General features: G+C 43.4%; 2 protein-coding genes across 4 annotated transcripts; both read left to right on the forward strand.

Moving 5' to 3' along the window:
• Positions 1–44,941: 44,941 nt before the first annotated feature.
• Positions 44,942–98,525, forward strand: LOC147636234 (uncharacterized). Of its 3 annotated transcripts, XM_086801666.1 has the most exons (22): positions 44,942–45,118; positions 45,673–45,914; positions 47,142–47,345; positions 53,021–53,218; positions 53,657–53,768; positions 53,919–54,028; positions 77,044–77,262; positions 77,663–77,807; positions 77,888–77,991; positions 78,122–78,244; positions 78,338–78,439; positions 78,537–78,731; positions 81,312–81,892; positions 83,017–83,290; positions 83,452–83,529; positions 83,641–83,844; positions 84,392–84,602; positions 85,610–85,866; positions 85,966–86,148; positions 97,405–97,619; positions 97,837–98,057; positions 98,219–98,525. In XM_086801666.1, exons 2-22 carry the CDS (start codon positions 45,777–45,779, stop codon positions 98,338–98,340), a joined length of 3,996 nt encoding a protein of 1,331 aa, XP_086657792.1. In that variant the 5' UTR covers positions 44,942–45,118; positions 45,673–45,776; the 3' UTR covers positions 98,341–98,525. The 3 variants fall into 3 exon arrangements, with proteins under 3 accessions (XP_086657792.1, XP_086657791.1, XP_086657793.1); XM_086801665.1 differs by having other exon boundaries at positions 78,122–78,439; XM_086801667.1 differs by lacking the exons at positions 44,942–45,118; positions 45,673–45,914; positions 47,142–47,345 and adding an exon at positions 52,230–52,779 and having other exon boundaries at positions 78,122–78,439.
• On the forward strand, positions 58,437–61,084 carry LOC147636235 (uncharacterized). Its single transcript, XM_086802024.1, has 3 exons — positions 58,437–59,851; positions 59,947–60,262; positions 60,393–61,084. Exons 1-3 carry the CDS (start codon positions 58,437–58,439, stop codon positions 60,816–60,818), a joined length of 2,157 nt encoding a protein of 718 aa, XP_086658150.1. The 3' UTR covers positions 60,819–61,084.
• Positions 98,526–144,179: the final 45,654 nt, after the last annotated feature.

A 144,179-nucleotide genomic window follows, 5' to 3' on the forward strand; every position in this document is an offset into this window, starting at 1 on the left:
TTGAAGATATTGTTGTAAGATTCCTCCCCAGCCTCTCAAGATGTCCAGCATCTTCCCCTGTAATCAAATCCCTCTTCAGAAATATAAAAGATCTTGTTTCTGGCCTAGAGAGAGAAAATCTTCTAGAGAGTGGTAATTCAGTTTTTAAATATTTTTGGATAGAAAAATATCTCATCTTATTAAAATAAGTTCCCTTGAAACAGAATTTCAAAAAGATTTTCAAAAGGTGCATTAGAAATTAAGTACAATCTGTTCAAGAGGCATTATCCTGGGGGTCAAGATTTTTTCGTCGAAATTTTAAATTAAGGTTCCTATGGACCAATAAGATTGCTGCATCATAAATAGCTGCTCACACTCTGATTTCTTTACCAATCCCACTGGCTCTCCCTACCTCTAGAATGGTCTCTTTCATTTGTTTATACATTTGAATCTTGTTAATTTGAATCTTGTTTATACATTTGAATCTTGTTAATTATTATTGCCAATAATTTTTATTTTCAAAACGACCTCCACCTCAACCTCTAGATGATGATCTCCCTTTGCCTCTACCTATATATGATTAGAAGTCCTACTCATTTGCATTTTTGGAGGATGCACCTCCCCCCATATTCATCTCCTCATCACGGATGAGAAGAGAAATCAATTCCCAAAACTCAAGATAGTTGTCTTGAACTGTAATGGAGGTCTTAAAATGGCCGTATTCTTTTCCAAGACCATTCAAGGTCATTCACGGGCAATCCCATATCATCATCAGCTCTACTAGTGATCTAATAGAAGCAAGGATGTAAGATTCCTCCCTCCAGCTTTTGAGGTGTAAAGGTGTAAGAATCTCCCCTTCTGATCTTGTAATTATTCCCCTCTTTGAAATAGAAGAAAGATCCTGTTTTACCCTATTTTAGCCTAGAGAGAGAAAATATCTAGAGAGAGATAATCCAAAATTGATATATTTTTGGATATAAAAATCCTCCTAGTGTCTAAAATGGTTTTCCCTAAAACAGAAATTCAAAAAGAACTTTTCAATGTGCAATTGGAATTAATTGAAAATATGTATAAAGGACCTTAGCCTAAGGGTCTAGATTTTTATAAATTTTTGGATTATGGTGTCCAATTAAGGTTCTTATTGGGCCAATAAGATTAATCCAAGTGTGGGGAGGAGATAAATCTAATGAATAAAAGAAAATACCCAAAAATGAGTAAATGCCCACATAAGATGAAGAGTTGATTGAGTACAAGGTTTATTAGTTAAAAACTATGAGATATTACTAAAAAAAAATGATATATTTTGGTATAATGATACATTTTTGACACCTTGGTAAGGAGAGGAGGGGACTTCAAGGAGGTGCCTATTTCACACATGTGGTGGAGTTTTTAACTCAAAAAAATTGTGATATAGTAATCTCTCCTCTCTCCTGGATCAAACCAAATCAAAAGGGAGCCAAACTAGGTCTAAATCTTGTCCAAATTCAGCCAAACTAAACCTGCAAAATTCTAGAACCTAGTTGGACTTGGTTAGAGGCCTCCCTCACCTATAAATAGATCCTTAGTCTTTTGTAAAAAAATCTGTGAACTATACCATGCCAGTATTATACTAAAATAATGATATTTTTTTATTATCCCTTAAAAATCCTCTACTTTTGGAGAGAGTGGAGCCTCTCTCTCTCTTCAACCATCCTTGGAGATTTCCTTTCAACATACAAACCAATTGATTGGTTGGGGGCTTCTTCTATGATAGAGAAGCAAGTAAAATCAAGAGGTAAAGTGTGATTTTATGGTTTTTCTATACTATTCTCAATGTTTTCACTTCTCAACCCCTCTCAAGCTCGAGAAGTTTCTTAATTAAGTGTTTATAATGCAAATTAAGCTTTTCTTAAGTGTTGTAATGAATAATTAAGAAAAGTTTACATTTATGCTTAAATTATAATGCTTTTATTGTTGCCATATATATATAGGCAGTGATGTGTGTGAACACACTTAGGACCGCCGGGGCACTTTTTCCCTCTTTAGGAGGTTTTTTTCCCCGGCTTGTATATACGCCCATCCTTTTAGGGCTAACAAATCTTTTGTACATTGACACAATCTAATACACTTTGTGTTGTGTGCATTCTTGCTTCTTCTTCTCCAAGCTTTGTGTGCTTTCCTGCAACCCTAATTCCAACAATTGGTATCAGAGCAGGCATCGGCTCCCAGGGTTACACCGCCAGCACCCTCCGACCCACGTTCTCCGATTGAGGTGAGTTTTCACGAGTGCCTCTATCACGAATAAGTATCCTATCTCCAGAATTGATGAGCTTCTGGACAGGCTAAATGGAGCCCAGATCTTCACAAAGATAGATCTCAAATCAGGGTATTACAAGATCAAGATATCCCAAAGACAGCCATCAATACTCGCTATGGGCATTATGAATTTACTATCATGCCGTTTGGATTGACAAATGCCCCAGCTACATTCAATCGCCTAATGCAAGACATTCTCAGAGAATACTTAGATGATTTTGTTCTTGTTTTCTTTGATGATATTCTGATTTACTCAAAGAATGCAGCTGACCATGAAGCTCATGTCCGTAAAGTTCTTGAGATTCTAAGGAAGCACCAACTCTTTGCAAAAAAGAGCAAATGCACTTTCTCTGTTGAGACCATGTTGAATACTTGGGCTTTCTGGTATCCAAAGATAGAATTTCTCTAGATTTTGCAAAAGTCCAAGCAGTTCATAGATTGGCGTGAACCAAAGACAGTGAAAGAAGTCAAGGGATTCTTGGGATTACCTGGTTGGTATAGAATTTTTATACCTAAGTATGCTCTCATAGCTTCCCCCCTGACTAATCTTCTCAAGAAGAATACCCCGTTTCAATGGTCTGCCAGGTGTTAGAGCGCTTTTGATAAGTTGAAGACCGCCTTGGTAACCAATCCTGTTCTGAAGTTGCCAAATTTCTCTCTACCCTTTGAGGTAGTATAGCTGATGCCAGTGGTTTTGCCCTGGGAGAGGTGCGCTCATGTAGGAAGGTCATGTAGTGGCCTATGAATCCTGAAAACTCAGAACGCATGAGAGAAATTATGCTGTCCATGACATGGAGCTACTTTCAATAGTCTATGCCTTGAAGTTGTGGAGACATTACCTACTGGGTCAAAGATTCACTTTGATGTGACAGATCATCAGAGCTTAAAGTGGATCTTCACTCAGAAGGATCTCAACATGCACCAAAGGTGGATGCAGACCTGTAGGAATTTGATTTTGAAATCAAGTACTGCCCAGGCAAAGAAAATGTGGTAGCAGATGCCCTCAGCAGAAAAGCCTCCTTGCTTGCAATCACAGTGGTGTCAAATCCATTGATTAGTGAAGCAAGAGAGAAGATCATGCAGGATAGATTCTTTGGCCCTATTGCTACCCTACTTATGCAAGAAAGGAAAACTCCTCAGGAGTTGAACCGAGTTCAAGGGTACAGCTTGGATGAAGGAATTATGTATTATAATAGCAGGCTACATATTCCCAATGATGAGGGAACTAAGGGTCAAATTTTGAATGAAGCCCATGAATCAATAGAGTAGGCAAAACAAGGGCATCTGGCATGTCGATCAAGTCACTAAAAACCTCCTCTTCTCTTCTCCAAAACCACCTCCCTTGTAATCCATCTTAAATATAAAAAGTGTTGAGATATCGAGCTCATCTAGTGAGGCGGTGGACACTGATGACCCGCCTGGGGGATAGGCCCCACACTTACACCACTGGCATGGTTGGTGAGATCATGGGTGATATGCGGCCAGTGGGATGGCAGGCTGTGTGATAGCCATTCCAGAGACTGGCATAGTTATACCGCTAGCTCATTTAGTTGGGTTCACACTATAGAGAACCTTAGTATGTATTTGGTTGAGTACCTTTTCATATGTGTGTACTCTTATCTTTGTATATGGTGTGTTGAGTGTTGTGTGAAGAAGAAGAAGATTTTCAGCCTCTTACCTCGTGTGTTCTCTTTTAGGGTTTTGTGAGTGTGTGTGTGCTTGCAAGAGCTCAAGCTCTCTTCTCCCCTGTATCTTTTCATGGTATCAGAGCAGCCTGGTTCATGCTAAGGGCTGAGCTCTGCAAGCAAGAGAAGCACAGGAAGCGGTACGAGGGTAAGAGCTTCATCTACTCTTCCCTATTTGTGTTGGCGACTACACCCTTGTCGCGGGAGCTCTACGAGAGGCACCGGCAAATGATCTCTGATTGAGGAGCTTTCTTCGTAGGAGTATTTTTCGAGCCAAAAACATGTTTCGGGCGCATTACGACCTCTTTTTTTCAGAAAGCAGGCCATTTCGAGCACTACGGGTAAGTCATTGATTCTCTACACAAAAATCTGTTTTAAAAACTGCAGGAAGACAGATTGGTTGTGCAGACATTGTGTGTGCTGCAAGGAGGTCAACAATTGCCATTGGGTGTATGTATGCACATTGAGGTCACTAGTTGTGACAATTGAGTGTAGTACAGTACTGCTGTGCAGAAAATACAACAGTTTATGTAGGACAAACCAGAGTGCTGTTTTTGGTAAATTTGTGTGTCTAGCAAGATGTCAAATGATGGCATAAACCAGATTGTTGCTGAGAATCTTGATAAGAACAACTTCCATGCTTGGAGGTTCAGGTTGACAAATTTCCTGATGGGAAAGGGTTACTGGGACTACATAGAAGGTGAGCATGAAGAGGTACCGGAGATACCGGAGATCAATCCGACTGCTACAGATGTGAAAGAGTTCAAGGATTGGAACCAAGGAGCCAGAAAAGTTATGTATTGGCTCTCTATCAGTATACAGGACACTATGATCGGGCACATACAGGATGCCATGATTGGGCACATATAGGATGCCAAGTCCCCCAAGGAGGCGTGGGACACCTTGGTAAAACTCTATGAACGAATACCAAGGCACGAAATATACAGTTGAAGAATGAACTTCATACTGTGGAGAAAAAGAGTATGTCTATGAGAATATGTCTGTGAGAATGACTATGCATTGAAGATCAAGGGTATTATGGAATCCTTTGCATCTATTGGCATTTCAGTAGATGATGATGATAAGGTGGAAGTCTATCTACGTGGTCTCGGGCCACAATACAAGGCGTTCAAGACATCTATTCAGACTCAAGAAAACATTCCCAATTTCACAAATTTGGTGTCTATGTTGATTATAGAAGAGAAGATCTTGGGTGAAGATCAACAGTCTTCACAAAACAAAAACAGTTCAGAGCAGCAGGCCTTCTACACAAGTTCTGGAAGAGGACGAGGTAGAGGAGGCTATGGACGCGGCCAAGGAGGTGACCGAACACGTAATCAGAATTATGGCTAGCAGCAGCAACAATAACAGTCCCAAAATTCACAACAACAACAACACGCAGGTGGAAGAGCCAATTCAGAGGCAGGGGGAGTCAAAGAGGTCGTGAAAATTGGCAAAGGCAGTATAATGATACACGTGGATGATTTTATTGTGGTAAGCCTGGACATGTGCAAGCAGATTGTTATAAGAAGCAGGCTGACATGAAAAATGGGAAATTGCAGCAAAACAACTATGCATCATCGAGCAAAAACAATGAGGATAATGAAAGGTTGTTTGTTATGCAGCATGTCGTTAATGCCATGTCTGAAAATGTTGAAGCAGAACATAAAGATGATGTATGGTACGTTGATTTAGGTACTTCGAACCACATGACAAGTCATGGAGAGTGGTTCAAGGAGATGAAAGACCAGGTTTTATGGAAACAGAGGATGACACTGCTCATCCAATTGCCCATGTTAGAGATGTGCCATTGTCTATGCAGGATGGCAAAGTGAAGTACCTTGCAAATGTACTTCATGTTTCGAACATAACAAAGAATCTAGTTTCAGTTGGCCAGATGATTGAGCAGGGTTTGCAGGTTCGTTTTAACCCTAATGGTTGTTATGTTGAAGACTTTAAAGACAAGTGCAGGTTGGTTGCAAAAGGCAACAGAGTGGGCAGAATGTTTACATTGAATGTAAACATGCCTGAAGTGAGTGCTACGATGTTTGCAAATGGTTCAAGAATTGTTGCAAACACAGACATTTGGCATAAAAGAATTGGACATGTGAATGTACAGAGAATGAAGTCTATGCAGACTAAAGGAATTGTGACAGGGCTGCCAAAGTTTAAAGTTGAAGGTATGCAGAAAATATGTAAAGCATGCCAATTTGGAAAGCAAACAAAGCATATATTTCCACGTGACAGAAATGTGAGCAGAAATGCACTAGATGTTGTGCATTCAGATGTATGGGGTCCTGCAAAGACCATGTCTATGGGAGGCTACAGATATTATGTGACATTTATTGATGACCACATAAGAAAAGTGTGGATATACTTCATGAAGGAGAAGGGTGAGGTGTTCACTCATTTTCAGAATTTTAGAGTTATGGTTGAAAAGAAAACAGGGAAATATGTAAAGTGCCTAAGGTTAGATGGAGGGGGAGAGTACTTCTCCAATAAGTTCTCTGAATTTTTGAAGAAGAATGGTATTCGGAGACAGTTTACATGTAGATACACTCCGTAGCAAAATGGAGTTGCTGAGCGAAAAAATAGGCACATTGCTGAGATTGCGCGAGAATTGATGGGAGAGAAGAATATGCCGCATAGCTATTGGGCTGAGGCTATTTTTACAGCAGTTTACATCATGAACAGGACTCCAACAGCCATACATGATGTAACTCCAGAGGAGAGGTTTACTGGCAGAAAACCTAATTTGTCTCATCTAAAAGTCTTTGGATGCATTGCATATGTGCATATGCCAGATGAGCTGAGGATTAAGCTGGATCCAAAAGCTAAAAAATGTGTGTTTATTGGGTATTCCCTTGAGCAAAAGGGATACAAGTGCTATAACCCTGCTACACGTGAGTTGAGGGTAAGTAGGGATGTTGTTTTTTATGAGATGAGCAGCTCTGGTATGCTGCTGAAAAAGAAGCTGTTGTTGGGGTTGATGTGAGTGGAAATGTGGTTGCACAGAATGCAAGTCAGCAATCACAGTCTTTGAGTGGACCAGGAGAGTCCTCATCTAGTGGTTTAGTTGATAGACCATGGAGTGGCAGGCTGTGTCATAATACCAGTCCTGCAAATGTGATTAGTACATCACATAAAGGCAAAGAGAAAGTGGTTGAACCCCTTAGTATGCCTGACATTTCTGCAGGGCATTCTCATGTTGATGGAGAGTCTAGTGGCTCAAAGATGAGCCTTGATGAGGATCTTAGGAACGGAAAGTCTACATAGCTAGAAAGAAAGTAAGAAGTAGATTGTAACTCACATTGTACACCAAAGATCCCAAGTACATTCTTGTTAGAGGAAACCAAGGTTATTCACCTTTTGTTGACCTCTTACGAATCTGAGAAATAAGCTAACATCCTCCTTTGGCAGCTCTTGCAAGTAGGCTTGTTGAGATCAGCCTTACATATGTTTGATGTGTTGATCAATTCATCTCTCAATGAGGTCACAACAAGAGCATGGTATTCAAGCTACACACATAGTGGTATATTTAGAGCAATTATTGAAAGAACCAAATAAAAACAAGTGATAAATGAGACATATGAGATAAATCACTTGCACATTCATTCTTTGGAGATATGGCAAAATTGCAATCACACTAGCCATAGTGGGATCGATCATTGTAGAGAGTGCACGAACATGCTTCTCCATGATGGTCAAGAATTTCTCCCTTATTTATTTAGTCCAAGCTACAGTAGTACGATGGTTTCTCTCCCAGACAAAAAACATATGGCCATCTAGACTAGTGAGCTCAGGACAAGCAGCTATCTTGTCCTTGAAGGCTTGGTTCACCTCCCTCCAAATGGGATCCCACCCTTGCTGAATATCATCATCAGCTAGTTGTTCCTCTCTATCCAAATTCCACATTAACACTATAAACACCCCCTTCTTTGGAACATATCCCTCATGCCTAAAAGCAACTTTCAACCCAAAAATGTCATCACGAAGACCTCTCACTTTTGCATATGGAATCAATCTACATAAAGGAATGGGTGGACACACAGAACATGAGAACAATCTAGTCTTTTGCAATATATCTTCCCCCTACTACATCAACAAACTATTCTCATCCTTGGGATCCTCTTCCTTTGAATTCTCAGGCCTCACAACAAATGGAACTATTTGCATCTCACGCTCCCTCCTAACTAAGTCATCTTCCTTCTCCCTATCATAACCCTCGTCACTAAGAACATCAACAATCCTATCATCTATTTCCAACCCCATATCTTCCTGTGTATCTACTCCACTATCCTTTTCAACCCTCTTTGATCTCCCTCCCCTTCCTCTCTTACTCGACTTAGGTGGACTACCAATTGGACCTCTCCTTTTGGAGGCTTGACCAAACACATTTGTCTTGCACAAACATCAAATGCTTTTCTTACACTCAAATGATAAATGATTAACCATACAAGCTCACACTTTTTCATGTTAAAACAAAAGTTTGTGTCTACCCAAACATATGTAAGACCCCTCAAGAACCATGTGCAACCCATCAACATGCTAACCAACTCATGAACATCAGAGCAATCCAAAAGTAAATAACTATGGCCACATGGCAATTGTTTCAGCATACAAAATATAAAGGATTGGGGCAACGATAACCCAACCATAACATTATCAAATTGCTGACATTGGAAGTGTGAAAACATAACATTTTATTGATACCATGACCAATATGACAGTGGGCCCAGTGCGGGTAACATATTTGGACTATATTTCGTACCCAATATTATGGCACATATGGGCTTCAGTCAAAATATAAACAATCAATATTGCAATTATGCCTTATAATTAACATTGCCTCCTCAGATAATGTGCTCATTAGCATGGCCATGATTGACATTGTATCTACACAAAAAAAGGGTCTAGAAGCGACCTGTTGAGAGATGTAATCATGGTGTTGTGTGTATGTGGGAAAGCACCCTAGAGGTGCAAGATATTGTGGCAAGATAAGAATGCCACATGTAATATTGTATGGTGTGTGAGTGTTGACCAAAAGAGTGGAAAAGGAGTTGCCACATGGATGATAATGTGTAAAGTGGGATAAGGCTAGAAAGCCTATATCATTGTATGGTTCACTTGAGATATGCAATAGAATTGAGTGTTGAGTGTGCAATCTCTCTCTCACTTATGGAGTTCTTAGTGTGGTTTAATCCACCACCTTAATTATGTTGCTTTAATCCATGTCTATCACCATGATCAATCCTATTTTAGGATTGTTTAACACGGCATGTGCTGAGGTGGGCCGCTTCCAACCCCTTTTTTATATAGATAACATGGCCATCATGGCCATGGAAATGAGCTCATTGTGTAACAATACAAGCATATATAGCATAATCAACATTATGCCATCGACATAATCAAACCCTCCTTAGATAGAAGCCTTCATTACCATGGCCATGATTTTTATAAAAAAAGAGGCGCTAAAAGCACGAGCAGCCCCTTTTTTTTAATGGAAATCATGGCCATGGTAATGAAAGGCAACATTTAGACGGCTCCAAAACCACCCAGAAATGGCCATTGGTAATGAAAGTCAACATGTAGACTACTCATTGAAGCCTTCAGAACCATGGCCATCATGGCCATGGTTTCTATAAAAAAAGGGGTCAATCACATTATCAACATAATTAAACCATGGTAATGATCACATTATCAACATAATCAATCCCTTGCTTCCCTGGCCAAAATGGCCAAGGTATTCATTAAAAAAAAGGGGGCGGAGGCAGTCCGCCGCACCAGTGACGGCTGTCTCCACTCCCTTTGTTTTAAGATGACCATGGCCATTTTGGCCATGGCACAAGCAAGGGCTTGCACATGTGATAGTCTTCATGGACATGCTACTGAGTATAATAAACAATAATCAACGTGATCAAACCTTGGCTTGCCATGGCCATGGTCATAAAAAAAGGGGCGGAGGTGGCCCGCGCCGGGCACGGGACACCTTCGTCCCCTTTTTTTTATGATGACCATAAAAAAAAGGTGCGGGCTATGTTGCATGATCAATGCAAGGATGCAACAAAAAAGACACTTAGGGCTCTTGTAAAGAATTCCAAGTTGTAGATGAATGTGGGAGAGGGCTTGACAATAATCCCACATGGGAACTTTTGGGAGTTCTAGAGTTTTTGTATAAAAGGTGGCCCATTTGAGAGCTAGAGGACACTCTTTGTGGTCATTTGGTTGAGAGGCTCATAGAAAGAGCTTGCTCCATAGCTCCTTCTCATGTGCTCTCCCAAGGCTCTCCATCTCCATTCATGCTTCAATCTTGTACTCTCTATTCTCTACATTTTCAATGATATGAGGTTATGGTCTACACACTTGCTAATCTAGATTTCTTAATGATGTTTTGATGCTAAAATCTGATTTGTAGAGTGCATGTGATGAAGCTTGTGCATGAAATGATGTGTAGTTAAGGCTTGTGTGATAGCTCTTTGCATGTTAGATTCTTTGCATAAGTTGCATTTTTGTGCTTAAGTGTAGCCTAATCTTGATGCTTTGATTATGTTAGATTGATTGCTTGAGTGTTGAAGAAGGATTGAGTAGGACTAGAAGTCATTAGTGTGTGGTTAACTAATCTTCTCCCATTCGGGATAGCCTCTATGCGCTAACCGGGTTGCATTCACGGATTGACAAAGTGTGTGGGTTGGAGTGTAGCCTCCGCTATGCTATGATGTCCCAAACAATGGCGCCGCTGCCGGGGAACGCACACCTAAGTTAGTGAAGGGTGTTAACCATTACTTCTTACTAAGTGCTCCGTTGATTGCAAAATCGTGGATTAGGGTAGATTAGAGTAGAGTTTGCAAGGGCATTGAGTGTGTGATCTCAAGGGCGCCTTGTGTGTTTTCTATTTTTTTATTAGAAGCAAAAAAATTAAAACCCCATTGCAGTAGAGAAATCCCGCCATTAATCAGATTTAAGTACTTTCTGTTTTTGTATTTTTGATGGGGTTGGCGAGAGGTTGGTAGGAGGTGTTGGAGGCGGTTTTTTTAAAAAAAAACATATACACAGAAAGAGGCTGCAGTGAAGTTGTGTGGGGAGGCGTCTTCATAGGGCGCAGTGAAGAAAAAGAAATATATATATATATATATATATATATATTTATATATTTATTTGTTGAAAGGAGGGCGAAGGACTGTTGGAAGGGCGGCTGAAAGGAGGACGAAGGCGGCTTTTAAAATATATATATATATATATTATACATTGATGATTGGCTGCAGTGGGGGCGTCTGCAACAACTGATGCGACCGGCGTGGAGAAGCCAGCGTGGAAGAAGGTCCGTGTAGAGGAGTAGCAGCAAGCGGTGGCCGCAAAAAAGAAAAAAAAAAAGAAAGGAAGCTAACTGTAGAAGGTCTGCGTGGAGAGTGATTGCAGCTGTGAGGCGGTGGTGAAGCTGGCAGCCCAGTCGCGTTGAGACGGGGTTGGCCGTCTCTGCCTCACCCGCAGCAAAGAAGGTTGGGAAGGCGACTGACGGTTGGTTGCAGCAGACGTTGGGAAGGCGACTGACAGTTGGTTGCAGCAGACGAGAAGAAGGCGAGCGGCATCGTGAAGGTGGCCGGTGTGGAGAGCCTGGCTGCGGATGAGCTGGCGAAGGAGCAAGGCACAAGAGCTGCTGGTGGCCGACGAGGGCGTGAAGAGCTGCTAAGCCGGCGGGAGGTTGTAGTTGTGGAGGCGACCGGCAGCAGCAGCTGAGGCCGGCGAAGAAGAAAAAGGAGGCGAGAGCCTGGGGAAGAGAAGCAGCAGTGAGTGAAGGCCGGTGACGTGGGAGAAGGCGTTGAAGGTAACCGGTCGGCCGACTGTAGCTAAGCAAAGCAGAGGCGGTGCATTGAAGACGAGGCGAGAGCGGTGAGGCGCAGAATCCGGGAGGCGGCGAAGCGTTGAAAGATAAGGTTGGTGCTTTTCAATTTTTTTTAATTTTTTTAATTAATTTTTCATGTTTTTTATATTTTTAAATAAAAAATAATAATAATAAATATTTAAAAAAACAACAAAAACAATATTTTTTTTCCTTTTTTAAAAAAAAAAAGAAAAGAAAGGAAAAAAAGAAAAAAGAAAAAAAAGCATAAAACAATAAATTTATTTTTAAAAAAAGGAGAAAAAAAAGAAAAATAATTTTTATTTTTGTATTTAGAATCCATTGTTCATTTTTTAAATTTCTGTAAAATTTTGCATAATTAAAGTATCTTGCATTTTTTATTTTTATTTTTTTAAGAATTTTTGTAATTGCGTGCATAATTAGTAGATTCATATTTTTTGTAATTGGTACGAAATTTATTGGTTTAAAAAAAACAAACAAACAAACAAACAAAAAAAAACAACAAAACGAGAAGAAAACAAAAGAAAATAAAAGAAATTTTTGCATATTTTGTAATTTTTTATTTTTTTTATTTTTTGCATAATTAGTGTAACTTGTATTTTTTTTTAATTTTTGTAACTTTGTGCATAATTAGTATTTTTTTAGCGTGATTTATAATTTTTGTAATTAAAAAAAGTAAAAAAATAAAATCATTTTAAAAAATCATTTAAAAAAAATAATAATAATAAAAAATAGGATAGATAGTTACACCACACATACTCATTTTAGTTGCATTTAGTGGTTAGGTAGGGTAAAATATATATATATATATATATATATATATATAAACAAAAAAAAACAAAAACAAAGACAAAACAAAAAAAAACAAAAACACATAAAAAACCAAAAAAAATTTGACCTTATGCACTTGCGGTCGGGACGTCTTATAGATTCTGCCATAGGGCCTAGGGCACCTTCTAGAGTACCTACACAGGAAAGTGGGACCCAATCGGTAGAAAATTTGGCAGATATTGCTGAAACCCTTTCCGAATCCCAATCCGATACCCTTTCCTCCAGAACAATTCCAAAAGATCTGGGTGGGACCCACACGTGTGAAAAAACGATTACATTTCACACGTGTGGTGTTTAATAGCTACTTTATTTGTATTTTGCAATAATCTATTCTCCTAACTCAGCTCTCTTGCATCTCTACCTGTGCGCTTTTGCCGCACAGGTCGTAGCTGGGGACTTGCCAGACACCGTATTGCGAGCCACGAATGGCTACAAGCATACAACCAAGGAAGGAAGCTCAAAACAGAATGCAAAAAGGTGTGTCACTCACCGCTTAACTGCCGCCTTGAAGGATTCCCGCGTCGCAGTGAAGGAGGAGCCGCCGTCGCCGCTCTACTGCCTCTCCGCCGCTCCGCCGCCGTGCCGCTACACAGTGCTCGATCGCTCTCTCTCACTCTCTCTCTCTCTCACTCACATACGCAGGAGAAGGAAACCAAGGAGATAAGGCAAGAGCACTCTTGTATTCACAACACATGAGAATGAGGATTTTAGGGTTACATTTGACTCTTATAGGTGACTTGGCCGTTCACACTTGGGCGCCCATACATGGCCGGCCGATCCTAACCCTAACCCTACTGATATCCAAGGTGCGCCTCTCATCGGCGATCACCCAATCCCTTTATCCTTAACATATGGTGCCGACAAGCCCGGCCCATGACTCAAAATATTTAAATTAATGACGTAAAATATAGTACGTCTCAATGTCCGCCATGGGTTAACATGCCCCCCTTCCTGATGTAGATTCCGTCCTCGGAAGCTATGGGATGGTAAGCTCGATAGGGTTGCTGTGGTTGACCGTCTGCAAAACAGGGAAAAGAGTGAAAGTATGCTGGAATTCAAAAGATATAAAGTGTATAAATTCAAGCATGTTAGACCACAATGGATGTTGCTATGAGAACTTAGTTTAAGGGTCACATTAAAGTGCTAGTGTAGCAAATTAACAGGAGTTTAAAATTATTGAAAGTAAATCAAGAGTTAGCAAGGTGTCAAAGGTTAATCAAGGTTTTTAACTGGCCTAAGTCAAGGAAAATAACCAAGCTTAATAAATAAACAGATGACCACACTGTGTCTACTCTAAGAACAAGTTAATACCACGAGCCTAGGGACACAAGAAACATCAGAGTTACAGGAGCCTTTTGCCTTTTTTTTTTTTTTTTTTTTTTTGCACATGACAATTTTTATACACAATGGCGACCTTCCTAAGGCAAAACTAATATCGATCCTGGTACCATGTTTAACACAAGGCATTATCCAGGAATCTATTAGCTCACTTTAGGCAAGGCTACCCCCTACCAACCAAGGCATCGGTCTGGAGTAGAATACTCCTCGCCTACCAAGTATTAATAAGGCGATAGGCCAACATTAAAGCACATCATAGACTTGTATTGCCATTTATTGTAGGCTTTTTTTTAAAAAAAAAAGTTTGTTTTGATCCTCGCTCCTGAACTATATTTTGTCTTGCATCTTTTCGACAAAGGGGTAATAGCTATGTCCTAGAGGTCAACACACACATGGCCAGGTGTCAAACATTAAGATGGTTTTACCCTAGACCTAAGACAATCGTATTCCAAGGTTAACTAAAGACGTCATGCTGCCTAGGAATATTTCCAATAAAGTTAAGCTCATTAATGATTTACACTAGCATGCAAGTAACTTCAAAAACTAAGTAGTACATTGACAATTTCCATGTGGTCATGCATTATAGTTCATGCAATTAATTGAACAGAAAAAATGAAAGAGAGTGGGTATGGAAGAATTACACCTGTATATTGGAGATCTCCTTGATTCGATGAGAAATGCTCGCAATTTGATGTAGATATATTTTGATGAACGTTGCGGCAGTCTCTCAAGACTTGGAAGCGAACCCACCTCAAAGTTTTTAACCTGTACAATCAACTAACAAGCACTATACCTCGAGAGGCACATCAGTGTGAAAATTTCAAGACTTGTTTAAGGAATCTGAACTAGAAAAAACTTGGAAACGCTAACCTACCTACCAGTCACCACACTACTACTGAGGATACGGTAAGAGGATGTTGTAGAGTCCTGGCTCTAGCCCTAAGGCTAAGCCTCTATCCGCATCATCCAAATAAATAAAATCAACCTCAGTAGTGCCATGAGTTTCATCCGTCCATTCATCATTGTCAGATATTTCCTTTTCATTTTCCCATCCACATAAACTCATCAAAAATGTAACCATGCGAGGATAGTCATCTTGTGGAAAAGGAAAGTATTGGGCTATCGGGGATATGTCCTCTACGGAGTAGGGGTCAGTCATGGTCAATAGGCGAATTAGCCATTCTAATTCCTCAACATTTTCCTCTCTGGCTAGTATATCTATATGATCCCATTCAGTTTCAATTACAGGATAGCACATGTGGAATATCTGAGAAAGGTATAGATGATACCTCTCACCAAAGGTAGGAGTGGATGAAGTGTATGATGATCGGGCATCCGCCATATCTGCAAACACAGATATAGCATCAGTAGGTTTAGACAGGTCAATCTAGTTCTTGATTGTATACGGATATTTCTCTTGTTTTGTGCTCTTGCTCTTTTTACTATTTTTTGTTTTTCTTTTCTCTGTTTTTTATGTATGAAGCTATATATATACATCCCCTTGAATTTGGCAATTACATGGTCAGGGGAGAAGGTTAAGGAGGAAGCATTAAAATGTCAAGCGTGAGTACATGCTCCCCCTTTCCTTGGGCAAATCATATTATTTGCAATGATGTTGCAGCCTCTTGGAACCAATTTGCCCAGCGGGTCATAGGTTGTGATGTGGGCAGATAGCTCTTTATGACCCTTGTGGCCACATCCAATTGCAGAGATGGTAGTGTACGCTCCCATTGACGAATGGAGGAAATGGTTTCCGACGATACTATTACAAGGGGAGACGTAGAGTCATCGGTTGTTTGTTGGGTGTTGACAAGAGTAGGTGTAGAGCATGTAGAAACTTCTATATGAGTGTGTGCCTGGCATGAGGAGCTAGAAGCTTCATGTGGCTCCCCCCTTCCTGAGCTAGGTGGTAATGATCGATATCGTTTGGGAATCCAAACTAACTCTGGAAGAAGTGGTGCGGAGCACTCTATTACCTTTCCCTTACCACGGTCTTGAATTGTCATTGAGGTGGCAACAATTGGTTTGCAAGGATTTACAGGTGATGTAGAGGGTTTCAACTTATGTTTAGGGACCCAAATCTGGTCATTTCCCTCGTAGTACCCTTGGGCAACTAATAATTTTTTAGGGATCCATCGTGATGTTACATTGCCCTTTCTCGGGTGGGTAGCTGCTTTCCTTTTATGAGGCTTCTTGGTGGCTGAACGAGATTGAGCAGGGAAAGTAGCTGTTAACGAAGCTTTGGGGACCCATTTGTATGTACTCTTTGGCATAGTAAGCGAAGCTTTAGGGACCACCTTGCCTGTTTCCACTCTTGGCGTTGAAGCGTTAGAGGGGTGGCCAACAATCGAAGATGGTTTTGCCACTAGACTTTGTGATTTTTCGTTATCTAATATTTGAGTGGGTGACTTAGGTGCGGGATTTTGAGCGGTCAGACCTAGTGTTGGTTCTTGCGTTGTGACTTGTCTGGTTGCCCAATCGACATTGCACTTGGTGGCCATCATCCATTTGCGCCCTAAGATTACAGTCCCTTGCATGGTACCAGCAGGCATAACCAAGAAGCTTTGAATTATGGTTCCCTTGTCATAGGCAACCGGAGTGTGCAGAATTCCTGAGACAGGGGTTTTCTTCTTGTTGATTCCTTGAACTTGGATAGAACTCTTGGATAAAGGTGGTTTTCCCAGTTGACACCACACGCCATATGATAGCAAATTGTGTTGAGCTCCTGTATCCAATAATGCATTATACAGCACCTCCCCGTAAGGGCTCTGTAACTCAATTGGGTATCTTAGAGGTGGGTCAGATTCCAGTGCATCCTCCTCTGCTTCCTCGAAAAATACTTGCGTAATTCCCAAGTTGGCTTCTCGTTGTCTCCTAGCACGCTGTTGACGTTCTTTGGCTTCGACTCTCGCTTGTATCTTTTTAAGCTCAGCTTGTTCTTTAGCTGCCTTCTTTTGATGGATTGCGTGTAACTCCTCCTGGCTCAGGGGGTCATAGTATCTTTTGAATTTACTCCCATTAAGGAATCCAATGGTTTCAACTCCGTCGAGAGTCTCCACTCTGATGGTACCTTGCGGTGTAATTTCACATACTCTATACGGTCCCTTACCAGCATATTTGAGCTTCTTCTTTTCGTTTCGCACTCCATACATCAAGACTTTATCCCCAACCTTGATGTCCTTGTCCTTTAGATGGCGATCAAACCATTTTTTCCTTCTATCCTTCTCCACAAGGGCATTGTATACAGCCAATTGTCTTTCTTCGTTTAGCCTCTCAAGGATATATAGACGCTCTACTAAGGGATTACCATCCCATCCCTCTTGAGTAGCAACACGAAGACTAGGAATGACAAATTCCCACGGCATGACTGCTTCTTGGCCATATACCATTTTGAATGGTGTGCAATTAATAGCCACTTTGTACGCAGTACGATAGGCCCATAAAGCCGTCGTGAGCTTTAGATCCCAATCCGTGCGGTGAGCTTCAACTGTCTTTGTCAAAATAGAGATTAAAGTCTTGTTGGTACTCTCGGCTTGGCCATTCGCTTGCGGATAGTAAGGAGTAGATTTATGATGGGATATCATGAAATTTGTTGTGAGCTCCTTAATCACTTCATTTATAAAATGTGTACCATTGTCGCTCACAAGTTCAAAAGGACAACCGAAGCGTGTGATTATATTTTCAAAGAGGAACTTGGCTGTTGTCCTCGCATCTGCCTTACGTGTCGCTTTCGCTTCAGCCCATTTGGTCATATAGTCAGTGGCCACAATAATATAGCGAGATTGTGTGTTTCGGGCCGCTGGGCTAATTGGACCTACAAAGTCTAAACCCCACTTTTCAAATGGTTGGTTTACTTTGATTGGATGTAGGGGCATCTGATCTTTCCTCTGGGGTTTCTTATATCGTTGGCATTCATCGCAACCCTTCACAAAGAGTGATGCATCTTGGAACATAGTGGGCCACCAATACCCTGATTGTAAGATCTTTCGCGCAGTTAAGTCTCCTGAGAAGTGACCACCGGCTACGCCCATATGTGCCTCTTGCAAAATGTATAGATACTCATCCTCTCGGGCACAACGCCTAAGAACGTCATCCTTTCCTCTTTTATAAAGAGTCCCAGCTATCAGGCAATAGGGTTCGCATTCTTTGATTAGCTTTCGAGCTAGATCTTTGCGAAGCTCCTTGGGTGGAAAGCCATTAACCAAAAAGTTAACAATCTTCTCACTCCATTCAGGCATTGTCTCCACCATGAACAGGGAAGTGTCTGGTAAGTCATCATCAACCCCCGTAGGAGCCTCACCATTAGGTATGCGAGACAAATGATCAGCCATAACATGTTTTTTGCCAGGTCTCACAACAACAGTGAAATCAAACTCAAGAAGAATCAATAGCCATCGTGTGATTCTTCCTGTGGAGCATGGTTTGTTTACCAGATACAACAATGCTTGATGATCTACATAGAAAACAAACTTGGTGGCAAGGAGGTAATAACGAAATTTCCTTACTGCATATATCATTGCCAACCCTTCTCGCTCCGTAGTGGTGTAGTTCATCTCAGCATCGTTCAACTGGCGACTGGCAAAGCTAATGGGGTAGTCTAGCTTGTGTTCTCCAGGTTGAGTTAAAACACACCCAATAGCAAAGTTTGATGCATCAATATGCACATGGAAGAGTAAATCCCAGTTAGGCATTCTCAAGATTGGAGCACTCGCCAAGGCCTTCTTTAATAGCTCATAGGCACGGTCACATTCTTCGGTCCAAATAAACTCGATGAGAAGCTTATACAATGGTCGAGCTATCTCGGCGAAGAATAGAATAAACCTTCGATAATAACCAACGTGGCCCATAAAGCGTTGGACTCCCTTGTAGTTGGTGGGTGGTGGCAATTCCAGAATGACCTTGATTTTACTCTCGTCAGTGGAAATCCCATTTTTGGACACTATATGCCCTAAGATAACTCCGTGTTTAACCCAGAATTGGCATTTGAAAGGATTCAAGGAGATGCGATATAATCTACACCTTTCAAATATTTTTCGTAAACACATCAAGTGCTCGTCCCACGAGGAATGAACACAAAGATCATCTAAGAAAGCTTCACAGAAGTCCCTTAGATATTCCTTAAAGGCCGTGTTTATCAATCGTTGGAATGTTGCAGGTGCATTGGTCAAGCCAAAAGCCATGACGCGAAAGGCAAACACTCCAAACTCCGTGATAAATGCTGTTTTAGCTTGGTCCTCGACTGCAATTGTGATCTGATTGTAACCCGAGTACCCATCTAAAAAGCTATATGCCTCCTTGCCTGCCACTCTTTCAAGAACATGTTCAGAATATGGCAAGGGGTAATGATCCCTTCTGGTGGCTGCATTAACCTTTTTGAGATCAACGCACACTCTGAGTTTCCCATTCTTCTTTGGTACGATGACTATCGGAGAAACCCATTCTGAGTGCTCAATTGGGTATATGAATCCACATTTTACCAGCTTTTCAATTTCCTCTTGTACAATCTTTGCGTACTTAGGATTCATTGGGTAGGGACGTTGCTGGACTGGTTTAGTAGTGCTAATTATTGGAATCGTGTGTTGCACCACCGAGGGTGGAACACCCTTCATATCATGATATGTCCAAGCAAATATGTCCTTGAATTCTTTAAGAAGCTTCGTAAGTGCAGCTTCTTCCGCCTTGGTGAGGTCTTGAGCAATAAAAACTGGTTTAGACTCCTCACCCGGATCTGCTAAGTCTATCTCCTTAACTACCGCAGGGCCATCGTAGACACCGCTACTCCCATTGGTAGGCGTTCGTTGGGCTTTTGTGTAGACTACTTTACGTTCCCCTGTGGTGAATGATTTGAAATGCTCGGGCGCGGGGTGTAAGTCTACTGGTTCTTGTTGTGCCAGACTTTTTTCTTTCAATTCCGCTTCCTTTTGTTGTTGAGCCAACTCTTGGTTTTGCCGCCTTCTTGCAGTACGACTTAGTTTCGGCTTCTCTTCGATTTCTAATTGGGCGACGTCATGAGGTTGCGGAATACACCACATGACACTTTGGAGATATTGTCCCCAATTATTAGCTATCTTTCGATGAGCATCAATGGCTCCTACATAACTGAGCCATTCTGCAGTGGATCTTTCCTTGTTTATTGCAGTGCGTACATTAGCTTGATAGCGTTGGCGCTTATGTCTCGTTTTCTTCTTACCAAGTTTTTGATTTTTGTTTCTATCAGATTCGGACTCACTTGGTCGATCTTCACTTTCGGATGAACTGCAGGAGGCCACTGTCCTAGGCCTTGAGCACCTTGCTTCCACATTTGGGTGAATATTTGATTCATCCCTCCCATCAGGCTCAGGGTCAGTTTCTTCTTGAGATTCATACTCAGAGTCGCGTTGGTCAGAGTCTTCGCTACTTTCAGTGTTAGTGGAGTTGGCCACTTTCTCGCCATCAGGGGTCAAGTGCATAACACCTATCATGTTTATTGGCACTAACGGTGGCATATCTTGCCCCTCAGGTGTTACCCAACTTGTACCTCTATTTCCCCATGTGTCTATGGTTGCCGCTAAGTGTACCCAATCCACGTTATCCGACTCAGTCATACCCGGTAGGACATCCATATAAGGAGAATCTTTCCCATCATCAGTCTCTTTTTTGCATGTGTAGCAATATCTTAATGGGGCAGAGTGAATAGTGGTATCCGATCGATTATCAATGATAACTTTGCTTCCTAAAGGATGCGCACGACCATTCTCAAGATCAACTCGAATGACAGAGTCCTGGAATTGTAGATAGACATGGTTTTTCGACCAGTCATGCACCATTTGTGCTTCCCTCATGAAAGGACGTCCTAAGATCATTTGATATGACATAGGATGCTTGGAGAAGTCCATTACAATGAAGGTATGTCGTACCTTGTATCCCAGGACCTTGATCTTAAGGTCCCTTAACATTCCAATAGGTTTAGCTATGGTTCCGTTTGCCATCTTAACCACTATGTTTGTGACTTCAAGGTGAGGCCTTCCCATAGATTCCCAACAGTTTTTAGTCACAATGCTCACTCCAGCACCACCATCAAGGATTCCCTTTAGAGTTAATCCCTTGGTAGTAATGGGGAGGGTGGCATTAGATTCGTCCCCTTCAAAGTACTGTCCCAACTTGTTAACAGGTATTTCCACGACCGAGTTTTCATCTAGGTTGGGTTGTAGATCCCAATGTTCTCCTTCATCTTGAAGCGTGTCGGGTCTATCCATATTTGCAAATTGTGGTAGCCCCGCCTTTAGTTCTCCATTGAGAAATGCCCGAAGAGCTAAGAATAGCTCAGGATCTCCGTATAATTTGGATATGATCGTGGTTCTGATCTCAGAGGACATGAAATCCATTAGCTTAGACACATTCAATGGTACTTTTCGAGACATCGCCCCTTGACTAGGGACTGGTGAAGATGGAATCACTTCCTCTTCAATGGGGTCAGGCATTCCCTCACTAAACATTCTTTCCAGTAAGAAGGGTGTTTGCCCACTTCCGGATGTCCTATCCTCACTTTCTTCCCGAATGATACTCGGTATAGCTAACGGTTTATGGTTCCGGTGAGGCTGAACTTGCGTAGGAAACACTGTGTCTGGAATGTTGATTTTTCTAGGGTTTGGCTCCAGTTCTCTTTGTGTTTCTTCCACCAAACCCCTTAAGTGTTGCACTTGTTCAATCTCCTCAACTGGGTTTGGGTAAGTTCCAATCTTTTTCTTGAGGGTTTTTGGTCCACGTGGCTTGTCTTGGGGAGTCTCAGTCAGTTTGGGTGGTCGAGAGGGCATTAACTGACTTGGTTGTGGGACCGAGGAAGTTTCCTTCTGTTTTCCCTTATTTATGTACTCGCTTGATTCTCCTTCCTTGAGCTCCCGAGTGGGTTCCTCCCTTAAGGTAGTGGCTTTAGTCCCCATGGTTTCTATTGAATCAGAATCATCTTCAGGATCATTCATATACACGGGGTCGTCTCCCGTTCCTATGTTAGTCTTTGAACTGGGCTTGGAGCTCGTGGCATTAAGCGATCTCTTTCGTCGTGTTTTCTTTTTCTTTGCCTGAGCGATTGATGCAGTATCCCTCTCTTCAAGAATGTAGTTTTGATTTTGAAGCATTGATCGTGTAACTACATTCGCGGGTACAACAGGTGTGGTTCCTCGTGCTTGGTTGGTGACCTCAACCAAATTCAATGGCGTAATCTTGGGTGCATTAGGATTATGTGGACATTGAGCAATCAAATGGTCTATGCCACAACGATTACATGTAAGTACCGGCATTCCCGATGTGCTCCCTTGATTTGGTTGCGTTTGAGTAGCGATCTTCTGTAGCCTATTAGGGCACTCCGCTACACGATGCGGTCCACCACACTCGTAGCATTGAAGAGGTGGTCTCCTTGCCATGGTATTAAGGTTTTGCCCTCTAGTGGCGAGAGCAGCCGCTTGATATACAGGCTTGACTTGTCCGAAATGATCCTCCATGTAGTACTGGGGAATCATTTCAAACGTATCAATCCCGTATGGAGCAGTAGGGTCTATCTCCTCTTCATAATCCCCACATGCACTATGTGACTCACAACCCATCTGGTTTATTGGGGTAATCCTTGGATGTGGAGGTTGTGGTCCTAGCACTGGCGGTGGTAATGGCACAGACTGGACTGCATTCGGATTCCTTGGGACTATGTGCTGTGATGGTTGCTCGATAGGTTGTGCAGGCATTAGCGCGGGTACTTGAGGTGTGTTTGACCAAGCTAGTGGTGCCTGGTTTGCCAACATTCGCTTAAGTGTTAGGCAATCTTTAGATTGATGGCCATACTTACCACATGCATTGCAATTCCCATTGAATTTGACTCTGAATGTGGGACATTCACTCGTGCTATGTGGTCCTAAGCACACCGAACACCATTGTTGCTCTCTCCTTGGGTACATATGGCTATTCTGAGGAGCTCGATTACCCCTAAAGTATTCTTGGAGAGCCTTAGTAAGGTCGGTCACAGACATTTCAGATATCTTGGGCTCCTTTGCAATAGGTTTTACCGTCATTGGCTCGTGCCCAGATACTTGCGAACTAACGGATTTTGTCTCCGAAGACACCTTTTTACCTGCAATCATCAAGTTGTCTTCTAACTGGATTGCATTGGCAGTGACTGCTTCCCACGTTGTAAGACCTCTAATGACTAGGCCATTGTAAATGTCCTCGTGGCGCAATCCTCGGATGAATCTATCGAGGAGTTGGTTATTATTGAAGCGTTCATCGGGAGTGCAGCGAGAATTTAGATGCTTCAATCGACTTATAAAGTCTCTCACTGACTCCCCTTCCTCACGTTCAGCTTTTTGGAGTTGAGATGCTACTCCCCAAAGCACACCCTCACGTATGTATTCCTTCAAGAACAATCTCTTGAGAGTGGGGTAGTGAGTGCGCTCTTCAACCCTTAAGGTTCGATACCAATCTCCAGCCTTCCCACTCAAGGTTAAGCCTAAGGCTTTACACTTATGCAGCTCATTGTGCTCTTCCAAGGAATCACACACGTGTTCAAAGACTTCAATGTGCTTCCTAACATCCTCGTTACCACTGAAGTTTTGAGTGAGCTTAGCCACTTGTACTGCCTTGCTTCTAGGTTCTCTCTCAGGCATACCCCGCATGTTTTCCGCAATAGATCGTCCGATCGTCTGAGCAAACGCTGCGAGATCACCTAGGTGAGCAGGCATAGCTGGTGGAAGCACTTCTGGGATAGCCTGGCTGATAGGAGTTGGCGTTGGTCTAAGTAGGTTGGCAAATGACGTAGGATATGATATGTGGCTAGGTCTAGCTCCTCTTGGATAATGGTTATGATAAAGCGGTCGTGGAGCATACGCCATTGGCATACTAGGAGGCGTAGGAGCTACCTGAGCATGAGCAGCGATAGGTACATAGGGTCGATAGGCACTGGCACGCACTGTTGTAGGTACTGTTCCACTAGGTAGCGGTGTCGTACTAACTACAGCGGTAACAGGTGCACTTTCAGCTATGCTCATCATTGGGGTAGGCATTGCGGATTCCCTAATGGAAAGTTGAGCCAAGGTTGGAAAGCTAAAGTTACTACTCGTGGGCTCAACCTGCATTGAGACTCCAGGCGAAACAACATATGAAGGGTCTATGGGACTCACCGAGGGAGTCTCCAATTGTGATAGGGTTGGTTGTTTGGCCTTGCCCGTATCCAAAAACCTCATAGGGCCAGTGGAAACTAAGTTCACTCCCCTATTTTGCCTCTCAATTTGGATAATTCTATGAATCACCTCACATATCATGTGTTGTTGCTCCTCTAGATTAGTGGCGCTAGATGTAGATCGTAGGACTTCTAACCAACCTACATGGTATGTGTAACCTGTGTATAGGTCAGTTAGAGTCTCTGTGTGTAGATCATATTCCCAATTTTCATTGAGAAATATCCCATCTAGACTTGGTGTGCCAAACGGCTCTCTTGAAGTGGACGCAATGTCACTTCTTATGGGTTGGCTTCTAGGGACCTCTACTTTAGGAAGAGCATCGGAAGTTGGTAGCTCAGTAGGGCCCTCATTAAACGAAGTAGGTAGAATATCCACATGGACACTCTTTGGGAGGGTAGGGTCCACATAAGATGTGAATGGCGAATCTACTACCCCTCCTTCCTCATTTACTTCGCTTGTCGCATGTTCAGAGCGTGTAGCTCTACTAAAGGTCTCTATTAGACGACTAAACATGCTAGATCCAGGTTGTGGGGCCCACACTGGCATGTTTTGGCTTGTCTCCTCAGGGTTCTTGGTAGGGTGCCCTTCCATGGCTTCTGAGTCAGAGGATGAGTCACTATCCACTATTCGTGGATCTTGGGTTGCACTCCCTTGGGTTCCAGCCGAAGGCCAAGATGCCAACGTGGAGGGATGGTGTGAGCCTGCGTAGACCGAAACGCTTTCTAGTGGTTCAGGCTCTAGCACCCGACCAGAACGTAGATGCATGTGACGTGGGTACCCTACGTGCGTTGGTAACTACCCTTGAAGCCCACACAAGTGGTTTCTTGGGTATTTTGCACCTCGTTTTTACTTGTTTTTAGATTGTTTTTAACTCGTTTTTGACCCCCTTACTTACGATCGAACTTGGACTAGGGCGTGTGATAGCTCGAAACGAGCGTATCGTTTAAAGGATCCTAGTGTGCTTTACAGCACCGTGTTCGCCTATCTAGAGCTCCTGTAGTCCTCAAAACAGTCCGTTTCCCTTGGGGGAAAGGGTCAAAAGCCTATTTGCTTGTGGAGGAAAGGGTGAGGGCTTTATCCCACATACTCACTTTACTCCTTGGGGAGTGGGCTACATATAGGGCACAAATTCCCATAAGCTCTCACTTGAGAGAAAGCTATGGAGGCTCACTCTCCTATATATATATATCAAAAGACCGAGACCGAGGCCGGGGTCGTGGGTCGTGGGTCAATTGGGGTTCTTTCTTTTCAAAATTTTTTTCTCCAATTAGAAAATCTTTCCTCTCCACATGTTTGGTTCTTTCTTTGAAAATAAAATTTAATTTTTTCTTTTTTGTTTTTTATAATTTTTTTATTTTTTATTTTCTGTTTTTTTGTGAGATAAGTTTTCTAGGGTTTCCTTAGGGTTCAGCCTTGTCCTTGGCCGCGGCGCAGTTCGCCCACAGCACAGATCTGGGGATTCAGAAATCCCTCTCACACGCAGAAACCAGATAACAGAATGCACGCCCACACGCGGCGCGAAAATATAACAAAAGAAACAGAAATGCAGCAGACAAATTGCAGAAACAGAGATTGCAAAACACAGAAACACCTCAACAACAAACACACAGTCGCTTTCCTACAGTGCAGATTAAACTTCACGCAGCAGCAGCAGAGCTGCAAACTGGAGCTTGGTGCAGGGCAACTCCCTGGCAGCGGCGCCAAAAATGTGCGCTTTTGCCGCACAGGTCGTAGCTGGGGACTTGCCAGACACCGTATTGCGAGCCACGAATGGCTACAAGCATACAACCAAGGAAGGAAGCTCAAAACAGAATGCAAAAAGGTGTGTCACTCACCGCTTAACTGCCGCCTTGAAGGATTCCCGCGTCGCAGTGAAGGAGGAGCCGCCGTCGCCGCTCTACTGCCTCTCCGCCGCTCCGCCGCCGTGCCGCTACACAGTGCTCGATCGCTCTCTCTCACTCACTCTCTCTCTCACTCACATACGCAGGAGAAGGAAACCAAGGAGATAAGGCAAGAGCACTCTTGTATTCACAACACATGAGAATAAGGATTTTAGGGTTACATTTGACTCTTATAGGTGACTTGGCCGTTCACACTTGGGCGCCCATACATGGCCGGCCGATCCTAACCCTAACCCTACTGATATCCAAGGTGCGCCTCTCATCGGCGATCACCCAATCCCTTTATCCTTAACATATGGTGCCGACAAGCCCGGCCCATGACTCAAAATATTTAAATTAATGACGTAAAATATAGTACGTCTCAATGTCCGCCATGGGTTAACACTACCTCTCTACTCTACACCATCAGCATCCTGACCAGCAGCACAGGTTCATCCCCAGCACAGGATACTCATCACCAGCACAGCACACCTACAGATAGCTTCCAGGTCAGTAAGACACTCTATTTCCTTCTCTTCTTGTTTAATAGTATATTAGGGTAAGGTACTGATTGATGTGATGTAGGTTAGATATTATGATAAATATTATATGCATTTCTTAGCTTTTTCCACTGCAAGGAGAAGCAGGAAGACTTTTTAATTGGGCTTGTTGAGTGAGAGCTTGATCACTTCTTGCCTTCTATAGACTCAATCCATCTTGCACCAAGTTGTAAACACACTGAAATGACTGAAGGCATGCTCCAGTAAAACGCGAGGAGGGGGCTTTAGGAATCTCAAACAGCCCAAATCACATTTTGTTGCAAATTTGAAACTGCTGCTTCATCCACCCCTATCATTGTGATTTTGTGTCTTTCTAGGCTATTCAAGGCTGTATACTCCTTGCATAAACTCAATCCATATTGTTTGTAGTTGTAAAGACAGAGAATTCACTGTAGGAATGCAATAGCATGTTGTTTCAAGCATTTGCAGAAGCTGTTAGAAATTTCAAATTACCATAATCACGTTTTGTTACAAATTATTAAATTTTGCTTTATCCAATTTGTCATTGCCTTCTTTTATCATTCCATGTTCTCCATGGTTGTAATCTTTTTCCATTGCTTTGTATGCAGCTTTTCAGAGTGATGGCAAGAACCAAGGCAACTGCAAGGAGGACTGGCAAGGGGCCAGGGCTTGCAGCAGCAGCAGCAGCAGCTGGGGCAGATATCAAGGAATCTAGTGTGCCTCCAAAGGGAAGAGTTGCACATGGAAGGAAGGGGAAGCCAATGAGCATGCTCCAGCAAAAGTCTAAGAGATTAAAACATTCTGTAGGTGTGCTAAAGGAGATCAAGAAACAACAAAAAGCTATAGGCTTTGCAATCCCCAAGGCACCTTTTCAGAGACTAGTGAGGGAAATATGTGATAGTTGGCACCTTGGTTTCAGGTGGAACAGGACTGCCATTCTTTCCTTACAGGAAATGGCAGAGGATTACTTGGAGAAATACTTTGAAGATGCAATGCTTGTAGCAGCCCATGCTCACAGGGTAACTCTGATGGCCAAGGACTTCAACACTTTGTCCAGAGTGAGATGGAGGTATGACAAGCTAGTCCATCCTGTGGAATGGCAGGACATAAAAATGAGAGACATATTATTAATTCCACCTACAAGGAAATTGAAGGTAGATAAGGTGAAGGTTGTTGAAGTGACCCACTCAAAGAGCACCAGAGGGAAAGCTGCTTATGAGGAGTCACTGAAGCAGCAAATAGAAGAATCAAAATCTGCTATAGATGTGGAGACTGTACAGATGGAGCTGCAGATACAGAGAAGGTTGCAGGAGCTGGGCCCTAACATAGTTGTCCATATTGAAGATGAAACTTCAGAGAATAATTTTGACTTGACAAAACCATGCTTGGCAGCATTGGCTCATAAGAATGAGTATTGCTCAGATACTATCATTCTTGCAATGCTCTAGTAAGTGTCTTTTATTTTACATTTGTTTGCAAAACAATCCTTATTGTACCTCCTCCTTTACACCTTACCCTAATTATTGTTTTGTCCAATGTAGCATGATGAGAAGCTGGCTGAACCATGCTGTACAGCATACAGTTCATATTATTGATCCTGCAATTTCCTTCAAGTTAAGAGATCCAAAGGAAACTCCCATGGATATTTCCAATTGGTTCAGACACTGTGATTTTGATCATGTTGATATTTTGCTACTTCCATACCATAACAAGTATGTGGGTGACTGCTTCTTTTGGGATTTTTCTTCAAGATTGAGAACTCTTGTAGCCTTTGATTTCTTAATGCTTTTTTCCTTATGCAGTGACCACTTTAGCTTTGCTTCTATTGACATCCAGCAGAAGCAATGCTTTTTATTCAACTCTCTTAGAAACACACACAGAGAGGTGAAATTGTAAGTGGTTTGTGTGCTATTTTTAACTTTAAACTTCATTATTTGGATTTAATGCACACTAACTGAATTATATGTATTGCAGTTGTATTAGAAGGCTTCTAGATGCATTGGATCACTGTCCTCCTAATGTCAATCTTTTGGATTCAATAGAGCCAATAGATTTAGAGGTAGAAAGTTGTTCCCTCTACTGATGTCTATTTCATGCTATGCCTTTGAACTTATTGAATAATTTTATTTTGTTCAGATATTAACAGTTTCTAACATATCTTTCCAACTATCCAGACACCACAACAAGATGATTCAAGTAGCTGCGGCGGCGGCTGGAGAGTGCTGATTAGTGCCAAATATATACTTTCAAGCTATTTTGAGATAGGACAGCCAGAGCTTGTAAGAAAAAATAATTTTCATTTAGCTTCAAAAAATTTAATATTGGTACAAAGTGTTCTAAATCATCTTATCTCATTGCTGATGAGAGAAGAAAGCTTCAGCTCAAACTATGTATATAGTTTCAGAGCTGATATAATTTGGAAAATTTTGAAGTATGCCTCCCCCAAACCTATTGTACCAGCTACTGTCGAGTTGGGTGAGAGCTCTAAAGTCCGAGAAGGTGTCATACACCTTGATGACACAGATGATGCAGATGTGGTGCCACAGGAACAAGGACCTAGTGCTGATGAGGAGAAGCCACAAGAACAAGGACCTGCTTGCTGCTGATGTTATTGAGAGGAGATGATGGAGCAGCAGCAAACAGATGCTCCAGGGGCAGTAGAGGAGACAATGGAGCAGCACCAAGAGACTGTACACGACAGGATGGAGCAGCAGAAAATAGATTCTCCAAATAAAGATGATATGGTGAGCTTGGACCATGTAGAGCAGCCTCTAGATCAGCCTGTAGATAAATAGAAAATTGTTGTCAAGAATATGTTCTACATATATAATTAAACACTTCTGTACAAAATTTTACTTTATTGAATATAATACCTTTGTTTATGGAGTCTGTGTTATCTCAATTTTTAAATTTTCAATGTCTTTGCATTTTATTCAACTCTCTCTTCTTTTGAGCACCTGCAAAAAAGCAATATGAAACAATAGGGTAAAGTAAACTAATAGCAGTGCTTAATGAGACTAGGATAAGTCACATGGTATACCTTCTTATTGTTGTAGATAAATAAAAAGTCCTTTGAAATAGAACCTTCTGTCTCAAATAGAATGTCATTGCGCAATTGAGCTAGGGAGCAACATTGTCTTAATGAGATATTGACTAGCACATCACCATTCTCAACAACATCAATATCAAGAAGTTTATTTTCTGCACAAAAGAATCTTCATCTTGATCCATTGGGGCTAGTTTTGTACCTAGCATTTGACTGCACTTATAATAAAAAGAAAAAATGAAATTTTGTGATACAACCATGTACTTCAGTTGCATAGAAGGTTGGACAACCTCACAAAACACTGAACTACATGTCTTCTTATCCCAACCTTTATCCAAAAATTATGGCATGCATGCCAGACTTGTTGCTTTAACTGTGAACATTGTTTTTGAAACCTTCACTGGAAAGGTATTAAACAAGTCTACAAAAACTGTGAGAGGCATGCATAAAGAAATTTTTATTATCCTTGTGGCAATATTGGGCCTCAGAGCTTTTTGTACTTCTTTGAAAAGCTTGGCCCTATATGCCTCTGTAACACTAAAATGTGGGAGAGGCCAATCCACTGAATTCCATGCCGGAAGGTCTTGTTTTCTTAACACACCATGTGCGTTTGCATTGTCCAGCAACTGATAAAAATGATCAGTAAAAAATATACCGGATTGAGCTAGCTCTGTTGCACATCGACCTTGGTATTGTTGTTCTCCTATTGATCCATGCAAAACATCTATAAATCCCAGAATACAATCGATGTTTTGCCATGTCTCATACGATGAAGGGTATAAATCTGAAATAAAATAACACAAGAATGTCAATAAGCAAAGAAAGAAAGCTTTATCTTAAAAATCCATACACCTCATAAAGAACAAAACCACAATAGAAAAATATACAATTAGGCCTGTGTTGCGGAAGATCATTTGGATAGTCTCGCAAGACAAGTTCTTTATGCATGTACACATGCTGAATCAAAACTTCTTTCACCGATATCTTCCCTCTGGTGATTTTAAAATCTCGTACTCTTCCCTTCCATGATGCCAAGAAAATGTTTTTTGTCTGGGGTCTCTTTCTTTTGCTAGGTTGCATGAGCACCCATGCTCCTTTCGAAACACTAAACCTTTCCCAAGTTCCTTCCGTTTTGACTGTACTTGAATTCTCTACCAAAGAAATAGAAGAAGCAAGTCGACGAGGTAAGGATGTGTGGTATAATTCTGCCTTCATAGCATTATCATCTACAGAGCGTCTTCCACAAGAACGGCCATAGTTTTTATTCACCATGGAGACCTTGTGAATCTGTAACCACAGCAAAGTAATGTAAACAAGATAACAAAGTGAAGTTTCAAGAAAGAGAAAGTGGGCAGACAGACAGTTGACAAGAAACATCTTACTCTAAGCCAAACAGGATCAAGGGAGCAGTTTTGGAAAAGAAGAGGCTACTGCACAATGAGGCAGTGGTGTAGAATGGTAGACCTTTCGAAGGAAAGGCAGCACAACATTTCAAAGTTCAAAGGAAGGTGGAAGCGAGAAGGCCCTTGTCAGAGAAAATGTGAGACTAGATTCTATCTTCATGTCCAAAGATCTTGTGAGAATAAAAAACCAATCTCCACATTAATGTAGCACGCTTGTACCTACATAAAATATTGTTTCTTTTATCTATTTTCTCTTATTTTTGTGAATTTCCAACGTTACGTTGGCCCTCTGTTCATTGGTTGAGAGCTTATTTTTCCAAACCGTAAAAGGCCCCAAAATGAGCTCCCTTTTTCCCTAATGGAAATTGCGCAATTTCAACAAAAGAAAATCTGCAAGGTTGTTGCAAATTGCTGTGGCAAGAGGCCACCCAAGGAATTGGCATCACTACTCAGAGAGAGATTTTTCAATAGCTCCTTCTCCATCCTACTTTTAAGAATCTACAACCTTCAAGTTCAGGTCTTGAAAGAGTTATTTTTTCAAACATACACAACACTTTGATGCAAGTGAAGGTCCCCCGATCAAGAGATGATCTTTTGCTCAAGAGATCAGCATGTATGATGATGGTGAATAGTGAGGACAATAACTCAAAACATGTCAATTTTTCACAAGCAGCAAAGCTATTAGGCATCCATTGTAGAAATCTTGTTGTTGTAAATTCTCGTTTATAGCTCGTAGATGATGGCACCTTGCCCCTACAAACATGCCAAAGATAGCCACCTCAAAGTAGTATCCCCATATATGAGGTCCTTGTTTTTGCCTTTTGGATGTCTGATACCCAAGTCTCACCTAACAAAAAGGATGTTTACCAAAAGCGACTAGGGAGAAAATCTATCATGCAACATCCTATACATTTTCTTGAGACGAACCCCAGGTACATATCTCGCAAAATCTTCAAAGTTCTTGATCAAATGTTGAAAGTGGTTTGAATGCTAAAAAGTGCCTACGTGATATCTTCACATGTTCAAGGTGGTCAAAAGTATAGTTGGACTACTGCAGAATAGTCTATAGTATCTTAAAAGTAGTCAACAATACTTTAGCATGAGTCCAAAGTACTTCAAAAAATGCGCAAATGACTTTTAAGTAGTTTGGAAGCTTTAGAATTATCCCAAAAGTATTGTAAAATACTCTGAATGATGCTTACAATACCCTAAAATTATCCACATGACTTAGTTGAAGTATAAAGTTCTTTTAGAAACTACGTTATAAGTAGTCCAAAGTTTTAAATGTGTGTCTTATACCATTTGAAGTAGTCGATAGTGTTTTGAAAATTGTCCAAACTTCTATACAAGTATTAGAGAAAAAACTTTCAGCAAGCTTAAGTCCGAAGTACTTCACAAGCAATCATTGTGTCAACAACAAAAGTCCCACGTACTTCACCCTAGGTGAAAAAAAATTCTAAGTTGTTTATGGAATTTTAAAGTAGTCCAAACTATTTACAAGCCGGACAAAATACTTTGCCAGTAGCTACAGCACCGTGAAATTATCAACATGATTTCTGTTGAAGTATATTGAAGTATAGAGTACTTGCAAAAACTACTTTATAAGTTGGACAAAGTACAAAAGAGGTCTTAGCAAACTTTAAAACACTCTCTAAAGTAGTTTACATGATTTTAAAATAGTCCAAAGTTTCATACAAGTAGTCTACAAAGAACTTTTGGACTATTTTACTTTATACTTTACAAAACCATTGCCTGTAATTTCTGAAGCAGTTCAAAGTAATTTACAAACAGACCATAAGCAATCCAAACTACTTTGCAAAGTAGTTTATAGTACTTTCAAAAGTAGTTTGTAGTTAATTTAAAAGTAGTTTACACATAATTCAAAAAAAATTAAAATTAATTCAAAAATAGTTTACAATACTTTCAAAAGTATTTTACAGTACTTTCAAAAGGAGTTTACAATACTTTCAAAAGTAGTTTGCACCAGTATGAAGCACTTATACCTAATTGTAAATATTTTTGTGTTGAAGTGGAGTTTTTAAAAGATTTCAAGACTAGCAACCACATTTACAGATCTCTCTGAGAAGTTTTGGGAGACTGAAGCCTTTCTTTGTGTGAAAACTAAAAGATCGTTATACTTACTATTGTATTGATCATGTGCAAATGATGTTTTTAAGAGATGCATTCAATCACATGTGCCATCAATCATTTGGGCTTCATGGCCCTTCTTGTACATGTAGGTATCTCGTATGTAGCCCTAGAGGCAGCTCCCACTTTATGTAGAGCTGCTTAGCATACACATCATAGCATCACAGATGTTTGGGAGTCAGTACTTTGTCCAAAGCCAACATCTTTAGAGTTCCATGCGAAGTATTGTTTGCTAGGAGAGTGCAATGATTATGGCACAAGTAGGCTTATGCTATGTCCGAATGAAGTGTGCAATGATGATTTGCTACTTTCAGTCAAGGTCTTTGAAGACATTGAGTCAAGACACTGTGGTGAAAAAGGAAACAAGAAGAAATGAAAAGATCTAGTAGTCAGATATTTGAAAGGCAAGGATTTCATATCCTTGTTTCATAAGCGTATCGCCTCTTTCACCAAGCACAACTTCATAGTCAGGTGGCAGGCTCAACAATTTAAAAATTTTGTGTAAATTTCCAAACGCCGTGGTGATATTTGTAATTGAATGTACAAAGAACTATTCATTCAAAGAACAAAATGAAATATAATCAATGCATTGGTATTCTTCTCAGGTCACTATTTTGGTTCACATCACATATGTTCGCAAGGTGTCAAATGAAGTGTAGAAAGCTATACACTTCTATATTTCTAATGAAAAGACCCATGATACTTTGTTTTTCCAGCAATGCTTGCTCTTACATGTAGGGTGGCTCAAGCAACAAAACTTTATGCCAAAGAGACATTCGGTATAGTCAGATGGAGCTGCTTCCCAATTCAAAGCAAAGCGGCCTTTTTACTTCATTAAGGTACTTCCAAGTGACAAGAGTAAAGATGATGTGGAAATTTTTTGCCTCAGGCCATGGAAAGGGCGAGCATGATGGAGCTAGAGCATTCATCAAGAGAACGCTAACACATGAACAACTGAAGCCGAATGGGTGGCATCTGAAGTGCGCTGCAGATGTGGTTGCCTTCCTAAGACACAAGTTTTGTGGTGCAGACAACGTAGGAGTTCGTAGGATCTTTTGGGAAATCAAGGAGAGTGGTGTGCAAAGAAAAAAGAAGTGGGATTGGAAGCGTGTGATCAATTCATAGTCAATGCATTGTGTGAATGGATACTCAATCACTGATAAGTGTGCCTTGAGATGCAAACAATTCACTTTCTTCTTCAATTCATGTATGCTACAACGTGGAGAAGATGTAGCAATCTAGCATATGTAGATGCCTGGGAGTATCATCAAATTGTTCCCCTGGTCGTGCTTTATGTGAGGAGATAACTTTGCCACCAACCCTACAGAGAGAAAAATGTTGACAATAACCCTATGTATGTAGGTCACCACAATGCTTTAAGTGATGCTTTATGTGAGGAGATAACTTTGCCACCAACCCTACAGAGAGAAAAATGTTGATTTCTACATCCTCAAATGATCTAAGGCAAAGTACAAAACAACGAGAGCACGTGAAGATGGGTGGAGTAACTATGTATCGGCACACTCATACGTGATTGAGGGATACTATTATGAGCAGGTTGATGACCAAAATGACATGTACTACATCGCAATAAATCAGCCTCCTATACTCTTACCCTCACACCTAGTAAGAGCTGTTAAGTTTGAAATGGAATGTATACAGGGTAGGCATAACCTATTTAGGTTGTCTCACTGAAGGTCCAAGAAAACATTTACAATAGCATGCCCCTTGAGCTCTAGAAAGATTTGTATTCATTTTCGAATAAAATTTGAAGTCATTTTGTCAATTCATTTGATACAAAGTGTACCTTGGCATGCACGTAAACTACTTTTCCCGTATTGTAGCAACTATTTTAGTACCATGAACTAATTTTTAAGTACTTCAAACAATCTTATTAGGACCATAATCTTCTAATCATATATGTACCATTTGTAAAGAGAACCACCTTTATTCAGATTATAGCAAACTACCCATCAAGTTGTAAGCTCATAATTTCCATTACTGTAAACTACTTCAGAACCACCTCTACAGTTTTTTACTTTCAACTCTCAAGTATTGTGTAGACTACTCTTCAAGTAATTGAAATTATAAAGGTTCTTGAAGAAAACCGGTTTGCCTGAATCAAAATTGAAATCTATAACATCACATAACTCTTGACCAATCAAGGTGCATAGCCACTTCGAAGCATGAGGGAAGCAAAGCTCCATCCTTTTTTGAACGTTTTGGAGGAGGCCAGAACTCCAAATATGAACATTCAGAAATCTACATGCCATCAACAAGAAGGGCTCCGCATCCTTGCGCACAAAGTGGATCACATCCTCTCCTAATTCCTTTACCTGTATGCAATCATTAGTATCTAGATTAGGAGGTTCCTCTTCCTTCAAATGGAATGTCTGCAAAAGAACCCCTTGCAAGTCAAGAACCAATGCCACTCAATCTAGATCCTCTGTATTTTATGAACTTTGACGAAGTCTGATACCATGGTAGCACTCTGTCAATCTCGATCTCCTCAATCCTCTATATTGCCACATGAGTCTTTCGGACCTCTAGTAAAGAAAATGATTATTAACACATTAACCTAAATTCATAAAAAATTTACGCAAGGAGACTTAACGCATTAAAAACAAGCATAGATGACAAGGAGTTTCAAAAAAGGATGCATTTCATTAAAATAGGGACATCAATGCTTATAGATGCACATTAAATACAAGAGGCCAAAAATTGGCAGGTGCCAGTGATATGAACATGTGTATACAGCAAGTACTTTACAACTTCTTGCATGCACAGGGGCTTATGTAAGTGCAAAGGGAGGTCAATGGGATTGGGTTCAGTACTTTTATTTCTTGGTTGTGGTTGCTCTGACACTGCAGGGGATTATTCAATCTATTCATCACCATCGACTGGTACTAGCTTTGTCTTCTTTGGAGGGTCGACTCCTAAAAACACGATAGCCTTTCAATAACAATAATAATGATATTACAATATGGTTAAATATTAAAAACAATGTACCTTTATTTGTATTATGCTTTCTTCCATTCATTACTAGACACTTATTTTTATGTTTGTCTTTGAATTGGCTCAACATCATATCCAGAGAAGCTTCAGTATCATCATCCTCTTGTGCCCCTTCTTTGCCCTCATTGTCAGAATTTTTCACAACCTTCGTTGCTGCATACACACCCTCCTGGGTTGCTTGCTCCATGACTTCAGCTAGTGACTTTTTATGTAGGTCATCAACCATAGGCTTAGTTGACACATCTGCCATGCCATCCAAGCTAGCCCATCCTGCGGAACTGTAGAACTTGGAACTTTCCCTAAGCCCTCATTTACATCTGACCTCTCCAAAATCTCCCCTTTCTCCAACCCTGCACATGTTGACCCCCTTCTAAAAATCCATGCATCCACAATCCAAGTACATGTATAAGACTCATACCAAAGGGTAGCATAACATATAAAACATCATCAAAGATTACATACTCTTTTGCTCCAAGGCCCCCCAAGAAGCAACGATCCTGCATTGTCTAGTATGGTCTCATTGCAACCAAGACCCACACAAAACATACTCAGAGGCAATCACACTTGCAAAGCATAAAGGGTGGTATTTGTGTTTGCAAGCTAGCATATATATATAGAACTATCTTAAAAGTATTTTTTGGGTACTAAACTACTTCTAGGTTCTATTCAGAATTTGAAATCTACTTTAAAAGAAGTTTAAATTACTTTGGGGTTCTGAACATTCTGAAAAATATTTTGTGGGTACTAAACTACTTCTCAATGTAAAAAGTAATTTTAAAGAAATAAAAACTACCTTAAAGAGCAGAACATTATAGAAGGTTTAGTTTTATGGATACTAAACTATATCTAGGTCTAGTCAATATCTAAAAACTAATTCAGAAGAAATAAAAACTACTTGGAGGAGCTAAACATTATGTATAGTAAGTACTTCTTATTCAACTAGGGACTTGTTCAACTAGGGAAAAGAACACATACCTCTAACAATGCGATGTCCCCCTTCAAGTTCATCATTGCCTCATTCACTCCTAGCAACTGGAGCATCCTAGAGCAAGCTTCAATTTGAAGCTCAAGTTTATGCATTTGCTCCATGTTGGTGTGTGGGTCTACCTTCAACTCTTCCAGCTACTGCTTTTGTGACCTTCCATGTCTGCTATCAAGATAGTTGCAACAGATGATGTGCCTTCATTGTTGCGAAGTAACATCTCCCACTTCTTATTGAAATCTGTTGCCCTCTACAAGTGAGCTCGTGTGTCTTTTTGGACAGAGTCTCATTGTCCTTGGCATCCATGGACTCTACCTTCAAAATGTGCACACAACAAGGATTGTGATCAAGTATCCACGAACCAGGTTGAGCCATCTTGCTGCCGCCATGCTCCCACGTTGAATGCTTGGCCTTCTGGTTACCGCCACCTGCATCACATTCCATGTCAGCCACACTGCTTATAGCTTCTAAATTTGTTGGCCCATAAGCTTTCCTCCATTATTGATCTTTTTATGCAAGCCTCCTGGTGGGGCTGAGCTTTACAAGTTTCCCATACACTCTCCCCAAATGTCGCCCATACAATTTGGTGACCTTTAGGATCACTTTTCGCTAATTTACACTTTTTGTTTTGCAAAACACCTGGCAAACTGGGGACTAATCTCGTTGTTCAATGGAACAGCTTGGTACACCTTTTGATGAAGCAAGCGGAACTCATCCACAAACTCTAACTGCACTATATGTAAGAAGATCTTGCAGTTCTTCTCACACCATGTTCTGAAAACACTTAGCCAATCTACCTCTAGCAAGTCTTCTTTTGATAGATGCTTCTCGGAAGCTTCCCCTCCATGCTCAAACCATATTCCTCATGGAGCTGCTCTTTTGTTAGGCAAAATCGCTGAAGATTTTGCTATATATGTTTAGCTTTACCAGTACCTATATCAAGAATCCAACTCTAGTCTCATGAATTTGAAACTACATAGATTTAGTAAAATCTCTCTCTCTCTCTCTCTCTCTCTCTCTCTCTCTCTCTCAATCCCACACACACACACACACACACACACAAGCACACATTATTTCTTGCTAAAAAGAAAGAGAGCTTTACCAATACCTATAGCAAGAATCTAACTCTAGTCATCAATTTCAAGCTACATAGATTTTGCAAGGATCTCTCTCTCTCTCTCTCTCTCTCACACACACACACACACACACACACACACACACACCAAAAAAAGCACACATTATTTGTTGTTAAAAGAAAAAGATGAACAATCAAGCCATGAAAGCACAACCATACATTTAGAAGAGGGTTCTATCTTTAATATGAACTCCTCTTGTGTGCTACTGGGTGTCTACAATGGCGGAGTTTCTTAACCCGGCTTCTTGTGTGGGTGGGAGTCCTTCCCATGTTGCCCTCAAAGAAGACTACTCCTAAGCTAAAGATGTTGAGGATAGGGCTCTGTTTAGAGAAAGGTTGTAGAGAGACGGTTGGGGATGACAAGCATGCAGGTTGTAGAGAAAAATTGGGCAATAGCATAGAATGATTTTTTTTTTGAAACTGAAGAAAGGTTTCTAGATAGAGAAGGGGATTTTTTGCACGTTGAAAATGATGAGGGGGAAAATTCTACCTTTCACATGTGTAAGATTATAAACATCAAGAAGTGGCTCCATGCAATGATACTCATGACATAATTTACTTTTTATTCTCATGCAAAATTATCTTTCATTCCAATTCCCACCCCAAAATTCTTGAACCACCAAAAAAGTGGAATTTTTGTACCACTTATCCATGATTTCACCCGTTCTGTGAAGAATATAAATTTACCCATTTTGGCAAAGAGTTTGTGTTTTCTCAAAATCTCTAAGACCTTTTGCACTTGTACACCTAATGGTCACGAATCTTCGTAGAATATACCAAAATATCATCAAAGAAAACTAGGACATAATCATTCTCTGAAAACGTGTTACCCTACTGTGTCCAAGTTCTAAGAGCTCATTCATTTCATTCTCATGGAATCTCGGGGAACAAAACCTTTGGCGAAGGAATTGTTTTACATCTCTCCATCCTTGCTGATTTTGGTCCACTCCATTAGATTAACAATGATTTCACTATCTATCTAGGCTACACAGACAATCTTGAGGCATGCCAAATCCATCTTACTTCTTTCATTATAATGTGCCACATCAAAATACTCATCGACCAGTGACTAAATCCATGCTTCTCTTAGTTCACCTAGGTTCTTTCCTTTACCCTTGAATGGACTTGGTTAAGCCTTGTGAAGAGCCTCCTAGACATCATTTATTAAGGAGTTCCTCCATAGGCCCAAGGTGACATCTCACTTGATTCGTTGTTTCTAAAATTTATCCAAATTTCTTTATTATTTATCTTACATAGAAAAAATTTAGCTATTACTTAAAAATGGATATTTCTAGGATTTATAATAGAGAGCTAAAAAGAAGTTATCTACAGCTATAGAGTAATTTACAAGGACATCCTCCTAGGCTTGGGATCCAAATAGTTTGAGACGCGGGGGGGGGGGGGGGGGGGCGTGGGGGGAGGAATGAGGATATATAACTTAGCATGGGGAAGATATGTACTAAGCTAATTTAGTCTAGAGAGGAATTACCCCATGAGAATTTGTACACATTATCCATTTAAGCCCTCGGTAAAAGCTGTCTCTTTAAATATTTAAATTCTCTTTTTAACAATCTATCACAAAGTCAATTCATCTTTCAATAGAACCTATCGCTAGGAGGGTGGGGTCATCCTTAATATGAGATAGGTAATTTCAATGCCAGATCTAAGCTTCAAACTTGAGATACAAACGAAAATTGGTGGTCCATACAAGAGAGGGTTTGAGAGAAATGCAAGTTGAACAAATGCCATGATTGTCAATCTAGAATTTGGGCCACATAGAGGATCTCTCATTCTTAAAATAGCATTGTACATATTCGGTGATTTCTTCGCATTAGCGCTCTGCTTCCATGACCTCATTATCTACCTCGAAGAATATTAATTATGTCTTTGATAGGGTCATGTTCATGAGGGGATGGGTAAACATTACAAGAATCTTTGTTAGCTTTAGACATGCTTTATCTTCCTTACCACAAAAGAAGTTTATAACAAAAAATCAATTATTACATCTACAGGTAAGTACATTGCCCAAAAAGAATACCTTGAGCCCCATACAAAACTCTACCACACTTATGTCTTTATAAGAATAAGTTAGCAAGGCCTTGAAGAATCCTAACTACTTCAAGGATGACTATTTTGCGAGCAAGGACTAGCATGCTTAGTTCCGAGATCTCACAACAGAATTCCATGATAGAATTCCTTATTCTCCAACATAATAGTGATTTACCAATCCCACATAATGGTGATTTACCATTCCTAGGGTTTCCATTGTAGATATTTTGGTTCATAATTTCAATATCCCCAATTGGGAGTATGATCACATATGTAGTGAAAAATGGATCCCAATTTTGAACCCATTGCGACCATTCCTAACCCACAAAAGTTCATTCACATGCTCATACATCGAGCTATGCATCACTCTATTTCTTCTCAAGTTTTATGGTGGGGAGCAGTTGTTGTGGTCGCACCTAACAGTTCCCAGTTTAGCCAAGTGTGGCCAGGTGGTTATTAAAAGATGGCTTATGTAGACTTGGCACTCTACCAATTAGGATGCATGCTTGTGCAGGCTATGTGAGTGTGTTAGTGAGTGTGGTTGGACACCAAACCGAGGACACATTGTTCTCTGATGCATGACCTATTGAGGGTCTAGACGGTCTTAGATGGCCATGGAAGCCGTGTAAAGTCTCTACGGGATCATGTTATAGTCAAATATTATCCGAGTCAGATGATATGGTCAGTTGGTCATTTTGGACCAAGTCGTTGGGTTTTCCAACATCACCGACCCACATCCATGCCGATCTTGGGTACTATATATAGACTAGTTTGGTAACCTTAGTTCATCATCAAGTTCATTATGTTCAAGTACTCTTATAAGCAATAAAACCTCCATTTAGAGTCTATCTAGATCGCCATCAAAGCTCCTTACCTAGAGCATATGGGTGGACGGACACTATCATTTTGTAATCAAGTTTGTAAGCAATCATATTATTTGCTCTCCACTTCTTTCAACAATTGAGTGTTTTATATTGTGTTGATCTTTATTCCGTTATTGTGTATTCTTATAGTTCACATCCCAATCCATCTCCCTGGTTTTCATAGTTAGGTCTATTAGATGTCTATAAGCCAATTGGTAACCTCAGCCAAGGCATCTTGGAATATGACCATCACCACATGACCTAATTGGGCACCATGTTCTAGGTTATGCTCATTTTAACAAGATTGCCTTCCACCTGCCACCTTGCACAGCTATCCGGATGATATAACATGAAGGGTTTATGGGGCAAACCTGAGTATGCTCTCTTTACCATTTTGAAAAGAACTATCCACTTATGTAGAAGAGTAAGACGGCTTAAAAATCATTCTTCGAAATTGCATTTAGGGATTTTTCCATAAATTCCTCTTCATATCGACGATTCTTTTATAGAAAATCATCTTGAGCATGTAACAAATTAGATTCCATCACAATTCGGCATAAAGACCTTCAAAAATTAAACATTGTTAATTACAGGTTTTACAAAAATGTAAAAGAAGTGTCATTACTTAGGGTTTGTCAAGTCAAAATTATTGAGCCATGCTTGGACCCACCAATGTCTGTGCAAATTCAAACTTGAATCCCACTTATCAAAAGCCTCCTAACCCCACTTGACAACCCCACGATCATCATCGGTTGGCGAATGCATGGAGCACCCATCCACTTTAGGCCCAACACTATTATCCCTTATAGAATCTTGTTTATCTTCTAGCTTTACTACTAGTGCCATCCTAGTGGCTTCACTTACTCAAGGTCGCCATCACCGACAATGACCAACTACGTCGTTATTGTTTTTTCATGGAATGTGTGACTACTGACTCCATATATCTCTGATGCACACTAAGAATGTCTGCTAATTAAAAAGAAATGATAGAAATTTGATGTGTTATGGACTAGCAAGAAGTGAAAGGTTAAAGAAAAGATTTAAGGGTGGATGAGAAGGGTTGAGATGAAGTTTTTAGCTTTTGACAAACCAAGGGCGAGTAGACAGTGCATGTAGACCCTGCATAATGGTGTAGATATGAACCAACAAGAAGGGAGAGGCTAAATGTATAGGGGAAGTGAGTTAGAAACCACCCGTACTTTAGTTTTGTGCTTTTCATAAAAGTTGGGGATTAAATAAAGTCCCCCTTTCACTTTAGCACAAAAAAAATCCCACTATGCTTTATTTTTGTGCTTTTCATAAAATTTAGCACTTAAAATAAAGTCCCCCTTCCGCATTAGCAACAAAAAAAGCCCACTTACGCTTTTCTTTAAACTCACGCTTTTCCATGTTTTACCCTTCATGCCTCTTTTAGCTTTCCTTCTTCCACACGGCCCCTATGTGTGCATCATCCCGTATATGTGCTCCACCTTCTTTCCAGTTCGAGGCGGTTCTAACATTTGTCAGATGCATGCTTTGATACCAATGTAAGGTCTCCATAGACCACACCCAAGGTTCATTTGACCTAGAACCAAAACCCTAACAAGTTTTCATAGACCCAACATCGTACGCATCGCATGACCAAGATAGATTATGGCTAGCGACTCACCACCCACCAACCATAGAGTCCTCTGGACTCACCCCTGAGCCTAAGGTATAATTGTTGAGTGTGCTTGGTGAGCATGTTGGGTATCGATGGCCCCAACCAACATCCCATACCACTAGTAGGCCGAACATCCCACCTTGCAACCCCATGGCCATGAGGTCTTGCCTGGTTATGGCAATAACGTAGCTATTATTGCCCCTTTCTTTATTTATAAGCTTTTAGTAGCCATTATTAGCCCTAGGCCATTAATAATGCTCTTAGCCAATTTAGACCTCACCCTACTAGCGCCCTTAGCCCACATGTGAACCCTATCAGAATATGGCACAACGGAAAGAGATAGCAAGACAGCACAATAGGCAATGCAATAGATACACAATGGAGAGAATTTAAAATTCTGATTATACCAAAGAGGTACAAGTGATGGTGCTATCTACCTGTGCGCGTGCCTATCGTGGGAAAGATTGGCTACCTTGTCAAACCTTGATTCATGCCCAACCTTCAAGAGTTCTTGGCATGGTTGCTCCGACACATTAAAAGAGTCTCTCTTTTTCTCCCACACACACACACACACACTAGTGTGTTCAATTTATGGTTTTTATTGAGGTCTTTGTAGTGTTGGTGTGGAACAGAGAGAGGCACGAAAAGCGTGTATTATATTAAATATAAAGAGGGATTACAAACAGAGACTTTTTAACGGGGGGGGTACGGAAAGGCTTTTTACTTAGCGTAAAAATCGGAGGTCGTGCAATTGGGAAATATAATTATTTATGCACGAAGATGCAAAAATCTCTCATGTGCACAAATGCCCTTTCGCTTACGATGGAGTGTTGACAACTGTGCCAAAGTCAACGGGTACCAATAATTACGTTTGCTCGCTTAGGTGACCGTCACGCCTACGTGTGCATCGTGCCAAAAAAAAGGGATCTTTCGTCACATCGGCCAATAACATTGGTTAGTTCATCTTTTTTTAATTAAAAAAAGATGAACTAATTAATGAAGAAATTAGTTCATCTTTTTTTTAATTAAAAAAAGGCTGCGCCACCTCACCTCCGCTAACCTTAACACAACTTTTATCTAGCATTTTCACACCACTTCTACACGGCATATTCACACCACTTCTACCTGGCATATTCACACCACTTTCATTTGGCATATTCACACCACTTCTACTTGGCATATTCACACTTTTATTTGGCATTTATTAATGACGCAGCATTAATATAATCGAACCTTTTGCATGCTCCTAGCGCACTCCTGTCCACCTGCCACCGCCTTCGTTTTACTACCTCCGCGCAGCAAATCCACCTCCCATCGCCTTCTCTCTCTCTCTCTCTCTCTCTCTCTCCCTCTCCCAGGTTGTGCAGACGGGGACATACCGGAGCCAATTTGCTACTTCCTAGACGGCCCGCCTCAAAGAAAAGGAGGGAGATGATTGGTATGCCTCTTCCTCCGCCTCACAGAAAGAGAGGGACATGAACAATATGCCTCTCTGTAGTATGAAGAGAGGGAGGGACGGACAGAGGGAGGGAGGCGATGGATTATTTCCTCGTGAGCGCGAGAGAGAGAAGCTTCATTCCATTCCATTGAATAAAGAAAGGGCAATGCATGCAACTTCACTTGTTATTGGAGAAGAGAGATTCCAAAAAAAAAAAAGGACACAGACTGGATATGCTAAGATTTTTTTAAAGAAATCATTCCTAAAACCTTTAAAAAAAGGAAAATAAGGTTAAAGCTTATAAATAACTAATATGCTAAGATTTTTTTAAAGAAATCATTCCTAAAACCTTTAAAAAAGGAAAATAAGGTTAAAGCTTATAAATAACTAATTAATTAATTCAAAGAAACGTTTTGGCGCGACTGTCTTTAACCTTAAATTAATTAATCAAGCTTTTCACGTTTCAAGTTTTAAATCTTAAATCTAATTAAGTGCCCACGTCGTTGCTTGCTTTTGCCAGCTTCTCAGCGCGGCTCTCAATAGACTCCCAGCTGCTTTTTAATTCATGACGTTTGTTTTTGTTTTTTTTTTTTTTGTGTTTATATTATTAGACGCTAGCTTCTCTCAATCTATAAATAAGTAAATACACAAGCCTTATATACTTGCTTGCTTCTGTAATTTCAGAAACCTGCACACTAGCATCATTAATTTTAGATTGCGTTTTTCCCTCCGCATTATGTTAATATACCGCGCATTATTTGCCACCTTCAAATCTTTCAAATCTCATGCTTGTAATAGCAACTCCAAGGTATTAATCTAGTTTTAATTAGTGATTAATTTTGCTTGCTTACCAATCATGCATGCATAGTCATTCTGTGATTCTTTTCTGAATAGGATTTCTCCTTTTTTATTGTAAACAACTCAGTTCTCTTAGACAGTTTAGCTTCAAGCAATGGACTTTTAATTACACCGAACTTCTGGGTTTTTTCGGAGGAAAAGGGGGTTTTGCCTGGATCATAATACTATCCTGAATTGAACGTAGGTTTTTTAATTTAAAAATTGAATTTACAACCAATTGTGGATATAAAAGTTTGATGTTCTGATGTAGGAAGGAATTCATCTCCATAGTGGTTCAGTTTGTTGGCAGTAATTGGTAGTTGAATTTGAAAGAAAATTTTGGACATTGATTTTCTTACATTGGTTTTCCAAGCAATCATTTGTTTGGCAATCTTACAATGATTTTTTGCTGGTTTTAAAAGCAATTATTTGTCAAATTATGCAGATAATCTGGTGATATTATCATTGTTAGGGCTTCTGGTTAGTCTTACATCAAAGTTTGCTGGTTTTTGAATCTAATTGCAGCTGCAAAGATGAGGCATTAACTTAATTCTGCATGACAGTATTATCATTAGTGATCGGGGTGCTGTTGAGCTCTGCTTGAATACAGTTTATCAACAGACCCGTGCATGCACATGGAGACCATGGAGAGCAACAATATGAAGACAGCTGGTCCAAGTGCAGAGCTGAAGGCCTCCATTTTTAGTATCTTTACATGGCACTGGCTTCAACATTTTGTTTCTGCTGGCAACCACAAAACGCTTGAGGTTTTTACCTTCACCACGATATGCTGTACTGTATGGTTAGGTTTAAAGTTTACATTTTGACTCTCTCTTATATGTGCAGAATAGACATGCATGAGAGAGAGAGAGAGAAAGACAGAGACAGAGAGAGGTGTATACACTCACATACACACACACACACATATATACATACATACATAAAAGTACTTATATCTATGCATGTGTGTGTTTGCATAGTATATATGTGTGTGTGTGTGTGTGTGTGTGTAAAGAGAGAGAGAGAGAGAGAGAGAGAGAGAGACGTGCGTAAGTACACACACATATATATACATATGTGTGTGTGTATTATACACACACATATACATACATATATACACACATATATACACATATACACACACACACACATATATATACACACACATACATATATATATGTGTGTGTGTATATGAGTATGTACGTGTGTGTGTACATATATGTGTGCTCTTTAAGAAGTATGCCTCTTTTTTGAGGACTTCTTTCTTTGTACAGTGAAGCAATAGAACATTGCTTTTTACAATTAAAAAAAGTGTGTACATATATGTAAATGTGTGTGTACATGTGTGTGCTCTCTCTCTCTCTCTCACACACACACACACATGTATATACTCATATATATGTGTGTGTATATATATATACACATGCGTATATATATACGCATATATATGCGTGTGTGTGTGTGTATATATATATATATATATATATATATATATATATATATATATATATATATATATATGCAGGATTTGAACCTATGGTCCTGTGAACCCAAGGGCCAAAACATATGTACTACCCGATTGCATTACAGCTTGTGGGCCTTCCTCAGTAATGTTCGAAGGCTGGCTACAGTGAAATTACCGCTTGGCATCCCATCTCTCGTCACTTAATCTCGGGAAGGGAAAGGGGCCATTCACCTAAAGTCTCTACTATGCTTCCATAAGATTCCCTATAGTAGAGGAGAGAGAGAGAGAGAGAGAGAGAGAGAGAGAGAGATTGATTGATTTATAAGAGGGTGTAGGAATTATTTGGCCTATTGATCTCTTCAAAATGCCAAATCTTGCACTTGATATGCATTTATGAATGAAGATTAGTATCACATATGGCCTTGCAATACTATGTATATCTGATATCTGGGCTGATCATCAGTTTCACTATACCATGTCAATGGTAACTAAAGAGTGTTTTGTCAAAATCAATTTATTTTGTTACAGGCTGAAGATCTTTATGATATAAACCCGAAGGAAACAACAGAACATTGTGAACAGCTTTGGAAGCATGCAATGGAAAAAGCAAAGCAAACAACAGATGAGAATGCTGTCCCATCGGTTTGGAAGCTACTATGGTTATGTTTTGGGATGGAGTATGCTAGAGCTGCACTTTTCAAGCCGATCTGGTTGATAGTGGTGATACTTCAGGTGTGTCTTGAGTTTTTTTTTGCGTATTCTGCATGTAATTCTCAGAGAAGAATAGATCTTTTTCAATGCATATTCTCTGTGTGTGGTCGTTCGGGGGGGGGGGTGTTGTTGTTGGGTTGTGGGGGTGGGGATGGGGATGCGTGATGGATCAGTTTCATTTGATCTATAGGGGCATGATGGGGTGCATATTTTGAGGCCCTCATTGTTCTTGATGTAATAAGAACACTACTACCAACATATTGTTCCTGATGGGATGCATATTTTGAGGCACCGTCTTCTATGGATGAATGGATGTATTTAAAACCATGTCAAAGCATTTGTTGACTTATTTGATGGGAGTTCCTAATATATGTACACTAGCATTTTTCCCCAACATAGAAAGCTTCTTATAGAAGAGTCTTGCAGACAATGCTATGCTTTTGTATCTTACCCCAAGTGTATTTTATGATTTTGAAATTTCTATAACTTCCAATAATACTCTTATTACCACATATGCAAAGGTTTTTGCACATTACCCATTGTGCAAATGTCCTTTGTTGAGCTCCCAAAAACCCATATTGTGCATTAGGTTATGCATGAAGCATTAGATGAGATGAAGAACTCAATGTTAAGAAGGCTCCCTTTCCATTTTCTGGTTTATAGCTATACTTCCGTACTGTCTCCGTCACTCCGGTCATGATCTGTACACCTTTCATCAACAAATCTAACACTAGGCCTATCCTAGCATTCACATAGACTGGCAACAAGTTCTTTTTAATGCCTAGAACAAACAAGACTTTTGAGAGAGTGATTGTTTCACCATTTTCAGTGAGAACAACCTTACCAACTTCTTTCACTAGATATGAGGAGTTGTTTGCACATGTGAATATGCCTCCTTGAGGAGAAGACTCAAGGGAGAAAAACAAATCACGCTAAGATAGCACCACTATCAAAATACTAGATATGTTGATCTGTTGCTGACATGCATACATCATAGATAGAAGGGTCATAACTACAGTGCACAATAAATGCCCAATTATCCTATGCATATAGTTCGTTGACTCCTTTTCAACACTTGGTGTGTTGATGCATCAACACAGCAATGCCCGACTCTTTCTTCTCCTTCTCCTTCTCCAACCTTTTTCTACATTCATTGATATAATTTTCTGGCTTCCGACAATAGTTGCATTTGCCTTCTTTTTTATGCTTATCACCCCTCTTCTCGGCATCCTTGCCAAAAGACTCGACTGATTTTGCCTTTTGGCTTATAGCCGCCCTAAGAGAAGACTTTGCCTTTACCTTTTGACTGGCAACAAATGCCTGATCTCCCACACATATACTAGTTCAGTTTTGCTAGGATTTCTCTCCTTGCAGGAGCACTACAACCAACTCATCAAACATAAGGGCATTAGGTTACCCTTCATTATGAGCCAAAGTGTGGATGCAAAACCCTGGTATGAGTCCAATAGACACTAATTAATTGTCCGAATAGACCTCATCAATACATGCAAGTTGCTCTCTAAGATCTTGATCATTATGACAAACTCATCCATTAAGTCTCCTTGTTCGGACTCAGATTGCTTGCACAAGTAGGCCATTCGTGCCTCATCACGCACCTAGTAAAGTGTAGCAAGTGCATCCCAAGCTTACTTGGTAATTTTACATGAGCGAATATGAGAAATAATGCTCCTTTTCATAGAAAGTGCCACTAATGCATGTGTGTGCATCCCTGCCATCTTACGGCAGCATGACATTGATAGATCTGGCCAGTGTATGTCTGAGTTACCGACAAATATTCAGGATTATACAGAGTCTTTAGATTTTTTTTATTTGAATCTAGATAGGGTCGATGTTATTATAGGAAAAGAATGGTTTTACAGCCATGCTGTCCATGTAGATTGGAAGGGTCATACTCTGTCCTTTGTTCATAACTTATGCAAGATTTTGATATAAAGATGAAGGGTAGTTTAGACCAGTTGTTGTAGATGCCTTGGGAAGGATTGGGGAGGTGAATCTTTTGCGCTTCACCGAGGTTAGTGCTGACTTATATGATTCCCTGAGAGGGCTATGTCAGATCGGTAGGCATTTCAGTCAGTATTGATAGCAGAGCAGGCGGGGAGCTTCGTAGTTTTAGACCAAGACTTAAGGGTCATACCACCTGTTAAGGTGGCTCGCAGTCAATACTTTATTTGTAACAGGTGGTTGTTCCGAGATGATAGACCTTGCGTTCCACTTCTAGTACCAACTTTAGCTTTTCATTTTTAGTTCCAAGCATTTCCTTTTTTTTAATATGTAAGTCAGACATTGTATCACATGGACTTGATGTAATTGTTTTGGTCTCATAGGTCACTTTGGCCTTTTGAAGACATTAATCTCTCTCTCTCTCTCTCTCTCTCTCTTTCCCATATCCATGTCTATGCTTCCACACACCATGGCTTGATCTCTCCACTTCTCCTTCCACTCTCACTCACTCACTCCCTCTTGGACTTGGCCATGTTTCCAACATGGTATCAGAGCTAGGCTCCATTCCATCGCATGCTTCACCTTCTCCCCTTCTGCATTTTTAGGGTTTGCAGTTTATATGCTGTGTTTTCAGCTCTGAATCAGCTGCCTCTTCTCCGCCCTATAGCTATGCATTTTGTTGCTGATCTTTCAGGTCTGCAGACCAGCCCACATAGCCACCTCTATCCAGTACCTATCAGCCACCTTATAGCTGTGTTTCTCTCTGCTATGACCAGTCCATATCAGCCACCCACATGTGCTGTAGTTCCAGCCCTGTTATCAATTATCTGATCAGTGTTTTTCTTCCATGAAGTGTCCCATGCTGTAACCAGCATACAGTCAATGTTTCTCATCATGAGGGACCACTATAGTTATTAGTCTATCATGCTACACAAGGCTCACATGAACCTGCAGCATAACAGTCCATTCAGAGGGGTCTTCTACAAGAGATCTGAAGCCTAGAGGCATACAAGAGCAGGATACCCATGAAGAGGAGGTGCTTCATCTACTTCATCAACATGTGTAGCACCTTTCTCTAGGAAGAGCTTCAATGATCAATCTTTCTTTCAGTGTTTTTCTTCCTTCAAGGAGGAAGCAAGAGATGTGGGTTCTTCAATCTATGATGCTGAGACCACCACAAGGTTTATATCCTATGCTCTTTCCATGGAGTTATGGAATCTTTCAGCATTGATGCTTGTCTCAAGGCATATGTGTTATACATCTACATTCACATCTTCACCGAACACATCTACATCCAGGTGCGCTACCCTGGCCCATGAGCCTAAAAGGATGATCCAAGCATCCATTGCTTGGAAACATTGCGGAAAAGGATTCCTACTCTTCACCGACATATGTTCGAGGGGGGGATCCTAATCTCTACATTCACATCTACATTCACATCTACATCTAGGTGCGCTACCCTGGCCCATGAGCCTAAAAGGATGATCCAAGCATCCATTGCTTGGAAACATTGCGGAAAAGGATTCCTACTGTTCACCGACATATGTTCGAGGGGGGGATCCTAATCTCTCTATAATTATCTATTTTCTATTTTATGTTGAGTCAAGGGTTCTTTGCTCGGGCTATCTCCCAAAATCTAAATATTTTGGATGTCTTTCTGGAATTGTTGTAAAGCCTTGATAATATAAAAGGCAAAGATGTATTCTTATCCCAGTTAGGTGGGGATGACTAAGCAATAATCTCATCTTTGATCATAAGCTGATCGAGGGAGTAGCATGGTCATGGGAGGTGCGCATGGCTAGTCGTCTCTCTACAGTGATGTCATGGATGTGTTGGAATTGTAGGAGTCTCTGTAGTGTGAAAGGGTTATTCAGTCTTTTCGTGTGAACCACCTCTTAGTAAGCATTTGAAGATAAGGCCTTCTAAGTGCTTATAAATACATTGTACATACTGTGAGTATTATCATTCATAATACAATCATTGTGTTCATGTGCAATCTCTCTCTCACTTGAGTTCTATTGCATCTCTCTCTCTCTCTCTCTCCACATCCATGTCTATGCTTCCACACACCATGGCTTGATCTCTCCACCTCTCCGTCCACTCTCACTCACTCCCTGGTGGACCTGGCCATGTTTCCAAGACAGATTGCCATGAGTCAGCTGAGCCCTGCGACCGTATGACTTGGCATCCCAAACCACCAAACCACCTACCTGTGCCACCATTTTTGAAATTTATGGAATTTGCACATATTTATCAATATTTTTACGCACTTATCAAGATTTATGGACATTTTAAAAGTGTGGACACCCGAGAAGTGATAGCCAATCCATGTATTATTGAGGGAACCATTATTTTTGAAACCTTAATGAACACAAAGGAAAGCCAAACTATTATAAACTCACAAGAGTTTTCAGATTTCCCTCTCTCTCTCTCTCTCTCTCTCTCACCAGTGATAGTGTTGTACTGCCAGGGACAACCAGCATTGTACAGACTTCCACATCATCATTGTACGGACATGTACAGACTGATTGCCCCCTGAAAATCAGCAAAACAGGTTGTAAATCTGTTTTATGGCTGAAAGCATCCATCCTATGGTTTTCCTTATGATGCCATGTGAGGAGTGGTGGCAATCATCAAGGGCGTTGGATCACATGAAGAAAGTTTCCCATGCTGTGCAAACACTTGTGGGCATGGTATTCTTGTGAAGACTTTGTGGAGTCTCTGCTTTTGGTGTGGAGGTTTGAATCTTTTTTTTCTTTTTCTTTTTTTCCGGCTGGCCTTAGGCCCAAGATCCTCCTGTAGTTACTAATTTTCCACTGCATGTAGGCACCCGTCCACAGGCGCTTAATTATCAGTCCATAGCGATGCCGCCGAGGAAACACCAAAGGAGGTTTTGAACCCAGGACCTCTTGGTCTTAAGCAAACACCTTCACCACTAGAGTTATCACCTAGAAGAGTTCACCACTCGAGTTATCACCTAGGAAAGAGCCTTTAGGAATTCTTACGTAGGGAGGGAGAATTCTTACGTACAATTCCAAGGACAAGAAATTGACAGGCTAAGTGATTGACTTGCGTGCTTCATTTGTACTCATTTGTTGTACTTGGAGTAACCACGTGAGGAATCCCAGGCACCTGTGATCTTGTATTTGGAGTAGACTCCTTTCGGACTAAAATTATGGAGGAGTATACGCAATGATGACGCGAAAGTCCTTACAAAGCTATTGCTCCTAGCCCCCAACACGTACGGGTTTCTGTACGTACTGTGCAGAAACCCTAAAACTGCTCAAACACCTAAAAACTGTTTTCTGGAGGATCCTGTCACCCAAAAATCAACAAAGCAGGCTGTAATTCATTTTATGGCTAAAAGCATCCATCCCATGATTTTCCTAATCATCGTGACCATGTGAGGAGTGGTGGCTATCATCTACGGCATTGGACAGCATAATATCCTTGAAACTTTTGAATTGGCCAAGAAGATGGCATATACATGGGGGTACACCTTACAATCCATCAGTTTGTCTAGAATTGACATGAGTTTTTTTTTTTTTTTTTTTTTGGGATGTGCGTGCGTGCGTGTGTGCGTGTGTGTTTTAAAGATCATTACTAAAAAATAGTGTGTTTTAAAGAAAAGGGTCAGAACATACAAGAGTTTTATATTCAGTATAACAGAACATACGAGAGCTGGATCCAAACAAAGGATAAGCAGAGCTGACATTGAGTTTGAAATGCCATAGGTATACATTTTGAGGGCTCTAGTAACAACAGTGGCAGCAGATGAGCACAACTTTAAGTGGTGGTGGGGAACTCTTCTTGTCCTTGGAATGTTTTCAATGTCTGCTATTGCGAGCGTATCACTGCACATGTGCTTTACATTAAGTCAGAAAGTTGGCATGAAGATCCGTTCCACTGTGAGCATGGCCGTATTCAACAAGGTTGGTTCCGTTTTTAAACCATAAATTGAACTTTTCTCATGTGGTGTATTTCTTAGCATTCTGTAGCTATGCATGAGGATGTTTTAAAGCATGAGGACGAAAGGCTTTAAAAGAATGGTGAGACAATGATGTTCCAAACACCTTTGCAAGGCTTGGGAGATAAGAGGCCATGGCTGCAGGCAACCTCAATCTCTGTGCATGTTTGGGTGGGGTTCTAGTTTAGCCTTTGGAAGACCGAAAGAGCGGCAGTCAGAGAGATGTCAGAGACTATGTGGCTGATGTACATTTTTTACATATAATATAACACCATTTCACGAAAAAAAGAAAAAAGAAAAAAGAAAAAAAGAGATGTCAGAGACTCTTTAAACGTGATACAAGTTGCGAAGGACCCTTAGACATTTTCATTTTATCTAATACTTGATTTTTTTTTGGATGCAGCTTTTGAGCATGAAATTAGTTTCTTTGGTTGGCACAAACAGTGGAATAATGTTGAATCTTGTGACTAATGACACTCAAAAGCTTCTGGATGCTGCAACTTACATGAACTTTGGTAACATGGCCAGCTCTCAATCGGATTGCTTATGCTTCAAGATCTATTCAAATTTAAAATATTGAGCTAATCATAAGATTTTCCAAATTATACTCATATCAGCATGTAGGCTATATTTTTATATAGCAGTTAATTTTCATGATACTGCAGCTTGGTTTGCATTGATAGAGCTTGGCACAGTCAGCACATTAACTATAATAGAGATTGGTGTATCCGCCATTCCTGGAGTACTCATTGCGCTTCTTACTCAACCATTACAAGTAAGTTTATTATCTCTTCTGATTACGTTAACTTTTCTAATTTTGGTTGTTAAACATGAAAGAGGTTTCCTTTGTTATGTGATCATCCTTTGAGAAGGTCAAAGAGAAAATAGATACAATCCATTTAATGAAATAATAAGTGGAAACTCCCTCCATAGCTACCTGCTCTCAAAGGGAGGTGGGGTTGGGGGAGAAGCCACAATGGGGACCTGTAGTCCCAAGTGATACCGTCCTTGCCTCTATACAGACAACTTCAAAGGTTCCAGATAAGTACAAAGGCTGCCATCCGTGCCAGAATACTCTTTGAACCAGGGTCATAGACGAACTTGAGGAGGCAGATCTCACATTCCTTGTTATTTTTACATGGTGGGCTGCCTGTAAATCTGTGGAGAGCTATTTGTGGTGCAGACTGCCTGGATGCTAATGAGTCTGTACAGCACTGCTGTTGTAGTTGTAGAGACTACCGGCTGACTCACTGGCAGTTTCACAAAAGGCAGAGCTTACATCAGTTGGGTCTATACAGCATGGTTAGCCAGTCCACAGATTTTTTATGAGGGTAGGGATTATGACCCCGCCTTCTCGGTACACAGAGGGGCGGTTTGTAAATGCACTTTTTAGCAAGTTCAACCCTGTGGCAGGGTGGACACTTATTGGGAGATTATTGCTAGTATCACAGCTTGGCAAATTTGGAGGGCTACGTGTAGACGCTATGGACGGGAATCAAATTTGGAGGGCTACGTGTAGACGCTATGGACGGGAATCAAACCTATTAATTTCTTCTCATCTACTCTATTTGGACTTGTATGGCATCATCATCGGCTGCATACACCTTGCATTTTGGGATGATGTCTTTTCCGGTCGATGGCCATGGTTTTTGATAGAATTTTTCATATTTTGCAAATTAAAAAAAATGGACTCTGGGTACATATAGTTTATATCTTACCTCTCCCAATATGTTTGCTTGTCACCTTTGTGTAGACTCAAGCACTCAATCTTCCCGTTGGTCACCCTAAATGTCATTTCATTAAGGAGGGACTGTATACTTTTGTGGCAGCACGCCTGCAGATTTGTCAAGCTGTGAGATTTTATCATCTCCCAGTGGGAGTCACATGGCATAGAAGTGGCACACTATCTCTCGCATACCTAGCTGGACAGGCATCTGCTGATAACTCAGGTGGAGTGCCAATCCTGTACCATGGTCCTTCTATCAGTCTTTTTGCCCAAGTGACAGCAATCTTAAGATATGTCTCCAAGTGCTGAACCACTCACTCTGGCATTTCTAAGTGAAGGACTTGGAAATCCATTCATGGCTTCCCTCCTAGCTGAAGGACTTGGAAAATGTGTTTGCAAAGTAGAGATCGGCTCTGAATTTCTGGACAATGTTCTTGAGGCCTCTTGTTTGACTGGATGAGGAATTCCATGTATTTCTAGAGCATATGGTGTGGATTGTTGGAATTTGAAGGCACACTAGTGGCTGTTAGGAATGTGAAACCGATCCCGTCAAGTGGGAATAGACTCCGTTGGACACCCACATGCGTAATAGCACAACTTAATATCACAATTTGAAATGGACAACTTAATATAACAACTGAAAATTGAAATGAAAAGAAATGTTGATAGATGGACACCAGCACTGGGGCCGGAACGGGCCGAGCCCCCCCCTCAATATATGATATATTATTGGGAGTATTTAACAAATACAAAGCTCCATGGGTTCAATGAACCAGATGATGTCCATGTACAACTGAGATGAATACAGTACCAAACAAGAGGCTCGAAGTAGATGTTCGAAGGAGAGCGACCACTTGAGTGGTCCAGTCTCTACGGTCCTGTGGCTTCACTGGAATCCGCGGAGAGCGCCCCACTGGTGTTTCAAGACCACGCACAAACAGGCGCTCCCGTACTAACGCCTGGCTCTCTTGATCTCGGCACCTTTGAACCGTGGTTCTCCAAAAGCTTGGACTACCCGGCACCGAACGGGTGTCAGCGGTAGAGAATCCTTTATCAGATTTACAACAAAGTTCTTTACTTAAATCTGAATTCACTTACTTGTAGCTCGCAAATGGAAGACAAATACCCGAGGTGTCTGTGTGCAGCTTCTAGAGAGGGACACCAGGGTGCAGCAGCGTGTCGAGGAGGAGGAGGAGGAGTTGCCTGTGTAGAAGGTGTAGCTACCTAGGAGGTGCAGAGCCACCTGTAGCCGTCTATGGAAAGGAGGTGCAACCCCACGCAGCCGCCTGTAGAGGGGAGTGCAGTTGCCTGCAAAGGATGAAACAAATGCCTGTTGAAGAGGAGACAGCCGCCTTTTGTAGAGAAGGGACAGCCGCCTGCAAGGGCGGAGGATGAGGCGCAGCCACCAGCTGAAGAGAAGAAGGTGCAGCCACCAGCTGAAGAACACGGAAGCCGTTTGGCTGCAGTCGCCTGTGGGGTGGAGCAGTCGCCTGCATGGGCAGGAGACACCTGGCTGCAACCGCCCGTGGGGAGGAGGCACAGCCGCCTGCAGTAGATAGGCGCAGCCGCTTGTGGCTGCGAGTGGGAGAGAGGCGCAGTCGCCTGAAGGAGCAGCCGCCTGAGGAGATGGAGAAGGAGCCGCCTGGCTGCAGAGCACAGCCGCTTGGGGAATAGAAGTAGCCGCCTGTATGGAGAGGAGCAGCGTGCTGAGGAAAACACAGCCGCCTGCTGTGCAGCCGTCAGCTGTAGAGGTGGAGGAAGCGTAGCCTGAGGAGGAGGAGACGATCGCCGGCTCTATCCCTTTTACGAGTGGGGTGGTCGCTCTCTTTTGTAGAGATTGGAGTGGAGTTACACGACCACAGCTGGCCGGCTCCCCAAGCTTGCATGGGGGCGGCCAGCTTCAAAGTGTGGTGTGGGTAGGTGGCCATGCACCCATCCCCACACACATAAAGGGTTAAGTGTGGGGGTTTCCCTCCCCACCTTGGCCCATATGTGGGTGCCCCTAATGGGTCCCCACTTTTAAATGAATGTGAACTTACAACCTTATAAAATGAAAGGTTAGAAATAAAACTATTAAACCAACAAGTGCAATACACTTACCACCTGTTCACACGCAACAAAACTCGTCAGAAGACAAAGCAAACTTGACGACTCACTGGCAGGCGTCCCCGCTCAGTAAGTGGCACGTCAAGCAGGCAAACACAAGAATACAAGTCATGCGAAAACAGTTTCAAACATGCAAAACATGAGTGCATGTGCAAATAGTATCGTATCATGGACATATCTCCCGTTCATGGAACAAGTACAAAACATCTGTCGAGCACAAAAATGGCACGACATAAAACATAAATGCTGGTCTTCCTATGGAGTGACAGTCCCATAGGTAAAACACAGTTTGAGGCACGAGCCTCCCTATGGAGTGACAGTCCCATAGGCAAGACACGGCGTGACAATCCCATGGATAGAACACAGTCCAGGTCATACACGGGTGGCCCCAATCTGGCTCCCGTCCATACGACACCATCCTGCTAACACACGGGTGGCACCAGTGTGGCTCCCGTCCATGTTAAGCAAAAATACTGGCCTCTTCACATGAGACACCGGCCTGGCCTCAAGTGAACGAGACACAAAACTGGAGATGGACCAAATGGTCGGCAATTGGTGACATCCCCCCGGGCTTCTAAAGAGTTGTCCTCAACTGAAAAGCCTCAAGATATGCCTGTAACAACTGTGGGTAATCAATAAAAAAATCCTCATTTATCCACTTTGCATCAATAGGCAAATAATTTTTGAACTTCACAAGGTATTTCCTGGAAAGCTTTCCTGCAGGTAGCTTTCGCTTCTTGTTGTGAAAGACAATCTGTTCTGGCTGGAGGATCTCCTTAAGCTCATCAATCTCTGGCAGATCTTCTGTGACAGGCTCGCCAGGAACATAGTTGCAAAAAAACGCGTTTCAAACTTTAGGCTACTCGTTTGAAACGTGCAAACGTTTCAAACGTTTGAAACGCGTTTTTTTGCTGGGCCAGTTTTTTTTTATGATAGAAAACGTACGATGCAGTATCTCCTGGCATTTCAGTTTTGAAAGTGACGCTTGAAAGAGACGTTTCCAGCCTTTGAAGTCTTCCAGGTTTGCTTGCACCCCTACCTACGCACCAGTCCTTCTCCCCCGGCCCCTACGCACCGTAGGTAACAGGTTTGTACTAACCCTAAATCCTGATTTTTTCTGATTTTGGACCAAATTTCAGATTTGAAATTTGGGCATTTTTTGCCAGGTTGCCTACATTGGTGCATGCACACCTTGCCTACGCACCAAGCCTACTCCTCCGGCCCCTACGCACCCTGCTTCTCAGGTTTTTAATAACCCTAAATGCTGATTTTTTCTGATTTTGGACCAAATTTCAGATTTGAAATTTGGGCATTTCTTGCCAGGTTGCCCAAATTTCTTCATTCATTCATCATGCCTCGGGCTAAGGATGCCATGTGGAACCACGTAACTCCTGTGAGCAGATATGGGGGTTCAGGCACAGAAAGGTGGAAATGCAATTTTTGTGCCAAAGTGTCAGGTGGGTCTATTATTAGGGTAAAGGCCCATTTTACAGGAGTAAGAGGGGAAGGCATTGGCCCTTGCAGTCAAGTACCAAGAGAGGTTGTAGCGTCTCTTCAGCAATGGAAGAGAGAACATGAAGCAGCAAAGGGAATTCAGCCTATTGATGATGATGTACAGGATACAGATTCTGTAGGTGATGTGTCCAAAAGAGCTAGGACAGAGGATGATTTGCAGAGTCAAGCAGGTGGGTCTAGCTCCATTCCTGTAGCCCACAGATCTTCATTGCCCACCGTGCCTTCTCTAAAGAGGGCAGGCATTAAAGCAGGCATACAAAAGCAAGCTGTCAAGGAGGCCACACGTGAATTGACAAAGTTGTTTATACAATGCGCTTTGTCATTTCACGTCGTGCGTACTCCTCGTTGGAAGAAGGCCATTAAAGCTATCAGCCGCATTGGGTATGAGTGGGAGGGTCCATCTTATGAGTCCCTTCGCAAAACCCACTTAAGGAAGGAGAAGAAGGCAGTGGAGCTTGAGATGGAGCCTTTGAAGGCAACCTGGCAGAAATATGGATGCACATTGCTTTGTGATGGCTGGACAGACATGAGAAAGAGAAATGTATATAACATTTTGGTGTCCTGTTGTAAGGGCACAATGTTTTTGCGTGCCATTGATGCCTCGGTTCCAGGTACAGTTGTTACTGGAGCATTCATATGGAGACATTTGCGTGAGGCAGTGCTAGAGATTGGCCCAGAGAACATAGTGCAGGTAGTTACAGATAATGGGTCAAATTGTGTATCTATGGGCAGGATGTTAGAGGATGAGTTTCCAAAGATAGTGTGGACTCCATGTGCATCACACAGCTTGGACCTCTTGATAGAGGATGTGGCCAAAATTGGGTGGATTGCCGACCTCTTTAGTACTTCTCGGAGCATGGTGAAGTTTGTCACCAAGAGGCCAAAGGTTTTAGCTATGTTTCGTGCACACAGTGATTTGGAGTTGTTGAAGCCCTCAAACACCAGGTTTGCTTACATGCTCATTGTGGTTGAGAGGCTTGTGCGGGTCCGTACAGGTTTACTCCGCACTGTTGTCTCTCAGGAGTGGATGGCATGGGATGATAGAGAGCATCCCAAGGCAGTAGCATTTGTGCGCGCGGTAATGCGAGACACTTGGTGGGCTGAGGCCCTTGCACTTGTCACGGCCACTCAGCCTATATATAGTGTGCTTCGCATTACGGACATGGAGGGCAGCACCCTTGGACTCTTATATGAGTTCATGGACCGCATTGGAGAGGCCCTAGATCGATGCACTATACTATCAGCTGAGAGGTATGTATCATTGTATGTCATTGTTGTTCTTTTAGTTGCCAGTGGCCACATTATACATTGATATTAATTCCATGCTTCCAAGTGTCGTTGAACAGGATCCAGGACATCAGGGAGGTGTGGAACCGTAGATGGGATTGGTTTCATAGGCCAATCCATGCGGTTGCCCATATACTACACCCACTATGGCGGAATGAGGAGCAGTTCAACAATGAGGAGCTAGAAGAGGGATGGCAGTCTTACATCCAGACCTGGACTGGAGGTGATGTTCAGCTCCTCAGGAAGTTAGAGGATGAGCTCCTAGTATTTCGGAATGGGAGTCATGCCTTTGGGAGAGCCACTGCAGTTTTGAGAGAGACTCAGCTTCAGCCAGTCTCTTGGTGGGAGAAATATGGCATCGGTACTCCAGTTCTGGTAAGTGCCCACTGACAAGTTACAACTTACATGTAATAAGTTTGCACTTTGAAGTAACAACTTAGTACTTACAACTTATATAAGTTGTTTCTTCTTATTATTTATAAAGTTTTCTGTTATCTTTTGACAGAAACGCCTTGCATTACGAGTCCTCTCACAGGATTGCAGCTCTGGTCCATGTGAGAGAAACTGGAGCACATGGGCCCTCTTCCATACAAAGAAGAGGAACAAATTGTCCACTGCTCAATTAGAACGGTTGGTGTATTGTCATTGCAACCTCCGTTTAATTGAGCAGCAAGGCAATCCCATTGAGCCGCGCCAAGTGAATGTCGACAAGATCGACATAGAGAAAGTGAAGGACGTACCAGAGATCCCTGCTGAGGAGCGCGACATCTATGCCATGCTATATGAGGAGATGATGGCACCAGCTACTATGACACGATCACGGGCACCGACATCAGCAGATCATGCATCTACGAGTGCTGAGGCTGAGGCTGAGGCTTCATCTTCTTACGACACAGACTCACATTCCTCAGAGGAGGATGATGCTGAGTAGTTACTAGTTACTACTAGTGACTCTTGACTCTTGACACTTGAGTCTAGAGTTGAGAGTCCAGACTCCAGACATTGGAGACCATTTGTTTTTTCAGAGTTTTTGTATTTGGTCTTTCGGTACAGACATCTGTATTTCAGATTTCAGATTTATCATTTGACACTATTCACTAGTGCTTAGTATGTTGCTTAGTATGTTGTAAGTTGTAACTTGTAACTTCAAACTGGTTATGCTATTAATAATTATATGGGTTTTTGCCATCTATGATCTAATTCCTGATTCCTGAAGACTGCCATGTATCATGTATGATGTATCATGATTCATGTTACATGTATGATCATTGTATGATGTAAATTGTAATCATGTATGATGTATTAAGAATCAGGATTCAGTATGAAATTTGAATCATGGATTCATCATTCATGATGTATCATGATTCATGTATATGAAAGTTGAATGTAGATTTTAGCATTAAACTGTACCAAACATAAATTTATGGACACCCCCCTAAAACAAACCTGGAAAAAACACCTGAAAAAAAATTTGAAAAAAACTTTTAAAAAACTTTTGGAAATTTGTTTGAAACGTTTTTGAAACGTTTCAAACACGTTTCAAAAACGCGTTTCAAAAAACGTGTGGCAACTATGGCCAGGAACAATCAATACAGGTCCACATATGATAGCATGCTTGAGTTGCAAGAAATCATCCTGTTCTTTTGAAGTCCATTTGAAAGTGGTTTTCTTCTTTGTGAGGTCATGTAGAGAAATGCCTTATGAAACGCCTATAATATGAACATAATCCCATAAAACTACGTACTTGATGTACGTTTTGTAATTTTGGCCAATTCCGAATGGTCTCTATCTTTGCAGAATCCATTGTTACTCCATCCTTGGATACAATGTGACCCAGATAATGTATCTCTGAAAGGAAGAACTCACTTTTCTTGGCATTAATGAAAAGTTTATGCTTCCGCAACTCTTCGAACACTGTGACCAAATGAGTTCTATGTTCCTGCTCATTCTTGGAGAAAACCAAGATATCATCAAAGAATACTCCTGTGAATTTGCGATGGGGTCGGAATATCCTATCCATCATACGATTAAACGTGGCAGGAGCATTGGTGAGACCAAAAGGCATTACCAAAAATTCATATAATCCAAAGGCTGTCCTAAATGCAGTTTTATGGACATCTTGGGGCACCACTCGTATTTGGTGATAACCACTCTTCAAATCAAGACGGCTGAAAGCTTATCCAAAATGTCATCAATACGCGGAATTGGGAATCTGTTCTTGATGGTAAGCTTATTTAAAGCTCTATAGTCCACACACATGCAGAATGAGCCGCCTTTCTTTTGAACAAGAAGCACATGAGAGCAATAAGGTGAGGAACTAGGCTGAACCAAACCTTTCTCTAAAAGCTCATTTACCTGCTTCATGATCTCTTCTTGTTGTGCGGCACTCACACGGTATGCGGGTTTGTTAGGTGGAGAACTACCTGCTGGCACAAGATCTATGCGATGATCCTCGGGCCTTTGGGGAGGTAATTCACTTGGCAATGCATCAGCAAAACATTCATTGAATGCATGAAGAAAATTTAGCCTATCATAAGTCATAGCATCCACATTTTGATGACTTGGTACAATGCTATCACGAACAAAAACCAAGTACGCAGAAAGACTCTTTTTCATTGCTTTATTAATTTGGATGTGAGATACAAGTGGGATGGAATCCCCTTCTTTGCCAGCATCAATGAAATGCATGCGGCCTCTATGCATAAAAGAAATCATGTTGGTCTTGTACTCTTTGCGGGGCTCAAGCCTATGATGCCATGGCTTGCCCAACAATACATCACATCCATTTAGTGGTGCAACTAAGAAATGTTCATTATCAAGGTAGCCCTGGATATGTATGCGCCACTTCCCTATCAGTGGGGTAACCTGCACCTCTTTACCAACAAAGGCAGCTTCGGCTTCAATTTGAGGTCCCACGTTCTCAACCTCAATACCCAAGGCAGCTGCCGTTTGTATAGAGATGAAGTTATCAGTTGCACAGTCATCAAACATGAATAAGGCGGGCTGATCCTTGATTTGACCCCAAGCCTTGCATACCATCCGCTCTTTTGCATCATGATTTGTGTTTCCCTGCACATCGGGAACTGCATGTACATTAGCCTTGGTTTGTTTGTCCTTGTACTTTGGTTTGCGGTCAGGGCATTGTCGAAACATGTGCTCTTTGCTGCCACAAGAAAAACATTTTCTCTCGGCATATTGCTCTCTTTGCTTCGGGGTCAAGCCAAATTTGTTCTTCTTTGGGCCTTGATCTTTAGATGAGGTATTTTCAGCTTTACCTCCCTTGTGGGTCTCCCGGAAGTTCTTTTTAGGTGGCTGTCCACCTTTTTGCAGATTTGGGACAGCCTTGTCTTTCCCCTTTGAACCGCCTTGATCTTGCTTAATTTTGAGCACCAATTGCTCCGTAGCAAGAGCAGAGGCTGTAAGCTATTGCAAAGTATGTTTCGGGTGCAATTCAATGCCCGAACGATAAGCTGGTTGCAATCCGGAGTGAAACTTCCTCTTTCTTTCATCCTCAGTGATTTGCATAAAAGGAGTTACCTCAAGCAACACTTTCCAAAACTTGTTGACATACTGTTGCACACTTTCATTATCTCTTTGCTCAAGTCTATCCCACTTTTGGGTGAGAGTTTGCTCCACATTTGGTGGCAAAAACTGAGCATAGAATCTGTCCTTAAACTCCTTCCAGGTGCAAATGGGGTCTTTGGTGATCTTTTCAGTGATCCACCAATGAGCAACGGTCCCTTTCAAAAACATGCTAGCATGGCGTACTTTAGACTTCTTAGTGAAGTCCTCATCGCTAAAAGCAATGTCAAACTGTGCCACAAATGCTTACACTTTGGAAGCATCATGTTCTCCATGAAAAACATCAAACTTAACGGACTTGTCACCTGCTTTAAATTCCTTGAGCTTTCTGGCGTGAGGCTCATGGTCCTCTCTTTTTCTTTTCCTTTTAATCTGCATGGGCTTCATGGGCCATCATGGAAGTTTCATGAAGCGCGGTGGCATGTGCTCCACGAACTTGAGAATCGGATGCATGTGACTTTCTTGCATAAGGCAATGTCTCTCCATGAGACAACTCAGAAGGCAAAGCTCTTCTAGTGGCAGACCTGTCATCCCTACCATGGGATACATGTCTTGAATGCATGTGACTATCATGCCCTCCATGAGCACTAGCATACATATACCTGTCAGGCTTTGTGCCTTGTGGAGAAGATGCATGACGAGAGGTGACTGTCACCTCTTCCTTTTGCATAAATGACCTCAACCTTTGAGATGCGGGATCTCCATGCTTCAAGCGAGATGGATTTCTGAATTTCAGCTCTCCGTCTTCCCCCTCTTTGATGTCACCTTTGCGGCGGAGGAGGTTGGAAAGTGCCAACTCCCTTGGCTTCTTGCCCACTTCCCGTGCCATGGACTCAAAAGTCACATCTATCATTGCATCGGCTTTCCTTGCTTCAATGGCACTTTGCACATGGGGATCTTCATGCAAAAATTTCAGCTCTTGCTCTTGTGCCTGCAAAAGCTTTCTCATATGCTCCATTTCAGCCCTCATTGCATCTGGCTCTTCTTCTTGCATGACTGTTTTTCCTCGAGACAGTTGTCCTTTTGAATCACTATCATTTACCCTTTCAAGGGGCTTGTGCTTTCCTTGTAAAGCATCAGAACCACGCAAGGCACTTGATGGGTCCTTCGAATTAGGCACTTTCAAAGGGTTGCCTTGGCTATCCATTGTGTTAAGTATGCTAGAAGCGGGGTGTCCAATATACAGGGTCGTTTCCCCATTGAGAAGAGGGAAATAACTGTGCTCTGATACCAATGAAACCGATCCCGTCAAGTGGGAATAGACTCCGTTGGACACCCACACGCGTAATAGCACAACTTAATATCACAATTTGAAATGGACAACTTAATAACAACTGAAAATTGAAATGAAAAGAAATGTTGATAGATGGACACCAGCACTGGGGCGGGAACGGGCCGAGCCCCCCCTCAATATATGATATATTATTGGGAGTATTTAACAAATACAATGCTCCATGAGTTCAATGAACCAGATGATGTCCATGTACAACTGAGATGAATACAGTACCAAACAAAAGGCTCGAACTAGATGTTCGAATGAGAGCAACCACTTGAAAGGTCCAGTCTCTACGGTCCTGTGCCTTCACTGGAATCCGCGGAGAGCGCCCCACTGGTGTTCCAGGACCACGCACAAACAGGCGCTCCCATACTAACGCCTGGCTCTCCCGATCTCGGTACCTTTGGACCGTGGTTCTCCAAAAGCTTGGACTACCCGGCACCGAACGGGTGTTAGCGGTAGAGAGAATCCTTTATCAGATTTACAACAAAGTTCTTTACTTAAATCTAAATTCACTTACTTGTAGCTCGCAAATGGAAGACAAATACCCGAGGTGTCTGTGTGCAGCTACTTGAGAGGGACACCAGGGTGCAGCAGCCTGTCTAGGAGGAGGAGGAGTTGCCTGTGTAGAAGGTGTAGCCACCTAGGAGGTGCAGAGCCACCTGTAGCCGTCTATGGAAAGGAGGTGCAACCCCACGCAGCCGCCTGTAGAGGGGAGTGTAGCCGCCTGCAAAGGATGAAACAACCGCCTGTTGAAGAGGAGACAGCCGCCTTTTGTAGAGAAGGGGCAGCCGCCTGCAAGGGCGGAGGATGAGGCGCAGCCACCAGCTGAAGAGAAGAAGGTGCAGCCGCCAGCTGAAGAACACGGAAGCCGTTTGGCTGCAGTCGGCTGTGGGGTGGTGTATGGGCAGGAGACACCTGGTTGCAACCGCCCGTGGTGGTTGGGGAGGAGGCACAACCGCTTGCTTAACTTTTCACTTAGGACTTTTCCAAAAAAGAACTCTCGTTATTACAGCACAGCACCTTATAGAGAAGGCACATTTGTACAACACCTCCCTGCTTGAAAAGGTCTTCTCCATCGCTATCATGGGTCCCACAACCCTTTCCCAAACAGCAGTAGGGCTGTACCAAACCACATGTCCTTCCTATAGTCACAGCTTACATGTATCCTCGAGAAAACTAGAACCTGTTCACATGAATCCAGAGACATGCTTTCCACACGAAAACCAAAGACCTGTATCTGATAAACCAAAGACCTGTATCCCATAAACCATAGGCCTGCATCCTCGATACCAAAGTCTTGTTCTTATCGAAATACCAATGTCCTGTTTCCATGACAGATAAATCCACATATGCACCATCCAATCACGGTGCCAAAAACCTTGAGAGAGAAAGATAGAGGACGTTTCAAGCAATCCCTAAATACACATAAGTCCAAGTCGAAGAGCAACACACATCTCTTCCAAGAACATCATCCTGTGCATATGTAGCTTGATCCTCTGCATCCCAATCTCGTAAACAAAACCTGCTTGCAAAGAGAGAGAGAGAGAGAGAGAGAGAGAGAGAGAGAGAGAGAGAGAGAGAGAGACCCCTTGGCTGTTAGCCCCTCGGTGCCTTTTTCAGCTCGCCTTCTTCCAAAAAAGATAGAGAGAGACCCGCGCTGACTACCTCCACACATGCAGCCACCTGGCGTAGAGGCCTCCCATCTGACACTCGTCTGGCTGCCCAACTGGCTGCAGAGAAACTCTTGCCTGACGCTTGTCTGCTGGCTGCTTATTGCGGGTTGCCTGTATGGTTGCCCGCTTGGCTGCCCCATGGTGCCCTTTGCTGCCCGGCTGTAGTCCATACGCAGTAGCAGTAACACTTGGCGGCAGCGGCAGCTTGCGGCAACAGCACACCTAGCGGCAGCAGCAACAACAGCGGCCGCCCATGCGCAGCAGCGCCCAACAGCAGCAGCAGCAGCGGCAACAGCACTTGGCGAGACGGCAGCAGCAGCAGCAGCACCTGAAGCTCTTGCGCAGCTACCCTGCCTGAAGCCTATGCACACAGCAACCCTGCACACGACGACCTGCTCAGTAACCAAGGATGCACCTGCCGTCTCACCATGCACCACACCACGGCGACTTGCTCCAATCCACCACCCTTCGCCCTTTTTAAAGAGGCGATATGCTTTTCATCAAAAACACCTAAAAGCAACTGCAAAACGCATGCTTATAAACATATATTAATATTTTAAGCCATCAAAGGTTTAAAAACCTTATAACCTTATAAATTTCTTTTTGTCCCCTTTTACACTCGGGCTGGCCACACTTATGAGTTTCCTTTTCACATCCAAACTGATACCTGTCCACACTATCCATCGTGTGCTCGTGCTCGTGTCCACCCGCTTGTTGTCCAAAGGGAAAAACACAGGGTCGTAACATAGCACATGACTTATCACAAGGATTGGAATGATGAACTGCAGCAACGCCGCGGAAAAGTTGCCATTGGATCTACTATTCCCATTCATGGCGAAGGGACAGTGCCCCTCATTCCGGATGGCAATGGAGAGAAATACACCTCGAGAGTGCTTTATGTGCCAAATTTAGGATTTCATCTCCTTTCTATACATGAGATTTGCAAATTGGTCACTAAGGTGGAGTTTATGGAGGACTCAGTGATCATTCGGTACCCTCTCACTGACAAGATCCTTTGGCAAGGCATCGAGGACCATGGCCTCTACAAACTCACGGCTCTTTACTCTCGCACAAGTGCCCGCACAAGCAACCTTTGGCATGGTAAATTTGGACATCTTCATTTGGAGGCCCTGCGGAAGGCTTTTCAGGACCAGTTGGTGGATGGATTACTAGATGTTGGCACACGTGAGGGCCCTTGTCACTCTTGCCTCAAAGGGAAACAACATCGAGAGGCCTTTCCAAAGAAGCCTATATGGCGAGCTACGGCACCTCTGGAGTAGGTTCATGCGGATTTGTGTGGCCCGATGCACACTCTGTCTCTTGGTTCTGCCAGTTATGTTTTTCTCTTGGTTGATGAATTTAGTCAGTATACTTGGGCCTATTTTCTCAAGTCCAAAAATGAAACTTTCAACAGATTCCAAACATGGAGAAACAGTCGGGACACTCTGTCTTGACATTTTGAGCCGACAAAGGCGGCGAGTTTACTTCTCGTCAATTTAACCAGTATTGTGAGCTACATGGCACTCAAGGGGAGCTTGCCAACACAGGTACTCCTTTAGAGAATGGCGTGGTGGAGCAAAAGCACTAAACGGTGATTGAGATGGCTCAGATTATGTTGGAACATCGGAGTCTTTCTCAAAAGCTTTGGGCGAAGACAGGTTCTACTGTTGTTTATATTCTTAATCGGTCCCCTACTACTGTTGTTTATATTCTTAATCGGTCCTCTACTACTGCTCTTCCAAGACAGACCCCCTTTCAAGCCTACCTTGGTAGAAAACCCACAATTTCTCATTTTTCGGGTTTTTGGATCTGATGCATTTGTTCATGTACCTGATGGTCATAGCGGGAAGCTGGACGCCAAGTCCAAGCATCATATTTTGGTTGGTTACAGCTCAGAATCTAAAGGTTATCGGCTCTACAATCCTGCAACCTTGAAGATCATCATTAGCAGAGATGTGGTGGTTGATGAGGCTTCATCTTCTGTTGCAGAGGGGGCTTCTCCATCTTCAGGGGCTAATTCGACTCGACCTCTACTTGGTTCCTCGCTGGATCCTCCTGTTCCTCTTCCTCAACTTGACCTGGCACGTCCTCAAGCACCTCAGGTGGAGGAATCATCTGACATTAATCAGGAGGAGGAGATTTTGGTGGATGCTCCACAACAGGGTTCGGAGCAAGGTTCGACTTCTAAGGGGGGATCCCGGATTCCCAATTGGTTGTACCAGACATTGCGGGACTCAAGGGTAACATGGTTGCCTTCACCTCCAACAGGGTGTCCCCGTCGATCAGAGCTGTTGCGTACCACGACATCATCTCAAGAGAACATGTGCGTCAATTATGCACTGATGTCACGCATCCAGAAGGACAGGGAACCTACTCATATTGGGGAGGCGCTTTCCAAACTAACTTGGAAGTGGGCCATGGAAGCGGAGCTTGACTCTATTGAGCAGAATCAAACTTGGGAGCTAGTTCCTAGACCAGCAAAGCGGAAGGTGATTGATGTGAAGTGGGTCTATAAGACCAAGTACAAATCGGATGGGACTCTGGATAAGCACAAGGCCAGGCTTGTGGTCAAAGGCTGTTCTCAGAAAGCTCGCGTTGATTTTGATGATACCTTTGCACCGATTGCTCGGATGGCGACCATATGGACTCCTCTTGCTCTTGCTGCACACTCATTGACCTATCTTTTAGATGGATATCAAGTCGGCATTCCTCAATGGGGAGCTAGAGGAGGAAGTTTATGTGGAACAGCCCCCAGGATTTCAAGTTCCTGGCTCCAAAGGTATGGTCTACAAGCTGAAAAAGGCCTTATATGGTTTGAAACAAGCCCCCAGGGCTTGGTATGAGAAGATTGATGCTTTCTTTCAACAAAAGGGTTACAAGCGGTCGTCGGCTGATCCAAATCTCTACATTTATCCCGAGAAAGGATTGTATACTCTCATCATTCTCTATGTCGACAACTTGATCATCACATGCAGCCATGCAGCACACATTGCTCAATTAAAGGTTGCCCTCAATCAGGAATTTGAGATGACAAATCTTGGGTTGCTTCACTTCTTTCTTGGATTGGAGATTTTCCAGCCGTAAGATGGCATATTCAGTTCTCAGCAATGATGTTGGACCATTGGACACTCATTGGCAGGTAGCACTCCACGTGTTACAGTACTTGATAGGTACGAAGGATTTTGGCATTTTCTATGGAGAGGGGGCCACTTTACGTGGCTGGAGCGACTCCAATTGGTGCTTTCTTTCAACAAAAGGGTTTCAAGCGGTCGGCAGAGCTGATCCAAATCTCTACATTTATCCCGAGAAAGGGTTGTATACTCTCATCATTCTCTATGTCGACAACTTGATCATCACATGCAGCCATGCAGCACACATTGCTCACTTAAAGGTTGCCCCTAATTAGGAATTTGAGATGACAAATTTTGGGTTGCTTCACTTCTTTCTTGGATTGGAGGTTTTCCAGCGCTAAGATGGCATATTCAGTTCTCAGCAACGTTGTTGGACCATTGTACACTCGTTGGCAGGTAGCACTCCGCGTGTTACGATACTTGAAAGGTACCAAGGATTTTGGCATTTTCTATAGAGAGGGGGCCACTTTACGTGGCTGGAGCGACTCCAATTGGGTTGGAGATGCGAATTCCTGATGATCCACTATAGGGTATTGCTTTACACTTGGATCTGGAGCCATTTCATGGACGAGTGAAAAGCAGTCTATGGTGCCGCTTTCATCGACTGAGGCGGAGTATCGAGCGGCTTATTCGGCTACTTGTGAGGTGATTTGGTTGCGGCGACTACTTGAGGAGATCAATTTTCAACAATATTAGCCTACCCTTATCTCATGCAACAACCATAGTTGCTTGGCTATTGCTAAGAATCCGGTATTTCATGCACGGACCAAGCATATAGAGATCCAGTACCACTTTGTGCGGGAGAGGATCTTGGAGGGAGACATTATCCTTGAATATTGTCCTACCCAGGACAACGCTACGGACTTATTCACCAAAGGATTATCTCAGTCATCTATCGACGTTCATGCAGCTCCTTGGGTCTTGGGCCACCTCCACGACCTCAGAGGGGGTGTTAGCATATATCATCTCCTATTGGTGGCTTTTCTAGTGTTTGTGGGGGGCATTTCTATTCTCAGGCATTCCCCATTTTTCCCATATTTTTACCCTATTTTATGGGCCTTTGATGTGGATTGCCCACCCATTTTATGGAGTATTTCACCTATTTTGAGGTCGTGTAGGCCACAAGGAGGCAGTCGGCCAGCTCATGTAAGAGTATATATATGGGCTGCCCTCTTCCTCATTTCATCATCATCCCCTGATCATTCTTGGTGAGCATCTTCATCCCTCTGCCTACGGAGTCCACTCCTCGCCTACGGGCTGGTTGTATCCACTCTTTTCTTGAGATTAGTGCATTAGCATTTTGCTGTTTTCTCTCTCTTGGAGCTGCAGCGTTTTTGTCATTCGTCTACATCTTTCCACTGCCCTCTCTGATAGTTCCCTCTCTGGCTGGTCTCCCTCGGAGGGGGAGACTACATCGAAAAGCCACATTGGGGACGTGTAATGCCAAGACGATCCATCGCCCTCTGTAGTGAAGAATGGGCCCGGACTCCAAATGCGAAGGAAGGCGACCCAGCGCCATTGCATCCGCTCCGAGTCACATGTGAAGTGCTCCATCCTCACAGAGTGTGGATGATGTCTAGCCAAATGGAGGGGATCACCTCCGCGAGGCAGGCCGCCGGGGGGGGGTGGGGGGGGGGTGGGGGGGGGGAGGGGGGGTGTCATCAATGGCCTCTCTGCATCTCACCTGCCAGATATGCCAAGCGGTGATACTACTGATGGTCTTCATCTCTGACAAACTCCGGTCCCCAAGGTCCACAATGTAACCGGCACCGAACTGCTGAGGCTTCGGATGGGTAATGAGCCAAAGGGCAAGGCTGGTGCCATCCTCTTCATAAAGAAGGGTTATGCCTCCTTCGTAGTCCAAGCGACCTCTTCCCATGTGATGAATCAGAGGGGCTTGGATGTGAATAGCTTGAGAATCTTCCAAACCTGTTGAGCCTTTGGGCAGTCCCAAAGACAATGACGCTCAATCTTGTGAGGGGCTACATCCTGCACAAGGCTGGTCGGCCCACAACGGCAATCCAGGAACCAACCGCAAGGCTACGGTGTGCCAAAAGGCAAAGGAAGAGAATAAGTTTCTGAGGCGGAAGTTGCCCCAGAGCCTGTGCTAGTAATCTCCAAGGAAATTATGGAATATGCCCTGCTGTAGCTGCTGGAGTGCCATCGAGTGGCTGTAAGAGAATATTCCTGCCCAGATGAACCAAGTACTAGAAAAAGGGATGTCTTGGGGCCTCTCCAATACCACTCTCCGAGGTCCCACTGGTGGAGGCGGATCAAGGGGCAGCTCTCTCAAAGCAAAAGTAGCCAGGTCGAATCATTGGGCACCTTCCCGGGGGAAGGGTCGATGTGCCACCAACGGTTGTGGAAGCCCACTATCCTCAACTGCTAGGGGAGTGAGGTGTAGTCCTCCTCTGTGAGGTCTGCTCCTAGAGGAAGTCGTCCGTGATCCCCTACCACAAAAGAGGGAGAAGGGGGGGGGGGTGTGGTTTGTCTTTGTAAGCCGAAGATCAGAAGAGGCACATCATGTTGCCAGAAGGAAGCGACCCACCAAAAATTGGGAGGTGGATCCATGGGGGAGTGCCAGTCTGTGGGGATGGCAGATTCGATGTCGAGGCTGAGGTGGGCCCCTCCTCCGAGGAAGGCAAGTCTCTCCTGTTGGAAAGGGGAAGGAAGAGCGTGAAAATGGAGCCAAGAATCCATAGTCTGAGCCGGACCAGAGCTAATATGACCCCAGGTGAGGTGGGGCTAGGCTCCGAGAGGTGGGCCTGACGGGGACTGAATGAGTGTGTTCCACATAAGGGGCTGCCAAATGCACTCCTTGTCGCATCTGGGAGAGGACTGAAAAAGGGACAGGCAAAGGACCTCCCAGTAGGAAAGAGGCTGGCTGCAAACTTATCCACGAAAGAGGTGCTAAACCTGCGGATAGGAGCTGTCAAGAAGATCCACCTGATGCTGGCGGCCCAAGGACCACCTCGGGAGGGGAGCATGCTAGAAGAAAATGCTTCCACGGTTCTCCTCTGGCTGGAGACCATGGACAATCAACTTGGTCAAAGGGGCTCTGCCTGTGAAGCGGGATCAATGATGCCTAGCCCCCCTTTGTGTAGGGGTTGGACAATCACATGGCGCCAAGCCACCTTGGCCCTAACAGCACACCCATCGCCGCTGGACCACATGAAATTGCAGCTAAGACTTTGAACCTGGCCAATGCATAAGGCCCAGCACACAAAGCAATATACCACATGGTAGCCAACAGAACCTGGTTGGCCACAACCACCTAGCCAGCAGAACCTGGTTGGCCACAACCACCTAGCCAACAAGAGAAAGGCGAGCAGAGCTCTAAAAAAGGAACTTCCTCTGGAATCTCAAGAGGAGGGGGCCTTGGTGGGGGGGGGGGGGAGGGGGGGGGAGCGCTATCTACTGCTTTATAGAAAATGAAACAAGGGTTAAGACTAATGCGTTGGGTTAAGGTAGATTAAAGAAAATAACCTTCATGGGGTTAGAGTGGACATAAGCATATGGATTAAAGATAATTATCACTTAATCACAAGATAATATGGGTAAGAGGTAAGAGTATGACCATAACACACATGAATTTCAATTTCATTCATAGAAAGAAAGAAAAAAAGGAAAGAAAGACAAATATATTAACGTCTGTAGAAGATTGCAAGGGTCTATGAGACCAAAAGTTACAAGGAATCCATGAGTAGCTGAATCATGGAATAACAAACTGAAAATGAAACAAGAACTAAACTAAAATTGAGCCATCACTCTATGTGCTACACCTAGGCTCAACTGTAAAATTGCAATACATCCTCATAAATAGAGATACAATCCATGGGGGCAGTAAGTGTGTGGCAGGGTCAAGTGTCGGGGGTGGTTGCTGACGTGGCAATAGGCTCCGTATCATGGCAAGTTACATCATTGATGAGGTCATCAAGCTTCCACCTATTCCACCTATTCCTCCATGAATCTAGGGGGTGCAAGTCAACTTGTAGGCTATATATAGGCTTGAGAATATCTCCAATTCCACTTGATGTACATGCCTTGAAGAGATGAATCTTGGGCTGTGGCTGTTTTTACAAAGCTTTTCAACCTTAGACATGTTGGCCCATCTAACACTTTATGGCTAGGGACATTTGGTGAAATATCTCAACATGCTTGGAGGTGATGTCGATGCCCTCCTGGCATCCAACATAGCGGTCCGTGAAGTGGCTCGAGGATTCCATTGGAAAGCATCTAGTGTTTGGTGGTTGGGGGGGGCACTACCCAAAAACCACACGACTGGCTAATGCCCCCGCCTCCTCTACCCGCGCTGCTGTCCCCGCCTTGTTTCTGCCTCTGACCTCGCCTCTGCCCCCGCCGCCTCCTCTACCCTCATTTCTGTCCCCACGCTGCCTCCTCTGCCCATGGTGCTGCCCCAGCCGCCTCCTCTGCCTTCTCTTCTTCCCCCTGCCGCCTCCTGCCCGTGCTTCCGCCCCCCGCTTCCTTCTTTGCCCTCTGCTTTTCTTTTCAGCAGTTGTTTCAACTTGGATTTGAGTCAACCACCCACCATTGATTGGTCTTATGGCTTCCGCCACAGCCAATCCTTCCTCATCCCCACACGCCGGGAGAATCATCAATTTTTCGCAAGACGAGCTCATTTCTTTCCAGCATGACATTGACATTGAGGTCCAGACCATTCTTATTGCCATGAGGGATGAGGCTGGTCGGCCACTTGGTGCATCTTGTTACATGGAGTGGTTAGGATGGGAGAGAGGTGCATATACAGTTCTTGCTTGGAAGACCTTCAAGAGTCTTCCGGTGGATCGGAGAGTTGCATCCATTCAGCATCTTAGGGGGTCTTGCATACATATTGATCAAATTGATGCAGCTGTACCGCTTGAGTGGCTCTCTAGGATCTTTCATGGAGATCATCATCCGAGATGGCTTGGGAGTTTTTTCTAGGATAGGTGTACCTTTGCAGGTCATTGCTCTCCCGGGCCAGGAGGCTATAGATTGCATCATCTATTCTATCATGCCTGGATGGAGATTGAGGAGATGTAGCATGGAGGGGATCATCCCAAACACCAGGCTTAGGCCAATGAGGATTGTTGGTCGTTTGGGGAAGCACTGGTTCATTGATTCTAGTGACTTATGGCTCTTGGTGTTTGTGGTTGTATGGCGGATGTCCTACCAGATATCTTCAGTGGGATGATCCAGGTGAGTGGGAGTGGATTGATGCATGTGATCCATTGAAAAGCCATCCCTTTTTCAGTTTCATTGTTCGGAATGCTAGGCTACTCATCATTCGATAGATGCATAGGATCCCTACTCTTAGGCCTCATTGGGAGAGTTATGACATCACTCCGGTGATACAATGCAGATATTGGCATAGGCTTTGGCATTCATACAGAAGGAGCCACATCTCTCATTTCTTTTGGTTGTTTTTACATGGTGGTCTCCCCACCAATCAGTGGAAATCGGTTTTCGGTGTAGCACCTACCTGCCCGAGATGTGCGGCAAATTCTAAGACTGTACAGCATTGTTTATGGGGATGCAACATTGCACATCGTATATGGGGTTCTATAGCCCAACTTATGGGCAAATTGAGTGGCTCCGCCATGTATGTTACTTGGGAGACAGTTGCTTGGCTTCCCAGTTTGGTCTGCAGCTTTTCTATGAGGGCAATAATACAGACATTGCTATTTTCATTTGTAGAGGTATTGCCCAGTATGGTTTGTTGCAGGATGCCCCTCACTCACATTATACACCCCCCAGATAAAGGATTGACACCTGTTGGGAGATTGTTGCCAGTATTACAGCATGGTAGATCTAGAGAGCTAGATGCACGGAGGCAATTGAGGGCATCCATATTTTTGAGTCTCAATGTATTATTACTATATGGGGTGATATCATCCATACTCTCATGGCTACATGGGCTTGTATTCAGGGGTCCTCTTGTTCCGCGCAGGCAAAGTGCACTGTATTTATGCACGAGTGGGACCATGGCATTTTCTTTTCCTCTAGTCCCACATGTCTTTCATGGCGCCATGATGCTCCTCGGTGGTTGAGATCACCTTACATATTGGGGTGATTCTATTTCGGCTTATAGCCGTGATTGTTGTATGCTTTTCTCAGACTTAATATAAGTCTCTTCCTTGAAAAAAAAAAAACACACTTGTGCCAGTTGATGCGTGCAGCAAAAGCAAGGCAGAAAAGATCAATATCCTCTACAAAATAGGTTTCCATTTATCATCTACAAACTTCGCATCCAAGAGCTTCACAGAGCATATGGGAAGGCTGAGACCCTAGAGGCCCGTGTCATGCGTCCATAGGAAACTGCTCATGGCCTCTGCAATGAAGAAGAAAAGAAGGAAAAGAAAGGGAGCCAAAGGGTCGCCCTAGCGCACCGAGCGAGAGATGGGAAAGCACTCCCTGTGGGTGCCCTGAATAAGGACCTGGCCATGGGTGGCCAAAGAGTAGAGGGATGAGACTCCCCAAATAAAAGAAGCCGAGAAACCCATCCGAAGCATAATACCCTCCAGAAAACTCCAGTCAACCGGATCACAAGCCTTCTCAAAGTCGAGGAGGAGAACCACCTTATCCTCCTACCTTTTTTGGGCCAAAGCAGTCGGCTCCCAAAAAGTAAAGATGCTGCAGGCTTGTATTTGGTAAAGTTGCCTCCTATCTTGTCTTGTGTGAATGGCTGTCACCAGGCTGTAGAGGGAATCTTGATCATAAGGATCCCCTCTATCACAACACAGAGCATCTAGAATGGCAACTTCGCAACAGTGTAAGGCCAAGAGTCCCATCAGGATGGCTTAGTGGATCACACAACGCACAATTCATGCTTTTTAGCGGGATGAATCACTGCCATCCATCCCTCTTCCTTTGATTGGTGTGGCCTTCAAGTTTGATTGTGAGTGGTGCTAAAGTCTCCTTGCATATTATGGCTTTGTATATCTTTCCAATCAACTGCTGCATAACAAGTGCCATCTACAACACGCATGTACTAACTTGGGATAGTCTCACGCTTGGATAACTAAATGTGATGACTGCCTATGTTTTATGTTATTTAGATGCACCGTGTAGGCCACTTGAAGCTGGCCATGCATTTGCTCTACCATTGCATCAAAGAGGCATTTTTCTTACAATTGCAATACATGTGCCAAGAAGAAACCACATACCAATGTTCAATGCAATGCTCCTTAACAGGATGTATATTAGCATCAATCAAAAGTTTCTGAAATACAATTCCTTGTACCCTTCCTAATTCCAAAGAAGACCCATACTCTGCACGCAGACATTTGCACACAAAAAGAATCCAAGACAAATTCAGCACCTATGGAAGCCTCCCCTAATTTGTGCCAAGATGTGTGGTTTTAAGTTTATAGTGAGCTAGATTTTGATCAAGAAACGTCCGATCATGGTTTGTTTAGGAGGCTAAAATCTAGTTTTTCTTTTACAATAGTTTTAACTTTTCACTAAAACAGCTCAATTTCTGTGTGTAAGATTTGGATGGCTCATATGGGTGGAAGACTACGTGTCAAGGCAGTGAAATACACCGATGCACGAGTGCACTTAACTGGAGAAGTTTTGAATGGCATAAGGGTTATCAAGTACAATGGTTGGATTTCTCCATTCTTACGTCGCATTGCTGACTTACGACATGATGAAATGCACAGAATAAGAAGGGCTTCCTTTGTTAGAGCTGCAACTTCGACTATAAGGGTACAACTTACTGTTGATTTTGTTGCATATTCATCTATGCATCTGTGTAGACACATGTATGTGCAAGCGTGGTGTGATGTTTCTGGGGGTTTCTTTTTTGTAGTCAAAATAGTAAGCAAGTGCACACTATATCATTATGTGTAAATATTTTGTTTCATGGACTCTCTGGCATGATAGAAATCAGTGAGTACCTATACTTATTTTAGACACTCTTTGCGTGAATCTCTCCAGGACTCTGATGCCTTGGGTGAGATCACTACTAGGCAATTAGATGTGTTTCTCCACTGTTTCTAGCTTGTCCTTCCTCATGGACAGCTATGCTTGTACCATATCTTGAGTAATTAATTAGACAGTGGTTTCACCCCCCCAAAAAAAAGGTAAATATTTTATTTCTACTCAGGACTCAGTCACTCCACTGGCTTCCTTGGTGACCTTTGGAACATATTTTGCAATTCACAAGGGAAATTTTATGCCACCAAGTCAGGCATTTACAGTTCTGGCATTATTCAGTGTTCTTGTACGGACTTTCGCCATCGCTCCTCTAGGTACAAAACTACTAGAACTTATGCCCTAATGTTTGATAGGAATCTCCAAAATTCTTACAATTTTTTTTCAAGACATACAGGGGTTCAGGCATCCGGAGAAGCGATCGTGGCAGTGCGCCGCCTGCAAAAGCTGCTAGATTTGGATAAAGCAGATGATTTAAGCATTCAAGTTGATTGTGCACAGGTCTCGTGTTCTTTTTTTTAAAGTTTTCTGTAAAAGAAGAATTATTGCACGAGAGAATTCTATTTTTCTTATAGAAACTTCTCAAGTTTCATCAAAGGCTGCACAGTCATAAGCATGTTATTATCTGCAGTTTTCTAAAGAACATCCAGACAGAGCTGTTCTAGGCTTGGACTGTTCCTTCTCCTGGCAGCAAAAAATGTGGAAAACCATCAGCTCCAATATGGCCAAGGGAAGCGGGAAGATACACATAGAGGTCGAAAAGTTTTCTGAGTCAGAAAATTCCAATCTCGAGCTTAGGGAGATTCCTGTTGTCAACGATCCATCAAAAAGGGATGTGGTACTGCAGAATATAAACTTTTCTGTTGGGAAAGGGGAATTGGTCTCCATACATGGCCCTGTTGGAAGTGGAAAAAGCTCACTCTTGTTCGGAATCCTAGGTGAAATGCAGGTAGTGTGCCAATTTTCTCCCCCAACTTTTGTATTAAATTATGTTTTTTTTAGGTGACTATTCTTTCAAACCAATTACTGTTTTTTTTCCCCTGCAGTGCTTGAAAGGAAAACTGTTTGTTCAGCGTAATATAGCTTATGTGCCTCAACAGCCTTGGATACTGAATGATACAGTTCGACGAAACATTGTATTTACAAGTCCTTTTGATCCTGAACGTTATCAAAGAACTATTGCAGCTTGTGCTCTGGAACATGACATCTCACAGTTTGCTGGAGGTCACGACACAGAAATCGTATGCATTCTCACCCTTTAAATCGTTTTTGTCTTGTATTGGCACTTCGCAAATTGAAGAAGCTATTTCGTGTTTGAAAAATATTGAGAGAAACCATTTTTCTGATCATTTGAGAGAGAGAGGGAGAGAGAGATTATACTATCATCTTCTGAGGCCAAGTATAGTCCATGACACTCAATCGTGTGAGTACATGTAGTGCGTATGTTTTGTTTAATGAATATTCTGGGTGATACAACACCTCTTGATAAAGGCAGCAGTACAGTCTTTTCCTTTTGCAAAAGAAAAGTACAGATGTTGGCCCATCCCTCAAGGATGTAAGGAAAGTGTATGCAAATAGAAACAAAATCTGGGATAGGTATGCTACTCAGTCTAATACACACCCTCTCTAACTCAGGTTTATCATACCATTGCACCATCTCACATCTCAAGTGATGAGATGGCTAGAGAACCTGTACACATGGCAAAAGTATGAACTACAACGTCCTTGGTTGCATTGTTGGAGCTTTTTTGCATTGTATCTTCTCCTAATATAGTACCTAGTAATGTGGAGATCTGTAATTCTGGGACACTACTTTGTGTGTAATAAAAGCATGCCTCAATGGAGATAAAGCACTACGTCCCCTCTGTAACCAATGTTTTGAAGACAATATAGTTCTCAAACCAACCCATGGGTTTCATCTCCCCCTGCCCGTCATACCCCTTTTATTTGCGCAATTTTCTTCTGCCCGCCATTCACCTCACTCCCTCCTCTTTGTTTGCCCTTGCCTTCTTCTCTGCCTCTCGCCTTCTTCTCCCCTCTCCTTCGCAGAGAGAAGCCCCTCCTCCTGCCTCTCCCACTTCTTTGCCTGCATCAACATACAGAAAAAATGGGATTGTGTTCAAGTCAGCCGCCCACCCTTTGATTGCCATTATGGCTTGTGCCCAAGCATCCTTTACCCCCACTGTGTGGGAGAACAATCCTTATCTCCGAAGACAAGCTTACGACCTTACAGACAGATTTTGATAAAGAAGTAAAGACCACACTCATTGGAAAGATTTTCAAGCGCTTTCTGCTCTAAGGCTAGGGATTGGATCCTAGCACCACTCCCCATAGAGCTTGCCTCGCACTTTACTGATGCCTGCTTACTTGGAAGGGACTTCTTCCAAGCAGATTTCGATTCAGCGGAGGCAGCAACCTCACAGACTCTTGAGAACAGCTCGTTTCCTCTTGGCCCAAGGAAACTGCTCTTCTTCCAATACCCCGCTGGAACTTCGGCCCAATGCTAGAGGACCATAACTTTTGTCTGATCTTCCAAACGATGTCACTCCATATATTGCAAATACATTGGGTTTCATGAACCTGAAGGCCTCTGAGCATCTGGTCTTCCAAATATGCCACGTCGTGATACTAGCAATAATCTCCCAATTGGTGTCAATACTCAGCGAAGGTGGTGTGTATCATAACTGGGGGATATCCTGAAGCAAACATCTATGAGCTTTTGCCCCACGAAGAAGTATAACAAGATCTACTTGCCTGACCTCAGAAGTTGTGGGCCAGACTGAGTCAACCATTAGCACCCCAAGTAATACAGATAGTATCTGCCCAAGAGCTGGGCTATAGATACCCAGATCCTCTGTGCTCCTCTGCACTCCCATAAGCAATGATACACTATCTCAGATGGAGCTGGGCATCTAGGACAAGAGGGGTCCACACCAAAAATAGATCTCCATTGGTTGTGGGCAACGCATCATGTAGAAACAGCAGCAAGTAGTAGGATACCTAGATCCACCTGTAGTACAAGTGCCAGTTTCTCCTCTGAATTGGGGGTGTAACATCTATGATCTCCCTATGTAATACATCCTGCTGTGAAGGTTATGCATCAACATCCGCAGCTGTCCCACAGTAATGTGATCTTACATGATCATTAGGTGGATCAGGAGTGGGTACACGTCTGTCAACCTGTCTATTAACCCAAACAAGCCAAGGTTTGGGGGCAGTGGGGGGGTTGAGGGGCCACGGGTTGTGTTGCCTGGGGGCCCTGTTTTGTGCCGTCTCCTGGTGGTGACCCCTGGCTCTAAGCTAGTGTCTGGCAATGTGGCTCTGTTGTCAGCAGACACGGTGGTGGCTGTGGTCTACTGGCAATCTAATTTGCTGTCTAAATAAAGAGCCATCTGGTCCTGCCAGCATCACATGATCATCTATAAGATAGGGGCCACTGAACGAGTATCATGACTTGTGGTACCCCATCAACACTAGCTGTGAAATCGGTGGAAGGTGTCTTTGGAAGGGTGAGAACATGTCCAAAGGCTGGGCCGCATACAGGAATCTTCTAGAGCTGTGCAGACAAAACATAGCAGATTTATGAGTGAGTGGAACCAATGGTATTTTCTTCTCCTCTCCTACGGGGCTTTTATGGCAGCATAGTGCCCCCTAATTGTTTGAGATCTCCTTTGTATGATTTTATTTAACTTAACAGAAGTCTTTTTCCTGGGAAAAAAAGAATTAATTGTGTTCTCCTTGTTAGGGCTGCTAATGATTTGTGCTGAGTTGAGTGCCACCTGCGAATACATTCTGATTTCCTTTTTTTTTTTGGTTTTCAGGGTGATAGGGGAATCAACCTAAGTGGAGGCCAGAAGGCACGCATCAGTCTTGCTCGTGCTTGCTACAGTTCAGCTCCTGTTGTTTTCTTGGATGACCCTTTAGCTGCAGTTGATGTGCCGACAGCAAAGCACTTGATTGAGCAGGTCCTCAACGGAATCATCAAAGGAAGAACTGTCATTTTGGTAACACATAATAAGACAGCACTTGCCATATGTGATCGTACTTACTCCATGGAAAATGGCTATTTATTTGATACATTAGAGGGGCTAAAGAAAAACAATTCCAAAGGCGGGTCAGCTTTAGTTTTTCACAATGAAGTTACTGACACTAGTACAGATATAGTCATTTCTGATCATACTCGAGAAAACGACATGAATGCATCCATGCGTGTTGATGAAGCTGGTAATGATAATGAAGAGGATGACCATGTAGCTAAATCAAGTCAACCAGAGAAATTGCAAGCTCAAACATTTGAATCGGCAAATGGTGAAGTGAAGGGGAGATCCACAGTCAAGGAAGATAGAGTTGAGGGGAATATACATTTGTCCACTTGGATAGCCTATGGAAAGGCATCAGGAGGGTCTCTCTCTCTCTCTCTCTCTCACGCTTACATTCACACGCACACGCACAACGCACGCGTGCGCGCACATACATACATACTCTCACAAATGGCAGTACTACATGGATACTTTCATGAGGCTTACAAAGGATATTTTTTGCATTTTTTTCTATGTTTTCATGATTATGCACGCGGCTAAATTGCAGAGGGAAGTTGAGTCAGAGGAGCACTTCCTATGCAAGTGCACCGTATATTATGAGATCTGATGGAGGTTCCATTGTCTCTTCAGAGAGGGGTTTGGACCCTTATCCAAGATCATGGATTATCCAAACCAGCGGTACCTAGGCTTCTTCCTACTAGAGCTTCATCACCACATAGACCCACTGACTAGAGAGTCGAGACCTCATGGGAGACATCCAACCCGGCCCCCAGGCGACTATCACTCAATTCTTCCGACCATGAAAGGACGCCACACTAGCCGTGGATGACATGCCCACAGCCTCATCGAGCCACACATTCTCAAGTGCCCGACCACCCACCAGACCCCACTCTGGCGTGACTCTAGATCAGGCCGCAGCACTGCAGTGAGCCTGACGTCCCAGACTCCCTGGACCTTGCCAGCAACATAGACATCAGCCCCAGCTTGAGGAGATCTTTGAGAGGCACAAAGCCACCTTCCCACGCCCAATGGATCTGCAGAGACTTCTACAAGCTACCACCATGCTTGATATCCTTGATGGCCCCCTCCTCCTACTGGACGGTTAGCTGCATAGGCTGTATGATGATGATGATCCATTTTGTATCATATGGCTCGGATTTGACATTCCCAGCTCATAGCTCTCATCTTTTTTTTCTTTTGTACCATGATGAGATTACATGTATCACTTTTGGTCACATAGACCCATTGAGTCTTTTGGAAGACGTTAATAAAATCTTTCTTTCTTTCTTTCTCATGCATGCCCATGCACATTGATGCCCTTGCACAATGTGAGCATATGTGTGCTTAGCAGATGTGTTTTATCAGTTGTGGATTTTCCATGTACAATGATTCATAATGAAATTACCCATGCATGTTTCGACTTGTACAAAGTGAATCAGAACACGGCTGGCTTGAGATTCTGTCTCATTATCCTTATCTTTTGCAGGCTTTATTTCTTCTCCTTTGTCATTTTTGTCTTCGTGATCGGGCAAGCAGTACGCGTCATGGTGGATTACTGGCTCCGGGTATGGACAGATAGAGAATACAATCTAAGGCCAGGAATATATTTAGCAGCATATGCAAGCTTTGCAGTGGGTGCAACCATATTCTCTCTCTCCAGAGCTTTGCTTTTCACACATGCAACCATGACTGCAGCAACTAAAATGCATGGTCAGATGGCTGAACGAGTGCTGCGATCGCCACAACTCTTCTTTGATCAGGCAGATAATTAGCTCTCAAGCAGAATTAGTAACAGTCTTGAGTTGCCCCATTTTCAAAAATATCTTGATAGACAAGTGATCATGCACTAGGCTATGACACAGGTCTGAGCTAGCATGGTCCTTGCCTAACCTTTTTGCTTACTTTTACTTGTTGCCTGCAGAATGTTGCTGGTAGAATTTTGAATCGGTTCAGCAAAGATCAAGCTTTAGTTGACGAAATATTACCCAACACAGCACAGGCAATATTTCATAAAGCCATATTGTTTCTGCATAAGTTTTCCTCACTTTTTCGCATGGCAAAGATCTAACATAAAACCTCTGTTGCTTTGCTTTGCTTTGCTGTGCTGCAGCAAATGTTTGAGTATGCAATATCAGCCTTGGGAACTCTGATAATTATAGGGGTCCTTATTCCATGGTTCTTACTAGCGTTTCCGCCTTTCATTTTTTATTTCTTCTATGTTCAACGCCGGTATGTCACGATTTCTCGTGAACTTAAAAGGCTTGAAGCAATTTCGAGGTCACCGATGTATGCCCACGTTGCTCAAACTCTTCAGGTAAGATCAAAATGCCTTCAAAAGCCCTTTTTTTCCTAATATCCACATGCATGTATGTTTGAGCACGCATGCGAACGTGGTGTGTGTGTGTGTGTGCACCAAAGCGAGAATGATACAAACAATTAGTATCTTGAGAGAAGGTATGTCTGTTTATTCAATGGAACATTATTAGAGATGACACAGCAGTCCCCGACCATGTAGCCAAGTGGTTAGAAGTCGAAGTCCCAACATGGAGGTCATGGGTTCGATCCCCACTCATTGCAGCCAGGAGTGATGTGTTGAATAAAAAAGCGATGGGATAAATAATCCATGGTAAAAACCCTCTCCCAAAAAAAAACGGACAACACACAGCAGCAGCTTAGTGAGCATGTGGATCCACTCATATCAGCACAGGCTTTGCAATGTCCAGCCCTTTAACAAAGTGAAGGAATCAGAGTTGGCTGGATTACATTTTACTAAACATCCTAAAGTGATCTTATAAGTTAGGGTGGAAAAAAAAATGAATTCCTGCATGTTTCTCATCTTTCAGGCACATTTTTTGTGGCAGGGCATTGTTTCTGTGCGTGCTTATGGTACCCAATCTGAAATGCATAAGGCGTTTATGTCATTAGTAGATGCGAATCATCGCCCATACATTCTATTTGTACACATGTCACGTTGGTTGGGTATAAGGCTGGACTTTGCGACGTGTATGTGTGTAACACTGGCATCGACTCTTGTGGTTCTTCTAAGAACCTCAATTTCTCCAGGACTGGCAGGTATGGATTCAAATTTATCTCTAGAAGGTCAAGTTTTCTCCTAGAGTTTAAAGTTGAAATGTCTGTAATCGTCTTTTAGTTTATTTTTTTAATCCTTCATGTTAAGGGTAAATGCACCTTTGAAGGGTATGTCAGTCTTCAAATTTGAGGCCTGCTCCAATGCTCTCCTGGCCGGCATTTCGTCCACTGAGAACGCTAAGCGTCGGCAAAGCCACCTTTTCACGATAATCCCGGAAAGCTCGTAATCGGTTTCAGGTGTGTGCAACAGGGGTTACGGGGGCTGGTTCCCAGAATGTACACAAAATATAGGGAAACGAACTCTCATGTGCCCGCCCCTCTTCTTCTCCCTGCCTTTTTTGCAAAGCACCATTGTTGCTATGATAGCTGTTACTTTCCCTGGGTCCTGGCTATGCTAAGATGACTTAATTGAAGTAGAGGATTAAACTGTCCATGGCCTGGCACGCTTGCAAGACCAGGCACACATGCGCATACTTCATTAGTCAGCTCAGTTGATAACAGCAGAGAGGTTCCACTGCAGTCATATCTGCCCAATATCAGGTACTTCGTGTAGAGTTAGCCCATGTGTGTGAAAGCACCTAGGTCAGAGCACAGGTGATGGAGTAAGAGACCTCAGGCACTGACTGAACAAAACAAACCTGCAATCACACAATAGAGGGAGGGAAGGAGGGATTGAGAGTAGTCAAGTCGAATCTCTTGTTAAGGCTTTGTATATCTGAACAATCGCCTGCATGTGTGTGTGTGTGTGCGCACGTGATTTAATTCCTGTAAGTATACATACCTTAAAGTGTGTGTGTGCGTGTGTGTGCGTGACTTAATCCCCGTGAGTATACATACCTTTAAACTGCACCTACTAGAAGTCAATTACATTAGAAGCTAATAAAAATATACATCGATGTTATGTGGTTTTTAATTGGTTGTGTTGTCTCCAAGGTCAATATTTTTTCTAAACAGATCTGATAAAAGAATGCACTAGGTTTTGGCTTCAGGTGTTGTTTTAGTTCAAAGCCTGCAAATAACTGGATTCATTCAGTTTGTGGTTAGACAAGCGGCAGAAACAGAGAACTACTTGACCAGTGTAGAAAGGATTGAGGCGTATGCCAATCTTCCATCAGAGGCGGATCCCACTACTCGACCCGGAATTATTGGGACAAGTTGGCCTTCAAGAGGAGAAATAGAGTTTGAAAATTACACAATGACTTACAGAGTAGACTTGCCCCCAGTTTTGAATGGAATCTCATTCAAGGTTATTTTTTCCCTTCAAAAAAGATACATATCACCTTTCGAGATGTAGATGTCACAATTTTAACTCTAAATGAAAATATAAACCGTATAATTTGGGCAGGTTAATGCAAGGGAAAAAATAGGCATTTTAGGACGCACGGGTGTCGGCAAATCAAGTCTGGCTGCAGCTCTTTTTCGAATGGTTGAGAATAAGCAATGTGGTGGAGACATTCTCATTGATGGTGTGAATATACAGCTTGTTGGACTTGATGATCTACGCCAACGCCTCTCTATCATTCCTCAGGTTAGCCTTCCACATTCATCTACATACATGTATATGCGTATGCATATGCATATGCACATATCCATATACATATGCATGTGCACATGCATGCATATATGTGTAAGTATGTATGTAGACACACTAACATAGAATACATATACAAAGACACATGTAATATACATGCACACATAAATATACTATCATACATAACATCTTTTGGTCTCATGAACTCTTGTGGTCTTTTGAGGACGCTAATATATCATTTCATTTCTCTCTCTCTCTCTCTCTACACACACACACACACATGGCTCATGTGTGTATACATATGATCCATGAGTGACCTGGATGTCAAAACAACATGAAAAAGAAAAAAAACCAACCTGCCAGAAGAAGAAAAAAAGCCAATAAAATCAGGATAAAAACCTCACGTGTATGGACTCTCTCCTATGACTGTACATGGAAGTGATGTCCACCACCGTCTCTAGGGGAGCCTAAGAAGAGAGAGAGAGCACTTGATGGTGCTTGAGAATGGAGAGAAAGAAAGAAAGATATATTAACGTCTACGAAAGGCCAAAGTGGCCTATGAGACCAAAACATAGTACACAGCTGATGGTGTCTCATCAAAAGTAAGACAAAAAGGACTAAAAAAGTCCTAAAACAGTCCTAAACAGCTATGAAAGGAAAATACTCCTTCTGAGGTACAACAAAAGTGTATAATATCTACAACTAGCATAAGACTGGTGTAATCTTCTCATCGCAGTATCTCTCTCATTGGGTGCTGTAAGATAGAGAGATTAAAGTGGCGGGTGATGATGGCTCTAATCCACCGGTGATGAAGCGGCCGTGGACGAGATCCTGGTAAGCGTGGGCGTCTCGCTCGACAAAGTGCTATGGCTCTGTCAAGGGTGACTCCTCCTGAAGGACGTCTATGGGACGTCTGGCTCTCCGAGGGGGTAGTGGAGGTCCTGGTCGTATCTGCCGGGGTGGTCATGGCCCTGAAAAAATCTGTCATGGCTCGCTGCTAGCAGGGTGGATCCTGGTGTGTTGTCCTAGCTCGTAGGAGAGCCTCTCGATGGCGTCTGAGCTCCAATAAGAAAAGCCCCAAACACCTTTGATCCTCAAACTCCATCACATGTCGTAATGGTCCAAAACCCTCTCGGAAGAGACACCAGTATCTCCCTCATATCTCATAATACACAATACATCGGCATATCTCCATCTCAAGCTTGGCCAGGTAATCCCGCTTCTTCTTCCACACAAGGCGTTTGAAGAGTGTTCTGGCCTGTCTATGTGTGTTGATGCCAAGGGTGATCTCCCGCCGCAGGCGGTCACGAGTCTCGCGACATTCATCATCATACCAACCATTCTGTGGGGCCGTATGGCGAGGAGGGGTAGAAAGAGAGGGGTGTATATGGGAAAGCATATGCTGCTGAACCATGTAATACATCTGCCAACTCTTTCGTAAGCTCATCAAGTGGACTTCTCAGGTCAAGAGCAAACAGACCATCATATACTACACTGCCATATACCCTAGAGGTCTCTAGAGTAAAGTGATATCTTGGGTATCTAGTATGACTAGAGGGTGGTGTGCCTCTAACATATCCACAAGTCACAGAAAATGTCAAATATGCATGGTCTGCTGCTATCCCAATGGGTCTGCCCGAAATGGAGAGATCTTGTATATCATGTATCAAGGTAGGTGAGCCCATCTGGTAATCCACTATACTAGCTCCTCCCTTTTTGTTCTAGCATGTGAGAGCATCTGAACCTGGCCAACGGGATAGGCCATTATAGATAACTAGCCCATGTGCACTCCCCAAAGCTAGGAAGTGTATCCCATATTTTGTCACCTCTCCTGTGTCCTGGGCAGATCTCTGCATCCCTATCTCATCCGCTGCTAGCTCATGGTACACGGGCTCATCCGTAGCATAGAGAGCTGATTGTTCCCGGCCTGTACGTGCATTAAAGCCCCCGTTAGTAGTACATCTCCCAAGCTCGCAAATCTCATGATGTCCTCGTACAACGGCATATATGGTGATTCTCCCGGCATAGCATATCTAGAATGTGCTGGTGGGAAGTAGCATACTGCAATGTAAATGTCCCGAGGTCTATTTGTGCTCACTTTGATCCACATGTAGCGTGCGTCTGCACCTCTATGCATCACATGTACTGCCTCACGTAAGTCCTCCCTTAACAGTACTCCCCCCCACTTCCTCTAGTCCCCCCTGCTATGCGTGGTTGGGGTCGACATACTGATTCCCATCTATACCCAAGAACCTCTGGTAATTTACTCCCTGCACATTGGTGTGTGTCTGCATACATGGCAATATCCCGACCTTTGAAAGTGTCCTCGAAGTACCCTGCATCTACCCGTAGGGCTCCATTGCAGTTCCACACCGATAACTTCAAGGTCCCATAGGCCGCACCCCGTCAGGATGACCGGCACTCCCGGATGAACACTTGCCCATCTCTATATACAACCCATTTCCCCTCCTTACGTGCTTCGAACACTCGAGGCATGTTTTCCTTCCGGTGTGCTACGTGGGCCGGCGTAAGATCCTCAACTAGATAAATTCTCTCTCCCTTAAGCGCGGCCCTCTTAGCAAGAAAGGCCTTCTTCTTATCCATATCTGCAAATTTCAATATCAATGCTCGTGCTCTAATGGCATCCTTTCCCACTCTCCAGGCCTCTGCTATAGGAATCTCTGTGGTTCCTATCTTTGTACTCAGTGTCTTAGCATCTTCTTGAGGAGTACCTTTCTCCCTCCACCCTGTAACCTGTACATGTAGGGCTCTGGCTCGCCGTTTAGCCTCTTCTTTGAGGGTTGCATTCATCACCTCCACTTTATTGTCAGGTATTCCCTTGTGCTTTTTAACCACATCAATCCACTTACTTCCACCTCCGCCTTGGTGCGCTGTGCAACCTCGGCAAAGGTTTTTATCTCCTTCTCCACCTGTATTTTTAGTTCTTTTATTTCCTCTTGCATTTGAGGTGCTGCAGCCATGCCTTGTCCCTCATTTTGATGGTCTAACTTTTCCTTGCATGCATTCAGCTCTGCCCTTAATTCCAAGATCATACTGTCTTTCTCTGCAATCATTGAATGCATTTCCTCTTGCAATTCTTTTCTGATTTCAGCCTGCATGAGAGTTTGTACAACCTGCAGTTCCACCCGTACTTGGGCTTGCATCTCACATGTCTGGTACGTTTCAGCCAAACAGGCATGTGTTTCTTGCTTCATTTCTTGCTTAATTTCCTCACGCAGGAGGTGTATCTCTGTCCTGACCAATCTGTGTATCTCATCATACATTGCTTCATCGATTCTCTTGGATGTCTTCCCCAGTCGCTTTGACCCCGGGGAGAGTGTCCATTCCCTACCTTTTCTCACGTAAAACTTCTTAACAGAAGGGGACTTTACCGGCGGCTCCTCCGAGTTCGGCGGCAATCTCCTCTTCATCCATGTTGTTACTTCCTCAATATTGGCTGCTCCTCTTCAACGTTGGCGGCTCCTCCAAGAAAGAAAGAAAGAAAGAAAGAAAGAAAGAAAGCTGTATTAACGTCTACTAGAGGCCGAACTCGACCTATGAGAAATCAATGTACAACTGTCAATGTCTTTTGGATGTCCAAAAAAAAAAGGACAAAATGAACATGAAATAAACTATGAAAGTACTGAGCTAGTGGGGGGGTGTGATGGATGGAGCACTACTGCTAGAGGCTCAGTATGCAACCTATATGCGCAGGGTATACAAGAATGCAATGCAGATCTGTCTAGCTCCAACCAGTACCATAATGGGGGTGTAATATGTGATACATAGGCGATGGCGAGGCAAAAATACCTCGAAGCATGATCTCCGGGTGTGAGTGTAAGTGAGCTAGCCGCTCCTAGATATGGTGTTGATGTCAAGCCCGTATCTCTGTGATCTCCCTTTGATGTAGTCTGGGAGTCTGGTAGCCTGGTGCTCTCGGTCTCCATCTGGCTCGGAGGTCCATAGCGCACAGAAGTGTAACCCCCTCCTGTGTCAGAATAGGCACTGGGATAGATCTCTGGAAGAAATCAGTGAGCTGGAGCTGTCGCCCACCTCTCCTTGTGGTATGAGTCCGTAGCAGTGTCTCTCTGTCGCGCTGTGTCTCTAGCAAGAACTGGCCAAATCTGCGCTGGTCTATAGACTCCATGATCTGGCGGAGTGAGGGATGTCCACTGAAGATGGTGGTGTATCTCTCTCTAATGACACTATATGCTCTGCTTCTGCATACATAATGTTCCTCACTCTCAACCTCCTCCTGGCATAGTCTGCATATCCTCTCTGCTCTGGGGATCTGTGCTGCCCTACCTGCCTCAATCTCAAGCTGGTGTGATGACACTCTGAGCTAGCCAATCACCACTCGGGCACTATGAGGCATGTACACATCCATGTATCCAGGTCTCTGTATGAATCCATCCGCTGAGATACGCATAAACTGATCTCTGTAGTATAGCATCTTCGGCGGTAGAGGCTGACTGGGTGTAATCCAAGTCTCTTGAGTGTATCGCTGCCATAAATCCTGCCGAAGGACTTTGTTCCTCTCACTGTGAGAGAGCTGGATGTGTGGTGCATGTATATCATACTGGAAAGGTGGCAGGTGATCTATGTCAAGACCATGCTGAGTGAGCCACTGTATCATCTGTGAATACCATGATCTCCTATCTCCACTCTCTGCGAGCTGCCTGGACGCCTCAAAAGCTCTATGTGAGAGTCGATCTGATGGCATATCTCTGATCCTCTGTATGAAGATGGCCTCTACTAGCATAGGAGGTGCAGCAAACTCCGTCCGCACAATGTCATGTGGGACGGAGGGTTTGCTGCGGATCATCCGTGAGAGCATGAGAATCTGAGGCCTCTCTATCTGAGACCATGTGGAGGTGGCCAAGCCCAGGTGCCCATACTGCTGCAGCATACATCAAAGCAGGGGTGACCAGTGTGTCAATCAACCACCCCTTCGTGCGGGGCTCCTGGAAGTGTGCCTGGTGACACTGTCTCTCTAGCATGGCCAGAGCTGCATACCCTCGTGTGAGTCTATCCTTGGTTGCCTGTGCCATAGTAAATCTTCCTGGCGGAGTCGTAAATGTAATCCCCAGGTACACATATGAGTCTACCACCTCTACTTGTCCTCCTGCTAGTGTGAAGATGGCCTGTCGTCGAACCGGCCCTGAGGCGTGGAAAATCATGGCCTTGGTTTTCCCAAGGTTCACTGTAAGCCCCCTCTGTGTGCAGAAGTTGTCGAGTGCATGGAGATGGTGTAGTCCCATCTGCGACTCAGAGACCAGAATAATATCATCTGCATATAGCATAATGTGGAGTGTGGTACTTGAGATGCCTACCCCGTCCCCACCACTGTGACCAATGAAGTCAGCCACCTCATCAATGTATAGCCCAAATAGTGTAGGAGAGAGTGGGCATCCTTGCTTCACACCTATGGTGCTAGCAACAACATCAGATTGCCCCCCGAGGCATCGTATGCGCCCGAAGACCTGCTCATATAAAGCATAGATGCCCCAAACCATCTCTGATGGGATCCCCAATGACTGTAGGCGCTCGAAGAGTCTCTCGTGGCACCGTGTCAAATGCTTTGCGGAAATCCACAAAGTAGCAGTATAATCTCTTCTCCTGCGCCCTAGCCTGGTCAATCAGACATCTCAGAGTGAATATATGGTCAATAGTGGAGAAAGCTCGTCGGAATCCAGCCTGCCCTGGTGCTCGCAGTCCCTCTTTCTCTGCATATGAGCTCAACTCTGCCTCGAGCACTGCACCATAAAGTCTGGCCAATGTATGACCAATCATGATAGTCATGTAGTTGCTGGGGTCTAGCACGTCTCTTGCTTTGTGGAGAGGCACGATGGTGTGCATAGTCCACTCAGCTAGTAGACCCTCCACTAGTGCCCTATTAAAGAGGTGAGCAACAAAGGGTCCCAGTGTGTTAGGTGCATAAATAAGATGCTCACTCTGTATACCTGTGTGGTCAGCCAATCTCCCATGCTGTAACCAGCGGATAGCTCTCTCTACCATCAAGGCGGTAAAGAAAGTAGAGGTGGTAGGGTGGGATTCCTGTGGTTGTGGTATGGGCAGCTGCTGAGGGATATGGTAGAGGCTCTTTGCATATGTGTGCCATGTGTGTGGATCCTCAATCGGGGTACGAGGGCGAGGCTCTCTCATCCTGCGCCATGCAGTGGCTGCATCTCTGCTCATGAGTAGGTGGTATATATCCCAGTACTGTGCCTCCTCATATGCACGCCTCTTACGGCGTGTGAGGATCGTCATCTGTCGGCTCGCCTATCTCTATGTAATGGTCCCCAGTGTTGTTTGGGCCAGGTGGACCAAATCACTTATAAACTATTATAAGTGAAACTAAGCTGAAACTGGGGGAAAAAACCTCCACTAACTGAAGTAAAAAGTGCCCCAGTAACCTACTGATGATCACTAGCACTCCCCTGGGTGCATACACAGCATAAAACCCAACAAACCCCCCTGGAGTGATATGTGATCACTGTACATCATCCACCAAAAGGAAACAAATTCAAAGCAGTGCAGAATGCTTCGAATTTCGGATGTGGTAATGCCTTGGTGAAGATGTCTGCCACATTCTGATCTGTAGGGCAGTAGATCAGAGTGATATCACCTGCCTGGAGTCTCTCCCGAACAAAATGATAGTGAATCTCAATGTGTTTCGTGCGAGCATGAAACACAGGATTCCTGGCCACGGCAATGGCACTCTGACTATCAGTATAGATAGGTGTAGGCTCCTCCACTGAAATATCCATATCAGTCATGAGACGACGCAGCCAGACACACTCAACGGTAGTAGTGTAACTGCTCTGTACTCTGCCTCACAAGACGAAGTGGCCACTGTGGTCTGTTTCTTGCTTAGCCAAGAAATACATGAATAGCCAAGAAAGAAACAATTTCCACTAGTGGAATGTCTGGTATCAAAATCACCAGCCCAATCTGAATCGCTGTAAGCATATAACTGCATGTCACCCCCCTCAGGATAAAGCAATCCAAGAGACAAGGTACCCTGCAAATACCGAAATACACGCTTCACAGCTTGCCAATGTGCCAACAGCCTGAGCATATGTAGTGGCATCAAATAAAATACTGTCATCTTGTAGTGACAGTTTCATCCCAGGTTCCATAGGAGTGCTAATAGGCTTGCAATCCTGAAATTTAAACTTCTCCAGAAGTTTAGCAACATACCGAGATTGCAACAACCCAATGCCTCTGTTATCCTGCACAAACTGTATGCCCAAATAGTAGTGTACGGGCCCCAAATCAAACATGTCAAATGTCTATTGCAGTATCTCTTTAAAAGCTGCAATTTTGTCATCATTTGATCCCATGAGCAAAAGATCATCTACATAAAGACTGGTGACCAGCAGATCTTTCTCTTCTTTCTTTACATACAAAGTGGCTTTTGATGGACTGTTCACAAAGCCTTGAGTGAGCAGGAAAGCATCTATCTTTGCATACCAAGCTCGTGGAGCTTGTTTCAAACCATACAAGGCCTTTTTTAGCCTGCATACTTTCCCTTCATGACCATGTTCTGCAAAACCTATGGGCTGATGTACATAAACTTCCTCCTCGAGATCCCCATGTAGGAAAGCAGTCTTGATGTCCAACTGATGAACAACCCAACCACGATGTGCAGCCAATGCAATGACACACCGAAGTGTCGACATACGGGATGTAGGAGCAAATGTCTCCTCATAATCAATGCCCTTCTTCTGTGCATAGCCCTTTGCAACTAGACGGGCTTTGTACCTGTCAATGGATCCATCTGCATGTCTTTTCAACTTATAGACCCACTTAGTACCAATGGCTTTCTTGCCTTTGGGCAAATCAACCAAATCCCATGTTTGATTCTTTTGAATAGAATCAAGTTCATCCTGCATGGCTTTGTTCCAATGCACATTGTCTCGTGCATCCACAAATGAATCAGGCTTATCATCATCCTGTAAACTGGCTGCCATAACCATATTTAAATCCATGATGTGTGCATGCTCATTGGTCCGTGTCTCCCTACGAGTACGGCCAGCAAGAGGACCCTCTAGATGGCTGTCCTGTAATGTCCTCAAATACCATCTAGGTATGTGTCTGACCTGTGGAGCCTGCTGTCCCATATTTGGCTCAACTTCTGGCTCAATAGCCTGATGAATTTCTGCACCATCTTCATGATTAGCTGGTTGTCCTGTACCCTCATGGGTTGGATCACCAACTGTGGAATGAAACTCCATAGGTAGTAGACCTTCAAACACATCATTTTCAGCCTGATTTACATCATAACCAGCCATGGATATTTCTGATTTTTCATCAAAAATCACATCCCGACTAGTGAATATCTTCTTGGATAGTGGGTCATATAACCGGTAGCCCTTGCTCTCACGGCTATACCCAACAAAAATACATTTTGTGGCTTTATCATCCAACTTCCTCCTCATTTCTTTGGGTATGTGTGCATATGCAGGACACCCAAAAATACGAAAATGTGATACCGAAGGCTTGCGGCCATGCCAAGCCTCAAAAGGAGTAGTGGAAACCAATGCCTTTGTGGGACATCGATTCAAAATATGACAAGCACACATAACAGCTTCCACCCAAAAGATATGTGGTAGCTTCTTTGCCTTTAACATACATCTGGCCATCTCCATGAGTGACCGATTCTTCCTTTCTGCAACCCCATTCTGTTGTGGAGTATAAGGAGTAGTATACTGATGTTTGATACCTCTACTCTCAAGAAAGGAATTCAACATGTGTGACACATATTCCCCCCCTCGGTCAGAACGGAGAGTCTTAACCTTGCATCGTGACACTGTTTCAGCAAGTGCTACAAAGGCCAAAAATGCATCATATACCTGTGATTTCTGTGTCAACGGATAGACCCAGCATATACGAGAGAAGTCATCAATAAATGTAGCAAAATAGAAGCAACCTCCTAATGACTTCGTCTGCATGGGACCACAAAGATCACTGTGTATAAGCTGCAACTTTGCAGTTGCTCGTAGAGCCTGATCACGTGGAAAGGAAAACCGATGCATTTTTCCCAAAATACAACTTTCACATATGTGATCTGGAGGCTTCTCCATAAGAGGTAGGTCTGTCAACATGTTATGTCGCTGCATAAGCATAAGACTACCAAAATTTACATGCCCCATGCGAGCATGCCATAACTCCGCATCAACCATAGCTGAAGTAAGAGTGAATGCATTATAAGCAGACTGATCCACTGGCTGAAATGCATCCAACTGATAGAGTCCATGACATAATGTACCAGTAAGCATCAAGGTCAAGGAATTAGCTTTGTCTCTGATCATGCATTTGTCATCATCAAAGTTGACTTGCATACCACGCTGTGCTAAAGAAGAAATGGACAACAGATTCTTCTTTATCCCTGGTACATATAAGGCATCTGTAAGGCGAAGAATAGAGCCATCAATGGCTGTGAGCTGAATCTCCCCAATGCCACGAACTGGATATGAAGCATTATTGGCACACTGAACAGTTTTGCCAACAGGGTCAGGGCCTACATGACAAAACAAATCCCTGCGAGATGTAATATGCTTTGAAGCACCACTATCAAAATACCAAGTACATGCATGCTCTGTCACACTGAGTGTCTGCGAAGACCAAGAGGCATCATAGCTACATGTGTAGAAACAATAATCCCTGTCCTCAACAAAAGAAGCAGTCTCCGGAGGAGCTTTAGAGGCATCATTTACAGACATCCCAGATTCCTTTGCCTTCTCTTTGGCAATCCTCTTCCTACACTCTGTGATGTAGTGACCTGGCTTCTTACAGTAATGGCATTTGCCCTTCTTCTTGGGCTGTCCATCACCTTTCTTGGTATCCTGAGATGAACCACCATCACCTGAATTCTGATTTGAACTCTTTGGCTGAGGTTTGCCTTTCCCTTTTTGACCTGTCTCGTAAATGCTTGTTCAGCACTTGTGTTCATATTCATGTTCTTCCTGATTTGCTCTTCTTGTAACAAGAGAGCAACAAGTTCCTAATACTTAAGGGGCTCAACAGCATTCCTCATGCTGAGGTTCAAAGAGGTATGAAAAGCCAAGTAGGATCTTGGCAAAGAGTTCAAGATGGTGGATACAAGCTGTGTCTCAGGAATAATCTCATCCACATTGATGAGTTGCTCTCTCAAATCCTGCAGCTTGTTCAAGTGGCTAGACATATCATCTCCTTCATGCATTTTTTGATTTTCTAGCTCTCTTTTCAAAAATGAGATCCGTGCCTCATTACGAGCAGCATACATCTGCTCCAAAGTCACCCATGCATTCCGTGAAGAGCCAGCTGAACGAATATGAGGTATAATAGACCTCTGTACTGACAATGCAATAAGTGATAAGGCTTGTGCATCTCTGGCATCCCATGTCTTCTGAGCATTTGTTCTTTGAACAGGCAGAGGCTGACCTGGTGTGTGTGCCTGTTGTCCTCTTCCACGAGCACCCCCTTGGGGAGGAGTCTCTGGAGCCAATGGACCTGGACGTGGTTCATCACCACTAACAAAATCCCAAAGACCTTTTGCCACGAGCACATTTCTCAGCATAAAACTCCACAAGGAGTAGTTCATGCCATCCAACTTGTCTTCCTTAGACAAGTACGTGAACACATCACTCTGCTGTTGATTTACCATTATGCTAGTGCACAATGTTGTACCTGTGTATCAAAAAACCCAAAAGCAATAACCCTGAAAGCAACTGTACTCCACTGAATACAGCTGACCCAAATATGCCTGCACTCTCAATCCTCTGAATGTGCAACAAAATGCACCACTGACTAAGTAGAGCAATGAAAATGGCTCGCACAGTGCCAAAATGCCCAAAAATTTCTGCACCACCCAAAGCCTTGCAAAAGCCTGTAGAGATTTCTTTGCAAGCAAACCTCCCTGTATCTGCCAGAAAACTTTCACAGAGAAAATGCCCAAATTTCAAAACTTGTAAAGCTTACCACAAATGTGATTTTGCAGGTACAGGTGGCTGTAGGCTGTACAGAACAGTGTGCGTGCCCGATCTGATGTGACTCTCATGGGCCTGTAGTTGAAACTTGAGAGAGAGAGAGATTCCACTGTGGTGGCAGTGTGGTATAGGCTCCCGTATGCACTGTGGTGGGCTCTGGTGAGAGAGAGAGAGAGAGAGAGAGAGAGAGAGAGAGAGAGAGAGATTCCTAAACTGCATATAAAAGGACACAATGCATAGCCTAAATTTTTTACTTCTTTGTTTTGCCTGACTGAAACAGGATCCAATTTTATTTCAAGGATCACTCAGGTTCAATCTTGATCCCTTTGAAGCATACTCTGATGCAGAGATTTATGAGGCATTATCAAGAGTACATCTTACAAATAAGATTCAAAGTTTGGACAGAGGCCTTGATAGTTTGATAGCTCAGAATGGGGAAAACTTTAGTGTTGGCGAACGACAGCTGATCTGTATTGCGAGGTCTCTCTTAAGAAGGTAAACTTTGAGAGTGCACAAAGAAATTCTTGCCATGTTACTAATCAAGCATGCTTTGTTTATCATTTGCGATTCCTTTTTTTTATACACGTGCGCACATTAAGCCACCCACGCACCCATAAGGCCCCGTTAACAACACATGCAATTCTTATCTTGGGCTTTGGAATTTGAGAATTTTTTTTGCAGTGTAATATTGACATAATGATTTTCCTTGAAGATCACAAATCATAGTGATGGATGAGGCAACAGCAGCCATTGATGGAGAGACTGATAGCCTCATACAGGCAACAATACGCATGGCCTTTTATGATTGCACTGTGCTTACAATTGCTCACAGGATTGATACTGTGATCGATTGTGACCGCATTCTTATTCTCGCCACAGGAGGTCACATTGCAGAATTTGACTCTCCAAGCAATCTTCTTGATCACAATCAAGGTTCTGGATAATTCGAACTATCAACTCATGACTACAAACTAATCAATAAATATGGTTTCATGCTTCACATATAATTTCCATATACAATGCAAATGCATTTATGATAGAAGTAGTAATTTGGTGCTAGAAATGCTTACATTTGATGGTTCGGTAAGGTGCAGAAGGTGGAGGAATGTTTGCAGAAATGGTTCGGCAGGCAGGTTCAACCATCTCAGAGGGACTTCATCAAGCCGCACATAATGCGGAGAGGAGACGAAAAGAGAGGCAAGACAATTCAAATTGAGAATTTCTTACATGTTCCGCCACACTAGTGCATGCACTTCTGTGCGTATGAGGATGTGCAGAAACAAGTGCATGTAGATTATGAAGACATGCATCTAATACAAGTGTGCTTGATTATGCTAATCACACCTATGTTATGTTAATCTTTGTTTAATCCTTCTCGCTTAAGTATTTCATTATGCTTCATCATGGTGTTTCTTGATCACTTTGATCCACCCTAATCCCTTCATTTGGTATCAAAGCAAGGTTACTACTTTCATTAGTGTCATTATCAATTATTAAATTAATCAAGATGAGGCTGTTTTAAGCTTTCTCCTACAGACCACTACTCAGTGGTGGGTGAAAATCAACTCATACTCCACACCATTGGGTAAACCATCTTCACAGCCTTGAAGCCGACCCAACTCGCTTGTGCCCATCAAAGAAGCCCTTTGATTCGAGCTCAAAATCGGCGGAATTTCCACCTGCAAGCGGCACGTTTTTTCTTGAGAAAAATGAAGATAATTCCTTGGCCACTGTGCAATCACCTAATTCGTCATAGCTACAAGGGTTTTTGGGCATGCCCGACACGGTGGTAATGCCAATCTCGGCAATAGAGGCCATCTACATCGACTTTCAGGCCTGAGCACTCCTCAAAAACCCATTTTGCTAAAATCAAAATTAAACACTTCATTTTTGGGTTAATCTTGTGATTAAGGCTTTCAACCTCATCAAGACTCACTGCTATTCGGCTGACTTTAAGCATTTTAACAACAAATAAGCATAACTTGGTCTTATTCATCCTCCACTAGTGCATTGTTTTTTGCATAAAAACAGTGAGAGAGCTCCACTAATTAGGGGTTAATTGAGCCTAATCTCTAAGGTTTTTTGCAATTGAATGTTCATTCATGCTATTGGAAAGGTGTTACAAAGCTCTATCAACTCACATTGTGGTTGCCCATTAGTTTTGGAAGCTCATTTGTCATTAGAAGTTTACTACTCATTTGTAGTGGAAGCTCATGCACATTCTTCTTTTGAACTTTCATTTTGCCAAGCTCAAGTGAATCATCTAATAGAAATCACATCAAAAAGAAGATTACAAAGATAAAAAAGAAGCCACACTACTATGCTTATGCAAGGGCTATGGGTCTCAAGTGTTTTTTTGAGCAACAACATGCATGTGTATGGTGAGGGTGAATTCTTGATAGTCTTGCTAGATTGTGTTGCCATTCAAATTTGTAAAGAGACTAGACACTACTTGTTGGGTATTCATCCCATAAGTAAGAACTTTCCTACAATGGCTTATTCACCTAAGACGGATAAGTTTGAAGGACATAATTTCCACACATGGCAAACTAACATTAAATTTACTTTAATGAAGAAAGGTTTGTGGAATGTTGTAAATGGTAAAGATAAAAAACCAAGCACAAGGGATGCAGAGGCTACATGGCTAGCCAAAGATGAAAAAGCACTTACCATTATAGCCCTAGGATTAAGTGATAATCTCATCCACTATATCAATGGGAAAGAAACCTCAAACGAAGCTTGGGAGACACTTGATATATACTTTTTGGAGCACAAGCCAAGAACTCCAAAATCTCTTTCTTGTAAAGTTCTTTGAATTAAAAATAAATGTGGGGGATTCTCTTCCCACTCATCTGAATTATATGAAGAGCATTCTCATCCAACTTCAAGAATTAAAAAACACATTGAAGATAAAGTTACTGCACTACTGACTTACACCTTCAACTTACCCTATGAAACGAGAACGGACTTCTACTCCAAAAGTAGAGAGCTAAGATCGTCAAAATCCAACTAAGTGGATGTGACCTGGCACCGCAAAGATCGAGAAATCACATATAGTCCAGAGGAAGCTTGGTGAGGATAAGTGCAGCCAGCTGAGCAGAGGACAAAGCAGCACCCATAGCTAGTAACTGGTCATGGATAACCTTGGCCTTCATAAGAAACGACGGCATGGAACTGCCTTTAGGGAATGATAAACAAACCATAGAGCTATCCTTGCAAGGTAACTGCCCTCATCGGCGAATCTCGAGCAAAGAGATCCTCCAATTTAGACCATACTTGATGAGCACTAGTGAGAGTTTGCGTGGCCCGTGAAACCTCCTTTATGATGGTCCGCACAAGCAGCGAATGCGCCTTCGAGTCCCGATTCTCCCAGTCTTGTAATTCCGCAACAAATTCATCCTCCTGATCTTGAGTCGACCTCCTAGAGTTCTGAGGATGCTCGAGCTTCCTCTCAATGCCCTGAACAATATTTCACAAACCCTTGTGGATGAACCAGATCCGCATTTGAAGCTTTCAATGAACATAGTTGGGTCCCTTCAACTAGGCATCCTTGTTCGTACAGGGGGGAGCCATATCCACAACAAGAAACACAGATCTCAGCTCTCAAAGACTTCTCTCAAGTGCTTTCCAATGAAGCGAGGCTCTAGAACCAATCAGCCCCTTGTCAAACCTGAGAGAGAAGGAGGTTGGACAGCGGCAAAACAGTCCAAGAAACCACCGGGAACCTCCTACCGAAAGGGTAGGGACTCGTGGAGGAAGAAGGGAATGTACAGCCACTTGTCTGGCAACTCCACATGCAAGAGAACTCACCAACAACTGATGCCGGAGCAGAATTTGCAACCAAAACTCCAACGCTTGCTTCTATAGAAGAAAACGCAGCCAAGAACCTGGCCGGCTTGCCTTTGTAAGAGAGAACGCAGCCAACAACTGGCCGGTAGTAAGGGAAGGGCTGGATAGACCAGAAAACGCAGCAAGGCAAGAAAACGCACCCACTGTTTGGGACTGATCTGCAGCCATGATGAGGAACTAGGGCAGAAAACGCAAGGCACAGATGAGAAGGCGGGTAGATTTGCAGAAGATGGAGGAGCAATAACATAAGCGAGTGATACCATGTTGGAGAATGCACAGGCGGAAGCATAAACAAGACGCGAGAGAGTAGAGAGAGCTTGTGGACAAGATCACCTTTTATATTAGCTTGAAGCTTAACAATGACAATTGGCCAGCAAGAGAATGTTGAACTTGTGCAAGGGAATGGATGATAAAGTGAATAATGGGGAAAGTCCTTACATAGTGACTTGGGAACTAGTCGGCAGCCCCTAGAACTGGCCAAATGCTCCATGACCACATAAATCAAGGAAAAATATATAAAATACCAAATAAATGGTACAACCCCAAAACACCGAGTTGCATAAATTCTAACAAAGCTAACCATGAAGAGAAAGATTGTTTTCCCAAGAAAAAGGCTCAAAAGGCCTTACTTCCTGAGAAAGCATATTCAAGTGAAGATGAAGCAAAGGAAGAAGCAAAAGCCTCACATGAGGTCAACTTTCTTTTAGATAGCTGAGCTTTCTAAAAGAGAACTTTCTCTTTCCACAATCATCCTCATATCCTAAACTAGTTGTAAACATAACTAGGATCTAGCATCTGGCATCATAAATAGCATTGTAAACCTAACTGGAGTAAGACAGTCAATGGTCATCATATCCATCATTGTAAACAGCAACTAGGACTAGCATTGTCATCAACTTTAGTCATGGATATTTTGTCGAGGGGGGGTGTTGGATGAATGCTCCAAAATATCCTTTATGACATTAGGGAACAAGGGACTAAGGTTCATTATGAGTTTATCCATGTAAAAGCATCAGTAATAGAGTCAAAAGATGAGTTATGGAAAGGTGGAGAGAATCTAGGCTTTTTGGAGGAGGTTTAGGAGGTGATGTAGGAGTTGCTCTCTAAGATTATTCCCACGAGTTTCATCACAAGAGAAATGTACCATTGATGCCTCTTTAAAGAGGCCACTCATCTAATACAAGTGTGCTTGATTATGCTAATCACACCTGTGTTATGTTAATCTTTGTTTAATCCTTCTTGCTTAAGTATTTCATTATGCTTCATCATGGTGTTTCTTGATCACTTTGATCCACCCTAATCCCTTCAAACTCCATAGATAGTCTCTATGGGGGCCTAGCTGTGGCTGCATGGTACATGATGAATGTGTGGTCACATACACGTGTACATGCTCATTTGAGTCGGATTTAGGAGAATCTCAAAAGTTCATTAACCATTAGACCATGTCCAAATCCCATTGTTTCTGTAAAAATGTTAAGAAAAACATTTGTATGGAAAATGTGCATAAACAGCATCTCCTACATTGTGAACTATTTTTATAATTTGTAAAAGAACTAAATTTCAGAAAAATGTTTTCCCAATTCTATTGTGTTCTTTCACTGTGCCAAGTGGAACAAAACCATATAGTGGTTTCAGTAGCAGTTATAAAAATGAAGTGAGGTGGGTAGTGGACGCTGCAACCCATCACAAGCATAGGATTGAAAAAAATAAATGTTTGTTAGGCCCTGCAAATCTGATTGGTTGGCAAACACAGAATCAATTCTTGTAGTTGGTATGCCAGACAGAAACAAGTTGTAGTTGTCCCCTGCAAGGAAGGTCACCAGATCTCCTTTGTGGAAGGGGCTCATGCTTGTTTGGCAGATATAATGATGAGTCTCATGTTTATGCCACACAAGCTAAACTAAGGTTAAGATTACTCGATTGGTGTTTAACTCAAATAAAGGTAATCAACAAAGGAGTGAGAGCTCAGTCATTTTTCAATACCTATCTGCATTGGACCATAATAATGTCCTTCGTGAGCATCAGAAGAGAGACAAGACTTCCTTGCATAAGGTGCCTTATGCTACATCTCTTTTTACAAGCCTTGTGCTGCTTCGCTTCTTCCATGCCTTGTGCCCATGGGAAGCCATGTTTATGACACAGATCAAAAGAACCTAACCATCATTTGGAGCTGGAGTCTTGTGAGTCTTCGAGCAGGCCCCCCCACTTTTCCCCTTTTTTCAGCCTCTGCCCGCCCTCTGCACCCCCTTTGCCTGCACCCCTTCCCCCCTCTCTGGGCTTCCCCTGCACCCCACCCACCCCTTCACCACCACACACAACCCGCACCCCCCCGCCCCCCCGGGGCCCCTCCCTCTGATGCAGCCCCCCAGCCGCCCGTCCCTCCTGTGCAGCCCTCCCCCGCCGCCCTTCCCTCTTGCTCCCATCCCAGTGCCCCTCCCCTTTTTCCTCGATTTCCCGTGCTGCTCCCGGGTCTCAGCTGCTCTCTTTTCAGCAGCGGCATGCCGTTTCTGGTTATTTCCCTTCGGAGGACTCCATGGCAGCTGGTCCATCAGACATCTTTCCCAAGCGAGACTGCTCCCAATGTCATTTTAACGAAGACAGTCCATCTACACCAACCAAGACTGCTCCCCAGTGTCATTTTACCGAAGTGGATCTCCAGCTCCTAGCCTCTTCCGGCGCCTCGTTGGAGGCCACCACCCTTGTCTGTAAATTCATCAGACTGGTGCATGGCCAGATCAAGAGGATCTCCTACAGTCAGACCTTGTGGGGGAGTGTTGGTCGAATTACTGATGTCAGCGGCTCTAGCTGAGAGCACCCTAGCACGAAGCCCGATACCTGGCACACGAAGCCTGATACTGGTTCCAGAGGCACAGGTGTTCTTAACGTGCTAGCACCATGGCTTCTCTCCTCATTCGGATCCTTGGTAGGAGCCACTCACTTCCCGGTTCCATATACTTTCCTAGGCTCCCCAAGGAGTACTTGGTGCTCCTTCCAACATTTGGTCGTACATTGGGTGTCACGAGCACAGCCGTGGACATGGCTAACCAAAGGCTAATCCCTAATTGGGCAACAGATGAACATAGGTTTAGGGCACTAGCAGTGCCCAGGATATGCCCAGAGGACATCCACAAAGGCAAGGACTAGGTTGGCCAGCATTGTGTGATAGGTAATGTCAGCCAGAATATTTATTTGGATTTGTCCTAATAGCTGGCCGACAGCACGTCGGCCATTTGATGGGCTGGTTTGGGGCCTATATAAGCATGGGCTAGGCAAAGGGCCAAAATCATCTCAATATTCACAAGTTGCTAAAGCACTCCAAAGGCTAGGACAGCCAAAGGGAAGGCTAACGCAGGGAAAAAGGTGAAGGTCAAGAAGGGAATCTTTAGGCTGCTGTTTTCCAGCCAAGGCTGGTCTCCAAAAAGTCAGTTGTTTACATCATTCAAAGATCAAGAGGATCCATTTTTGAGAGACTACAAAGCAGCAAGGACACAGTAGTGGATCAACAGGAGCTTCTCTTGTCCAACTGCAAGGGTGGTGACCATGCAACATTGTATCAGCATCAAGTTCAACAATGCTAAGTGCTGAAAGTGTTCCAGAAGAAGTGCACACGTCCAAGGAAAGGAACTCAACATGTGTCAAGACCGCCAGAAGCTGGTTGGTGTCAAGCAAAGCCCAAGGGAGGGGATTCATAGGAGTTGGTAGCCATTTGAGGCTGGCAAGGAAGGCTTTTATGGAGCAGCTCCAAGGGATGATAATCATCCAAGGGGTGGAGCCAAGGGTGTCATGATCAATTTCAAGAAGTATTCATGTTTGTGTTCAGGGACAGGGCAAGAAGAAAGGAGACAAAGTGGGATAGATGCACGGATCTCATTGGAATGGAACCAGAGTTTGGCAAGGTTTTTAGTGAAAAGGTTGCCAAGAAGAAAGGTTGACAAGTTTGCTCCAAGTTCGGGAGTCCACAAGGAGACAAAGGGATGATGACAATCATCCAAGGTCAAAGGTTGGAATCCCGTCACATCAAGTTTAGCAGTGTAGCATGCAATAGGTTGGAAGTTCGTAACGCGCAACAAAGCCTTCTTTAATCCCGTGAGTTTATGCAATTCCACTTTACTTGGATAGAGAAGAGAAGAGAGAGAGAAGATAGGGTTGACACAATATTGGGTCCCAATTACCCACTGAAGGGGACCCCCCTGCAAGCAAGAGTATTTGCTTATATTTATTTGGAGAACTTTGTACAATGAGTATGAAAGATGACTGAGGATTGTCCAACGCAAGGACGAAGTAGACCAAACACAAGCTGAATCATATGCTGTCCAAGCTCCCTTGATTTGCTCTTCAATGACCATTATGCAAACCCAGAATTGAGGAATGCACATATATGCTAGCTGAATGTTGAAGCAACTCTTCATTGAGGCCTTGGAGCAGTGGTACAATAAAGTGTTGCTTTGCTCAATGTATACACAAGGCCAGAGGGTCTAGGAACACATCACTGCTTGTATTGCTTGAAGATTGATTTTATCAAAAATGATTTATGCTATGATTGAAGCGTTTGCTTTTATATGCACTTTAGCTGCTGGTCGGTCATATCGGCCTGCTTTGTGGAACAAGAAAATGCTTATTGGCTAGCATTAATGGTGTGCATAATATCACTTTTGTCCTTTTTATCCTGGCCGACTAGAGCATACCCAACTTGCTGCTGATGTGAACTGGATGCTGGCCGACTGGAGCATGTTTGCCGATTGAGGGTTGGAGGCTAGAGGTTGTCGACTGGCTGCCTTTGCTCTCCATGCTGGCTGTCTTGCTGAATGTGCTAGCTGTGCTAGCTGACTTGCCAAGAGAAGGGTGGCATAGGGTCCTTAGACCCACATGCAAGGCAGTCCCCATGATGGGGCGCCTTGGCCCTTGTGGGTTGGCCCATGTGCATATGCCCTAAAATGCTTGGTAATGCAATGTCTAATGATGGGGTTGATCTCTACATGAACCTATTTGATGAATTCTCCAAGTGGGTAAGAGGACTGACAAATGTAGACTCTCTATGGCTTTGGAGATTGACCTACGTAGCTCATGCCTGACATGTTCCGAACTTGGGCTCACAATGGAGCCATGGCTCTGTAACGTGCGGAAGCTCTGGGAGTCTTCTTTCAGCCCTAAACACTCTTGGAAACCATTTGATGCAAAAACGCAGGTATAGAGAGAGAGTAGAGAGAGAGAGAGAGTTGCGGGAAAATTCAATATACTCTATGGTACAAAAAGGTACCTAAATCTGCAGCCATGGGCTGCCTTACATAAAAGGTGGTATCTCACCAAAATCTGTCCCCTATGGGACCCCTAATGATCCAATCCCCTAGAGGGAGAGAATGACTAACACAATGAGTACTTGGGCCTTTTTATAGGTCCCTTGGACAAAGGGTAGATTGGCCGACTGTTGGTCGGTCAGTATTAAATGCATTAAATGCTTATTAAACTCAGTCGACTTGGTCCTCCTCCTTGATCTTGATGCACCTGATGCTGCCCCTGTTTGCTGGTTCAGCCGACCACCTCCATGAGCAGCCGACAGTCCTTTCTGTGCAGCCAGCACCAATATCCTGCAGTCGACACACTTTTGATCTTCAGCTTGTTCTCCACGTCGGTCTCCAGTCTACACTACCACAAGTGCTCTGTACTCTTTCATCTTGGTTCTACTCTTTATCTGGTTGCCTCTTCTGGATCTAGCCCTGAGAATGTCCATGGTATCTATGATGCACGACATCCCCCTCTGCTAAACTTGATGACGGGATTCCAACCTGCTCTTGGATGATTGTCATTATCCCAATCTTGTCCCGAAGTCCCTCTGTCATCATCCATTCCTGGCAACCCTTTTTCTCTGAAAATCCGATCTGTTCTCCAAACCACTCTGTCTCTGATGAAGATCTATGCATCATTTTTCCTCTAGTCCACAATCCGTTCCTGCCTTGACTCTGAACACCGTCTTAGTCTTCTTTCCTGGGAACTGAGTCTGGCACTCTCACATCACCCTTGGAGGATAAACCTCCCTTGGGACCGTTACCTGAGAACCTATCTTGCTCACGGAACTACCATCCCCATCTAGCACTGTGGAACACCACCAACAAACCTCCTGGGAGTTCTTCCTGATCTGTGTTCCTTGCCTTGGGCTTCGTATCCGTGTACATTCCTGTACCTTGGACTTGTACACCATCATCTGGGACTGAATCAGTGTTTAGCTTTGCTGAGCCTGATGCTCTGATACCACTGTAACGTGCGGAAGCTCTGGGAGTCTTCTTTCAGCCCTAAACACTCTTGAAAACCATCTGATGCAAAAACGCAGGTATAGAGAGAGAGTAGAGAGAGAAATGCTGGAAAATTCAGTATATTCTATGGTACAAAAAGGTACCTAAATCTGCAGCCATAGGTTGCCTTACATAAAAGGTGGTATCTCACCAAAATCTGTCCCCTATGGGACCCCTAATGATCCAATCCCCTAGAGGGAGAGAATGACTAACACAATGAGTACTTGGGCCTTTTTATAGGTCCCTTGGACAAAGGGTAGACTGGCCGACTGCTGGTCGGCCAGTATTAAATGCATTAAATGCTTATTAAACTCAGCCGACTTGGTCCTCCTCGATCTTGTTTGCTGGTTCAGCCGACCACCTCCATGAGCAGCCAACAGTCCTTTCTGTGTAGCCAGCACCAATATCCTGCAACCGACACACTTCTGATCTTCAGCTTGTTCTCCACGCCGGTCTCCAGTCTACACTGCCACAAGTGCTCTATACTCTTTCATCTTGGTTCTACTCTTTATCTAGCTGCCTCTTCTCGATCTAGCCCTGAGAATGTCCATGGCATCTATGATGCACATGACAGGCTCTCTCTGTTTGCATTTTGCATCAAGAGTCCTATCTCAATGTTTAGGGCCAAAAGAAGACACAGAGCCTCCATGCATGTAACATTGGGATAGTTTCCCGAGCCTTCCGCAGGAGGTGGTGATCCACTGCATCGACCAAGCTTTTTTCCTACAGCGTGTGGAGTTCTCTCGGCTTCTAAGCTAGTGTTTCAACTACAAACAAAAGGGCCATCTTGCTCGTGCCTACTCTCGACATCACTCCAAAACATCAAGCAGTTGCATTCTAGGAGAAGAGCCCCCGCCCACTCATCAATGACAGCCCCCTCCACCCCCAACTGTCCCCCTGTGGACGCCCACCAACATCACCCAATTGTCAGTGAGTGCTCCATGCATGCATCCCAGTAGTCGATGGAGCAGGATCAAGGCTAGCAACAAGTTGGTGGCTATCCCTGTTAGCATTATTCATCTCCTAGTAGTGTGCCCAAGTTGTGTATCAGGGGTGCCCAGATTTATCCCAGGCAACACCATATTTTTTTCTCATGTTCAGGCCCTTGGTTGTAGGGTTTGGAGGGCAGTCCCCTAGTGCTGCGTTTTCTGCAGATATGGAGCAGCGAGTAGGGGAGATACACATGCTGCGTCTTCTACAGATATGGGGCAGCGAGTAGGGGAGATACACATGCTATGTTTTTTGCAGGTCTGGGGCAGCCAGAGGAAGTGCTGAAGGTGTTGTGTTTTTGTCAAATCCCCCGTGATCGATCTTGGTTCGAGACTCGAAACCTGCAAACAAACGAACAAACAAACAACAAGGGGGTGCAGGCCTGACTCACCTCCCAACCATGACAGCCGTAGGCGAACCCACAGTCTTGGCTGTTCCCACCAAGCCACGAGCCGAGCTAACTAGGTTGACGTACCGACCAATCTCCTCTTCACGACGTCCCATACCGCCGCGAAGCTACCCTCGTGGGCCTCGAGATTGTTGCCGGCATCGGCTACGTAAAGCAGGTGCACGTCTGCACTAGATCCAGCCTCCAAGACCATAGAGCTCTCACAAACTCGCGAGACTCTCTATATCCCAATAATTCACCTTGGCCACCCTTTTATAGATTCTTGGCCGGTCATCGGGCGTCCACACTTGGGCGTCCGTCCGTCCATACTTGGGTGCCCGCCCGTTAGTATTTCCCTAACTCAGCTCGTCAATCAGCCTGCCTAGTTCCAAGCTTCCCCAAGCCTCGAAACTAGTCTTGCGTGCGTGTAGCACACGGTAGATACACATTGTGCACATGAGATACTCCCCTTCCTCTAAGAGCTCACTCCTGAGCTCACTAAAAAGCCAGGGTAATCTCTCTGAAGAGTAGTCAATGTCTCCCATGTAGCATCCTCCTCAACACGATCCTTCCACTTGATCTTGTATTCCGTGATAAGCGTATTACGCAATCTTCTTTCACGAAATCCAAGAATCTTTTCAGGTTCGTGCGGAACAAATGTCATGTCCTCGACATCTATAATTTCTTGAGGAGTAACTAATTAATCTGCTTCACCCAGTACTTCCTTAAGTCTACTGACATGAAATACAGGATGAACTTTCACATGAGAAGGCAAATCCAATTCATATGCAACTGAACCAATCCGTCGTGTAACACGAAATGGTCCACAGTATCTAGGGGATAATTTCGGAGATCGACCTGAGCTGCCAGGGTCTAAAAGAATGTGAATCTTATGGCCATTCACTTCTCCATAAACTCGAAGAAGATCATGCAAGCCAAATACTTTAGAATTGAACAGACAATCAGAACAAGTACTAGGGCGAGAAAGTACAGTAATTGACGTACCTGTCAAAGACAACTGGTTAGCTGCCTTTGGCTTGGGTCCTGCGCTTGTCTTGGTACCTTTTTGCTTTGAGCACTCGTTACGCATGTGTCATTTTCTTTCGTAGATAAAACAACGTCCTTCCTTCTTAAGCTTTAAAGCCCTAAGGAGTCGTTTCTTCTTCGCGGGTGTCGAACTGGAACTCTTCGAAGGTTGGTCCGAAAACTTTCCTTCTGTCATGTTAGCCATAGGTGCAGAGAACTTTCTTTTATGCTTGTTCCCCTGCTCGGTAACGGGTTTCGACTTGGAAGAGACCATTGTATCATCATAGATACGAGCTGAATGAATGGCCTCGTCCAATGTTTTACATTTGTTATTTTTAACCTGTAAATCGGTACGAGTCTGGTAAGCCAGCTACGAAAAACCCCAAAAGAGTAGTGGGATCCATCTTTGTAGCTTTCATCTGCAAGTCATGAAACTTCTGGAGGTAGACCTCATGAGTGAGGTACTGCGAGGTCATGGTCAAAGCTGAAAACCGGGCAACAACATCATAGTCATCCTCTTTCTTGAAGACGTCTTTGAATTGTGTCCAAGTTGTTGGCTTAGGATTGAGTTCCTTTCACCAAAGCAAAGCTTTTCCGAACAGGAAACCTGTTGCTAACTGGATCTTCTTTCCATCATCATATGGATGAAACTGAAAGTGAACTTGCCACTTATGTAGCCACGTGTCCACGATCTCCTTGGTGTGCTGCTTTTGCTCGCCCCTGAACGGTTCCGGAGTAATGTTGGGACCTAAAGCAGAAGCCAAGGTATTCATACCCGAGAAAGTAGAGAGGGTAGTGATCAATAGAGCGATGGAGTTCTGCAAAGCTTGCATTTGGGCTGCGATTTATGCCTGACGTTCCGTCGAAGAAGCTTCGAGAGCTACTTTGAACTCTTGGAAATCTGATTTTGACACAAAATCGTCAAAAAGATCGGCATCGGTACCTTCCGTAGCCGGCAAGCCTTAGCGTTCCACAAGGGGCTCCAACTCCGATTCTTGGGTCGACATCGTGAAGAGGGTACGTGGAGAGAAAATTTGATCTTTGCACAAGGAAAGTGCGAGTGAACTTGAGAGCTTGAGAGCTTGAGAACTTGAGAGATGTATGGCAAGAAGTCCAAGGAAAGTGCGAGTGAACTTGAGAACTTGAGAGCTTGAGAACTTGAGAGATGTATGGCAAGAAGCCCACTTAAGGGGTTTATAAAGATAGCCCCAAAAGCTAAAAATCTCCAACAGCTAGGCTTAGCTTTTGCTTTGCTTTTGTGTTTTATATATATATATATATTTATATTTATATTTATGGATATATATATTCTATACTCTTTTAAAAAAAACACTTTGAAACCTTGGAGGGGGGGGTTTTTTTAAACCTTTAAAAAATAAAAAAAACGAAAGCCTCCCCCCAAAAAAAAACAGAGTGCTTTTCTTGTTTTTTTCTTTTTTTCTCATCCCTCCTGGATTAGCCGCCGGCGTGCTGCTGTTGACATCATCGTCGGCTGCCTGCGCGAGTCGTCCTGCCGACACCACCTTGCCTGTCTCGTCGGCTACTTCCAGTAGCTGCGCTTCGGCCGGCGCTTTATACACCAATGTGGTCCTGCGCCAGCGTGCATGGGTCTGGGCATCATGGCAGCGTGGCCCTGGGTGCCTGTCGACCTGGCCTAGGCGCCTTCGTGGACCTGGCCTGGGCACCAGCCCGCCTGGCCTAGGCGCCTACATGGGCTTGGCTGCGTGGCCGCCTGGCTTGGCAGGCCTTAGGCGCCTTCAGCCGACGGTAGCCCATCGCCAGCAACACCCCTCAGCGCACAAACCCGCCAGACCCGCCAGTATCTCGTTCTCACAAACGCTCTCTCTCTCAATCATTCAACAAAAAGCAACGTGCTTTTTTCTGATTTCTCTCAACGGTCATGCGACTGTCTTTCCTCTTCTTTGCAAAGCAATCAACCCATACTAAACTACCATCCCCATCAACATGGGTCTCTTTGATGAAGAAAAACTCATACTAAATCTGAAAACAGCAGTATGCACAGAAAAAACAGCAAGCTTTTTAACACATACCTTTCTTCGACCTCATCTTCTCTACCTACTGACTTGCTTGTTCACGAGGTATGCTCTGATACCACTGTCAAATCCCCACGATCTCCGATCTTGGTTTGAGACTCGAAACCTGCAAACAAACGAACAAACAAACAACAAGGGGGTGCAGGCCTGACTCACCTTCCAACCATGACAGTCGTGGGCGAACCCACTTTCTTGGCTGTCCCCACCGAGCCACGAGCTGAGCTAACTAGGTTGACGTACCGATCAATCTCCTCTTCGCGACGTCCCATACCGCCACGAAGCTACCCTCACGGGCCTCGAGATTGCTGTCGGCCTCGGCTGCGTAAAGCAGGTGCACGTCTACACTAGATCCAGGCTCCAAGACCATAGAGCTCTCACAAAAACCTATCTGTTGGGCAATTGCATCAAAAGTGACCACATCAGCCTTGACATGAGACTTTGATTCTATGACCCTCTGTACATCAGGATCTCTTTGCAAAGCACGGAGCTCTTCAAGCTCATTCATCAAGGCATCAATATCCTGTTGATCCTCAGCCTTGGCAAACAACGGTGGATCGTTATCCGCCAAAGTCCCAACATGATCCCTGTCTCTATCGTCTTCGCGCATGCGGCGAGTAGATGATCTGATTGGCTGGCCATAATGTATCTTTTACCTTTTCAGAAAGAAGAATTTTCCATGCCCCGGAATCGCTCTCTACCAGTTCCCCAAGTATGATACCGAATAGACTGCAAGGGTGCAGTGCCCCTACACAGACAAGAGGGCCACGAAGTCTTTCCACACACTCACTGCCGCTTAAACCAAAGGTAACCTTTTTCAAGGCGCGATAATAAGACGAGGGCTATCTCAGAATCCCAACCTTCTCTCACGGATAATGACTCCTTACAGCCATATCCAACATCATATTAGGCACAACTGTGTAGAAAGCCAGGCTCTGATAGCAATGTAAACGAATGGGCAACTGAACACGAAAAATCTAATCAATCATGAAATCTGAAAATACACATAAGCATGCCAGATAAAACAAGATGACAAATCTACACAGTACACCACACTAGGGGCCAGAAGATGGGTTGACCCCCCCCCTTTATGGTTAGATTACCAAAAAGGAGTCTGCTTCTGATACAACTTTGCGGGTGCCCAGGGTTCACCACTGGTTGCACCTGTTTCTTCCAATACAATATGAAAACAAGAAAACATCACATAAATTGAATTTGCTGACAATTCTCAGCACAAGTGAGCATTCCCGGCATCAAGCACATGTAGGACAACTATGGACAGCCCATAGCACTCCCACATCAGCCCGGGACAACTCAACATCATCATCTTCTTCCTGTCTGGCTCATAGAGCAAGTCGACCAGCCCTCAAAGGCTGTTTTCAGAAGTCAACCAGGCCTTAGTGGCCTCAAAAGATAGCGACCAGCAGTTGTACACAAGCCTGCAAACCCCCGATCGAAAGGAAAACTATCTAGATGCCCATGACCAGCTCTTCCTCTCTGTTTTCAACCTCTGTCCAGCCTCTGTTCAAGCTGTAAATCAGCCAGCCAGCAGTGGAGAACATGCAAAAAGAGTCGGCCAGAACCTCCCATGCACATGTTAGGTATTCGTCGTGATAGAAGTCTGTAAGCAGCTTGGAGAAGCAATCGACCAGCCCCCATGCCCCTAGAAAAGCAGGCGCCTACCTCCAAACTGCAGTTTTCTCCCATAATAGGGCTTCCCTACTAAAAATAGCCCACACGTGTGCTTTTCTGGTCTAGAAAGGGGGCGCCTACATGAAGGAGGTCCAAATAATGTCTAGTGCCCAATTTTTGGCCGCCACATGTATTAAATAAGTCCTGCTCACTGTGTACTCACTTATAAGTTGTCCGACCACTTATAAGTGAGTGTGAACCTACATCAATAATTATTAGCATGTGAGCTCATAAAGCTGTAAATTGAGTTTTTGGGAATACTTACCACCTGCAAAACACATGTAGACCACCTGTCAGTCCCAAACAAGTGTGCACATACACGTCCACAAGGTGCCCAGGCAACCCCGGCCCCATGGACAACACAAGCAGAAATCTCAGGCATTGTCCAGGCAAACAAGACAAGTCATCCAAAGATAAAATCAAAGTCATGCACACACATGAGTGCAATTATATTGGAAGAAACACCCATCTGCTCAGTTGTATCCGATAAAATGTCCAGGGCTCATGATCCTTCCGGAACCTTCCCAGAACATAAATACAAAAGATCTCTAAGATAGCTAGTCCCAGAGAACTTCATAATGTCAGGCTCCATGGGCCATACATGTACACCATGTTAGGCCCCACAAGCCACACATGTACTATCATGTCAGGCTACACCAACCATACATATACTGCCATGTCAAGCTCCATATGCCACACAGACACACCATGTCAAGCTACACCAGCCATACATGTATGTCATGTCAGGCTCCACATGCCACACATGAACAGTAAAAAAATAGAAGCTGTAAGTAATTTTGTGACACAAGCCCGCACTAGCGTGACGATCAACGCGGTTCTCTTATAGAGGAGGGTCATCACTCTGCGAGCAACGGTTCCCACACAGAACCGTTGTGAGCCATTATCTTTAGAGACCTCCCACGTCCTCTCTCTCAGGCACCTACACCACCTCATGACTAAGTGACACATCATGAACTAGGAGGGATCTATGGTTGCAAAGAGGCGTCGCGAACGGGATTTGATCAACACCGTTGGATTCCCAAGTGAACTACGAGTGAACTACAGGTAAACTCGGGGATAAACTAGGGGTGAACTCGCAAGGTGAACTAGGGGCGAACTTGTCAGAATATGACGCGGAGATGATGACAGAATCTGAGAACACAAGAGCAAGTGCACTGCAGAAAAATACAGCAATGGAGAAGGAGAGAGAGGCGCGTGTAACTCTGCTCTATATACACAAGAAAATCCTGAAAATATGATACAACAAGTGGGGGGCCATGGGGCCATTTTATATGGCCCCACATGTGCAATCGGCCAGCAGTAGGACAGCCGACAACACATGTGTAGACACCCAACTGTAACATCTCTAGCCAGCCAGCACCAGACAGTCGGCCTTCACACATGTGAAGTCGGCCAACAGTAGAGAGAGGCAGGGGGCAGTCGGCCAGTGTCAGAATGCACAGTCCTGTAGTCAGCTAGCATACAGAGGTAGCCGACATGCAGCACAGGACAGCCTCCCACATCAGAAAAAAATAGGGAAAAAATAGGGGAAAATATGGAGAGTGGAAAAATTGAGAAAACACCTAATCCGGGCGGGCACACCCACAACAGAGGCCCTGGTGTATATGTACAGACATGAGATGACTTCTAACACCCCCTCTCAGCTCCTGGATGTGGAACCAACCCCAGGGAGCTGGAGTGCCACTGGAGCATAGCCTGAGGTAGAGACTTCGTGAAGAGGTCAGCCGCATTGTCCTCCGTCAAACAATAAAGTAGCAAGATGTCACCAACCAAGATCTTCTCACGTACAAAGTGATATTGTATCTCTATGTGCTTGGTCCGGGCATGGAAGACCGGGTTCCGAGCAATAGCTATACAACTCTGGTTATCGCACTGGATGACTGTGGGCTCCTTCTATGGAAACCCAATCTCGCCAAGCAACCTCCGCAGCCACACATCCTCGCAAGTAGCACCATAAGCAGCCCGGTACTCTGCCTCTGTCGATGATAAGGCAATAGTTGGCTGCCTCTTATTGCTCCAAGAAACTGCTCCTGAGCCGAGGGTAAAACTGTAGCCTGATGTAGATCTCCTCATGTCTGGATTTCCTCCCCAATCCGAGTCACTCCAACCCTGGAGTCTAACTCTAAGGTTGATGGAGTCTAACTCCATCCATCAATCACCCTCTTGTGTAACAGAGTCCAAGATCCTTCGTACCCTACAGATACCGCAAGATCCGCAATCCTGCGTCCCAATGAGACTTCAACGGCGTCTACATGAATGAGCTCAACAGCCCCACGAAAAAACTCAAGTCCAATCTGGTGTTCAGCAACCAGATCAATGAACCAACCAGCTTCCGGTACAGAGAGGCATCAACTGGCTCACAAGGATCATTCACTGTCAACTTTGTGTTCGGGTCCATCGGCGACGTAATAGGCTTGCAGTTCTCCATCCCAAAGGCCTCAAGCAACTCATGAACATACCGCTGCTGAGAGACAAAAAAACCACTCTGGGTCTGCCAGATCTCCAATCCCAAGAAGAAGTGGAGTAAGCCTAAGTCGGTCATCTCAAATTCCTTTGACAAGGCAGCCTTCGTCACTCCAATGTGCTCCACATGACTGTCGGTGAGAATGAGATCATCCACATAAAGGATGATTAACGTAGCCATGCCACATTCCCGAAAGAGATACAGGTTGGGATCTGCAACCGATCTCTGAAATCTAGTCTGGAGAAAGAAGGAATCAATCTTCTGATTCCAAGCTCTGGGAGCCTGTTTAAGACCATACAAGGCCTTCCTTGACCTATAAACCATCCCTTCTGATCCTCGAACCACAAAGCCTGGAGGCTGCTCAACATACGTCTCCTCCTGCAAGTCACCATTAAGGAACGCAGATTTGACATCCATCTGATACACCGGATACACCGGCCACCTCTGAGAAGAAGCAAGGGCAAGAACGGTCCAAATCGTACGGTCCAAATCGTAGTCATCCTCCCCATCGGTGCAAAGGTATCCTCATAGTCGATGCCTGGCCGCGCTGAGCATAACCCTTAGCCACGCGTTTCTTGCAGGTTTCCCGTTTTCGCCTCGCCTTCGCCTGAGCTTCAGACTCTGATGGAGACTCCTCCCGCCTCGCCTCAGAGGGACTCATCCGCAGCCCCCTCGCCCGCCCCCGAGGACATCCCCATCAGGCTTTCTCTTTCGCCGGAAGAGGAAGCGAGCCTCACCGCAGAGGTGGAACGCCTCCAGGCTCATTCCACCATCTGCCGTATAGTCGGCACTCGCCCCAGCAGAGGGGAGATCAGGGATCTTCTTCAGGCCCGCCTTCTAGCAGATGTGGGCAAGATCCTGGATGTACAGCTCTTGGGCCGGGGACATTATCAAATCGAGTTCGAGGCCGCCCAGAGCGTTGCCAAGGTCCTTGCCATGAGTCCTTTGGACATCAGGGGTGCTCGGGCTTTCTTCAGGCCTTGGCAGCATGGATTTGACCCAGCTGCGGCGGAGCAGGGAGAGCGCCTCTTCCATATTACAGTTTGTTTCCCTGGTCTCCGCCGGGAGTATCTTCCGCTCCTCTCCAGGCTCGGAGCATTGGTGGGCTCGGTTCTTGAGACGGGCCCCTCAGCAGCTTCAGTGGTGGCCAGAGCAGCTGGGCTACCTTCGGTCAGAGTGTTGGTATCTGACATCTCCTCCCTTCCTAAGGTCATTCAGCTACCTAGGATAGGGGGGGGTGGATAGATCAGAGAGTGGAGTTCTCGGGGCTCCCGAACCAGTGCTTCATTTGCAGGCAGGTCGGCCATCTGGCCAAGGCCTGCCCTCGCAGGAGACCCCGACCCTCACCACCACAGCAGCAGGCTACTGATGGCCCGCCCACAGATTCGGCTCGGCAGGCTGCCTCCGGGACACCTGCTCAGGCCACAGAGACCTCGGAGTGGCAGCCTGGACAGGGGCACCGCCGAGGGAGACAGCCACAGCAGCACGCCCAGAGACCGCTGCAGCAGCAGCCACAGTCTCAGCCTCACTGGGTTCCCGTGAGGAACAGCTTTGCTCCCCTTCAGGAGGAGACCCCTGCAGCGACTGAGGACCAGGAGATGCCAGCTCCCCCTTCTTCACCCCCCCCACCCCCGTCCCCTCCCACCGCCTCGTCTCCACCTTCGCCTTCTCCCGCCTCCGCTCCGGTTTCGGCAGCGGCTCCCTCTCCACCTCCTTCGCCTCCCCCTCCTCCCCCTCCGCCCGCCTCACCTTCCCGGGAGACCCTGGCAGTTCCCTGGCGCTCACCTGCAGTCCGGAGAGCGCTGAGCACTGACCTCGCTCGAGCATCACAGAGGAGACCTATGCCGATTAGGGCCTCACGGATTTCATCTATCCGCAGTCGGCTGAGTCGCCTTGGCATTAGACAGCGCTCGGAGGCCTTTGATTATACCTTTACACGGCTTTTTGGAGCAGAGGGCCCCCATGAGCCAGCACCCATTCGAGTTCATGTAGTGATACCTCCGGCCCGCGGGGAGGAGGCACTAGACTTAGCGGTGGCCTTCTCGTTCCCTCTATGTGGACCTTGTGATCGGGAGTGGACTCTAGAGCTCGCTCTCAGCACTTTGAAGACTCAAGCAGTTGAGTTTTCTCACCACATGAGCGATCTGGAGGTGACTGATGTGATAGGCCGACTTTGGGAGTTGGCTCATTTTTTCTTGGATCCCAGGAGTGTGGATACCTCAGGGATTCGGCATTTGGTCGTGCGCATAGTGGCAGACTTGGCGCGCGACCCTGGATATGTGAGTATACACGAGGTTTCTCTGTCAGAGCAGGAGGCAGTCGCCATGGGCCACAGCCACTGGCGCCTGATCCGGGATTCTTGCAGTACACCGGGTGGGCAGATTCGCAGCCGTTCGGATGGGGACTACTCTCCATCCAAGCCGCTTGCGAAGGCCCGCCGTACGGCTGAGACAGCATCCACCTCAGCAGGGCATCCATGAGGATCATCTCATGAAATGTACAGGGCCTTGGCGGAGCACACTTTATACGCTACCGAGGTTGCTTGAGGCAGGAGCTTCAGAGATGCCTGGTTGGTGGCAGCATTGACATTTTGATGATGCAGGAGCACCACTTGGGTGAGAGCAGGATCCGGAGATATGGTTCGGTGATGCCTGGTAGATGGGACACTTTTTGGTCTGCAGGGTTTGGTCCTTTGGGTGGACAGGGAGGAGTATGCATGGTTATTGCAGATGTATGGCGGCAGGCCATTGTGGATCGAGGGATCATTGTGCCTGGTAGAGCACAGTATGTCATTCTGAGGATGCATGATGAGCTATTGGGTGTGCTCAACATCTATGCACCCAATCATGCTAGTGCCAGAGCAGAGTTTTGGACTCAGGTTACAGATGCATTGCCAGAGGCCGCACATTGGTGTGTTGGGGGAGACTTCAACATGCTCGAGGACCCGGCAGATAGGGTGGGAGGCAGTCATGTTACAGTGCATGGCACGGAGCTTGCAGCTTGGGACCGGTTTTGCATGTCACTGAGGATTACTGATGCATGGCAGCATGGGGCTTTCTCCCGGTCTCAGGACAGTCTTAGTTTCTCTCGGTCGGATCGCCGGCAGGGAGGGACTAATCTATCTCGGATTGATCGCTTTTATGTGGGCGATTGGTTAGGGGAGCGAGGGGGCTCCGTCGGCATTCTTGCTGGCACCTCATTTTCAGATCATGCGCCAGTTATATTGACATTGGAGGAGGGGACACGGGAGCCCAGCTTGCAGTTGAGGATCCCAGAGAGGGTACTTGCAGATCCCAGTCTTGCTGAGGACATTGAGAGGATCTGGCATGATAGTCAGTGCTCTGACCAGGATGCAGCGGGCCAGTGTGCCCAGGGACTCATTGATCTTAGCTCTTTTCTACATGCTGCAGCTTTGACACGACTGGGAGAGATTCGCGAGCGGGAGCAATGGCTGAGACGCAGCCTTGCTTCGCTACAGCGCCTTCAGGAGCAGCAGCCTGCATGTGAGTGGGTGGCGTCCCAGCTGAGCCAGGCACGCCAGGAGGTTAGAGAGGTAGAGGAGCAGAGACATGAGTTTTACTATCGTCGTCAGGCCTCTCAGTGGACGCAGCTTGGTGATAGAGTGACTGGGGAGTTTTTTGAGATCACTGGACCCCGTCATGCGCGAGCAGGAGTTCGCCAGCTTGGTAGACCGGATGGATCGATAGCTACTGAGCTCGGGGAGATCAGAGCCATTGCCACTGCTTTTTATAGTGACCTGCTTTCAGCGGAGCCAGCCACTGAGGATCGAGATGTGTGCAGACAGACTGTGTGGGCCCATGTGCAGAGGAGGGTCACAGACCATATGCGCACAGTTCTAGGTGCGCCTCTGTCAGAGATTGAGCTTGCCGAGGCCTTGAGGGTCCTGCCGCGACATAGTTGCCCAGGGGAGGACGGACTGACGCCGGCCTTTTTTATGCGCTATTGGGACCTTTTGGGGCCAGGCCTCCGCAGGGGCTTTCAGCATGTTTTGGACACTGGGGTGATGCCGCAGAGCTTTCCAGAGGGCTTGATCTATCTTATCCCCAAGGGGGAGGGAGTATCGGATGACATTCGGCATTGGAGGCCTATTACGATCCTCAATACTGTCTACAAGGTCTTAGCAAAGGCCTTGAGTTTGAGGATCCAGCCCTTCCTGGGGGAGTTGATTCATGCTACTCAGACAGGATTTGTCAAGGAGCGCAGTATCCTTGACAACATCTTTACTTTCTGGGAGGCGACGGCCCGAGCTAGGTTTCTTGGCGAGGACTTGGTCGTGATGCTTCTCGATTTTGAGAAGGCATACGATAGAGTTGATTGGGGATTCTTAGAGGGCACTATGCTACGCCTGGGCTTTGAGCCAGGATGGATCAGAGGGGTGGCAGCTTTGTATTCCACAGCTCGCAGCCAGGTGCTGATTGCAGGAGGTCGGGGGCCGAGTTTTGAGCTGACCAGATCAGTCCGTCAGGGGTGTCCTCTCGCCCCTTTCCTTTTTCTCTTCTTTGCGGAGGCTATGACGGTAGAGGAGGTTGGCTTGAGAGGACTCCAGCTCCCAGTCCGGGGGGAGGATTTGCTTGATGCTGAGTTTGCAGACGACACGGGCTTATTTTTGCATGGCCAAGAGGCCAATCTTATTCGGGCAGAGCAGTCGCTCCAGGTTTTTAGTGCAGCTTCGGGAGCATTGATCAATTGGCGCAAGACAGTGGCCTTTTGGATCAGTAGTGCTCCCACTCCGGCATGGAGCCCGGACCCCGGTTTTAGATGGATCCCTCCAGGCACAGCAGTGCGGTATTTGGGATGCCAGATTGGCCTCGATTTGTCACCTGAGCAGCAGATTGCCCCACTTCTTCTGAGCATTCGGAAGAAGCTATTGTATTGGAGTACAGCTCGACTATCCTTGGCAGGGAGGGTGGTGGTGGTAAATCAGGTGCTGTTAGCGACTATGTGGTACATTACGTCTTGCTGGATTTTCTCGAGCTCTTGCATCAGCCAGGTACAGAGGCTGATCAGGAACTTTCTGTGGTCTGGGCGGGACGGTCAGCCAGCTCGGGCAAAGGTTGCATGGGCAGTGATTACACTTCCGCTGGCTCAGGGCGGTTTGGGCATTATAGATCCAGTCGATCAGAGTAGAGCCTTATTGGGGAAGCTTATTGTTCGGGGGTTGCTTCCAGGCGCTGAGCCTTGGAAAGAGCTCCTCTTGCAGCGACTGCAGGCCCGGGCGCCTCCTGCAGGGGGTACTTGGGCACCAGAGATTCGCTGGATCTTCATAGAGATGAGGAGGACAGGCCTCAGTAGAGGATGGGAGGACAGATTTGCTTTGAGTATCCTGAGAGCTTGGGAGCTGCTGAGACCGGGGCTCTCTCAGCGGCCTCCTTCTTGTGTTGAGGAGCGGGCCAGGCAGCCGCTCATCTGGAGCCCAGCGGTTCGTACAGAGCAGGGTCATATGCTGGGTTCTCGGCCTCGTCTAGCCTGGGGACCTTTAGCGGCAGGCCCAGCTCGTAGTTTTGGAGACTGGCAGGCTTTCTGCAGTCTACCAGAGGAGACCCAGGTGGAGAGGCTGAGTCACTTCAGAGGGGGGTTGATAAAGAGGGATGATATTCAGGAGGCACTTACAGAGGAGTGGTTCACACCTCTCGAGCCAGTGGCCCCACGGTGGATGGGAGCCTTTACACAGTTGGAGATCCTGATTGCTGTCAGAGCTAGCACTGAGGATGGCAGATGCCTCTATTATGAGATTCAGGATGAGGGCAGACTCCAGAGAGTGGAGGTGGAGTCGCCTTTGGTTGCAGAGTGCACCTTTCAGAGGATTCACGTAGTGGCTGCCGCTTCTCGGAAGTGGCATATTGACCCCGTCCCTGCTGACGTGCTCCCGGATTGGCGCATATGGGCATATGCAGCGCGCCCCTTGGCCCGGCTACAAAGGGACCCCGGGGAGTACGAGTGGCATGATCCTTATGCATCCCTTGAGGCCACAGAGATCACCTTTTTCCAGTATACTGTTCGGCTGGGACGGCATATTTTGACGGCGAGGAGGACGGTTTCTCCAGCGGCAGCGGGGCATTGGCGATTGCAGGGACTATCACAGGAGTTCCTGGAGGATTTCTGGGCTCGGCTCTGGGCTAGTCGACAGGCCCGCAGGATCTCGGCTTTTCAGTGGCTGGTCGCCCACAGGGGCTCAGCAGTTGGCACTTGGCTTGTTTACAGCGGTCTTCCGGCGGCCTGCGTCCGATGCGGCCACCCTATGGAGACACAGAGACATTGCCTTTGGGACTGCCCTCAGGCACAGCAGATTTGGCTGCGGATGCTGCGTATTCTGGCCCCCCTCTCTCCAGAGGGTATGTTTACGTGGGGTGCCGCTGCTTGGTCGACTTCGTCAGGGCCTGCTATGGGCTATGAGATGGAGCAGGGCAGTCAGGCCATCAGATTTATTAGGGGCCAGCCTCGCCTGGTTCCGGCACCGGATTTCTCGTCCGCCAGCTGGACACAGGAGAGGGATTTACGATGGGAGCTCCTCAGCAGCCTCACCATCTGGTTCACCTGGAGGGCCCGGTGCTTTACGGCCTTTGAGGGGAGATTAGAGCCACCAGCAGAGACTGTTCGGGGGATTTGGCAGGAGTTGATCCACACCCTGCGAGGACAGTACGACCGCATCCGGGGAGACTCGGATGAGGCGATCTTACGGCGCCAGGCCTTTCACACCACTTGGCGCTGCGGCCCGTTCTACACCCTACACACGGGATCCCCCCGTTGGCACTACAGGCCACCTGTTTGGCTCTTCCCCCCCCCTATTGTATGATTTAGCCGCTCAGTTCTTTAGACTGATGCTTGTATTTTGCAGCACCTAGGGAGAGTCTCCCGGGCTGCCATGATGTATTCACTGCTCTTCTCTCTGTTAGGAGCAGGAGAGATCGCTTTTGTAGCCCTACGGGCGTTTTCTACATAACTAATGAAAGGATCTTTTCTCGGAAAAAAAAAAAAGACCACATCCCTGCTGACAACAATCTCATTCCTCTCTGGATCAAACAATCTGTATCCCTTGGAAAGAGAGTTATATCCCACAAATATAAGCTTATGGGACTTGGAGTCGAGCTTTCCCCCTTTGCTTCTTCGAAATGTGTACATACGCATCGCTCCTAAACACACGGAAGTGGGAGACATCAGGTTTCCTGCCAAAGTATGCCTCACAGGGAGTCATATTAGGTACTGAAGTCGTCGGAGAACGGTTGAAGATATGGACAGCCGTAGCCACAGTCTCTTCCCAAAGTGGATGAGGAAGATCACGATGCTCTAGCATCGTCCTCGCCATCTCCGTCCAAAACAGTCCACCAATCAGCCCGCCTTCCTCTTGCTTCTCCTCTTCGTGAACAGTCCAAAACAGTCCACCAATCAGCAACAAAACAGCCCCCCTCTTGCTCACACAATTCCCAAGATCTATCAAGAGCCTAGGCCCTAGAGCTCTGATACCATGTTAGAATATGCAGCGGAGATGATGACAAAATCTGAGAACACAAGAGCAAGTGCACTGCAGAAAAATACAACAATGGAGAAGGAGAGAAAGAGGCATGTAACTCTGCTCAATATACACAAGAAAATCCCAAAAATATGATACAACAAGTGGGGGGCCATGGGGCCATTTTATATGGCCCCACATGTGCAGTCGGCCAGCAGTAGGACAGCCGACAGCACCTGTGTAGACACCCGCCTGCAACATTTCTAGTCGGCCAGCACTAGACAGTCGGCCTTCACACGTGTGAAGTTGGCCAGCAACAGCAGAGAGAGGCAGGGGCAGTCGGCCAGTGTCAGAATGCACAGTCTTGTAGTCGGCCAGCATACAGAGGTAGCCGACATGGACAGGACAGCCCCCACAACAGAAAAAAACAGGGAAAAATATGGAGAGTGGGAAAAATGAGAAAACACCTAATCCAGGCGTGCACACCCACAACAAAGGCCCTGGTGTATATGTACAGTCAAGAGATGACTTCTAACAGAACTAGGGAGACCTTTTCCGGCAAGAAAGTGAACTAGGGAAACATTTTCCGGTAAGAAAGTGAACTAGGGACCAAAATATCAAGATTTAAATTTAAAAACACTCTCCACAACCTATTGGAAAGTATAGCATAGTGGTTAGATGTTGAAAGCTTGAGCGGATGGCTCCAAGTTCGAATCCTCTTTTGCATTGAGCTCAACCCCTCCAAAATTTTCTAAGTCCCAAAAATCCCCATGGTATACCCTGAGTTCACCCCTCCTAAGTTCACCCCTAGTTCACCCTGAGTTCTCTCCTAGGTCACTTGCCCGTCGGGAATCCGACGGTCTAGATTAGGCAAGATCGCGATGCCTCTTTTTAGCCTTAGATCCCTCCTGATTCATAATGTGTCATTTAGTCCCATGGCTTGCACCTTTTCCTTGGAATTGGCCTAACAGCAGGTTTCCCATGAGGAGTAAATGAAAGTTTCGGCAAGCAGGCCCCCTCCTCCAATTTATTATGTCATGGTCTAGTAGAGAGACTCCACCCTTGAGATGACCCACACACCTCCCCCCCCTCCCCCTTTCTTCCTGGAGGTTTGGGAGGTAGGTTGCGTGTTCTATTTTTGTATTAGCAATGTAGCCTTCCTTCAAAAGCAGCCAACCATGCAGAGTGGCTTGTTGTGTTTCTTTTACTGCTGTTGCAGTGTTTTCTATTTTGCCTTCTAGGCAAGCTTCTTTTTAACTAAAAGAAGGATCTTTTTTTTTCTTGAGGGGAGGCTAACCATCATTCCTATAGCCTTGCATTCCTTGGTCCATTCTCTCTTTCTTTCTTTTTATATGTGAGAGGGAAAATTGAAATTAGATGCCTTAGGTCAATTCACAATCAAGTTCTCGCTTGAGCGGGATTCTCTAATTAGTATCAAGATTAAGCTCACTATCTTCTGTTGGAGCTTTGTTAGAGTTTTTTTTTTTTTTTGAAGAGACATTACTCACACCACCCCATCTTGTGGAGTGAGGGGAGGGGGAGATTTGAACTCGCATCATCCTTGGCTATAGTGTTCGCCACTAGCCAAGATGGCCGACACCCCACCCCTAGCTTTGTTAGAATCTTGCCCCTCTCCTTTCTCCAACACCCACTTGAGCATTGATAGAAAAAAACCATACTTCCAAACATTTCTCTCAAGTGAAGGGTTTTGCCTTGAAATCGAGGGCTAAGAAATTTTGAATTAATTTAATTGTATGGTTTTAAAGGAAAAATCAAAGAAGAAGATGACATCTGGTTGAGAAAATTGTTTTTTTTTTTAATTGATCATGCTATTGAGGATTCTCTCCTATGGTAAGCCTCGAATTACCACTCCTCTATTTTTGCTCAAATCAGACTCCAATCAAGTGTGTTAGCATTCTACAAAATGCAAAGTTGCCCTAAATGACAATTGAGAAAAGAACACAAGGAAAGCCTACTAAGGAAAGCTAATGAGTTTTTGACACATCTCCTCGCGTGAAATTCATTCTTACAGAGCAAAGAAAGGAGTCGCAATGGGTAGCTATTGTTTGTACTCTGTTGATAGCAACCATGACAAGAGGTCAACTATTCCCCTACTCAAACAGGGCAACCCTAGACCATGAGAGACAAAACTCTAGTCTTTTAGCGAACGATGCTTGCAAGCATGCCAAGAAAGACTAATGCAAGTGTGCAAAAAGAACTTTTCTCCCAATAAAATACTTTACCAATTTGTCAATTTTTGCAACTAAAATATACCCAAACTTGGCAATTTAACATTTACATTTTAGAGTTGGTTTTTGTAATTTCATTGATGGCTACTAAATCACTAAATTCTTGGACTTGCTCAATCTCCTTTTGAGGGTCAGGATAATAGCCAAGTTTTCTCATGTTCGATCTAGTTTCAAGAATTATAGGTAGCATTTCATTGATGAAGATTCTACCATTATTTGAGATGATTTTTGTTGATACCTAACATTAAGAGAACATATGTAAAGTTTATGTAATACTTTGACAAATATTTTTCAAAGGCACAGGTGGCATTTTATACTTACCAACTATTTTGTTTAGGGCTTGGTCTCCAAGGATTGCATCTCCAAACCTTTGAATATATAAAAGTGAGATTAAGCAAGGGATGCCCATGGTGTACACAAAATTGTCAATGTTTTACAATGACCATGGTGGATCCACATAAGTAGCTATGAAAATGTACAAACTTTTAATGGCCATATGCATATTAAGGCAAGGCAGGGAGTGTTTTTAACCCAATGACTATTTTACAAGGTCCTCCCGGGCAATTTAACAAGAAGAATTTGTGACAATCTTGAGTGGGTTATGAAGACAAAATTGCCAAAAACAAATACACTATATATCAACCATATAAATATTAAATCTGAAACTATCCTCCTACACGAACACTCTCCTCCTCCTCCTCCTCTAATCACCTGCTACCCTCCCTCCTTTTCCACTTCCTACGCGAACACTCTCCTCCTCCTCCTCTAATCACCTACTACCCTCCCTCCCTCTTCCACTTCCTCTTTCTCTATCAATCTGCACAACCCCCTCCCACTCCAATCGTGGTTTCATGAAATCCCTCCAATCGCGTAAAGCAGCAAATGAAACAAGCTTCCTAAACCGTTGTTTTGAGAGAGAGAGAGAGAGAGAGAGAGAGAGAGAGAGAGACAATTGATGGAAGCCTGCAAGCCCTCCAAACAAGAATTGAATTGAGAAGTGCTCAGGGCGCAAGATGTGATAGAAAATGCATTAGTTGTAATGCAATCAAGGAAAATGCTTGTATGGCCACTCGTAACACATGCAGAAGATACTAAAAACGGAGATTGCATGATATTTTATTTCCAAAACATTTACATTACAACCTTTAAAAATGAGCCCTCAAATACATTTTCCCAAGCTAAATAATTAATCAGCCACCAAAAAAACGTTTTGGAGCCTTATTAAGTATCTATATATATATGTATATATGTATTATATATATATATATATGTGTGTGTATATATGTATTATATATATATATGTGTGTGTGTGTATATGTATATGTATATATAATATAATTATACGCTTTGCTATTTGTGTACAGAGTCATTCACAATTAATCACAATCGTATGGAATTATATGATTTAATATATTAGCTTGCAGACTGTCCGATAAATGATTCATCATTCATGGACGTTGAAAATTATCAGTGCTATCGGGCTCCTCCAACAAGGTGATGCCGCCGGCACAGCAGCACAGCAGAGCCGAGAGCCGATAGACTACGACTAGAAGGTGGCTGAAAGCCTTAAAAAAAGGCTCTTGCCATATCTTTGAAGGTTCCTAATATGCCATAAACTATGGAGTTCTCCTTATCATACTAGTCAATATGGAGTTCTCCTTATCATACTAGTCAATATGTTGGATATGTATGAGTTTCTCTATAACATAGTCGTTCAACTACTACAGATGCAAACAATCTCCTTATCATACTAGTCAATATGGAGTTCTCCTTATCATACTAGTCAATATGTTGGATATGTATGAGTTTCTCTATAACATAGTCGTTCAACTACTAGAGATGCAAACAATCTCCTTGCTAGAGACTCCTTGTTACTCGATTATGCTTGATGAGAGCACCGATCGAGGATTAGAGCTGCATTTAATTATGTATGCTACATATTTGAAATCCAAAGCATTCCCGAGTACTTGGACCTCTAGAAAATTGTAGATGGAAAGGGCATAACAATAAAGAGTTTTTATGTAAAGAGGTCTATGCGAACAGAAGATGGTAGGTGTAGCTATTGATGGTGCCTCTATGAAGTAAGGTTTGTATCTCTAACAAAGAAGGATGTGCATGGCTTGATACCAGCTATTGCCAATGCTTCAAAAAGAATTCTTGAGCTCATGTTTGTGGAAAAGCTTGCCAACAAGATATGCTCTTGGGCCAATTATGCAACAAAGAGAAATAGTGAACTGATGGATCTCTTGGATATTATGCAACTTAATGTACATCGTGTTCTTCAAGTTCATAGCATAAAATGCTTATCACGTGCGCAAGTTATCAAAAGAATCGTTAGTTTGATGCCTTATAACAAAGTGTGGTCTCATATGTAATATTTAATGGGCCCAAGGCCAATAGACCATGCCCATGGACAATATTAATCATAGTGTGAAAAGGGTGGTCATGTATATATACCAAAGTAAACCATAACTGGGGCAAGTCACTTGATAATGAGAAATTCTCTAAACCTAGGCTAATCCAAGGTTAATCCAAGGCTAAGCTAGGATAATCTAGTTATAGATTTGTTTCATTGGTATTACAGCTTAATTTTGATCTATCTTCATCTTCATTTCAAGAAAAATTGAGGGATTCTTGAGTTTCTTAATTTTCTTGAGTTTCTTGATTTTCTCAATATTTTCTTGAGGAAATTGGTACAAACATAGAAAATATTTCAAGTTTGATAACAAAAATGAGAAAAATGGTGATCTGAGTAATGGCCATGTGGCATTAGAATATGATTTGATTTCAAATTTGAGTCAATTGGAGCAATTTTTGACAGCTGGACATGTTTTGGCCTAAGTTTAGTGTGTAATGGAAAAGATTTGTGTGGCATGGACCTCCACATCTTCTTCCCCTTCATTCCTCTTCACGTTTTTAAATCTAGGGTGGATTTGGGGCAAGAATCAATACCATTGAAGTTTTGAGAACCATTTGGGAGTTGATTAGCAACAATTGGGACCTTCAATGGCTGGAAACGGACTGGCAATGATGATTTTTGCCTCCATGACGACTGCTACGCACTTTAACTACCTATGTCTAGTGCTTCCTTGCAAGCCCTAGCTACCATTTGTGATGAAGCTTGCTTTTCAATGTTTCATTCTCAAGATATAAGGCATAAAACACCTTAAATGGCCATAAGTAGCATGACATTGGTTCAAATGAAGGAGAAGAGGGTTGCGCCATTTTTTAGGGCTTCTTGAATTGGGTTCAGGCATAATTCATATGGCCATTGATGCTTTCAAAATAGTATGTGATGTTGGAGCTGGTGTGTGCCTACTCTATGTGCAAGTTAGAGGAGCTTGTGAGCTTTCCATTAAAGCTTGCAAAGAGGGAGGAAGAAGCAGAGAATACTCATAGAAAAGTAACGCCTTCATTGAGGCATACAATTTGTTATTTTCAGCTTAGGTGGCCTTTTACAACATGTGGCTTTGCTTACAACCTTAGAAGTACAAGGGTGCTTTCCTATGCTAGCTCTTAACACTAGAGCTTGAGCTTACAAACCTTACATGTGAGGTTGCCCAAGCTTCATATAATATGCATTTGAAGCATGAAATCACTCTAATGGCATGCTAATAGGCCAATGTTTGCCTAAATGGCTCAAATGAAAGCATGGATGAGCATTAAGCTATCAATAACAAGTCCATGGTTCATAAGTGTGAAAATGGTGAGGAGAGAGGAAATGTGACACAATCAACACCAATCAGATGGAATGGAATAAATTCATAATTGAATCAGCAGTGTGTTTATTAGTGAATCAGAAGAGATACAATAGTGATAAAGCTGACTCTAATTAAGTGAATGGGCTAATCCCCAAAACCCTAATCCTAGCACTAATGAGCTCAATCAACTCAGATATGAGAATCATACAATGTTGTGAGTATCAAACTCAGACTACACTTAATTGTTATCAGTGGAGGCTTTAGTTCACTCAATTCACTGTGCTCACAGTTCACTCAATTCAGCTGCATACAAAATCGGCTTTTATAATGAATTAGGAGAGCAATTTGTGGCCACATCCTGATTCATCTCTGTCGATGCAATCTATTTGGTGTGATCAGAATACTGCAGCTAAATTATAGTGATTAGGTTACCTAATGCAGAATTAGTTCCTGAGAGACCAACAACCTGTAATTCATTCACCAAGTGTTTACCAACTACACAACGTAATTCCAAGGTTTGATAAACCTTTGATGATGTGTATCTTGCATTTTCTAACACCTTCCCTCAAGATCAGTAACAATGCATCAAGGTGGAACAAATATGTCGGGTATGCCTATGCATGGTCCTATGCACGGGGTTCTCTTCAATGGGAAGAACTTGTCTCTGTCTCATTGATGCATCAAGGTGGAACAAATATGTTGGGTATGCCTATGCATGGTCCTATGCATGGGGTTTTCTTCAATGCAAGGAAGGAGTTTGGACAAAGGCAAAGGCATAGTTTTGGAAGAACCAAGGGTGGATGGAAATTGGAATCCTTAATACATGAGTGGTCCTCACTTCAATGAGATGGGAGGTTTCACTTTAATGAGATGGGTCATCATCCCAATGGAATGGAATCTAGTCATGGTAGGCCACATCATTTCAATGAGTTTAGGGGCAATCATGTTAGACTGTTTGAGCATAGACAGCATGATCATCATCAAGGTGATGATGGCGATGAGTTGAAGGAAACGATTACATTCACGAAGTTCAAAGGTTAAGACTCAACCAATGAGGAATTTGAAGAATGAATTGATGAAATGGAGCTTTACTTTGAGCTTCGTAGTGATAGGACCAAGGTGTTGTTTTCTACTTTGCATCTAAGGCTATGCTCATGCTTGGTGCGGCACTTGAATTTTCATGGCTATTTGATCACTACTTGGGTGGACTTCAAAAATGAGATGAGAAGGACTTTTATCTTGGCCCTTTTAATAGATTAATAATGGTGGAGAAATGGGATGATCTCACTCAAACGTACAATGCCAAAGATTATATGCACAAGTTCATGAAGTTTTCACTTCATGTGGAAGGCTTGAGTGAGTACAAATTGAGGAAATTCATCAAATGGTTGCAAAACAACATTAAGGTTTATGTGGATACTCAAAGACCAAAAACCATCAACCCCATCAAGGAGGCCATGGTCATGATTTTTGCGGAGATCTATGAGGCAAAGTATACACATGGAAGAGGAAGCAAGACATGGGTTTAGGGCTGATTTTGGCACTTCAACTATGGGCAAGAGTTCAAGTGGTGTTGCATATCACATGGTCCTCCTAGATTCCTAACCATTTATGGAAGATGTGGAAGAGGAAATTTTAGATTCGGAAACTCTTTTGGCAACTCTTTTCTTAGACCTCAACATGTTGATGGAAAGCAAGTTAATGCAAAATCATCTAACAAGATAGATTATTGGTGGAGATTGCATTAATGACTTGAAGAACAAGGGCTTGTGCTACAAGTGTGGTGATAAATGGAACAAGGATCATTGGAAGGTTTGCAAAGCTACAAAGATGACCCTAAGCATGATTCTCATCAAACCTTTCCATAAAGATAGAAAGGAGGATGTGGATGATTATATGAGGAGTGTTCTGAAGATGCTAACAATGAAGTTGAAGATGTAGAGAATGATAGTCAATTCCCTTTTGATCTAGGTGGATCAAAGAAGAGTGAAGTTGACTATGATGGGTTACCGTTGCCTATGTGTGTTCATCGTAATAACAAGGATAATATAGCTACCTCATGCAATATCTCATGTGATGCCTATGCTAGTTGCAAAGGTGCAAGTACATTAAGGTTGAAGACGTATAAATGGAAGGGAGATGCATGTTTTGGTTAATAGTGGGAACACACATAGCAACACAAAATCCATGTGAAATCTCAAATTATGGCCCATAAATTTACCTTTGTGGCATGAAGTTCAAGTGTCTAATGGGGCAAAGATGGATTGCACATTGGTATGCAACGATGTGAGTATGGTACTCATAAGTGATTATACTAGCAAGGGTGATTTACTTGCCTTGGATATGGGTCCTATTGACATTGTATTGGGATGTGATTGATTGGCAACTCTTGGGTTATTTTGTGTGAATTTATAGCAAGGGTATATGAGCTTCATGCATGGAAATGATGAGGTTACATTGATCGGAAATGAAGATGATCAATGCAACACAACTCAATAGGGAGCTTAAGAAAATATGATGCATATGGTTTACAGCTTTGTAAGGAAGAAAGTAATGAGAAAAAGGTTGAAGTGATGCATAAAGGTATGAAGGAATTGTTAAAGGAGTATGAAGATGTGTTCCAAATGCCAAATTGCTTGCCACTAAAATGGGAGGTGGATCATGGGATAGAGCTTGAGCCACACACCAAGCCCATTAACAAACCACCCTATAGATTGTCAAAAGTGGAGAAGTATGAAGTGGCAAAGCAAGTGGCAAAGCAAGTATGAAGTGGCAAAGCAAGTGCAAGATCTTATGGACATGGGATGGGTTACTCCTAGCCCATCACCTTTTGCATTACCCATACTCTTAGTTAAGAAGAAGGATGGCACTTTTCGCATGTGCATGGACTATATGGATTTGAATAAATCTACAATCAAGAATAGATTCCCTATTTCCAAGTATTGATGACTTACTTGATGAGTTGGGTGCATGTTTCTTCTCCAAGATCAATTTGAGATCGAGGTATATCCGATTAAGAATCAAAGAAGGTGATGAGTATAAGATGGCATTTCAGACCGAGAGGGGTCTCTACCACTATTTGGCTAGGCCATTTGGGTTGTGCAATGCGCTCGGCAATGCTTCAAGCCCTAATGAACAAAGTGCTTGGACCCTTTCTCTACAAATGGGTGCTTGTATTCTTCAATGATAGTTTGATATATAGCAAGGAGGAGAAAGAGCACTTAATGCATGTAAGGGCTATTTTGGATGCCTTGAGAGCCAATAACTTATATACAAAGGAGAGCAAGTGTACATTTATGGCACAAAAGGTGGACACATAGTAAGCAAGTAAGGCATTATGATGGATCCCAAGAAAGTGGAATGTGTTAAGAATTGGCCCATGCCTACAAATACCGCTCAATTAAGGGGATTCTTGGGCTTGCCATCATTCTATAGGATATTCATTAAGCGATGTGATCATATTATTGCTCCTCTTATCAACAATCTTTAGAAAGAGGCTTTTTTGGATGCCATAGCTGATAAGAGCTCAAGGGGATGCTCACATCAGCCCCCCCCATACTTGTATTCTTGGACTTCACAAAGCCATTTATGGTTCAAGCTGATGTATGTCGAAGAGGCATTGGGCCTTTTTTGTTTCAAGATCATGGAGTAATTGAATTTGAGAGCCAAAAGCTTGATGAGAAAGAGATGGTTATGCATGTCCATGATCAAGAGATGTTAACAATGCTTCATGCAATAAAGAAGTAATTGTTTCAAGATCATGGAGTAATTGAATTTGAGAGCCAAAAGCTTGATGAGAAAGAGATGGTTATGCATGTCCATGATCAAGAGATGTTAACAATGCTTCATGCAATAAAGAAGTTGCATCATTACTTGTATGGAATCTATGTGAAGAGTGATCATAGAGTACTTCAATATTTTTCTGTCTCTACCTACACTATCTTCCAAGAAAAGGAGATGGGTGGCTACATTACAAAATTATGATTTTGAAATCTCTTACATGAAAGGGAAAGAGAATGTTGTGGCGGATGCATTGTCATGAATATGGGCATGCACATGCATGGCAATTTCAAAGGTACATAAAGATTGGATAATGGATATCCCAAGAGGAGTATCTATTGGTAAGGAAGTGGTGCCAATGTGGTAAAAATTACAGCAAGTGTCCCATGATGATTTGTTGCATTTTGAGCTTCATTATGGACTCATTTACTATAAAGAAAAAGTCTACCTTGTACCTACATCGAGCTACAAGAAGAGGGTGTTAGAAGAGATGCATTATTCTCCATTATTGAGGCACATGGAGCTATTAAAAACCTTTGAGAAGGTGGAAAAGAGTTTTTGTTGGAACAGAATGTGGAAAGTTGTGTATGCTTTTGTGGACAAGCTGCTTACCTTGTCAACAAAACAAGGATCCCACATATAGGCCCAATGGTTTGCTTCAACCTTTGCCCATTCTTGATGGCAAATGAATGCATATTTCTATGGATTTCATCATGGGGCTACCTCACATAAGGAGGGGATGGGATAGCATAAATGTGCTGGTGTGGAGTGCTTGACAAAAGTAGCATATTATATTCCTTCCAAGGTTAAATTTTTAGCATCTATGGTTGCAAAACAATTTGTGAATCATGTGTTCAAGTTACATGGAGTGCCACAACAAATTGTTACTAACCAAGATGTGAAGTTTATGAGTACATTTTGGAGGACATTGTTTGAGATCATGGGGATTGTTTTGACACGTTGTGTGATAGCTAGGTGATGGCCTCTACTACACCACCAAGAGACACACAAGAAGAAAACACAATGGGATCAGAATTGGGGAACACTGAAATCCCAGCTCCAAGGACACCGATCAATATGGCTCTTATCCTCAGCCCTCTAGAAGCTTACACACCCTCCCAACCTCCCTATCTGATCCAGCTGCCTCCTAAAACTATTCTCCCGAGGTAGCATTGACCTCCAACACCTCTAACCTTCCCAACTACAAGTCTCAGCTGACCTTAGTTGACATCTAGCTAACCAAAACAACTCCTAGCTACAAGTCTCAGCTGACTTCCAGCACCTCTAACCTTCCAACTACAAGTCTCAACTGGCATCTAGCTGACCAAAACAACTCTCAACTAATACAGAGCTGGTCAGATTATGACTGTAACCCGATTCTCAAGCCGACTGTTGATTCCAATCAGAAACTTGTCCGCTTGACTCCTAGAATGTCCTCCAGTATCAATCAACTAACATCAAAATCTAGCATCAAAGCTTCACTGAACCTATCAGCACTCCATTGCTGACTTCTTGCTGATCTTCTAACTCAATTGGACACCTTATCCACCACAAATTGACTCAATTGATTCCTCTAAATGTTCTCCCAAGTCAACCCAGGTCTCCTACCACCCTGGCCTTCACTTCTCATCACAGCTGATCTGACCTAAATAACTCCAGCTGACATCTAATTCAGCTGACCCAGAAATCTACCCCCAATGTTCTCTAACACCACCATACTCTCAGATACCTCAAAACTCACCAAAATCCAACTCAACAAACCCACAAAGCTGACAATAGAGTTGTGTGTGGTAGGTAGTCACAGCAACTGACTGCCTACTACAGTGTTCTCTGACACCACCATACTCTGTGTCCTCAAAACTCACCAAAATCCAACTCAACAAACCCACAAAGCTGACAACAGAGTTGTGTGTAGTAGGTAGTCAGCAACTTACTGCCTGCTGCTGCTGCTGACTCTAGATCCACTCAGCCTGCTAGCCCGTATGACTGTTGACTTCTGACTACCCCCCAGATTGTCAGATCAAGTCCCAAAAAGGTTCCTCTCAACCCAGATAGGCTAGTTTCCACCTTCTACACACACAACTGATATGAGCTAATGGCTAACTAACTCAGTCTAGGTTCTAGCCTCTTAATTGAAGGTGAAGGAAATTCAAAGCACTAGTTTGATAAACTTTCATAGCATCTTTAGTCAAGCAAGAATACCTCATTCTTGTTGATTGATGAAAAGGCATATGAACGAGATTTGCTTACATTTGTTGACCCTTTGTATTTAAATTGTGAGGGACTATGCAAGATGCATGGGGAACCTTTTGCAAGATGAGGGATTGGCATGATAGCTTTTCCAACGTGTTGAAATTATGGCAGGTAATTCTTGTCATCCTATCTAGCACGGTGGCATGTGAGAGGGGATTTTCAAAGCAGAACATGATAAAGGATGTGATGCAATCTAGGCTAACAATTAAGACACTCGCTAATCTAATGAGAGTGTCATTGATAGGGCCAATGTTGAATTAGATTGAATCTTTGAGATTTGAAAGGATGCAAAGGAACGCAAGGATCTATGATGTTTGATCTTGTGGAATTCCCTGAGAAAATTATGCTTTGAGGTCTTTCATGGTTATGCCTTTCTCAGTTTTGAGTAAATGGGGTTAAAGTCCATGTAACTTTATTTCATGGCCCAAGTTTTTTTTAACATGTCGATTGTATTTTTTCTTTGGAAGTCATGGATTTATATTTTGTTCACACATTCTACATATATACAAAGGTTTGCAATACAATTTTTTATATAGTAGAAGTCTTTTACCATTTTAGGTATGTAATACATTTTTTTTCATAGAAGTCTTTTACCATTTTAGTTACATTATCTATGTTAATGCCAACAATAAAAAATGTGTAATTTCTACATGGATAAAGCATGCTCTAAAATTTCATAATAGTAACTAATTATTCAAGGCCATTTGTATATTGAAAACATCACTTGAAGGACAATATTTCCCTATAACATCATCAAATTTTTTCATGGGCGGGCATACCTCCCTGTAAAAAAATCAACCCTGGGTGTAGTGTGCAAACCCTTCCCTAAATAAAAAGCTGAAGTTCAAAACATTAATATAACCTTATAAACTATTGGCCTTTTTATTTTGATTGACGTGCAAAAGCATTGGGTACATATTCGTTTAATTATGTAATTACGACATTTCATTTTTGAATCAAAATTTTTGGAGTTTGGCTCATTTGTCTTGGGGAATTTTCTCTTAGAATCTTTGAGTAAGATGGGTTTCTTGAATGTATTTATTGTTTTTTTAAAAAGGGCAAAGTGAGTTGTACCAGTTTTTCCTCATTATTAAAGTATTATTGCCTATTTTAATCTTTTATACATTTACCTACACAAAGTCTCAATCAAATGGTGTACTTTGTCTTCGTTCCCACAAAGCTCCCAATTCAAGCCATATGACCTTAGATATATGTTGTGAAATGTCATGGTGGGTGGATCCTAGTAGTACGAGAGCTTTAGATATCTTAGCATGGGTGTAGAGGTCTAGTGCTCTTGATGGGCTAGTATTTTTAGTGCTTTTGAGTCTTGACTATTTCAAATTTTGTTGTCCAAGCAATACAAGTGTGTCACTATTTTCTTTTGTTGTAGTCCTAATATATGTGCATGGTTTATTGACCAAAGGATTGTTTTAATCAAGAGCATTACAAGAATTTAAAATGCAAAGGCTTTCCAAAACAATGTTGAAAGGGCACATTTCTTGGTCTTGAAAGAGAAAGTGTGCTTTTATATATATATATATATATATATATATATATATGTAGAGAGAGAGAGAGAGAGAGAGAGAGAGAGAGAGAGAGAGAGAGATTTATGTATATAAGTATGCGTAATAGTGGAAAAGTACATATCAAGGTTGTTCTAAAGTGCATATCAAGCTTTTCAGTGTTCCACAAAGATATTAAGCTTCTCATGTTCAAGTTTTCAAAACTCAAAGGTTTACAAAAATTTAAATTTCAAAGATTTTCAAGAAACAATGTTCTCGAGAAAGAGTACGTTTCTTGATCTTGAATTGTTTTGGAGGGAGAGTGCCAACTCTTCAGCCATATGAAATATAGTTATTTATATATGTATATATGTATATATACAAATTATATGCATACAATTAATATAAGCATGCAAAATAGTTCAAATTTTTTACATTATTGCTTACACTTACGGCTTAAACATGCACAAGCATTATAATGAGGTACTTTAATGTGGCTACTATGATGTGCAAAATAGTTCAAAATCCTCGCATTGTTGCTTACACTTATGGCTTAAACATGCACAAACATTATAATGAGGTATTATAATGTGGCTACTATGATGTGCTCTTGTAATATCCATGCTTGCATGTTGTTATACACTTAGCATAAAGGTGTTGAGAGGTTTAACAAAGTTCATATATCAAGCTTTTCAAGTGTTACAGAGAGGTATTAAGAATTTCAAATTCAGGTTTTCAAAACTCAAAGGTTTGCAAGATTTTGAAAACTCAAAGGTCTCAAGAAAGGATTTTCTATGATGGTTTCCAAGGTGCACATATTAAATTTTCAAGTAGGTATAATTCTTCTATACTAATTTTCTAGATGTTCATATTTTTATGTTGTTATGTATGCATGTAGAGAGAGAGAGCGAGAGAGAGAGAGAGAGAGAGAGAGAGAATTATCTCAGATTGAGCTATTCTCTCAGGTTCTTTTGGCTCTTACCCCCTTGTCATTTTCTCAAGTTGCTCTTTTGATTATCCCATATTAAGCTATCCTCTAGGTAGAGAAGGTATACTATAAGGTTTTCGCAAGAATCTCAAGGGAGTGTCAGTTTAAACTGTTGTTGTTCAATTTTGGTTTGTTTTCATAACACGAGCATATTTGAGCTCCTCTTTAACAACTTCAATAGCATCATCAACATTATCACAGTTTATGCATTCCTAATAAGTACCATTCCCACACTCTACACTTTGTAATTTTTTGTACACTCATGAGTTTCCATTGTCATTAGTGATCTCTTGGTAGCCATTTCAGTTGCATTTGTGGGCATTGATAGTACTTATAAGTAGTTGGAATATTTGCATTTTGTGTCAGAGATTAGTTTTCATCATCATCAGTGATCTCCTGGTAGCCATTTTGGTTATGTTTAGTGGGCATTGACGGTACCTACAAGAACTTAGGATATTTGCATTATGTGTCAGAGATTAGTTTTTTGTAGGAAGAATTGCATAGGCAGTGGTGTATTTGGGATGATTTTCATTGAGGATAAGCTTGATGGGAGTAACAACCCATTGTTAGAGATTAGATTTTTGTAGGAAGAATTGCACAAGCAATGGTGTATTTGGGATGATTTCTGCTGAGGATAAGCTTGATGGGACTAATTACCCATTGTGGTTCTATATGATGTGCCAAGACTTTGGAATATTTTTATTGGCATTGAGGCACGTTCTATCTTACCAGTATAACACCATAGTATGGGAACTTTGGATGGTGATACCAGTTTTGATGTAATTGTGGCATTCACCTCTGCATCTCCCATAGTGACAGACAAGCCAGGTGGGATGGCAGGGATACATATGCACATGCAAAAGGAGAATTATTCCTCATATTTGCTCATGTAAAACCATGAAACATACTTGGGATGCACTTGCTATGCTTTACCAGGTGCATAATGAGGCACGAGTCCCCTACTTGTAGAAGAAACTAGAGTCCAAGCATATTAATGAGGGAGATTTAATGGATGACTTCCTCACAACAAGGATTAAAGTTCTCTCAGAGTAGCTGGCATGTATTCATGAGGCCTATCTGGATAGTTTTAGTATATTTACTGTTCTCATAACTCTATCAGATTCATACTAGGGTTTTGCATCTACACTTTGGCTCATGAGATAAAGGGTAACCCCAATGCCTTTACTTTTGATGAGTTGGCTATAGTGCTCTTGCAAGAAGAGCAATCTTGGCAAAATTGAACTAGTATGTGTGTGGGAGATCATGCATTTATTGCCAGTCAAAAAGGTAAAGGCAAAGCCTTTTCTCAGGGGTGGCTATAAGCCAAAGGCAGAATTAGTCTTCTAGAAGGGGGTTGATAAGCTTAAGCAGAGAGGCAAATGCAAATATTGTTGGAAGCAAAGCCATTACATCAATGAATGCAAAAAATGGCTAGAGAAGGAGAAGGAGAAGAAGAAAGAGTCAGGCATGGCTGTGGTGGTTGATGCATCAGCACCAAGTGTTGAAAAGAAGGAGAAGAAGGAGTCAATGAACTATGCACATAATGATTGGGAATTCATTATGCATTATAGTAATGATCCTTCTGTCCATGATGTATGCATGTCAATGAGATAGCTGAACATGTTTGGTACTTTGATAGTGGTACTAGCAAGCACATTACTTCTCAACGTGATTTATTTTCCTCACTTGAGTCTACTCCTCAAGGAGGAACAATCACATGTGTAAATAACTCCTTGTATCTAGTAAAAGGATCTGGTAATATTATTCTCATTGTTGCTGTAAATGGTGGGATTAAAAAAATAGTAAAATGTATGCTCACATGAGGACATCTTTGATACACTTCTACCTTTGTAAAATGTTAGGCAGCCATATGTGGAGCAAATGAATTCTCAATAAGGTGCTACAAATCAGCCCATACTGGCTAAAAATTAGCTCAAATTTTACCCTATAAATCAACCTATTGTGATGAGGAAATTATTAATGATACAGTGGATGAGGAAAGGGCAGCCATACAGGCATCCAAGAGTATGCCAAAATGGCTGGTGCAGACATTACGGGACATCAAAATGGCTGGGGTAGACATCAAATTAGCTACTCTTGTAATAAGTAGTAGGACACGTGGAGGTTCTCATCATGCATCTTATTCTTTTGTGGATAATGCCCACAAGAAAATGATTATTGCATGCCAGCCATGCAGGATGGGTATGACTCAACCCTAAAAAATGACACTTGGTATTTAGTAGATTTGCCTTATGGTAAAAAAAGCCATTTGAATGAAGTGGGTTTATAAGCTAAAGCATAAAGCTTATGGTAGCATTGAGCAAGTTTATACATAGTCTTGAAAGGAAGCATTATTAGCAAACAAGTATTTTGATACTTATTCCCTTAGCCTATTCTATACTAAGGAGTGATATTTAGCTGCATAATTTTAGTGATTCCAATTGGGCGGAATGCTATGATGCACTAGTGTCGACTAGTGCCTTTTTCTTTTGTCTTGGTGATTTATGTATACCATGGCTCAACAAGAAGTAATTGTGCCGATAGTGTCCACTTTGAGGTGTGAAGCTGAGAACAAGGTAGCTTTTATAATAATTGTGGAGTATGTATGGCTCAGATGCCTTGGTATTGGACAGTAGTCCCCCACTTCCATATTCACTAATTGTGGAGTATGTATGACTCAGATGCCTTGGTATTGGACAGTAGCCCCCCACCTCCATCTTCACTAACAACTAGAGCACATTAGCCATTTTGCGAGAAACCTTGTGTTTCATGCTCGCACAAAACATATTGGGGTACATTTATCATTATGTCATGGAGAGGCCCACGAGATTAGCTTGGCTTATGTGTAGATACATATTCACAAAGGCTCTCTCATGAGAGAAGTTTGAAGCTTTTTGTAAAGCTTTGGACTTATTTTCATTTGGGAACTGATCAGCAACATGATCCCTATAAATCCACATCATCACTATAGGGGGAATTTGTAGCCATTTATATGGTAGTTATGAGTGAATGAGTCGAGGTAGTTTTTCCCTGCCTTGTAGGGTTTCTTCCCCAAGCATCTATACACACTCTTATGAGTAATGATGAGTGGATGTAGGGTAATAATGGGCCAGGTTAATTTTTTTCCTCCTTAGGAGGTTTTTTCCCCCAAGAATATATAAAAAGTCTTATGAGTGTGTGTAAGTGACCGTATTATGTCACTTAACTTGTACTTCACTTGTACGTCACATTCTCACCTTATCATGTCACTTCACTTGTGCTTCACTCATTCTCATCAATCTACTTTGAGTGTATGGTTCTCTCTATCTCTCCTTTGTTGCTACATCTATGTGGTTGCTACCTTCATCTCCACTCCAACGTGAGGATCCATTAGGCAATTACTCTTGTGAAATATCGGGAATAGAAGTAGTACCTGGGATGGGTTCTTTACCTTTTCTCACATTCCCTTTTCCTTATCGAAATAGAGAGAATCTAGAACTTGAAATATAGCCCTAGCAATGGCTTGTCATTATTGGAAGAATCCAACCATTGATTTTAAGTGACATATTTACTAATTCAAGATGAAAGGGGTAGATTATGTGCTTAATGGTGAAAACAATTTACCTTAGAAACCGTTGGTCTCTCAACCATGGAAGTTCGGAAGACTCCAAGTTTTTATGTTTTTGTGTGCCATCGGTAGAGTCAATTGGTGTGACATTGACTAGTATTGATGGTTCCCAAGATGGAAAAATGGCCGAGTTGGCTATACATATATCAAAAGAGTTCTCTGACTATATTAACCTTATGGTTTACCTCTAGAGTGTAATTTGGAACATAAGATTGAGTTGTTCCACTAAATAGGCCTCCATACCAGCAAAGTTTTACAAAAGAAGTTGAGGTGCATAGGCAATTGGAGAAATGCCTCAAGCAAGGACACATTCAGTCCAGTTTTGCTGTGAAGAAACTTCCAAAATGGGCTCTAAGAGATTATAATCCCACTTGCACTACATGACCGGTTCAGGGTTTTGCCTACAGATTGGTGGATTGTGGATTTCTTTGGTGGGTTATCAGTTTCTTTGGTGTTGTACAAAAGAGACATGTCCCTATTATCAAAGCAATGGGGAAACTTGGTGCTATAAAAAGAGAAATGTTTGTATTTTCACAAGGGAAGTAATGGGGATACTTGGCATCTGACTCATAAATTGATACCCATAGGTTGGAAAATTTTGACGTTGAGAGCACTTCTAGTTGATGTCTAGAGGGTGGAAAAGTGTGGCAAACCGGTTTGGGGATTTCCCTACAAATTGGTGGGTCACTGGGTTTCTTTGGTGAGTTATGGGTTTCTTTGGTGTTGTAAAACAAAAACATGTCCCTATTGTCGCAAGGGAAGTAATGGGGAAACCTGGTGCTATAAAAAGAGACATGTTTGAATTGTCACACAAGGGAAGTAATAGGAATACTTGGCCTACGCTATAGCTCTGTGAAGGCATTCCTAACTCATAATTGATGCCCAAAGGTTGGAAAAGTGTAGTGTTGAGGACTTCTAGTTGGGGTGAACCTTGATAGTCCTGGTCCTAGTCCTACTTCCTCATTGGATGATTCCATGTCCTTTTCACTCATAGAAAGGATGGCTATAGGCCCTTTTCACAAAATCCATGGCACTATTCACACTTCATGTTGGTGAATTTAGGGCTTGAAGGACTATGATGCCTCCTATTTCTAGGGGTTTTGTGGTTCCTCCTCCCATGTTTTTGGCTCATTTCTTCCTGAAGCTCCTCACATAAGATAGGTTTTAAGGAAGCTTACTTTCTTATCTAGGAAGTAGTCTAATGAGAGTGCTAGTCATTGATGGGACCAAAGGTAGGTGGGTTTGAGGTATATTTTGTGCACTATAATCGACTGTATTATTATTTCCAAATAATAAGCCCAAATCAAGTTTACATTAAAGAGTTTCTATTGGGTGAATTGTTCTAACTCTCCTTGAAGTAGGTCTAATTGAATTGTAGACATGTGTATATTGCTTAAGTTATAAAAATTAATGTTTTTATTTATACTTATTTTTGTATTTGGATTTTATCGTTTTTTGTTTGGCTCACCTTACATTATTTTTTATTTGGCTCGTCTTTGGTAGGATCAAGTCTTTTATTGACAGGATCATGTGAATTTAGAGCTACTTGGCTATGCAATTTTGGTGGACTCATGTCATGTCATTGCTAAGCTTGGCTCATGTCGCATCTAGTGGGATCACCCTTGATGGCTCATGTCACCTTCCTAACCTTGGCTCATGCCACATCTATTGGGCCCACCCTTGATGTCTTATTCATGCTGATAGCCCACGTCTCACATCTTGATGGCTCAAATCTGCTCTAGCTCTCTCTGCTCAAGCCTAGTTAGCTCACCTAATGTTCTCACACCTAGTTTAGCTAGGCTCATACTTGGTGCCGATGAGGCTCATGTGAGTTTTGTGAGCTTGACTCACATCATTCCTCATAGGCTCACATTGCGTCTATGTGTGGTTTTGGTGTGCTTAGGTCATGTGGTTTTTGTAAATAGTCCTACACGGTCTTGGTGTGGTGAACTAGGCTTATAGGAATTTGGTAGGCTCATGTCACATATTTTTGGATGCAATAGGCTCACATGGGTTTAGATAGTCAAGTCGTGTATTACACATAAAGATCAAACTCCCCACCAACTTCTTGTACTCCTTCATATCCACAAGAGGAGAAGCATCTTCCATAGAAAGCTTCACATCAACCTTTATGGGTGTAACCACTTGACTTACACTCAGCCATGCCAAACGCTTTTACAGTTTTATAAATTTTTTGATGAAATAGGATCACATAGGTTTAGATAGTCAAGTAGTGTATTACACAAAAAGATCAAACTCCCCACCAACTTCCTATACTCCTTCATATCCACAAGTGAAGAAGCATCTTCCATAGAAAGCTTTGCATCAACCTCCATAGAAAGCTTTGCATCAACCTCCATGGGTGTAACAACTGACTACACTCATGCCAAATGTCTTTAGAGTTTCTTTTACATTCATTTGCTAAGAAATGAATATCCCATCTAAATCATGCTAGACTTCAATACCTAAACAAAAAGGCATAAGCCCAAGGTCTGTCAAACTCTAAACTCAACATTTCTTGTGTCTGTCAAATCTTCTCTTCATGGTGCCGTCACATGATAAGGTCATCCACATATATGAAAATGATCATGTACTTGAATTTCTCAAAGAAAATATACAAAATTACATTTGATAGGCTTTAAAAAAGACCAATACTAACAAAGAAAGTATCTATCTGCCGCCTTATCCCCTCTGGTACTATGCAAATGCGTACATAGTCTAAGCAAAAATCTTTGGCTT

The sequence above is a fragment of the Cibotium barometz genome, chromosome 8, assembly GCF_041138505.1.
Source record: "Cibotium barometz isolate CiBa-2024 chromosome 8, ASM4113850v1, whole genome shotgun sequence".
Taxonomy (NCBI): domain Eukaryota; kingdom Viridiplantae; phylum Streptophyta; class Polypodiopsida; order Cyatheales; family Cibotiaceae; genus Cibotium; species Cibotium barometz.

Excerpts from the sequence above, each read along its gene's own strand:
- LOC147636235 (XM_086802024.1), top strand. The coding sequence starts at position 58,437 with ATGCCTCGGGCTAAGGATGCCATGTGGAACCACGTAACTCCTGTGAGC. Across the intron at positions 59,852-59,946 it reads ACTATACTATCAGCTGAGAG|GATCCAGGACATCAGGGAGG; the intron begins GTATGTATCATT and ends GTCGTTGAACAG. Across the intron at positions 60,263-60,392 it reads GCATCGGTACTCCAGTTCTG|AAACGCCTTGCATTACGAGT; the intron begins GTAAGTGCCCAC and ends ATCTTTTGACAG.
- LOC147636234 (XM_086801665.1), top strand. The coding sequence starts at position 45,777 with ATGCACATGGAGACCATGGAGAGCAACAATATGAAGACAGCTGGTCCA. Across the intron at positions 47,346-53,020 it reads TGATAGTGGTGATACTTCAG|GTATACATTTTGAGGGCTCT; the intron begins GTGTGTCTTGAG and ends GAAATGCCATAG. Across the intron at positions 85,867-85,965 it reads TGAATGGAATCTCATTCAAG|GTTAATGCAAGGGAAAAAAT; the intron begins GTTATTTTTTCC and ends TAATTTGGGCAG.